Below are 121,896 nucleotides of genomic sequence, written 5' to 3'. Positions count from 1 at the left end.
TTCTATGGGGCAGTGGATGGGGCACTTAAGTCCTGGCTGGCCTAGGGGTGGAACTGTCTAGTGCCCAGTGTGGGTGCTTGGCTGCAGACTGTGGGAGAAAAACAGGCTTCAGGGAAGGCCCAACAGTCCTCTAAGGAGCCTAGCCCTCACCCTAACCGTCAGCAGGGAGGAAGTGGCCTCGCCTGGAACTGAGCTAGGGAGCCGACTGCTCTCTCCAGGACCCTACCTTCTAGGCCCCATCTAAAACGACTGACCATCTCCTGTGGATCCCCTGACTGCAGTGGGCAGAAACCACAATTTAAATGTCTCAGGAGGCCCGCTAATTAGAATGTCAGCACTTCTGTGAGAAAGTGTTAGGGGGACACACTGCTTTCTGCCAGGCTCCCCACAAACTCTGCTTAGCGTTTACTGGCAGGTGGGGTTTGCAGGTTTAACGGATCCTTTAGTGCTAAAGGACAAAAGCTTTCCTCTCTTGAGACTAGAGCAGATGCAGGCATCCAGCATCCCTGGAGTTGGGAGCTGATGGAGAAGTCCCCTCTCATCTCTGCGAGACTTCGTTCTAGGTTTCTCAGTCTCCTGGGTCCTGGTCTTCCTTGCTCTCCCTGTCCTCACAGACTCTAGCCAGCTCCGATTTCCTTGAATTTCTCTCTCTCCCAAGGGTGTTTCTGCCCTAGGAGCGCCTCTTTCTGGTGCCTTGTCTCAGGGTCACTGCGCCCCAGGCTCGCAGTCCATGTCTTCATCCCTGCCTGGCCCGCAGCGTCTCCGAGCTGTAATCCGGAGTCTGTCTACGTCTGTCTTTCAGCGAGGGTCGGGGTCTCAGTGGCCGCAATCAGTGGGCTGCGCCTCCCGCGCGCTGCGGTGGCCGCGCGGCTCCGGGCGGGGGTGCGGGCCCGCGGGGGCGGTGTCGGGCGCCTTCCGTCGTCAGTCCCTCCCCGGCGGCGCGGAGGGGGGGCGGCGCGGTCGCCGCTCGGCTCCTTTAAGGGAGCGGGAGGGAGCGGCGAGGCGGCGGCGGTTGCGGTGGAGGCGGCCGAGCGAGCGGGGCGGGGGCGCGGGGCGCGGCGCCCGGAGAGTCCGCTCCGGCCGAAGGCGCCGGGGCCCGGCCGGGAGCGAGCAGCGCCGGCAGCACAGCGGAGCCCGCCGCCCGGGACATGGCCAAGGCGGGCAGCGCAGGTGAGCGCGGCGCGGGGCGCTCGGCGGGTGGCGGGAGGGATCGCTCGGCCCAGGTGAGCCCCCCAACCAGGTGGGCGGAGGCACAGTGACCGCGGCGACCCGCCCGGACCCCGGGGCGTGCATAAGGGGCTCCGCGCGCCCTGCGTCCTTCCCGCGCCCCCAGTCACCTCGTGGGACACCGCATCCCGCTTGCCCCGCTGCACTGGGTCAGGTCCACGGCTCCTCAGTCCAGTCGGCAGTTCGGAGCTGTCGCTGCCCTCCGGGAGACCGGGGGAGTAGACCCCGGCACCGGAACCCAAAGGGGATGTCCCGCGGTCGCTGATCCATCCCACGCCCCAACAAACCAGGACGCGCCCCCTTGTCCTGTCACTCTCTATCTTGGATGCGACAGTCCCCCGCCCCTGCCACCAGCTGGGTTAAGAGACCCAGATTACTGGTCCCGTCGCTGGAGGGGTACACTATGGCTGGGGAGCCTCCCCGCCTCCCACCTGACCCAGAGGCAGAGCCTCAGGTGCCGGGCTAGGCAGGCGGGGCCTCTGTTGGGGTCCCATGGGCTCGGCTCTCCTGCAAGCTCAGAGCTGTAGCCCAAGGATCCCAGGGAGTAGGTGTTAGTCGTCCCTTCATTCATCCAGTCAGGCGTTCATTCACCAGCATCTGCTCTGATGTCAGGCCCTGTGAGTTGGTTAGGACCTGGAGGGGACCAGGTTTAGCCCCGGACTCCCCACTCTGTGCCCTGGACCCCTACAGTGCCCTAAAAGGCCAAGTTGAGGAAAGCCAGTGTTCATAGGGCTGGCCACAAATGGATGAGGCTGGTCTCAACAGTCCTGAGCTTGGGAGCTCTGGCGTGTGAGAATCTGCCATGAACTCACTCCCAGCCTGTGACGTTGGCAGGTGCCATGCCATCCCCGTGGGGCCTGGTGTGAACCCCACTTCTCCACCCATAGGCATGGCAAAGATGGAATGAACATGACCACCTGCCCGCACTCTAGATGTGAGTGCCATTGAACTGCCTGCGACCCTGGGACAGGTCCCAATCCTTGGCATGGACTGGCCTTGTGACTCAGGTGTGGCAGAGGAATCCTGTGAGGGAGAGGCTGTTTGTGTGAGACAGCATAAGCAAATGCATCTAAACACCCCCTTTCCCACTTCCCTCCCCTCCCCTCCCGAGGGAGGCACAGTGAGATGACACCAGGAGGCTGGAAAAGGCTCTCTGCTCCCTTCTTTCTCCTGCCTTGGTCCCTCCCCACCCCTGCTCTTCATAAAGGAAGAGCATGCGTCTCTGCTACCCATTCTACATGTGCTCATGTGTGAGCACAGGTCTGGACGTCCGGATCCAGGTCTCTTGCCAGGGCACCACAGTAGCAAGAGTAGTTAGAGAAATCTCTTCTTGACCTGTGTACCAGGTAACATACTTAAGCCCTTTACTGCCCCATGATTCTGAGAAGTAGGAAGGTACTCCCCTTTTAAAGCCCTTGGAAGCAAATAGCTCCCTGAAGATGGCTGGGAGGGTCTAGGTGAGCCTGGATGCAAGACCAAGGTTTTTTTTGGTTTTGTTTTGTTTTGCTTTTGTTTTTTTGGATGCTAAGGAATCTTTCTACTCCCCTCCTCATTCTGGGAGAAGGGCAGCCCCAGGTCCTATGAATTGGATTGTGGGTCTTTTGGTCCCTAGCTGAGATCCATGGGGAGAGTGCCCTGCAGAAGGTGAAGAAATGGCCAGGCCTCCCAAGACTGCTGCCTGGGGCTGCTCTACAACTTTTCCATTTCACAGTCTCAGTCCTTTCCCTCAGAGCAAGCCAGACTTCCCTCCTCTGTGACCACCTGCCTGGTGCCTCTCTGTCTCTTACTCAGCTGCCACCCCAAGGAGCTCTGCAGATGACCTCTGGCAAGATCTGACCACGCTTCTCAACTCTCCTGGGCAACGTGGCAGCCTGCAAATATCCCTTCTTTTCTTTAGCTACCTTAAACCCAGTGACTTAAGGATGCAGAGTATGGAGGAATGCCTGGCCTCTCTCATCAAGCACATTTACCTTGAATTATATAGCTTATATATAATTCAAGGCCAAGTTCTTCTATTCATAGCTGAGGAAACTGAGGCCCAAGAGAGAAAGATGGCAATTCAGTACCATACACAGACTAAAAGGCAGAAGGATCAGCCCTCCACCCTGAGAGGTGAGAGGAGACTAAAGGGAGGTTGTAGGAAATCTTGCCTGCGAGTGAGGGGGTCTGCTTCCTGATTTGTGTGGGATTTCCTCTGAAAACCGGCCAGTGGTCCGGCTACTTAAGGAGGAGATGGGCTTTGGGTCCTGGCGCTGTTGTAACCGATGCCAGGCTGTATACTCTACAGTTCCACCATCACGTCGTGGTGGTGAATGGTGGTGCTGGAGCGGCACGATGAACATCCTGAGCAGCCAGCCAAGGCTACAGCAGCTGTGCCAGGAAGGCAGTTCAAGGACTTTCATGTAGCTCGGAGAATCCAGGCACAAGAGAAAATGTAATCAGATCCCAGACAGGATGAGATTCATTTGCAGAGAGTGGATCCAACTTGATTATTACCAGCCTTCAAGCTTTGGGGCAATCTCAGCCACACAGAAATCAAAAGAGTTGACTGTCCCAATACTTGGAAAGGAAGAACGCTCCTTGGTCTTGTTCTGTGGACAAGAGAAGACAGGATGAAAACCAGAGGAGGGAGGAAGGAGAACAGAACTGGAACTCTATAAAGGAAATGATAATTCTCTGCATAGAGCCACCCATGGCCAGAGGAAGCAGCAGGTTGGAGCAGCGAAGGCTGGGTTCTCTAGCTGGATCTTCAAGGCTAGCAGAGTTTAGACAGAATGGTGGCAAGAGCCAGGCTGCCTGGTTCTGCAGAAGCTTAAGCAAAGGCTGGGGATATGGATAAAGGGGAGACAAGGGGCTGTGACAGAAAAATCCAGCTGGGCTGGGGTGCCAGGTTCCTAGAGGCTTGGTGCAGAGGTCAGAAGGAACTCCAGAGAGAGCACCGGGGCCAGAGGAGAGGTGGTAAGGTTTGTGTGTTTGGATAAATCCCTCTGGCACAATGTGAGGGCTCTGGAGGCTGGAGGGCTGCCAGCATGGGAACTGCCTCTGTTGGGAAGGGCTTGCTCTGCCTCTGCCAGCAGCCCTGCCCCTCCCTTCCTGTGAACCTTGCAATGGCCCTTCTCTCTGTCCCCCAGCGGGACAGCAGGGTGGGTTTGTCCCCAGCCAAGTGTAAGTGGGAGACCTGGATCCTTAGTTGGGCCAGGCAGAAACGCAGCAGACAACCAATAGAGTTTGTAGAGCTCTAGGAGAAGGGCAGGAATGTTTGGAGAGCCCAGAAATCATGCCACAGGGCTGGGCAGGAATTCCAGGCTGGAGGAACCAGTTTATGCCATTTCCAGGTGTTGGCCTCTGCTCTCCAGAGGAGGAACTGGCTGAGGGGGACAGAAAGCCTAGTCACCAACAACAGTTAAAAACAACAACAACAGCAACAAAAACCCCCCCAAAACAAAAAACAAACGATCTGATGTGTGGGGGCTGGGCAGGGGACTCATTTGCAGATCCTCAGGTTTAAAGCCTTGATTACCAAGGGGGCCTAGGTGTGTGCTCAAGGTCACAGGAAATGGTAACAGCAGGCATGAGTGCTCTAGGAGACAGCCCTGCTTCCTCTGGCAGGGACCAGGGATCTGTGACCCAGGAAAGAAAACAACCAGAAGTTAGGGGAAGGGACCAGGGCTGGGATTCTCTGCACTTTGGAAAGATGCCAGAAGAATTGAGGCACATGGAGAAACTCCCAGGCCTAGGGTACCTGACCCTGAATATCTTGGGAAGGCCATCACCTCTGCAAGGGGACAGCAGTCCCCCTTTGCAATGTCAGACTCCAGGACTTCCTCAAACTCTGCCTCCAGGAAGCCCTCCAGGACTTGCTGAGGTCAGGCAACACAGCGGCTGACACACAGGCTGCAGTTCAAGACCCTTCCCAACCTCTTGGTCGTGGCCCTGCTTTTCGCATATGACCATGGGCCTGGAGCGCCTCACTCTCATTGGAGCCTTGGTCTGCAGAAAGGAGGCCAGGACTAGGAGTTTGCAACTGGCATTGCTTTATGGAAGCCCTCAGGATTATTTCCCTGACAGCACCTCTTTGCAGGGGTGGGGGTGGGGTTAGGAGGGGTACGGATGGAGGGATGGATGGATACACATACAACCACAGTGTTGTTCCTATTTCATAGATGGGAACACTCAACTCCAGAAAGGTTGAGTGTCTGGTTCTAGATTCACTGGTGGTTGGAGGCAGACTGGAACTAGCAAGTAGGACTCCTCCATTTGTGGCTAACTTGGCCTAGGTTGACCTTGAACTGCCCCCTCTGAGACTTAGCTTTTGCTTCTGTAAGAAGGAATGGGGAAGGAAAGTGTGGGTTCAGGAGGGACTGGAAGTTCTACGCAGCTCTAGCTGAGCTTTTTTTTTCCTCTACCCACCCTTTCCCTGGGGTCTGTCTATCTTTGCTGCTCTGGAAAAGGGCCTCGCCTCTCACCTCACGTGGATGGGGTTTGGGAGAGTTGAGGAATAAGGAACCCTGGGGGAATCAAGGACTTTCACAGCCTAAGTCTTCTAGGGGGGGTCTCAGACTAGCTTGTCACTAGGGCCTCATGGAAGGGTGTGGCCAGCTGCCCTGTGCCCCTAGGGAGAGATTAGGGGTGGGGTGGGGGCTGGTAGGAGAGAATGCATAGCAAATAAGTTTGGAAATCAAATGAGATCTGAGCTCCCCACCCACTCCCTCAAATCTCTCTACTCGCTCTCTTTTAAAATTCTTGTTTTCTAAAGAGAAAGAAATGCTAAATTGCACCCCCTTTCCCAAGGAATGGGAGCCTTAGTGAGTCACTCCGGAGGTAAATGCCACCTCCAAGGTCCCACGTGTGCCTGTGGAGGCCTGCACAGCTGTGTGGTCACAGCCCCCAACTAGGGTACACATGTGGGTAGGGTGACAGGGACTTTCTGCTTGTCTTGGCTCTGGGGTGGGGTGGGGGGAAGGGAGCTGGGTCCCTGCAGGGGAACCTAGTCAGTTGGCCTGCTTCCTGCAGTATAACCCAGATGGGACCAGGCTTTGAGCCAGTGTGGCAATCAGGATTCAGTTTGAGGCTGGTGAGGTGTGTTTGGTGGCATGGTGGGGCTGGAGTGGGTTGCAGTATGGGTGCATTCGAGGCTCCAGGGGATGAGAGATCAGCCCATGTAGCTGGCTGTGGGAGGCTGCTGAGGGGGCTCTCCTGGTATCAAGCTGGCCTCAGCGAGGTCGCGTGTCAGGGTGGGCGGGGCCAGTGAGGAGGTGTGCCACCTCCCTGTGACCCATTATTCTGGAGGGAGGAGAAGTAGTCCGTCTGTTGGCTGGGGATGCCAAACAAGGGTTGAAAGCAAAAATAGAAACTCACTGGGCCCATCTGGGAGGGGCGCTGAGTTCTGGTGGCTCGAGAGTCCTCCTCTGAGCCGGCTGTTGCTGACGCTGTGTTTGTTCAGCTCTGGGTATTTACAGAGTACGTCACTGGCCTCCTGCCCTCCTCAGGGATAGACTTAGGTCTGCAGACTTTGTGACCGGGAGCTTAAGGTGGGCTGGCAGCTGGAAGGCTCTGAGCATGCTCTAGGATCTGTCTTCATGCCTGTGTTGGTTACACGTTTGACCTTTCCTGGACTGTTTTTAGATTGGTCCCCAGTGCCATCCTCCTGGATCAGAACTCCCCTTGTCTCTGCTGTGGCTTTCCCTCATGAGCCTGGTCCGAGCTAAACAATTCTGGAGTCACTCCTGGTAGCATAGAGAGCTATTTTTGAGCCTCCCGTTAGTGCCTGGTGTAGGGAATGTGTTTATCTTTGCGGTGTTTTGTTTCTTTCTTGTGTATTATAATCTGGGACAGGGATGGCAGCATTATCCAGCCTGCTGTCAGGGCTTCCCTGTCTCACTGGCAGTTCCTGGCACCGTGATTTGGCACCAGATCGAGGGGCCTGAGGGCAGAGATCACCTTGAGGTTCATTTTTGACAATCTGGGAGTTGCAGGTGGAATGGGGTGCCCATGTGAGGTCACATTGGTCGTTACTGGGGTGTGGCAGAGAACTGGTCTCTCCTGCCATTTGCTTGATGCTGAGGGCAGCCTTTGATGGATGCCCTTACCAAAAGCTCACTGAGGTGGTGGTCTCTGAGGATGTGCAGCATCAGAGTCTCTGGCTCTGCCCCAGCCTCCTTATCCGCTGGCTTGGTGCATAGATGTCAAATTCTTCCTCTCTAGTCCACACAAAGGGGTCCTGGGATGATTAGGGAGGATGCCATCTTCTGTCTCAACACTCTGGGATGTCCCATGTCCTCCCACCTGTGGGACAGTGGCAAGTGCTATGGAGGGTTTCCCGTGGCTTAGAGGAGACAGCTTCTGCCTTCTGGAGCAAGAATCTGGCGGGACATAGGGGGGACATCTGGGCCTTGGGGAAACTGTTCCAAAGAATTCAGAACTGTTGGGAGCCTAATTGGCAGAGCAAATGAAAGTACAATAGATAGCCAAAGCTATTAATCACTCATTATCTCCTAAATAAGGTAATTAAGGGGTATTTAAATGGCATATTTATAAGATACCAGCAGGTCTTCAAAAGCACATCGGTCCCAAAGCAATTGGTTTGGCCAACTAGGCCAGGCACAGAGACCAAAGTTCTGGTCCTCTCATTCCTCCCACCCTCCCCCTTCCTCCTGAACTTTAGGGTTCCCAAGTCCCTCTGCAGGGGGAAGGTGATAGGTCACAGAAACCCCTGCAGTTATGAAATGCAGTACAGCATCCAGAGTGTGCTGCAAAAATATTCTCTAGGCATGTCCAACCCTAACATGGTGGCATGGTATTGTCACTTACAAAGTTAGAGATCTGTGCTTGTGATCTATGCAGTGGAGTTACAAAATAAAAATCTCCTAACACACTTACAATGTAGTGTTAGAGCGTAATCATTGCTCTCAATTGGCCTCTTGTGGTCTGTAGGCCACAGGTTGGATATGCCTACAAATTATTTGATATGGCCCTGGGTCTAGACTGGGTGCCATGGCCTGGGCTGAGTTTCTCCTGTGTCTGCGATTGTCACTTGTCATGTGATTGGATTCAGACTGGGGATGCAGTCATGGTCTAGTTTGAGGCTGGTCTGTGTTAATGACTGAGGTCAAGGTTTTAGACCATGGTTGGTTTAAGGACCTCGGTTGCTGTCAGGATGATTCTGTATCCTGAGGGTTCAGCTCCATTCTTGAGCATGATCCCCATGGACTGGGTCTAGTTGGTTGCCCTGAAAGCCGTCCCCTCCTTGGGTTCTTCAGGATGCTGGCTCCTGTGCCTGGGTACCATAGCTGACAGTCCCTTTGGGGTTCCTGGCAGTCCCCTGAAAGAGATCAGCACATAGCTCATCAGTGGCACATCTAGCATTTTAGGAGATAGTTAGGACTGTTTCTATAGCAACCAACCCCCGACCAGCACTGGCTTCCTTCAATAATGCCTTTTTCTGGAAGCAGCTTCTCCTGGCCTCTCATCCCTCCCTGGGTGGCCGCACAGCCCCTTCAAGGCCATGCATGAGTTGGTTGGCTCTGGGTTGCATGGTCCCCATTCTTGCCCCGACCCACAAAGGGCACCTGAGGCCACACCTTGGTTTGTGCTCTCCAGAGAGCAACCTTCCTCAGGCCCTTCCTGTGCTGTTCCATGTGGAGCCCCAGGGTGCTTGCCATGCAGCAAGAGGCAATGGGCCTGGAGAGGGTTCCTGCTAGGCGGCTGCTTTGGGGGAACCCGTAGTCCAGAGGGCAGGATGACAGAGGTGCAGACATTAGCTGCCATGGGATGCTGGTGAGAAATCAGGCACCAGTCTGGCCTGGGAACAGGGACCCCCCCCCTCCCCCCCATCTAGCAAGAATGAGGTGGAGAATGGAGGCTCCAGAAAAGGCCTGGAGGAAGAGGGAGACACATGGAAGGTTCTGGCTGGGGCCAGATGGTGGGAGGATGGGCTGGGAGCAAATGGAATGAGGGGAGGAAGAGAGAGGAGCAGCTCCCATTCCAGGGGCCCCAGGAGAGTGGCCTGCACTTAAAAGTTTCCACTTAAGAAATAAGCAAAGAAAGGCCCTTTGGATAATCACGGTTTCTTATTCCACTTAACACACTCCTTTACTTATTCATTTTCATCTTATTTATAGTGTGTGTGCCTGTGTGTGTATGTCTGTGTGTCTGCATGTGTATGTGTGTGTGTATCTCTGTCTGTGTGTGTGCGTGTGCATGTATGTGTGTATCTGTGTGTCTGTTCATGTATGTGTGTGTCTATGTGCATGCATGTGTGTGCATGTGTGTGTGTGAATGTGTGTGTGTTTGATGTGTATAGAGATCAAAGGATGATTTGCAGGATACGGTTCTCTCATTCCACTATGTAGGTCCTGGAGCTCAAACAAGAGTCATCAGATGTACACAGTAAACCAAGCCATCTTGACAGCCCCTTAACAAGCCCTGTTATGGCAGCAATGGAGACTGGGTACTGTGCTGTACCTTTCTCAAGTCGGTGAATATTCATTTATTGCCTTTATTACTTGTGATGTAGGTATGGCCATTATCTCTGTTTTACAGAGGCAAAACTGAGGCACAGAGTAATTGGTAAATATCTAACCTGGGAACCAGGCCAATGGAAGTGGGCAGGTTCCCTGGAGGGAGAGGAAAATAGCAGAGAAAGAAGAGGTGGGAGGAAGAGGAGGAGGAAGAGGAGAAGGAAGAGGAAGAGGAGGAGGAGGAGGAAGAGGAAGAAGAGTAGGAGGAAATGGCAGCAGAACCAGTGGTAAGGAGGCAGCTTCCTTGGAGTTAGTCACCTGCCAGTCTGTGAAGCCTCCCCAGGCCATACTCCACATGCTGCCTCTTGACTTTGAGGCCCCAGGGCTGTCGTGAAGATCAGTGATGTGTTTCTAAGTGTGTGTGTGTGTGTGTGTACATGTGTGTGTGTGTGTGTGTGTGTGTGTGTGTGACCATAGCACTGGCTTATAGAGCCCACCCATCTCTGTGTGTATGGTGGTGGGGATGGGTGGGTGTCTAAACCCTGTAACGTCACCTCCCTGCCACCTTCTCTGCTCATTCACTGGTGTCCAGTTATCAGTGCCACCAGGACAGTTTCAGTTGCAGTGGGGCACTAGTCATAGGCAGGCAGGCAGGCAGGCAGGTGTGGGTATAGACAGGCCCAGGGCTGTAACCCAGGCCATGCTCAAAGGCACTTACTTCACCCTGGGATCTTGGAATCATGCATGTTACTCTGATAGCCTCGCAAATGCCCACAGTCCTTCCCTTATTCTGACATACTGAGTTACTGGGGAGTTCTGTGTCCTCTTTGCCTGGAGATGGCTGTCACTGTGGCCATGCCTTTCCCTGGCCCCACTCTGCCTCAACTCACTTCTTCCTTAGAGGTTCAGTTTGGGATTCCTCTCCAAGAAAGAGCACTATGTCTCTTCTTAGGGTGTGGTCCACCCCCGCCCCCCGTGTGACCCTGCCTGCCCAGAGACTACTTATATGGAATCTGGCCCAAGGACCAAGCACCTTGCCCTGTGCTATGTGCAGGGCAGAGCAGGGTTGAGCCCTGAGCCAGAACTCCCAAGGGCCAGGATGGTTCCAGTTCCTCTCTTCTCTCCCTCCCTCCCCCCAAGCACCATCTGGCCTAAGGTCTGTCCCAGGAAGCATTGGCCTATGCTTCTGCCTCCTTCCTGTGAGGTGGCTGCCCCCTGGACAGGGCTCCTAAGTACGAGGCAGTGTATCCTGAAAGAGGGGCTTAGGCAGGGCTGACCTGAGGTCCTTAGGACAGACCAGAAGGCTCCTGTCTGGCTGTGTGTCTGCCTGTCTATTATAGATGTGGAGCCTGAGATGGAGCCAGTGATCTGAGCTGGTGTCTGGCTTCACTCACGTAAGAGAAACCCTGTCACAAGTTCTAGAAGACCACACTGGGCCTGCGGTAAGGGGCTGATGAGTCTGGAGGCAGATTGGAGATGGTTCGAACAGCCCTCCCCCCAACACCTGCAGGGCCAGCACCAGCCTGGGAAGGAGCAGTACTTTCTCCATTGGCAGTGCTTAGGCAGTCTTTTCTTGATGCTCATTTTGGGGGTTAGGTAATTGTGGTCCTCAGACAGAGACAAGCCGAGCCTTGGCAGACATAAGCCTGAGGAGTCCCCTGGCAACAGCTAGAAACTTCTTGGGTATTCTTTCCCTGCCTCAAGCCTTGGTTTAATGGATGACAAAGGCCCATCTAGGTAGTCAGCTAGAAACTCTGGTGGCTGATATTAAAGTTAAACCTTATAGTGGTGAGGTAAGGGTAATGATACCCATTTTAGAGATGAGAAAAACTGAGGATCAAAGTGGTTCATTTGCTTTGAATCATAGAGGACTGAGTGAATGCAAGGTCTTGTCACTCAAAAGATCATGTTCCAAGCTCTGTGCAGAACTTTTACACACACATACTTCCGTGTGTCTGGTCTTTCTCATCGTTCAGCTCCCAGCTTTCCTGATCTCTTTTCCAAGCAGTCTCCTCCACAGATGACCTCATGGGCTTTTTTTTCCCCGTCTTTGAAATATCTTTACCACTTGCTAGAAGTCAATGTATTGGAGGGTCAATCAAAAGACTGTTTGCTCCCATCCGAAAGTCTTTAGTTTACTTATTTATTCATGTGTATATGTGCATACACAGGCATGCACATGTATGTGTGTAGCATGCATTTGCCATAACTTTGAGGCAGGAGATTCTCTTCTACTGTGTGGGGGTCTAAGACCAAACGTGGGACACCAAGCATGATGACAATCACCCTTATCTGGTGAGCCATCTTGCTGGCCTTGCCGGCTGCTTCTTAACATGTACATTGTTCTAGGTTTATTTTTTTATATTTTTAAAGACAGGATCTCTCCAGGTAGCTCTGGCTGGCCTAGAACTCACTATGTAACAAACTGGTCCAGACATGACAAAGATCTATCTACCTGCCTCTGCCTTCTGAGTTCCTGGATTAAAGGTGTGCTATCACACGTTTAATTGTCACACAAGTTACTTTTATATTAGGTATATATAGCTGGGGCTCCCTGTTGCTTTTACAGAGGTTGCTCTGGGTAGACGCCTAATGGGAGAGAAGAAAGGCCTGGTGTCTTCTGTAAACAAACTTACAGCACACATTAAAAACACGCAGGCAGTGTAGTTTGAAAGCAAAGCGGGTAATCATAAAAAGTCAGAATGTGCAATTGGAAATAAGCCCAGAGACGTATTTTGAACTCAGAGGAGGCAAAGGACTCATCAGAGAGGAGAGTTGCTGTAAGCCGCAGAAGAAGGAAGCTGCTGGGTTGGTTCACATGTAGAACTAGCAAGGGCCACCAAGTAAGTGCTTTTGATGAGCGAGGCTAGGTGACAGACCCATGCATTTGCCTGCCTGTTTCTCAGGCACCGATGGCACTGTTAGAAACTCTTGTGGAAGGAAGACTTTAAAGGGACAGCTCTAAGTTGGTAGGACCTTTTCCCATCGGGTGAGCTTTGTTCCTTAGGTGATCCAGGTGGCCTTTCAGCAGCCTCCGGAGAACTTGTGTGTGGTGGAAGTCCCATTTATTTATCCCGGCACACACCAGTCCTTGCAGTGCCTGTGGGAGGGGAGCTTCCTTTGATGCCCACCAGCCTCTTCATTGCTCTGTTCCAACTAGAAGAACATGCCTCTCTGAAAGAGCCTCCCTGCCCTCACCCCAGTGCTGTCTGGGGACCTTCAGAATGGTGCCTTGACCACGGATGATATGGCTGGCGCAGGGGGCTGCTGTGAGGATGAACCCTCTTCTCTTTTTTTCTCAGGCTGGAGCACACACTGGCAGCTGGGTGTTGGCAGGAATGCCCATGCCTGTGCACTTGTGCATATGGTATGTGTGTGAGAGCCTCCGTGTGCAGAGGCAAGTCACTCATCTCTGGCTATTCAAACTCAGGGACCACAAAGAACCTAGCAACTCTCCAGCTGGTGATGTCACCACACCAAGCTCTAAGTGTTCACTGTTGCAAGTACAGGAGCTGAATAGACAAGGCTGACAGCACTTTTCTTACCGTCTAAGCAAACTCTTGGTTCTTAGCAATAAAATAGACTTGGATAGTAAGGGATGTTTGTATATCAATATGTGGTATGTATTTATATGAGCTATAGGATAATTTTAATAACTCACATCTGTTTCTTGAGAAAACTGCATTAATTAACTTAATGTAAGTTTGGGACAAAATTTAAATGATTTTTTAATTAAAAATTTTCAGATTTATTTTTATTTTCATGTGTGTGTGTGTGTGTGTGTGTGTGTGTGTGTGTGTGCACGCGCACGTGTGCGTGAGCGCACACATGAGTGCAGGGCCTTTGCAGGGCAGAGGAGTCAGATTCGCCCTGAGCTGGAGTTATAGGTAGTTGGGAGCCTTCTGATATGGGAATAGAAATTGGGCCCTTTGCAAGAGCAGTATGTGTTCTTAAGTTCTGGTACATTTCTCTAACCCTATTGGTTGTGTTTTGGAGTCACAAAACTCTCTATGTATATTTGAAGATGAAAATACATTTATCACATCACAAAAATACTTAGGTACAAATCAAATTCTAGCTGTTTATTATTGGAGTATAGGAACACAGCGGATTCTTGTGGATTAATCTCTGTTCCTGCCATTATGCTATACACTCGGGCATTAGCTCTAGTAGATTTTCTTTCTGTAGACTTTTGCCTTTCTATGTAGACAATCATGTGATTTCACAATAAACACGGGTTTGTTTCTTGTTTTTCAATTTATATTTTCCACTTTTCTTGCCTTATTGCACTAGCTCACAACTTCCACATACATTTGGAAAATAGTCTCGTATCCATGGTAGAAAGTCACAGTTATGGCACACCTATATTCAGACCTCCTCTCAATAAACCCAGGGCTTAAGGGTGGGAAAATAAGTGCCCCTGCCCTGCTGAAGTTTCAAGGGGCTCCATAGAAAGTGTGGGGCGGAGATAACTTTGCATCTAGAGGTGATCCCACACTGGTGTTCCTGTGACCTCTGCCCTTTTGTGTTGTAGAGTGTTCTCTCTCTTGGCTGCAAACCATAGAGCATAACCCGGGTGTGTGTCTGGGAGTCTGTGCTGGGTGGGGGCCTCTCCTGAAACTGTTCATGCACACTGTAGTGCTAGCATCCTGCAGGTTGGTGGGTAGGGTGAGCTGGGGCTGTAGCAGGTCTCCACAGACTGCATCGTAAGATGCCCCCTGCCTGAAGCTGGGGAGATGTGCACCTCTCACAGTTCTTGGTACCTACTGTGTGCCAGTGGACTCCTCAAGCTCCAGAGTTTCCCCCATGGAGGAGCCTCTATTAGGTTTCTCAACATACAGATGGGTAAGCGGAAGCAGAAACATTGTTGATACTAGCACCTAGGTCTTTGTGGGGACAGGATGTGAGAGACTGAAGGCCAAGGCCTCTACCTGAGGGCAGATGTACCCCCCAGGTGCATAGCGATGTCTCTGTTTCTGATTGAACGTGCCCTCATGGCAGGATGCAGCCTTATTTGAATACCAATGAGGAGAAGGAATAAATGACGCTACTTAGCTTATGATGTACCAGTACCTAAGTCACCACCCAGTTCCGAAGATGCTAGCATGGGGAAGGAGTCTCTCAGAACGGATACATTAGACCAAAATCTTGGTAGTCATATAAAATTACATATGCAGCGTCAAGGCTGAGTTTCCTCTTTTCTCTGCCTCTTATCAAATTCCACTCCATAGAGATAATGTTTATAAATGGCATCTTGTGTGTGTCTCCCAAACATGTTAACAGCTTGGGAAGTATATTTATGTATTAATTACTGTTCCAAACACTTTTATCATTGCAAGACACGATGCTAAGCGTTTCAACGCAGTTTGTTTAATCTTTGCAATAAGCTCCTAAGGCTGCCATGGGCTAGCGCCACAGCAGAAATGAGGAAGCCAAAGCACAGAGAGGAGAGGCAACTTACCTGACATCACACAGCTTCTAAGAAGCAAGGCCTGAACCTGAACCAGGCCTAAGCTCTTAACCAAATGTCACACATACCCCCTCAGTATGCAGGTCTAAGTTATTAAAAAAAAAAAGAAAAAAAAACAAGGTCACAAAATGTTCTGGAACCTTCTTGTGTGTATTTTTGCTACCCATACTCCATGGGCATCTTTCCATGTCAGTGCCTAAAGCTCTACTTCATCTTTGCAACCGTTGCTGGGAATCCTCTCATATGACGGTATATGATGTGTGTAGCTCATCTCCTGCAGACGAACACTGGGGTTTCTCTTGCAACGTAGGTATCACTGAAACACTGTGACAATCAGTTCACACCTGTGTCTTTTAGAACTTCCCCAGGAAAATTACCAGGTTGTTGGTTTTTGTTTTTTTGTTTTTAACCTCTTCCATTGTTTTCATTGTATAATGAGATTGCAGTCTCCCTGCAATCTCTTGCATCTCACACACCTCACAGTCTTCGCCTGCATGGTGAGCCCATGTGATTCCCACAGTGCTGAGTAAGGAGGGACAGAGAATGGGTGTGGGTACCAGCTGTGTTCTTGGTCTACCTCCCTTCAGAAGTAAATTGGAGCAGAGTTTGGTGTAAGGGACCACACTCGGTGTCCATGTTTCCTGCCTGCTGTGGGGGTCCCTTAACCCCGCACGCTGCTCTCTGAGCCCCATACGCTGTTCTCTGAGGAGACTAATCTAGTTGCTGCTGCCATTGCTGAGTCTCCTGACATGAGACACAACTTCTTATCCGTTCAGCTGGAGATTGATTGTCTCCATGGGGAAACCGAGGCTGGGATGGAAAAGGAAGGGCTTTTCAGATTGCTGGTGACAAAGACAGGACACATTCTCAATCATGTCCCTCCTCACTTGGATGCGTGTAGTGCTGAGTCTTGCTGTGGCCTACATGTGCAGTGCGTGGCTGACCTCTCTGGCGGTCATCAGAATGTCTGGTATTTCTAGGTGGCTTGTGTAAGCCAATGAAATATGGGCAAAGCATGACATTTCTTGGCAGGAGAGTTTAAAACCAGGCATGACTTTCCATTTCTTTGCTTCGTCGGACCTTGACATCTCATTTGGAGATGGTGACATCATGAGGTGGTGGCCCCTCCGAGGGAGCATGATGAAAAGAGCCTTCTCTGACCCATGAAGTGGAAGTGAATCACTGTTGCTATAAGCAGCTGAGATGATTTCTTACCACAGTTCAACTGTGGACCATTACACCATCCCTTTGGCTGAGTCTCCTAGCTACGACCCCCAACTCAGTCCCTGTGGAGCTTCCTCAGAGAGAGCTTTTGGACTTAAGTGAAAGCACTGTGGTGAGGGGGATTAGTGTGGTTGAAGGCTACAGAGTGGGAGAACTCAGATATGGAGGATGTAGCTGACCTTTGTCTGAGGGGCCTGGGCCTGGCCCCATCATATTGGGACATCCTCTCAGCCTTGGCTGACACTCATGTTTTCTTTGTAGGTGGCCCTTCCCCGGGTGGCGGTGCCCCCTGGCACCTTCGGAATGTCCTCAGTGATTCGGTGGAGAGTTCAGATGATGAATTCTTTGATGCTAGAGGTAAGTGAACTTCATCTCCACCCCACCGGCTGGGGGATCTTTCTAGAAGTCCTGCAAAGTAGATCACTGCTGAGGACTAGAGTGGTCTCCACCCACACTTGCAGTTTCAAACTCCATAGACAGTTGATGGGAGTGGGGGCTCAGTACCCACCTGTTCACTCTTTGAAATATTTTCAAAGCTCCTAATATGTGCCAGGTACTTGGGATAATACCATAGGATACAGTGGGTTTGTTTGATGCTCTCATAAGCAGATAGTCTAGCTCGAGAGTGAACATCACAAGAGGATGCAGAGGAAACCCAGTCACTGATGGGAGTGATGTTGTCTAGCCCAAAGTACCAGATGACATGGGAGAGAATGTAGCCAGGGCACTGACTCTGATGTGGGTGGGGTTCCCTTTCTATAGAGCCAAGAGGTAGGAGCTTGTCAGGTGAGGTGAAAGAAGGGCCTTCTGGACAGATATGGCAGCAGATATGGTGGCTCTGACCTAGGAAAGACTGAAGAATGTTTCAGGCTCTGAAGGGAGACCTATGTGGTGGGGGGTGGGGGGGTGGTACACCAGGGAAAAAGGAAGGATAGATGAGACTATTCCAGGATGCCAACAGTATCTATGTGGCTTCTAAGACAGGCTTCACAGATATGGAGAGAGCCACCAGTGATACTCAGGGGAGCTGTGACAGATAGTGGGGATCCAAATTATACCCAGAGGGACCCCAAGAGTAGTATTTCAGGTAGAGAGAACACAGGAGCCAAGGTGTGATTACACTAGGCAGATGCAGAGGCAGGACGTTAGTAAATCTGTAGTTAGGAGAGAAGACAGCCGTGCTGAGCTAGGCTCGGTGGACAAAGGGATCCTGGTGCCTTCTAGCCTTATGGGACATCACCAGGATTAGGAGGTTGACTTGTTTGAGATGGGGCTAGCTTGCAATACTTGGTAAATAGGATCTTAGGGACAGACAGATGGTGATAAGCAGCCTGTGGACCCAGGACAGGACAGCAGGGACTAGTCTGAACATGACCTCCACTTTGGCTTCAGGCATGGTGTTCCCTTTCTGGGGTCTGAGTTTTTTATTAGCTCTGTATGTCCCCAGTTGGAGAATATTCCCCAAATATTGGGGTTCAGGGGATTTCTAGGGAAGCCTGACTGGATGCCACTGGGCAGTCCCCACTTAGCCTTCCCCATTCTTGGCTCTGGGCAGAGAAGTCTCTCCCCAGTAAAGTCCCTAAACCAGCCTGTTGGGGGCTCATTTCCCATCTTCCCTTGGTGTCTGATTGGAGTGGCTGCCAGGGCTGCTATTCTCCATAGCAACTAGCCCACAGTGTGACAACACAGCTTCAATATTTTGATACGCAGAAGAGTTTCATTTCAATATTTCTGCAGTTCATCAGGGCTGTTTGTCCTTAGCTGCTATGACGGCATGCTGCAGGAGGCAAGCATCTGTGGGTGGCACGGGGGTCAAATCTGCCTTGGGTCTGTCTTCCCTGCGAGCAGCTGAAAAACCTTCCTGCTCCCATCCCTAGGACCGTTGTCTCTCTCAGTCTCCCTCAGCTGAGTCTGTCCTCCTTTCCCCAGTCTCAGAGAACTTGGCCTTACCATGTGTTCCCGTCTCCACAGTCTGGACACCTGTTTGTTCCTTTGCCTCATCATCTCCTTCTTTGCAGAACATCTCTCCATTCTTCCAGAACACTAGGCTTCTCCTCAGGGTGTGGCCTCAAACCCAGGTCATGTAAGAGCTGGGATGTCCCTCAAGAGTGTGTTCCTCCCCAGGTCCGGGATTACAAACTACCCAGCATTTCATGTGTGTTTTGGGGATCAAACTAGGTCTCCATGCTCACACAGCAAGCGCTTTACTGGCTAAGCCTCTTCCCAGCCCCCATCCCATTTCACAAGGTGAGAAGCTCCGGCAGGGCAGGGATTTTACTTAGGACTGCAGACTATAGCAGATCAGGGGTAGAATCCTGCTTCACTTATCCCTTCTGTTATAGGCACTTATAATCTCTGTAACCAGTGTTAGGCCCCATCCTCAGTGTGGAGACTGAAAACAGGTCTCGTTCCTGTCCTCATGGGGCCATGGCTTGGAAAGCAGGTGGAGAAGAAGACAGCACACAAGCAAATGACACATAGTGAAAACTGCTATAAAGACAACACACAGCAATAGACATTTCACTGTAGAGGACGTTTGAATGACAAACAAACACATGAAAAGCTGCTCAATATTACCAGTCATCAAAGAAAGGCAAATCAAAACTGCAAAGAGGGGCTGGGAGGGTGGCTCAGCTGTTAAAGTGCTTGCCTTGCAAGCCCAGGAACCTGAGTTCAATCCCTAGATACTCACTAGGCATTGTAATCCCAACTCCTGAGAGTTGTCCTCTGACCTCCACGTGTGTTTTGTGGTATATGAGCACCCCTCCTCCATATACATGCAAAATAAACAAGTATAAATATAAGAAGTTGTCTGAACTGTAGTGATACCACTATGTACCTATTAGAACGATTCATTAAAATATCTGGCTGCAATGTGGAAGAACAGGGTCCTTTCACACTATTCTTGGGTACAATGGACAATTTCAGAAAATTGGTGGTAGTTTCTAAAGAAGGGTGGGAATGTAGCTCAATGTCCAGTCTTCCAGAATGCACAGGGGCCTAGGTTCCTGCTGCCCCAGCCCCCAGTTGCGTGACCCTTATATTGCTAAGTGTTTATTCAAATGAAGCAAAATGTTATCCCAGTTTGATTTATTCTAGCCTCAGTCTGAAAACATCCCAAATGAAAACCAGCGAGCGAATGGGCAGGCAGAGTCTGTTCTAGAAGAAAGGAGTGAACTGAAGCATGCAAGAGTGTGGACAACATCAGAATAAGTCACTCTGACAGAAAACAAGTCCGACCGAAGCAGAGCACACTGGGTGACTGCCCTGACAAAAAACTCGAGAAAATGCCAAGCAGCCCACGGGGACAGGAGCAGATCAATGGTCTCAGGGTGGGAAGGAGAGCAAAAACAACGGGAGAAAACTGGGTGTGATCACTGCCTCACAGCATCTACAACTGTCAAAACGTTACATTGGGTTTCATTCACTCATTCATCCATCCTCCTCACATTTTTATTAGGAGATTTAAATGTATACAACACAAACTAATGAAAGTTGAAAGACATTAAGATCAAAATAAAAATGGCTAGGAACTGCCATTCTTGTGGCCTATGAAGTCCTGGCATCTTCCATCACTGTTCCCTTTGGTTCTCTCTGGTTCTAAGTACCCACCCCCCTTTCTATGAATATGCATGAGCAAGCTGATCTTGGCTAGTGGCTGGGGAGGTGAGGGGTCTGGAGCCTGATTATATTTAGGTACACTGGCACTGGGAAGTCTGACCAAGAACAAAGCAAAGGGACGCCCTCCTCCTCACTGGTTGCCAACCTTCTTTATCCATCTCTGTTCTCTTTTTCTTTGGTGCTCCTTTCCTTCCATAGCAACTTGGAAACGATGGTGCTCGGATTAATAACCCGGATTGTATAGAAGACTAAGGCAAAGTCAGGTCCCATAGCTGATTAGAGGCTTAGACTAGATCTTCTTTCCTTGGTTGGGCTTCTGCTATGAGCATATGGCCTCCCAGAGACTTCAAGTTGGGATAAGAGGAGATAATATAAAGTGGAGTCTGAGGGCCCAGATCTTCATCATGGTAGTGCTATTGAATGGCTGCCATCTGAGTTCAGACCAGTCTCAAATCCCTGGCTGGAGTTCTCCTCTAGAAGATAATAGGGATGTAGCCATTAGCCCATGGGTGAAGAAGGAGAGGAGTGCAGTAGTGATTGCTGGACAGAGGAGCTATTATAGATGCAAGCCTCAGCAGTCTCTAAGGTCCTGCCCTCATCTCATATTAGGGGAGGTGAGAGAGGGAGTGCCTTTAAGTTTCTGGGAATGGGTGGAGTGGGGACCATTCTCAGTGTGAGAGAGAATTAGTAGAGTTAGAGAAACCCAGGGGATGGGGTATATGTTAAAACAGAGTGAAGGTGAGGACCAAGCAACAAGCACTCAGGTCCTTGGTTCTGTGGGTCTGATGTGGATGATATTGGACAACCAACTAGAAAAGGTGACAAATAACCTGGTCTTTGAGCTGGAAGCACAGGAGAGTCCCCAAGCCCTGGGAAGGAAGACAGGCTCCCTGATAACCCTGGAGGCTGGGCTTGCAGGGCACTCTGGGCTTTGGCTTGGAGCAGAGTCATGCTGGGTTAAGGTTAGAGTTGTACTGATGGTGAGTGAGGCTCGCATGGAGCTTAGCATAGGGAACAAAAAAATACCCCAGGCAGTCATCCAGATGTTCCCTCTGGGGTTCTGTGTGTGCTGTGGGGAGGCAGCTGTGCTGGGAGAGAAAGTGGAGGGAGGCTAGGGTTGGGTCTTGTGGCCCCTCTGTTAGGAAACACTTTAAGTGGAGCAATTTTGCATGCTGTGCACCCCCTCCGTGTGTGTGTGTGTGTGTGTGTGTGTGTGTGTGTTTGCTTGTGATTTGTCTGTGCCTCACAGGGGACAAAGCCTATTGTTTCCAGAATGAAGATCTGAAGGATGAATGTGAAGAGTGGGGGACAAGGCAGAATTGCAGAGGGAGGGAGAGACAAAGCATTTTGGAGGGATGAGCTTGAGCAAGTGAGAGGGAGAACAGAGGAAGATTCCAGGAGAGATTCCAGATAGCAGAGGGAAAGGAAGCTGGAGGGAGAGAGGAAAACACACACACACACACACACACACACACACACACACACACACACACACACACACACACACGGAGGGGGTGCATGGGGGGAGGGAGGGAGGGAGAGAGAGAGAGAGAGAAAGAGAGAGAGAGAGAGAGAGAGAGAGAGAGAGAGAGAGAGAGAGAGAGAGAGAGAGAGAGAGAGAAAGAGAGAGAGAGATAAGCCTTACACTCCTGGGATGGAGCTCCACACATTGTAGGAATCACTAGCTTGTACTGAGCACCTACTGCCTGGCACCAGACCTTGCACCCTGCTCTTTGGTCTTCCCACACTGGAGTTCTTTATAATGGTGTCCTTCGCATCACTGGCTTCCTGTGGGACAGAGGTCACATCTTAAACACACATTATGTGCTTAGGAGTCCCTTTGCTGCAGGATGAATGTTGGAATGGGCAAAAGAATACCCACTTGGTTGGGTAGCCAAGTGAGCCAGAGTCAGAATTAAGGCCTGAGCCCCGATGCCTGGCTCTAACCTCTTTGTGATTCTTTTAAGGATAAGCCACATTGTATTTTGCACACCGTTTTTAGCTTGTGTGGTTCTTTTGAGTCTATGATATTATTTGTCCCTGTGGCAGCTTGCTAAAGGACTTAGAGAGCTAGACATTTTATTGCCATTTAAGGGACAAGAAAACAGAAACAGCAATGGAGGGGGAGGGGACATGAAAAAACAAAGCTCACAGCTTTTACAATCTGCATGGTGACCTGGTCAGATCTCTGCCCAGTGTTGGATGCCACTTACAGGTGTGAAATCATCCCCAGAGAGGGCACGTGTGACTAAGGAAGCCTTTCAGGGGTGTGGGGCCAGCCAACACAAGGTGTACAGGACAGGGTATTGGAGGGTAGAATGTCAGGGCTTTCTTTACTGTTTTGTGAGACAGGTTCTCACTGTGTAGCGTAGGTTGTCCCCAAACTTATTGATCCTCCCACCACAGTCTTCCCAATGCTGCAGTTGTAGATGTATGCCACAATAGCAGGCTTAAGGCTATCTGAACCTACCCAGTGCCTAGAATCCCATTTGCTAGGCAAAACTCTTGAACAAAGATTTTTCAACTACAGTCTGCCTCAGTTTTCTTGTCTACAAAACAAAGATATAGTAATCATTGTTCCTTGAGAGAGAGAGAGAGAGAGAGAGAGAGAGAGAGAGAGAGAGGGAGAGAGGGAGAGAGGGGGGAGAGGTTATGTTGTGTTTGTGGCATGTATTTGTTATTTGTTATTGTGGATTTGTTCATATGTGAGCATGCAGAGGTCAGAGGTTGACGTTGGGTGTCTTTTGTGACGACTCTTCATCTTTACTGTCTGAGACAGGATCTCTCACTAAACCCGAAACTCCATTTGACAAGGCCGTCTGGTTAAACAGCATCAGAAAGCCACCTGTCTCTGTCCCACAACTCCCAGCACTGGGGCCGCAAGCATGGGATGCCATCAATCTTTGTTGTAGGTCCTGGGAATCTGAATTCAGGTATCTACGCTTGTGTGGCAGGATTTTACTGACAGCGCCATCCCTAGTCCCATTATTTGTCCCATTTTTATGAGAATAGAATTATTGTTTGTTTTTTCTTTATGTGGTTTGAGAGGGGGTCTTATGTAGCCCAGGCTGATCTTAATTCACTATGTAACCAATGCTGCCTTGAACTTCAGAGCTCTTGCCTCCACCTCCTGAGTGCTGGGATTGCAGACATGCACTACTACATGTGGCTTATGAATTAGTATTTGTCAACCACTTATACCAATCTCAGTTATAAAAGTTTTATAAGGACTGTTAAATCAATCAAATAAATAACACAGTAAGATAGGAGGCGTTGTTAGAGATGGGATCTGGACTACTGAGCACTGGTGTGAATCAGAACGCTGGACAGCTCCCAAAATTTTTGGTCCACCATAGTGGTTGCTGGAGATACCCTCGGCCAGAGAGCAGATATCAGTCTTTATTCTTCACTATCCCAAACTTGGGGATTCTCCTCAACATCCTTGTTGTCTGTGATGTGAAGGAAGGCACAAAGCTCTTCACCAGGAGGGCTTATCTTGAGGTGGAAGGTAGAGTGAGAACCGTGTCCAATCCCACAAGTATGCTGTCATAGAAGCATCCTTTCTCAGGATGAGGGTCTGTGTCTCATGTGTGGTGTTGGAGGCAGGGAACCCTGTCTGGTGTGTAGTATGGACAGGGGATACGGCCCCACCAATTCTTCCCAGAATAATCGTTAAAGACAGAGGCACAGATAGGGGGAGTTGAGCAGGCAATAGAGGCATTAAAAGGTTCCTTTAGTTGAGATGGAAACTAAGGTCTCCATGTAGCATAGACAGCTTAGAACCAGAAGGCTTTCTCCATGCTTACCTCAGAGCTGATTCTGTGCCCATCCAGCTCCAACCAGCCTATGATCTGCTGGTGAATTACTTGTCAGGAGAAGAACTGGGCCCAGTGGCCCTTATCTTTGGGTCCCCTCTGTACCCTGAGGCTCTGACACACTTCATCTCATTTGATCCTTCCCAGAACTCTATGAGTTGGACATCGCCTGTCTCATTTTACTGTTGGGAAAACAGAGGTTCACAGAAGTCCAGTCACATTCCTAAAGGGAAATGATAGGAAAATAATGAGGTTTAGGTTTTGGTCCTTTCTTTCCAAGAAATGCTAGTTTCAGTGTTAGCAGCGATGACAGCCTCCTTCTCACTTTCTCTTGCTATAGCATGCAGGACCCTGGTGACTCATGGCATCAGGCCTTTATTGCAATGACGCATTCCTCAAAAGTTTAGTCCTCTTACTGAAGTAACTTTCAGCAGTCAAGGTCTTGGGTGGAGGATGTAGCTCAGTGGTAGAGCACTTGTCTGGCCTGTCAAAGGCCCTGGGTTCCATCTCTAGCACTGCAAACAAAATGTTGAAGTCTATTTCAACTTATGTGTGAAATGCATATCCCCCCTCAGACACCAGCTCCACTTAGGGCTACCTAACCAGCCCTGTCTGCTAAAGCCCGTCTCTCCCCATCCCACAGAGGAGGTGGCTGAAGGAAAGAACGCCATCCTTATTGGAATGAGCCAGTGGAGCTCCAATGACCTGGTAGAGCAGATCGAGACCATAGGGAAGCTGGATGAGCGTCAGGGTGAGTCTCGGCCTCTCCCAAGCCCGGGCTATGCATGTGTTACAGGGTGGGGGTGGGGCTGCCCACTGTGCCACAGGAACTCTCCGGGTGGCAGAGGGTCAGGAGGGGGTTGAGGGGTGGGGTTTGGGGCTATATGGGGCTGCCTGGTTGGGGGGGGGGACAAAACAACTCCAGGGCACTTTCACAGGACACTTCCTTTGTTCATCAAGTGGCATTCAGGACATGGATAATTAAGGGTAATGGAGGCCAAGCTGTTACATTCCAGGTCTATGGGACTGAGATCATTTAGATGAGATAGGAACTAACCCACTCACAAAATTTGTACAAATTCCTTCCCAAGGCAGCCATAGCCCAATCACTTCCTACCAGGCTCCATCTTTAAGAGGTTCCACTGTCACCATGCTATTACATTAGGGACTAAGTGCCCAGCATATGAACCTTTGGGAACAGACACACCCAATCCATAGCATTCTTTCTTTTTCTTTTTCTTTTTCTTTTTCTTTTTCTTTTTCTTTTTCTTTTTCTTTTTCTTTTTCCTTTTCCTTTTCCTTTTCCTTTTCTTTTTCTTTTTCTTTTTCCTTTTCTCCTCCTCCTCCTCCTCCTCCTCCTCCTCCTCCTCCTCCTCCTCCTCTTCCTCCTCCTCCTTCTTTCTTCTTCTTTCCTGTCCTTTCTTGGCCTTGACACTAGACAGTTTTAGTCTGTGCCAGAGTGGCTAAGTGGCTATAGCCGTCCTATCAGGGGCTGTCTAGCGGACGTAGTGCTGACCCAGCTCAAGAAAATGGTCATCTTGCCCAAGCACCCAATCCTTTTCTTATCCTCCAACCTCTTCACTTTTGGGCCAGAGCTTGTCCCATGCAGAAGAACCCATCCTGAGAGATGGGTAGGCCCAAGCTGCTGTTTTCACTTTATGAATGAAGAAGCTACGTCTGACTCTTACTTAAGGTCCTTCTAGTCTAGGACACCATCTCTAAATTGGCATTAGCGGCCAGATGCAGACTGTCCCCTTCCTTGAATGGGACAGTGGTCCAGGGAATGTTTAAAGACTGGGGCCTTCTAGCTTGACTTGTGATCTGGGAGATAGTGCCCCAGTCACATATTTGCAGATGGCTCCTCAGTCTGCTCTTCGCTTCACACCCCCAGGGGCTCAGAAGGAGTCCAGAATGGGCCATATATTCTGGATCCTCCTCTCCAACCATGCTCGGTAGCCACAAAAAAGACAAAGCCAGGTTTATAGTCACCACTCAGTTGGCCTCCTCTCCTCCCGCCCACCCCCACCTGTCTGCTAAGGCTTGTGTGACTCAGACTCAGTGTGAGCTCAGCAGGGGTGGGGGAGAGGCAGGGTGAACTGTGAGGGTGGTATGGTGGCTGGGGGAAGGGTGTAAGGAAACAGAAGGAAGGTCTGTTGGACAGGAAGAGGCTCAGAAGTCTAAGGTCTGGACAGGAGCTTTAGACCTGCTGTTTCTAGCACCTCTCTGAACCTTGGTTTCTTCAGCTGCAGTGTGGGGTACGAGTATTAAGGGTGTGAGAATTATGAGATAATACTTGCAAAAATGCACCCAGTCACAGGTCGTTGTAGTGGTGGAGTGAACAATCTTGCATAAGCATAGCTGTAGTGTAGCAAACGCCTTGTGCTGGTGCAGGATCAAATGAGGGAAGTGAGTGGTCTGACTGCACGGGCTGATGCCATGGCACCCACCCACCTGACCCCCAATACAGAACGTGGAGCACAGAGCAGAGAGGAAGAGGGTATTCAGAAGGGCAAGCCAGTTGAGTTTCTGGCTCCCACTTTCCTGTGGATTCATAATGTGAGCTGCCATAGCACGAAGGGACATACATGTGAAATAATGTCACTTCAGACATCAATTGTGGGGCCTCTGCAGGAACCTAGCCTTGTGCTAGATACAGAGGAAACAAAGATGGACAAAATTGCACCTTCATCCTTGGGCCTGCCCCACAGTGGCAGGATGCTGTGTAGTGAGGCAGGCTGAGCAGAGGGCTGAAGAGGGAGGCTCTGGGGACTATTCCAGGCAGGATTTCTGAGTGTGCTTGCTGGAAAAGAACTGATGATCTAAAAAAGCTGATGCTCCTGCCTGCTCCAAGCTTTCACACCTCATCCCAGGGTCCCCCTTCGTGGTAGTGCCTTGGCTGGTCCACCTTACATTCAGCTAAGACCTCTTAGGAGCTCCAGACTTCTGATTGTTGGTAGCACCCTGTCTGAATGACTCAAAGACCCCTCATGCTCTTCATCTTCAGAATGCAATTGACTTTCCTCTGCCCTTTGAATTACCTTTTGCATTCCATCTTTTCTGTCCATCACAATTTCTATTATGCTACACAGGCTCGCCTCACTCATCCAAACATCCAGTCCTTGAGGGCACCGACTCTGAGGAGAGTGCACCGGCATGCACATGCTCCTGGGCCATAGTTGTTTCCTCCCTTCCTTCTTCCCTCCTTCCTTCCCTCCCTCCTTCCTTCTTCCCTCCTCCCTCCCTCCATCCCTTCCTTCTTCCCTCCTTCTTTCCCTCCCTTCTTCCTTCTTCCCTCCCTCCCTCCCTCCCTCCCTCCCTCCCTTCCTTCCTTCCTTCCTTCCTTCCTTCTTTTTTGTTTGTTTTTGGTTTTAGAGACAGTGTCTCTATGAAGCTCTGGCTGTCCTAGAACTCACTATATAGAACAGGCTGGCTTGAACTCACAGAGCTCCTCCTGCCTCTGCCTCCCAAGTGCTGGGATTAAAGGTGCGTGTCACTGCATCTAGTGGTCTTGTTTTTCTTTCTCTGAACTCGAGGGTGTCACTCACCTAGAATATTCTTTTGCTAAATTTACAGTTCACAGTGTCTTCTCCCCATGAGTGGTGCAAATTTAGACCCCACACCCTTATGTGGCTCAGGCTTAAGGTGTTAATTACTCATGCGTGACTTTTTCTTTCTCACTGTCTGTGAATGGTTTTTTTGCTGCTGCCCCAAAGGAATGGTATCTGAGTGTGCATGTATGTGTATGTGAGTTTGTGTGTATGTATGTTTGTATATGTGCTTATGTATACATGTGTATGTTTGTGTATGTTTATATTGTGTACATTTGTGTATGTGTGTGTTTAAGTGTTTGTACATGTGTGTATTTGGGTGTGTATGCACATATATGAGTGTTCCTTTATGGATATCATATCCCTTCAAGGACGCACTTTAGCCCCTCACTATCCACAGACTGAGGTCAAGTCTGGAGTTGGCAATTTGTACTCAGCCATTAGCCTGGACCCTCGAGCCATGGGCTGCCAGGTCTGCTCTTAGCAGCTGTTGTCTCCTTTTCCAGTGCACCCCTGGGTTTGCTTCTGTCCTTTATCAGTCGCCAATCTTTATTGCAGGCCCAGCTATATAGTCACCTACCAGGTGATATGTATTCCACTAAAAAGACACCCTTCAGCATTAGCCCTGGTCAATTTAGTTATTATTTGACTGTTACTTGTCCTGTTTCTACTTAGTAATTTTTACTGTAATAAAAGCCACAAAACGTGAAATATACGTTTTAACATACATTAAGTATCTGGTTCAGCAGTGCTAGGTCCCACTGCTGTCTGGCTGTCACCATGCATCTTAGGAACTTTGTTACCATTCCAAACTAATGCTGCATTGAGCACCAATCCCCACCCCCTGCCCCTGACAAGTAGCAGGTTGCTCTCTTCTCCAGGTCCCTCAGAAGCAGGCTCATGCAGCATTTGTCTCTTCGTGTCTGGATTTTTTCATTAGCATAATGCTTTTGAGATCCATCCATGTTTAGCATGAATCAGGACTTTATTCCATTTTATGGCTGAATAACTTTCCATTGTATATGCCACTCAGTTTGTCCACTCATCTGTTGCTGGACATCCAGGTTGTTTCTGTTTCTCACCTATTGTGACTAATGTGACTGTGAACATTAGAGTACAAATATCTGCCTTCTTTCTTGAATACATTCTTGTTGTAAGAAAAATCAAACAATAAAAACAAAGCCAATGTCTTCCTTCCCAGTCCCTTCCACGGCAGACCTCATTGAACAGCTTTCCAGTGTGCATAGTTCAATGGCTCAAATTAGACATTAGTGCTGCAAATCACCTTTTCAAAACTTAACAGTAGTCTGGAAGAGCTTTTCATAAGGAAACAGATTCATCCCTTTCTTTTTACTTTTTATTAATCCTATTCTGACTCGCACCGTTGCATGACTGTCACTTGCATACACATTCTGATGCAATAGACATTGACATATTTCATTATTAAAGGAATGCTTAAACTTTATTTAAGGTGATATATACCTGTATATGTCTCTGTGTATGTGCGCATGAGTGCAGGTACCCATAGAGGACAGAAGAGGGCATCAGACCCCCTGCAGCTGGAGATACAGGTGGTTGTGAGCTTCTTGACATGGGTGCTGGGAACCATACTCAGGTCCTCTGCAATGTCAGTGTGCAATCTGAGCTGCTGAGCCCACTCTCTAGCCCCTCTTTTGAATTATTCTTGTTATTAGTGTGTTTGTGTACGTGTTTAAACAGGGTCTCTTTATGTGACCCTGGCTGTCCTAGAACTTACCATGTCCTTGAACTCACAGAGATCTGCCTGCCTCTGCCTCCAGAGAGCCTGATTTTCTTTTTCTTCCTTTCTTTCCTTTCCTTTTCTCTTCTCTTCTCTTCTCTTCTCTTCTCCTCTCCTCTCCTCTCCTCTCCTCTCTTTTCCTTTCCTTTGTTTGTTTGTTTGTTTGTTTGTTTGTTTGTTTGTTTGTTTTTTCGAGACAGGGTTTCCCTGTATAGCCTTGGCTGTCCTGGAACTCACTTTGTAGACTAGGCTAGCCTCGAACTCAGAAATCCACCTGCCTCTGCCTCGTGAGTGCTGGGATTAAAGGCATGCGCCACCACGCCCAGCGCCTGATTTTTCTTAAACACATTTTTTTTTGCTCATCTTTTATTGGAATATCTGCCCTTTGCTTCTACTTATAAAGAAGCCTTTACATATCCTAGATGTAGCTCATTTTCTGTTATTGAGTAGTTATTGTTCTCATGAGTGTGACCCATCACCAAACAAGAAGCAACCTAAAGGAGGAAAGATTGATTTTGTGTCAGGAGATACACTCTATCATGTCTGAGAAGAGACCATCTCCCTCAATCAAGAAACAGAGACAGCAACATGCCTGGACTCAAGTGGCTTTTCCCCTTCTTTCCCTTTTTAAACAAAACAAAACAAAACAAAACAAAACAAGTGTATATATGTGTGGTATGTGCATGTGTGTGTCTGCATGTTTACATGTGTGCATACACATATGTGTGTGAGAGACCAGAGTTTGATTTTCAGTGTCTTCCCCAATCATTTTTCTGCTTTCTATATTGAGGCAGGGGTTCTTGAAGCTTAAACTCACTTGTTTAGTCTGGCCAGCTAGCTTGCTGAGGGCTGCCATACAGGCTGCCTGCCACATTTCTGTGAGTGTTGAGGATCTGACATAGGTACCCACACTTTCATAGCAACTGAGCCATCATCCTAGCCTCTCTTTTTGTCCTGTTCATTTTGTCTGGAACCCCAGCCCATGGGATAGCGTTGCCCACAGTTGGGGTTCATCCTCAATTAATTCTGTTTAGAAACCCTTCACAGAGACCCTTAACAGATCCAAAATTGTGCCTCACTAATGGCCTCGACTTTGTAGTGCACTAGAATTGACAATCAAGATTAGCCATCACAGCTGTGTATTTGAAATTTTGCTTCTTTGAAAGCTTGCACCAGCACTAACAGTTTGTCAGCTGATTCTTTTGGGTTTTTCAATATGCCATATCATTTAGAAATCTTAGCAGTTATATTCTTGCCAATATTTATACTACTTATTTTTCTTTTTAAATTGCATCGAGTAGCTGTCTTAGAGTTTGCCTCCATATTTACTCCCATCTCGATGATAGGGTAACCCACTTTATAAGAGGCTTATTTATTTATCTTTACTTATGTATATATGTGCCTATGTGAATTTATGTGCAATACGTGCATGCAGGTGCTCACAGAGGCCAGAAGAAGGCATCTGACAACCTGGAACTGGAGTTACAGATGACTGGAAGCTGCCATGTGGGTGCTGGGAACTGAATCCAGAGCCTCTGGAAGAGCAACCCAGCACTAAGCCATCCCTCCAGTCCCAGGGATCCATGTTTAATGCCAAAAATCACAATTCACAATAAAATTGTTGCATGTATGAGGCTGGAGAGATGGCTCAGCAGTTAAGAGCACTGACTTGTTGTACCAGAGGTCCTGAGTTCAATTCCCAGCAACCACATGGTGGTTCACCACCATCTGTCATGGGATCTGATGCCCTCTTCTGCTGTGTCTGAAGAGAGTGACAGCATGCTCACATACATAAAATAAATACATCTTTTAAAAATATTTTTAAAATATTGCATATATGTACAATAGGCACTTGAGTTGTTGGGCATCTCTAGGTCATGACCTGGGAGCAGAAATGCTGGCAGGCTTTGGTTTGATTCTGACTGCAGTGAAGTATGGTACTGACACCCACCCGCTTTACCAGTGAGTACAGCCCTAGACTTATGGTTTCAGAAATGTCCATTGGGTTGAAAAAAGAAACTTTCTAAAAAAAATCATGTTTTTCCCTGTTTCCTTTGTTATGTACTTATTCCTCCTTATCATTCTTAATCTTTCTGGCAAAGACTTACCAATTTTGGTTTTTAAAAAAGGTTGTTTTATTTCTAATCAGCTCCACAATTAACTCCTTTCCCTATTTAATTTACATAAATCAATCTTACTTTTATTTCAGGACATGTCCCCTCTTACTCTCCATGTGATGCGACTTAGAGAGAGACTAGAGGACACTCACTGGTCCTTTCTGAGACTTTGGAAGAACTATTTTTCAGTGGGAAATTAATTTTGCAACTATCAAACTTTGGATGATTTTTTTTCTTAAAGGGAACCCCCAAAATTGTACGAGTTTCAATCACTACAAAACATGTATCCTGCCTACTGGTCCATTTCACCAGCCTGAATAAGGAGTCTCTTCACTCAGTTATCCCAAGGGGTTCAAAGCCTCCATCTTCTTCTTCTTGATCTGAGTGTTGTACACCATTTATAAAAATCTCCGTGAATAGATCATTTTGACTGTGATTTTTAGTATCTTGTGGTTTAAATGTTTGGGTTTTAAGTATTATTCCTATGAAGTTCTTTCTTCACTAACATGTATTTCCCTTCTCTGAATATTACATACAATTTTTGGTTTTTGAAACAGGGTATCTCTGTGTAGCTCTGGCTGTCCTGGAACTTGCTATGTAGACCAGGCTGGCCTTGAACTCACAGAGACCCATCTGCCTCTGCCTCTGCCTCCCTAGTGCTGGGTTTCCATACGTGCTTTTAAAAATAAACTTCCTCTGCTTGTAGGTTCTAGTCTCCCTATTTATTAGGTCACACATATCAATCACTACAGTTTTCTCCTTTCAATTTTTAAATGCCTTTGATTGACATAAATAAATTTTTTGTATACCCCCTTTTCTGTATTTCTAAAAATTTACATTTTTAACAGTTATTTGTGTGTGTGTGTGTGTGTGTGTGTGTGTGTAGACCAGGATACAATTTCTCTGAGTCTGTTTTTTTTTTTCCTCCCCCCACTGTATTGTATGGCTTCTGGGGACCAAACACAAGTCGTCAGGCTTGGTAGCAAGCAGTTCGGCCCCAAGACATCTGGCCTGTTCCACGAGTGCTTGTGCTTCTAAGCATACCTTTGTTTAGCCTTTGAAAGCACCGGTCTCTTACGTCCACCAGATCCTTGTCAGTGGCTTCTTGGTGTGTAGTATCTCCGATGAGCAGTTGGAGGTCAGTGTAATCCTTAGTTCTGTGTGGATAGCCAGGAGTTCTGTTCCAAAGCTGTCACTGCTCCAGTGTCTCCTCTCTATGTTCCGCTTACACTGATCCTGAGTGAGATTCTCTGGCACCTGGATGCACTCATCCTTGCTGGGAACTTTCCTTTCCACTGTTCCTTCAATTCAAGCATCTTCCCTGTTTGTTCTCCAGTGCTCACGCTAGACAGATGCAGAGATTCTTGCAGCAGCATTTCAGCTTGTCCTTATATCCCCTCCCTACCCTTTCCCCCATTTTCAGAGACAGGGTCTCACTATGTAGCTCTGGCTTTCCAGGCTGGCCTTGACTGCACAGATCTGCCTGCCTCTACCGCCCTGTGCACCAGCACACCCGGCTAACTTGTCTGTATTCTTATTTCTTGGTTCTGTTTGGTTTCTGGGCATTTTTCCTCACTCTAAACGACAGCTTGTCCATTTGTTTCTCATCGGCGCTTTCTGTTTTTCGGGTCAGCATCCGTGGCGCTGGTTTTTCTTTCGGCAATCATCTTTCTACTTTCTTCTGCTCTCATCAGTTTTGTTGCTTAACAACCTGGCATCGACTCAGCGAGAGCACAGGTTCATTCTGTGTTTTCTGAAGTCCCCCTTTGTCTGCTCTATTCCATCTCAGGGTTTTCTGTTGATTGGAGCTGGGTGAGAACAGACCACACACTTAAGGCAGGATTAATTAGCCTAGGATGGAAAGTGAGATTGCAGCACAGGGCAGTGGTGCATATCTGATTCCATTATCTAAGAACGTGCAGCCACTGTCAATGCTGCCCAAGCAACTATCTCTTGCCAAGTTCTATTTTTAAATCGAGGTATAGCTGGGTGGTGGTGGCCCACGCCTTTAATTCCAGCACTCGAGAGGCAGAGGCAGACAGATTTCTGAGTTTGAGGCCAGCCTGGTCTACAGTGTGAGTTCCAGGACAGCCAGGGCTATACAGAGAAACCCTGTCTCGAAAAAACAAAAACAAAAACAAAAAACAAATCGAGGTATAATTCATATGCCATAGAATTCTCTCTTTCAAAGCGTTCATCCCCGTGGCTTTCAGAGGTCTGTGCATAGCCATCACTGTTACCCAGCTCCAGAACATTGTTCCCCAAAGAAACGCCATTCAGATCAGTAATCACTGTGAGCCTTGTCAGCAGGATCCAGGAGATGTGGCCCTTTGTGTCTGTCTGCTTTCCTTTGTGATGTTTCTGAGTCTCGCCTATAGAGTAGCACATATCAGTACTTACCGGTTGCATGTTACTCCGTGGTGCAGATCGCCTTATTCTGCGTATCCACTGATCACCTGATGGGCATTAAAATGGTTTCACATTTTGGTTATTGTGAGTAATTGTTTCTGTGTGTGTGTGTGTGTGTGCTCATGTCCCCCCCCAAGTGTGTGTGTGTGCGTGTGCTCATGTCCCCCCAAGTGTGTGTGTGTGTGTGTGCGCTCATGTCCCCCCCAAGTGTGTGTGTGTGTGTGTGCTCATGTCCCCCCCAAGTGTGTGTGTGTGTACATGTGTGTGTGTGCTCATGTCCCCCCCAAGTGTGTGTGTGTGTGTACATGTGTGTGTGTGCTCATGTCCCCCCCAAGTGTGTGTGTGTGTACATGTGTGTGTGTGCTCATGTCCCCCCAAGTGTGTGTGTGTGCTCATGTCCCCCCCAAGTGTGTGTGTGTGTGCTCATGTCCCCCCAAGTGTGTGTGTGTGTACATGTGTGTGTGTGCTCATGTCCCCCCACCAAGTGTGTGTGTGTACATGTGTGTGTGTGCTCATGTCCCCCCCAAGTGTGTGTGTGTGCTCATGTCCCCCCCAAGTGTTTGTGTGTGTGCTCATGTCCCCCCCAAGTGTGTATGTGTGTGTGTGTGTGCATGATCAACTCTCTTGATGCAGACTCTCAGAATTTCTTAAATTAATTTCTTAAATTAATTAATTACATTTTATTTTATTTTTTTTACTTACTCACTTTACATCCCTTTTACTGCCAGCCTCCAAGAGTTAGAATTTTTGTTCATTTTGTTTAACCTTTTAGAGCAGCCCCCGTTTCACATTACCTGGGGTGAAAGCGCCCCGGCTCTCCAGCCCCTCATTGATGCTCGTCTCCTCTGCCTGTTAGGTTATAGCCTCCTAGTGAGTACTTGAATTTTCACTTCCCTCATGTTAGTATCTTTTCATGTGTTTATTGCTCACTTGCTTTTCTTTTTTGAGAGCTTTCTATTCAAATCCTTTGCCCACTGGTCGTCTTTATACTGTTGATCTGTAAGAGCTCTCCATGCACTGGAATCTTGCCAGATAAACGAGTTACAGATATTTCTGCATCTTACTGGTTGTTGTTTCCTTTCTCCAGTGGTGACCTCTGAAACACAAATATGTAAAATTTTCTTGAAGTCCAACTAATCCATTTTTGTTGTCTATGCTTTTGGTCCTGTATCCAAGAAACCATTACTTAACCCAAGAGCATGAAGATTTATATATTTTAAGTATTTTATAGTTTTAGTTCTTATGTTTAGCTATTTTTTTAAAAAATCAAATCAAAGTACTTGGAATTTTTTGTGTATGATAAGATGTAGGGATTCAACTTTATTCTTTTTTAGATTTATTTATTATTATAAATAAGTACACTTGTAGCTGTCTTCAGACACACCAGAAGAGGGCATCAGATCTTATTACAGATGATTGTGAGCCACCATGTGGTTGCTGGGATTTGAACTCAGGACCTTCAGAAGAGCAGTCAGTGCTCTTGCCCGAGGAGCCATCTTTCCAGCCCTCAACTTTATTCTTAACTGTTTCTTATTTTTAAAATTTTACAGCCAGGTGTGGTGGCGCACGCCTTTAATCCCAGCACTCGGGAGGCAAAGGCAGGCAGATTTCTGAGTTCGAGGCCAACCTGGTCTACAAAGTGAGTTCCAGGACAGTCAGGGCTATACAGAGAAACCCTGTCTCAAAAAACAAAACAAAACAAAATTTTTTACATGTATCTCTGTGTGAAGGAGGCTAGAGACATCAGGTCTCCTTGAGGTGAAATTACAGTTTCTTGTGAGCTGTCTGGCATAGGTGTTGGCACCCAAACTCAGGTCCTCTATAAGAACAGCAAGTGCTCTTAACCACCAAGCTGTCTCTCCAGCTATATTATTTTTCATCTAGATAACTAGCTGTCCCAGAACTATGTACTGAAATGACTTCCCTCCATCTTGAATTGTTTGGGCATCCTAGTCCAAGTCAGCTGGTCGAAGGCATATGGATTTAATTCTAGTTGTTCCTTCCAGCTTACTCTGCTTAAATATACTTGTGCCAAGAAATTCTGTATAACTATAAGAAGTTTGAAATCAGATGCGAGACACCGACAACTTTGTTTTTCTTTTGCAAGATTGCTCTGGCTAGTCTGGAGTCTTACCTTCATGGCATTATCAGTCCTAACCTGTTAATGTGGAACGTCCTTATATTTACCTAGATCTTCTTTCTTTCTTTCTTTCTTTAAAGCTGATGTGTGTGTGTGTGTGTGTGTGTGTGTGTGTGTGTGTGTGTGTGTGTGTGCATGTGTGCACATGCATGTACAGGTGAGAGTGTGGTGTATGTCCATGTGTGTGCACAGAGGCTGGTGGAGGGTGTCAGGTGCCCTGCTCTGTCATTCTCCTCTGTTCCCTTGAGGCAGGGGCTCTCACTGGATCTGGAGCTGGGCTGGTTACGCGCAAGCCCAGATTCCTCCTGTGTCTGCCTCCTGCAGCACTGGGGGTACAAGCACGCACTGACACTCTGGGTTTCACGTGGGTGCCAGGATTTGGAATCTGGTCCTTCTGCTTGCACAGCAAGGGTTCTTACTTCCTGAGCCATCGCTCCAGCTCCCTCTTCTTTAATTTCTTTCAACGATGTTTTATAGTTTTTAATAAACAAGTCCAAACACTTGTATTATTAAATTTCCCTCTCAGTATTTTCTTCTATTGTAACTGGAATTGTTCCTTAATTTCATTTTCAGACTGCTCATTGCAAGTATGTAGCAATGCAACTGACCTTGTATGTTGATCGAATATCCTAAAACTCTGATAGACTTACCTCTATGTGTATGTGTGTGTGTTTGTGTGTATGTGTGTAAAAGTGTGTGTAATAGCAGAGGTACTCCTTAGTATTTTCTGTACATAAGATCCTGTCACCTCCAAATAGAGGCAGGCTTTGCATCTTTTTTTTCCCAGTCTGATTACATTTTATTTCTCCTCATTGCCTAGTTTTCCTGATCAGGTCCTTGAGAATAATGTTAAATAGAAGCAGAAAGAACAGGATCTTCTTGTCTTATTCCTGATCACCTGGGGGTGTTTTCAGGCTCTTATCGTTCATTGTTTATTGCAGTATTTTCTGGATTTATTTTTATGTGAATGAGTGTTTTGCTGCATGGATTTCTTAGTCCCACACTTGTGTCTGGTGCCTGCAAAGATCAGGTGAGGAGAACTGGGACTGGAGTTGTGAATGGTTGTGAGCCTGTATGTGGGTGCTGGGAATTGAACCCAGGTCCCCTGCAAGAGCAGCCAGTGCTCTTAACTGCTGAGCCATCTTTTCCCCCCAGTTTTGTTTTTTTCCCTCACATTCCTAGACTTTTGGGGGATTATTACTATTTGTAGGCATTGGGCTCAGATGTTGAGATGCTGATAGGGTTTCCCATCCTTGGTTCTGGCTCTTTGGTATATTTGATTTTTTAATACATTGAGCGATCTTTTGAGTTCCTTGACAGCTTTTTCCATATTGCTAACGTCTTATGCTCAGGGTTCCTATCGTCCAGAATTATTTATACTGACAGTCTTTGAGATATCCCCAAGGGCTATTCATGCTCAGAGCTCTTTCCATTCCTAAACAACCATATCATCCCAGATGACAAAGAAGCAGTCAGTGCCTAGGTATCCTGATCAATTTTTCTGCCTCTGACTTTGCAAAGAGCACTTCTCCCCAGATGTTCACTCCCTGGTTCATGTCCCTGCATCTAGACACATGATTTTGAAAGAGTTGTCCCTGGGCCAATAGCATTAGCATCACTCGGGGATTTGTCAGAGATGTGAGGGAGGGAGTCCCACCGAGCCACACAGAGCCAGCCAAATTCTGGAAGAGCTTGGGAGCTGCTTTAACCAGTCCTCTAAGGGACTCTGCTGCTTGTTCAAACTTAAGAGTGATTAAGGCTTATGATGCTGAGCTGGTTCTGGGGATGCGCCATTTCCCTCTCCCCGCCTTGCTTCAGTCATTGAGTTTGATGTCTTTCTTGCTCAGCTTTGGCTCCCCTTTCATGTTTAGCAATATTTGGCTTTGTGTTCCACTCTGTTTGTAGCTGCCTGTTAGCAGAGCTCTGAGTGATGGAATCTGTCTATCCAGCACAACTTGCTGTCATGTGATTATTAGGGAGGGCTAGAAAATGCCACCGGATAGCTCAGCTCCCGATTTATTCCGCCTGCTTATTTTCAGCCTCTCAGGGTGCCCTGTACCTCACCTGTCCATCTTTTCTCACACATGGGGACGGTTGTCTTTGCTTGGCACACACAGGGGTCAGGGAAGGCTTGTTGCACTGGTTCATCCACTGTGGATGTCTGACTTCTTGCAGAATTCCCTGGTGCTTCCTCCGGAGCCTGCTGTGTTCTTCGAACTTCCTCCACATGCCTCAGTTCTTCCCCTGAAGAGCTGAGCTCAGGTCCTCTTTCTGCTGAGCTGGATCTCTGAGCATTTGGTCTTTGTTGTCACTCAAGGCTCCTTACTGAGAAGGGTGCACAGTCCATGCTATGCTCCACTGTCGCCATCTTAAATTCCTTAATGATTTTTGAATAAGAGGCTCTAAGCTTCCATTTGCCCTAGGCTCTGCCAATTCTGTAGCCATCCCTAGCTCCATCCTTCATAACTCTCTGTCTTTTACTCTCTCTCTCTCTCTCTCTCTCTCTCTCTCTCTCTCTCTCTCTCTCTCTCTCTCTCATGTGTGTGTGTGTGTGTGTGTGTGTGTGTACACTTATATAGTTTGGGTTTCAGAGGACATTCCTTCTTATTTTCCATTGCTGCTGGAGATTCATGTGGAAGTAATTTCTGTCCTTTGAGGAGGTTTGGGGCAGAGGAAAAAGTCTGGGTCATGCAATCAATTTACTGTCTTCATTCTTCACTACTGTGACGCTCCTAAAATAGAAGAGCAGTGACATGTGCTGCCACGGCAGAGTGGAGCACAACGCCCCCACCTTGGCATGCATGGCCATCCTTGCTCCCCACAGTTGTCATTTCCCAGGGTTAGTGAGTTCTCTGTTACTACAGGGATTAAACATCCTTGGGCAGCTACCATGAAGGACATTAAAAAGGGAACATCAAACTATTGCTAAGGCCTGAGACACAGATCACCTCAGACATTCTAGACATTTCTCCCCTTCTCCTCCAGCTAGGCTGGGTTTCTAGTTCAGTGAAGATAGTCAGGCTTGTTGATACTCAGGTCCACTTGGAGGGCCTCCTTGCTTCATTTCTAGTTCTCACTATGCTGGGCTCTTCCTCCAGAAAGCTGCCCTGAGATCCCAGCCTCCCCCTGTCATTCCTGCCCAGTACAACTCGTCTTGCCCCTCACCTACCAATTTGACCACAGTTTTGTTGTTGTTGTTTTCTGGCTTGCACGATCCTTCCACGGCCTGGTATATGAGGCCACCATGACCCTAGAGTGTCAGGTGTCTGGATCTGTCCCTTACTCACTTACACGATACTTCGAGTCAGACCCCGTGCTAGATAGTCTGCTAGATAATTTGGGCAGGGACTCACATCTGATTGATTGCCTATCTTCCAGCCCACTTGGGGGATGTTACAGTTCACTTAACCAGCTGCTCTAACAAGACGGGAGTGAAATAAAGAGGGGGCAAAGAGGACACAGAGCCAGAGCAGAGACTCCAGAGGCTAAGGAAGCTTTTCTGGGATCAGGAAAGATCAAGGGGGACACACCAGGTGGAGGGAACAGGTGTAGAGGTGAGGAGGAAGGTATGAGAAGCTGGGAAGTTTGAGTACATGGAGTCCATCTGATTTTTCTTTCCTGATATTTTGAGAGTGGGTCTCACTAGGTAGTTCAGCCTAGCTGTGAGCCAGAGACCCTCCTGCCTGGGTTTCTTGCGTGCTGAGATTATGGGTGTTTACCACCATGCCTGGAGTTCATTCTCACTGAAGTTGGGGTTTGAGGGATGAAGATGGGGAATAAAAAGGGATGGGGGGGGGAGTTGGGGAGGAGGCAGGAAAAGAAGGCAGAAGCTGGAAGCCTTGTATGTAGGCTGAGGAATTAGGGACTTTCTCAGGAATGACTCTTAGTCTTTGAAATGATCTAAGCCAGGTCACGATGAGCTAGTTTTGGCAGAGCTCATTATGAAAAGCAACTTAGAGAACTAACGGAGCACACCAGGACCTAGTCACTGTGAGCCAGGGATTATAGTAGGTAGTGAACTTTACTAACCCTCAGCTCAGCAGTGCTCAGCATTTGGGGAATAACCTGTTTAGGAGGCACAGATAGGCTTTCCACGCCAGCCTCCTTTATGAACTGAACTAACTGAGCTGTCCTGAGCTTGCTCCCAAAGCCCAGAAACAGGAGAGTGTAGGGCACACAGGGGCCTCAGGATTCCCATACCATGGAAGAACAGACGGAGAATTCTTAGAATCTTCTTCAGGTCTGAAACCCTCCCTAGCAGCCACCCAGTCTCCCTTTGAATGCTAGGAGCAGCTTCTCTTGTTCAGCATCTTCGCTGAATGCTAGGAGCAGCTTCTCTTGTTCAGCATCTTCGCTGAAAGAGATCAGTTCATAGCTGCACACTTTGCTTCTCTTGCTGGAGGGAGCTTGTGGTTTTCTGGAAGATGGATGGAAAGAGGAAAAAGATTACTTGGGAAGTCATTAGCATCATTAGCAAGGTTTGGAAGTGTCTTCTTTTGGGGAGATGCTGTGGCCAAACTCCCCAGAAGGTATAAACTTGAGAAAGGCAAGATTTATGGGATTACAGCCTGGAGCATCAGTGGTCCCAGCTCCTAAACTCCCAGTCCCCAGACTCCAACCCTGAGCCCTAAACCCTAAGCCCTAACCACAGCCTCTAGCCCCAGCCCCCAGTCCTCAGCCTGCGACTTTGCATAACTATCTGCTTATTAGAGCTTCTGTCAGCTCCTGTGATAGAAGAAAGCTTAAGCTGAGGCAAAGTGGCTGGGCCCAGGGGCCCTGGAAAGCTCCAGGCCAAGTGGGGTCTCATTTAGGCAACGCTGAGCCAGCTGCACATTTGGTTAATGGCCCATGTCCTGGGAGCCTACTAATCAGGAAACTGGGTTTCGAAGCTAAGGTGATTCCTCTGTCACTAGGGGTAGCTCTGAGGGGAGATAATGCTAGTCTAAACTGAGAAGGCAAGGCTGGCCTGCTGCTGTGGCTGCCTCCTCTGTATACATCATTTATGATATGAATAGTAGGCTCACCACCATGGTGACAGTTCTGTAATTAGAGTACACTGGGTGGTGGGGTGGCTAAGCAGGAGGATTTGAATTCTAGGCAAGCCTGGGCTATACAGTGAGACCCTCTTATCAAAAACCAAGGGGTTGATCAGGTTGGAGGGACACAAGGTAGGAGAGGTGATAAGAATAATCAGAATGCATGGTATAGATCTGTAAAATAGCAAAGAACAAAATTGATAATCTCCATCCTTAACATTCCCTTCTCCAAATCTAGGCACATCCTGTGCACTGGCATCTCAAGGCCATGGGCCTCCTGGCTTCCCCAGCAGTGAGAGTCTCAGACCCTTGGGCTACTTCTTCGTTAGATAATCCTGCTGATGAGCATTGTGCCCCAGCTCAAAGCTTTACTTCCTCTGTGGTCAGGAAATCAGCACTGGGACCAGAAGCTCATACAGGCTCTGGGCGTGAAACTTCTGTCAAGTGGCATAAGCCAAAATGGCCTCCCTTATCTGGTAGGCGTATAAGAAATGTCAGTGCACTTTTACTGTAGTCTGAGCTGTGGTTTGGGCTTTACTGTCCCCAGTTCTAAATTGTGTTATCTCCTATTTTGTAGTTTGTGAGTGAAATCTGATAGCTCATGTGCCCCAGGCTGAGGCTTTGCTGCATATTGTCCTGCATTGAAACACCTCAAAGGCCTCCCGAGATGGGTGCTTGCCCTTCCTCCGTCCCATCTGGCTGTCCTGTCCCACCTCTCCCCTTCCTCCAACAGGAGCCTGGCCACAGGCAGAGCAGGGGACTGATGCTCCCATCTGCTGTGTTTCTCTAGACTGGCAGTGTCACAGTGTACTCTGAGTGTAACTCCGAGTGAGCAAGCTATTACCCATCCTGTCCACGGAAGCAAGCGCTCCCTTCTGAGAGGACTCTTGTCAGTCCTGGATAGGGGCAGCAGGTACATGCTCCGGCAGGAGTATCACTCCACTCCCCAGTCCATTATGCAAAGTGGCTGGCGGAGTCTAACAGTGGAGGGCTTGGGGGATGGTAGGCTTCCAGTATGTGTGTTCTAAGCCAGGGAGTGGAGGGTCCCAGGCCACTGAGAGTCACTGCTCTGCTCACAATGAACCCAGAAGAGGAAGGTGCACACACTGGCATCCAGAAGACCCAGGTTGAGAGTCTCCAGAGTGAAGTCAGCACCTTTGGTGCTCTTCTTGCTTTCCGGCACAGCCATTGCTGTTCCCTTTGCCCAGAACCCAGCGAATTATGTTGCTGGTTTCTGGGTGCAATAGCAGCAGGAGCTTCGGATGTGGAGATATGGCGAGTCGCTGTTGCACTGAAGCTTGGCTTCCTTACTTATTATATTCATATAAATGGGCTTCCTGCCCAGGGTCACCCGCCCCTGCATCCTGTCTCCCCTGGACTTGGCATGCCTTGAGCATGATGTTTGCTGACCACTTGAAACACCCTGTCTTTTTCTCTTCCTTTGGAATCTCCAATCATGGCTCTGCTGAAGGCTTCCAGGGGCTTCAGCTGAAAATGGTCCCCTGCTTCCCATCCATCATGGCTGACTGCATTCAGCACCGTGCTCCATGCAGACATTTTTTTCTTGCCTTGTGCACACTTTGCTCTTCATTTCTGTTATCACCCCCAGCCCTTGGCACCACGAGTGGGAATGTGTGTTTGGAATGTGTGACCTCATTTCTGTGTTAGGGAAAGGATTTCACCCAGATACACCTACACTCTGCGGCCTTAGGTGATATACAAGAGTGGTGCCTGACATTGGTGTCTGATGCTGGGTCTTCCCCGGCTTCTGTTTGCATCTGGGTTACGGTTATTCTCATTCCTCTGATGGAGTCTGCAGCCACCTCATCATGCTGCCTCATAACCACTCCATGAAGGCTCAGACCTTTCTTCTCCAACTGGACTGTTATAGGACACTAACTCTGTCCTGTGTCTAATAAGTACTGTAGCGTTGGCTCCGGGGAGTACTCTGAGTCCCCCCCCCCACATTAGCCATTGGCTCTGTCCATCTGGCTCCTCCTTGTGTTGTGATGAGGACAAGAGATCATGAGCTAGTTGTCACAAGTAAATCAGTAAGTAAAACACTAAGAGCAAACTGGGCATGGTGGCACGCACCTTTGATTTCAGCACGAAGGAGGCTATAGGCAGGCAGATCTCTGAGTCCAAGACCAGCCTGGTCTACATAGAGTTCCAGGCTAGACAGGGATACATAGTGAGTCTCTGTCAAAATAAACAGCAGTAGCAGCAGCAGCAGCAACAACAACAACAACAACAACAAGGGTGAGCCTCATGAATCGAGTGTTGGTTAGCTACCTGCCTGTGTTCTAAGAACACTAAGTACTCACTTCACAAGGATCCTCTGAGCAAGGTACCGATTCAGCCCTCGATTCTAGAAGTCTGTGGCATAGAAGCTATATAACTGGCTCTCATAGACACAGTAAGTGAAAGACAGCAGGTGTCTATCAATCTGGCTTTCAGTACCCAAAGGGTCTCAAGAGGGCATTGGGCTCGTAGTGTTATCTAGGAATGAAGCTCAGAGAGGAAAAGGGAGGTTCATTGGGTCACACAGTGGGTTGGTGAGAATCAAGTCCTAGTCTCAGACCCCAGCTGGATGCAGTTTCCATTCACAGACCCTTCTGAGGAGGAGAAACTTGGATGCAGGTGACATGAAGCGTGGAGGTGGTTGTGACAGGCAGAGGGGCTGTGGAAACAGGGGCTCTGAGGATGGTGTCTTGCATCACAAATGTAGAGTCAGACACATTTGGAAAAGGAGTCACAGCAGGCCCTAGAGGACTGGCTGGGAAGACAGAGGCATTTCCTGGATAGCACTGCCCTGGAGTCCTGTGAGGGAGGGAGATCCTGGAGGGGGTATCCCACAGTACTCCGGCACTTGCTTAGAGAACCAGGGTTGCTTCAGATGCATTTTTGGGGATCGGGTAGGGAGCAACACAGAATTACTCTGGAATTCCTAGGCATGGCGAATGTGAAGTGTCTGGGAAGTTTCCACAGAAGCCATAGGCAGCAGGATGAACAGATCACAAACCGAGAAGCCCAGTTGGAGAGAGGCTTAACTACTGTTGCCCAAACACAGTGCCCAGCTCAGACGCTTATAGGACAGTGAGATGGGAAAAGGAGGGCAGCATCTAGCAGCTGCTTCATAAGAGAGGAGAGGAGCCAGCAAAGATAACCCCCGGAAAGCTAAGGTCAAGGGAGCTAGCCAGCACTCAGCAATGGTGCCGTGTGGGTGGGGGCTCAGGGCTGGGTCACACACGAAGGCCAAAGGCTAACTCTGAGGTGGAGGGGGCAGGGTGGGAAACTTGGGTCGTGAGTCTGCCACCCTCAGCTCTGGAGGGGTAGTGGCACTGCCAGCAGCTCCTCAGGGGAGTGCAGCGTTGGTGCAGTAGAGCAGTGGCCCAGCTGCTCACGTCCATTTTGTTTCCACAGGAGACGGGGCCACAGCGTGCACATCCAGCATCCTGCAGGAGAAGCAGCGTGAGTTACATCTGGCTGTACAGAGGCCTTTCCTTCCATTGGATGGATGGTGGCCCCTGGGCCTGGTCCCCTCTGAGGCTTAGAGTTCCAAGGGTAGAAGGCTCTCTCCCATCTTATTCCTGGGTGGGAACAGAAAGCCTAGGTTGAGGCAGCTTTCCTGAGATGAGACCCCAGGCTTCTAAGCCATCTCTGCTGGGCAGTTCTGCTGTCAGAGCTGGAGCTAGGGCAAGAGGCTGATAGGAGCTAGGGCAAGAGGCTGATGGCCCGGCTAGAGGATGGGGCACAGCAGGCAGGACCACTGAAAGTTTAGTGACTGTCTTCATGGGGATGGAGACTGGGAGGGACTAGTTAGGTAGCCTTCTTGAGCCTTTCTGGCCATCAACATTTGAATGCCGGCTTCCAGCAGTCATGGTTGGCCCTGTGCTGACCAAGATCTGAGCGAACGAGGTCATCCAAGACTGTGTTCCTGAACGTGGTCCCTTTTAAATACACGTTTTACTTTTCAGATATTTGTCATTGTATGTGTGAGGGTGGACAAGTGTGAGGTCAGAGGACATCTCTCGGAAGTTGGTTCTTGCCTTCTATCATGGGTTCTGGATGTATGTGTGTGTGTGTGTGTGTGTGTGTGTGTGTGTGTGTGTGTGTGTGTGTTGTGTGGTGGTGTCAAACTCAGGCCCAGGCTTGCACAGCAAGTGCCTCTTCCACGGAGTCATCTCACCAGCCCTGGATGTGCTGGGCCTTACACCCCCCACCCCACCCCTATACTCCCCCCCCCCCGCCCCTGAATGATTGGCTCTGTAGTCAGGCTCCTAGGATTGACTTTGGTGGTTTCTTACCCTTGTCTTTTTTCCCCCTGTGTCACACCAGCCTACCTTGACTTCTGCCAGTTTCCTTAGGAAGATGGGTATGGCACTGGTTATACTATGGTCATGCCAGCATGCTGGCCACAAGTCCTGTGGACACACCAGGTGGACTCGGTGGGCAGCACCTGTGCCAGGTCTTGTCCATGAGCAGTGTTGACTTCCATATGAGGCTAGGTTTGGGGCAAGGGCTCAGAACTCTCCTCATTTCCTGCCTGCTGGTCTGCTTGTGGCTACAGTTTTGGGGAGGTTCAGCCCATTTTGCTTCCTAGCTCCCCAGGCCCCAACTTGAGGCCTTCTTTCAAGCTCTCCCCTCCTCTGCTGAGCTTCTGTGGAGGATGTGTAAACAACAGAATCTACAACTCTGTGGCCTGGGCCTTCAGCACAGCTTCCCTGATGCCCGATGTTATAATGCACAGACAAGGGCATGACTGCTCAGAAGGGCTGGCGGCCACCTCCACGGTACCGACAAAGAGAAAGGAGAGGGTGCCAGGAAAGAGGGGCAGACAAATTTGTGCCTGCAGGGTCTTAATTTTTGGAGGTGACAAAGTGGTGACACAGAGATTCAGGCCATTAATGAAAAGATTGGTTACAGACTTTGCAAGAGCTGAGCCATTACACTAGAAAGCAGGGAGTGAGAGAGCCACCAGTCCTGGCTGCAGCTGTGAGTGTGTTTTTTGGTGGGTGGGTGGAAGGTCCTTGGAGAAGGAGGGCAGGGGGACATCTTGGGACTGGTGGTTTGAATAATGGCAGGGTTTTCACTCTGCTGGTCCCTAGTTCCCTGGCACCTGGCCCTGGTTCCCTCGGGATAGAGGAAGACAGGCTTGGTGGGTGAGTATTAGCTACAATAGGTATCTGGGTGTGGATTGGGCTGTGGTTGGTTGGTTTTGAAAGGCACATTCATGGGCAAGTTTGGTCTCTGTTTGAATTAGTCCACGTAGGATTGCCAGCATCTCACTGACCAGGAAGTCTCCAATATATTGAACTGCCAAGAAGTTAAAAAAACAAAAAAACAAAACAACAACAGCAAAAAATCACCAAGAGCCCAGATTACCTTTTTTTTAAAAAAAATATTTATCTTAGAGACAGAGTCTCACTGTGTAGTCTGAGCTGACCTCAAACTTTTGGCAATCTCTCTGTCTCAGCTTCCTAAGTGCCAGGAGTACAGGCATGTACCATTATGACTGCTGCTGCTGCTGCTGAGCCTTTAGCAGTAACTTGAAGGTGAAAACAAGCCATCTGAAGCAGGCTTTGTCACCAAGAGGCAGGTCACAGCTCCCTTCCCCACAGTCCCCACACACACAATTGAATTGACAGAATGCTTAGTGTCTCCGGAGCCTCCCTGGGAAAAAATTGCATTTCAATAGCAGCAAAGTCTTTTTTTTATTTTGCGGTTATAGATTTTGGTCAAAATTATATTGCTGAAGGCTGTTATTGTATCCTGCTCCTTGAGGATTTTTTTTATGAAGGAAAAAAATATCAGTTGATGTTAAGAAGAATTTTAGAGCCATAAAATGTGTGTCTTGGTGGCTGTCTGGGCTGATGCTACCCAAGTTGAAACCCAGTATGTTTGGCAGGGAGGAAAACTTACACTGTAACCTCCTTTTCTATGATGGCAAAAGTCTTTAACTGAGAGTAATGCTTTTCACATAACTCTATAATTATGTCCTGCCTACAATTTCAGACATTAAAATCATTTTTCTTCTATGAAGTGGTGGTGGTAATTGGTGGTAATGTGTTTGTTTATTTTTAAATCCTAAATGGGCAAAATAAACGTTAGTGACCTGAATTTAAGAAGGCAATATCCACGGCTTACATTTAGAACGCGCTTTTCCACTGGGTATTTTAAAGCTCTGAAAATAAGATATTACTCTGGGTGAGGAATCGGATCCCTGCCACCAGGGAGTGGCGCTGTGATGTCTGGGCTTTAAAGGGAGAAAGAAGGTCTATGTGTTATATTCGGAAAGATGGCCAAACTCCCTGCTTTCTGGGTCAGCTGAGGGTGTCAGAGGCTGGATAACAGATGCACAGAAAGGGTCTCATACCTTGCATTTGCATAAGGCTTCACAGCTGGAACCTCTGGGCCAGATGTGAGCATGCATCTCTTGGAGCTCCATTACACTGACTCTCTGCTACCATCATGGAAACAGTGTTTCTCCCGTTATGGTTGAGATATGAGGTACCTCCTGCCCTGCCCACCCCTGGCCCTGGGATCACAAGAAGAAGGCTTGGTCTTCAACTGGAGGGTCCAACCACTAAGAACTGATAGATTCATAATTTGATGTCACCACTGGAAGGTGGCAGCAATTACTGGAGTCATTTTCTTGGGGATTATATCTTGTCTCTAGCTCCTTGTCCTGCCTCTGCTTCCTGGGTACCTTGAGGTGAACAACTTTGTGACTTCACATTTTTCTGCCATCTTTTACCACACCACAAAAATACCTGAGCCCCAATAAACCCTTACACCTTGACACTGTTTCTCTTTGACATTTGGTTACAATGATAAAATGCTAACTAATGGGTGGTGGGAGGTTACTCAGCCTATGTCTAGCAGCTCTGGGACTTGTGTGCTCAGGACTCCCTGATCCTTGGTGGCTTCTACAGAGTCCTACATTTGTCTGCTACCGGACAGACGGCCTGGAATCCCAAGACCACTTGTGCTATTTAGAACAAGGTGGGAAGAAACTGGGGGAATGGCCAGGTGTGAGGACAGGGAAGGGGCTTGAATTGGGGAGCAGGGGGCCTGGGCCGTTTCTTCCAGCTTGCCTTGCAAATCATGACCAGGACTGGGGCCCAGCCCTTTCTTCTGTTGGCACATGGAGTCCCTGTGGGTCTGTTATTCTAGGTGTTTCTGCTGCTGCCTCTTTGTTCTCTGGTTTCCTTTGTCCGTATCTCTTTGTGTTTCTGCCTTTCATTGCTTGGTGATAACAGGGACATTTTCAGATACTTCCCATGTGCCTGAGTGAGCCTTCCTCTGGTCCTGCAGGTCCTAAGAGACCAAAGCTCACTGCACTATTCTCCCCTTCAGAGAGAAGAGTATTGTTCTCCACAAACCCAAAGTCCAAACCTGGGCTCCTTCCAGACATCACCCCCACCATTTTCACCACTATCACCACCACCACCACCACCACCACCACCTTGCCAAATTGGCCCCCAGGGCAGTTCATTGCCTCCAGCAGAACTCAGGTTAGCCTCCTCTTCTCTCTCTCATCTATCGGAAGCCAATCCTTCTTTTGACTACGCTGCCCATGCTGGCCTCCATGGCTCCAGTGTCTCCCACTCCTGTCCTTAGGAGTGACAGGGAGGTCTTTGTAGGAAATCTTGCCCTTCTAACCCTGCCTGTTTCACTCGCTCACTCGCTGCCTAGTGCTCCCTGTCCCCTGTCTCCTTTCATCTGTGTGTCTCTGCTGAGTCAGTTTGGATGTTAACTGTGTGTGTGCATGCAAGCCCCTGTCCTTTCTAGAGAATGATCTCCGGTAGCTCGAGCTTCTCACGGGACAGTGGAGAGGCTTGAGATCCCACCCATCCCAGCATCCCAGTGGAAGGGCAGAAGCAACCTCCTTAGCAAACAGTAGGAAGGACGCAGGTCCCTGGGGACTCTCCCCTCACTTCCCCCTCCATGGCTGCAGAGACTGGATGTCATGCTACGTGTAGAGAGTGGTCCTGTCCTTGCCATGGGCTTCTTGCATTGTCTATAGGGTGGGGAGTCCACTGTCTCTATTCACACCCCACGCAAGTGCCCCCAAAGGCCTCCCCTGTCCCTCTGGCTCAGTAGCTGTTTGGTGTGGTGGAAATTGCCTAGGCTTTGCTCTCTGATACCCATTAAATCTCGAGTGTGGAAGGGCTGACACCATGATTTCAGGGTCACAAGGTAAAAACAAAGATGGACAGGAGCTGATGACTTCTGAGGAAGGCAGCCATTCTGCCAGCTCTGCTCCGATAACCTCAGAGGTTACCCGTGCCTGGCCAATTTGGATCCAAGTTCTCTCCTTTCCTGCAGCTTCTCCTTCTCAGGTGCCCCAGGTACCTGGAGAAGTGCTCTGTCTGTCCTGTTGCACAGCTACTTTCTGAAGGAAGTCTCATGACCAGCCATCAACCCCTAACCCCACAACCCCACCCTCAATCCCTTTGGGTCCAGACTGTTCATAGGAAAGGGACACGTAAGAATATCTGGAGCTTCCTCTGCATGGAAAGAGTGTCCCTCTTACCTTTACCTACTGTGTCCCTCAGGCTCGGGTGGAGCCCACATGGCTTACAACAGGAACTTGACACATGCTGGCCTCCCTAAGGGACAGTACGGTGGAATAGCCATGCTTTCAGATCAGAGTGCAGTGCTTCCTCTAACCTCCTCTAGTTCATGGACCAGAATCTGGCAGTAACTAATGCTAAGCTCCAGTTTTCTTACCCCAGACCGACCCTGCGTCTCCACTGATACCCTAGCTTTGGGCAGAGCCTGACATATCCAGGGCCCGAGTCCAGGCTCCAGGCCCTGGCTCTAGTCTGAACTTGGATCCTCAGTTCAGGTGTTGAGGGCAGCGGACATCACCCTCCCCACTGGACAAGGTTGATGCCGTACCCCATTGCCTAGGCCTCCTTCCCAATAAGCCCTCAGTTCATAGTCCATTTGGGATGACTCCCCCTCCCGGCACGGTGTTCAAAGCCCCTTTCCCACAGCTGGCCTTCCCCTCCTCCGCCTGGTAACTGGTATCTTTTCCTGGCCTGTGTGGGCAGCTTGCTGAGCACAGCTGCAGACAGGCTATATTTAGCCGGCTTTAATGAGCTCAGGGTGGCAGACGTCCGCCTTGGGAGCACTTTTTCTTGCGTGTGTGCGTATGTTTGGGCCTGGCATGCTTCCTTTCTTTGTGCTCCTGTGTGCATTCGCTCCCCCTACCTCCATGGTTGTGTGCACTAGTGTGCACTGGCTAGCATGTGCCATGAGAGCAGATGCAGTTCTCCCTGCACAGCGTCTCTGCTGTGTAGTGGCTGGGTGCAGTTCTGATGCTTGTGGTGCAGAATGGGAGCAAATCATTAGTCTGTTGGCTTGTTTGTTGAAGAATATTTAATGAATACCTTTATTATCCAGGGCTGTGGTAGTCTCTGGGGATAAAACAGAGCAGAGCCAAATGAACACAGTCTATCTCCTAAGGGTTTTACAGTCTGGGAGCTGGAGGAGAGAGTCCTCAAATAACTAAAAAATTACAATTGTGGGTTGAAGAGATGGCTCAGCAGATAATGGTGCTTGCTGCCAAGGCTGACAACCTAAATTTTATCCCTGGAACGTACACTGTAGGAGAGAATCAGTTCCCACAAGTTGTCTTCTGTTCTCCATATGTGTGCCATGGGGCATGAGTGCTGATATTTGTCTGCTTGGACATGTGTGTGTGTGCATGCACTCATGTGAGCACACACACACACATACACACACACACACACAAATTGAAAGCATTTTTGGGCTACAGAGTTGGCTTAGCAGTTAAGAGGACTGGCTTTTCTTCCAGAGGACCCAGGTTCAATTTTCAGAACCCATATGGCAGCTAACAACCATCTCTAACTCTAGTTCCAAGGCATCCAGAACCCTCTTCTGGCCTCCACAGGCACCAGGCATGCAGTAGCACACTGACACACATGCAGGCTGAATACTTACACACATAAAACAAAATTTTTTTAAAAATTAAAAACAATTGTAAGGATTTGTCCCAGGAAAGAGAGCTATGCTGCTTTGTGTGTGTGTGTGTGTGTGAGTGTGAGTGTGTGTGTGTATGTGTGTGTGTCTGTGTGTGTTTGTGTGTATGTGTAAGGATGAGTGGATGGGACATTCCCACCTCAAGGAGGAAGGAACATGGATGTTTCTGTAAGAAATTTGTGTTACATGTGCAGTATAAAAATGTCCAGACCTAGGAAGCAGAGATGCAAGGGCTCCATGGTGAGAGGGGAAGGGGGAATGTTTGCCAACAGAAAGGCAGAAATGGCTGAGTTTGGAAGGAAAGAGGAAACAAGGGTAGAGGTAGGTAGAGTGGAGACTGTGGACAGACTGTGGTTGTCAAAGAAGTGCAAAGTCAAAGGTTGCCCTGGAGGATATGGTGAGCTCACAGCTATAGAATGTAGCCTGGGACTCAGTCAGAGGTCCAGCAGAGGGAAGGCTCCTAAACTACATGGCAGGAGGAGAGCCTTGCAAAGGGACCTGATGCCCAGCTGACCAAAATGGCATCCATAGCTGGAGCTTCATAGCTTCATAGAGTGCATGGCACAGGGGGATCCCTCCTCTTCCCAGTTCTCCTATAGTGTCTCCCATGGCTTAACTTTTACCATGGAGCCTCCGCCTTTCCAGAGACAGGGCCAAGGCTATGTAGTCGGTGGGAGGGGCCAATGGAGACCACTCAGCGCAGACCCCTGACTTGATGCAAGGAACCACACTCTGTTTTCCTGAAAATCAGTGTGACTTTGACCTTGGGTTTCCACTTGGCTGAGCAGATGAAGGACCCCTCTCTGTGAGTGCACAGCCGTCTCCTTCCCTAAGTTTTCTGTCAATGTCCCTGAGGCTCTACATATTACCCCACACAGGTTGGTGTGTGGAACCCTGTGCTGCACACATATAGGCAGGATCCTGTGCTCACACTGGATTGTAGAGTGACCTTTAACCCAATTCCTCGTCTCCCACTTGTCTCCCCCTATAGCTCCCAGTGGATTCCTGGGTCTCAAGGGTAGCTAGGTCTTGTGAGTTCCCCTCCTTCATGGGATTGTGAAGGGTTCAGCCTCTGTCCTCCCCTCAACTGGAGTGGTGAGGTGGGAGCCTTTCATTTTTTTTTTCAACTTGAAAGCATCTCTTGTGTCTTCAAATCCTCTTTTCCTGGTAACAAAGGAAAAACAAGAGCCAGGGAGCTTTGCCACAAACCTAGAGGCAAGGAGTTGGAGCAGGCAGAAAATATAAAGTCAGATCTCAGAAAAGACAAAAAAAAATCACCTTGTTACACGCACTTTGAAAATAGTCTTAGTTTTGATCTGGTTTTTTTGAGTAGGCCGTGCATGAACAAGGTAAAAGTCTCAAAAGGCATGAACGATGACGCACGTACCTCCCTCTTCCCGCTCCATGCCCGGCTCAGCTCACCCAGCTCTTCTTCCCAGACGTGGAGAGGATGACGAGCGTCTCATGTCCCACTCCAGACTCTGCAAACATGAACATATCCATAAATATTCACTTCCATATATATTTTTATATATACCCCACACAGATGGGAGCGCGCCGTGTGCGTTTTCCCCCTTGCCTTCTGTGGATAATATACCACGATTCTCTTCCTGTCTCTGAACATCTACAACACTCAGGTTCATTGATCTTGGCCTTGAGTGTGTGCAAGATCTCTGTGATGCACTTTATTTAGCCTGTCCCCTGTAAGTTGCCTCTCACCATTCAGTATTGTAAACAGCATAGCTGTGGTTGATGGGGTACATGCAGCATGTCCGTCACATGGACTTGGCCTGGCTGGGTCATGGGTGCTTGGTATTTTTAATGGCACTACCAGATGGCCCTCCAGAGAGCTTGTATTGATTTTTACTCTCACAACAAGGAATAAAGAAAACCTGTTTTCCCACAGGGTGTTGATAGTGGCTTAACCGAGAAACACAAGCAAGGGATTATGGGTGATCTCATGGGTAGACTTTAGCGCCTCTTTGTGTGTGAGAGTCATTTCCTGTCCCTAGGCTGGGAGCCACTGAGATTGGAAAGGATGACTGAGGGGGGTTTGGGCTGGATGAGGTGGCTGCATTCCATTGTGAGAGTGTGAACTTCTGGGTAGGCAAGCCCAAGATGACTAAACTGGGACTAGTCAGACCCTATTGTCCCAGCAAGCTCCTGTACCCAATGACAGGGTCTGCCTGCCTTCCCTCACAGCCTGTTTCTTTGTGAGAGGACAGGACCGTGGAGTTGGAGGCATTTGAAAACTGAAGAGATCATTCCTTTCTAGTCACTTCCTCATTTTAGATGGAACGATTCCAGGCCTGACCTGCGGCCTGGGTTCAAATCCTTGTGTGTATCAGTTACCTTTCCTCATTACCGGTACAAATATCTGTCAGGAACTTACAGGAGAAAATGGCTTTGTTGTTGTTGTTGTTGTTTGACTCAGTTTCAGTTAATGTAGTAGAAGGCCTGGCCAGGAAGGCCTTGACCTTAGAGGTTGATATCGGCCACCTACACTCCAGGTCAATAACCTCCCCAAAACAATACCACCAGCTGGAGACAAACACAAGCCAATGGGGGACAGTCTACATTCAAGCCTTCCATTTCCATCTGGAGAAAGGGTCCCTTAACCCTTCTGAGTCTCGGTTGTCTCTGTGAGGCGTTCAGAAAAAACATGAAGATTGTGCTAGACACAAGGTGATGACTGGGCACTCGAGACACAGATGAAAGGACCTGTGTTCATACGGAGGGCTCAGTGGGGACACCAGGTTGGGGTTGTCATACTCTTCTGGCCATCTTACCAGCCTTGGTTCAAGATGGTGGCTTTCTGGCCCTGACATGGGTTTCCTTAGCTGAGTTATCTCTCTAAGATATTCCCATGCTCATTTAGAGTGACCAACAGTATGTTCTTAAGAGGGTCTTTCTGGGTCCCAGACCCTAGTAAGGGGCAAGGTCAAGCTTTTGTCTGTTTCTCTTTAAAGCCACTGGTTTACTAAAGACCTCTACCATTAGCTAAACAAAGTCAGGTGGGTGCAATTTGATCTTGACTTTGAGAAGGCAAATGTTAATGTTAGACACAGGAGGAATCTCAGTTTCTAGATCCTCCTAACCCTGGGTGAAAATTCCATCCCAGCATCCCTACCAAGTGGATATTGCATAACTTGCTTGCATAACCTGGGTGGAGGAGAGTTGCCTGCCTACAGGCCAGCACAGGCCACTGTGAACAACTGTAAACACCGTAGGCACAAGCCTGAGGTACTCAATCCACCATGACATGCTGTTGTCCTGCCCTGGACTCCCTTGGCTCAAACATGGCTCAGCGTGCATCTGTAACTGGATCTGCATCGTGAATCTGCAGTGTAGATCTGTGCGGTGGATCTTCACTGTGAATCTGTGGTGTGGAACTGTAGTGCATATTTACTGAGTAATCTGTACTGTGGATCTGTGGAGTGTGGCTGTGGTATGGACCTATGGTATGGGTCTGCAGGGTGTATCCATAGAGTAAGGAGATCTGTGATGGGGAATCTGTGGCATGGGTCTGCATGTACATCAGCCACATTAATTTGTGTTGAAAATCTGCTATACAAACCAGCATGGCTTCTATAGCGTGGATCTACAGAATGGATCTTCAGTGTGGATTCTGCACCTTGGGCAGTGTGTATCTGCAGGTCCACTTGGGTCTGCTTTTCTCTGGGCTGGACCCTTCCCTTTCTACAGTTATCAGGCTCTAGGTATGTCCTCAATGTGGCCTGAAGTCCTCATTTGGAACTGTAATTCTGGTTTGGACAGTCTCATTTTGCAGCCCTGCATTATGTGACTAGAGCTGGTTTACATGGCCTACATAAGTTTTAGACAGGTGACTTCGACCTGGTCACATGACTTGGTTTTATTCATATAATTCTCCAAGCTTGGGATCTTTATAGCCTTGTACTGAATTTGCTTGGGTGTTTTCAGCTCTGACCCAAGTTGGGTGATGACCAGCAAGCAGAATAGAAGTCAGAAAGGGAGACTGAGTTACGTGTTAACACCAAAATACAAGATTTAAGCTTGTTACCAGCTTGTAAATGTAATAACACACGTTTATAGTGTTCACCCAATGTACATATTCATAAATACTTTGAGACTAAAATAAATATGGGCTAACTAAAGAAATGATAGAAAATCTAGAAAAGTGGAGACCAGGGGAAGATCAATCTCTGTCCCAGCATGCAGAAAAAGTTACACCATTTAGGTGATTTGCGTTGACTACGAGGCTCAGACCCCTGCCCCACCCCTTCTGCCTACCTAGAAAGCTATTTCACAAGGCTGGAAGCTGGGACACCTGTAGGGGAAGGTGACCTGGAGTCTGGATGATGACTGAAGCTTCCGAGGAGCCTTCAGGGACTGCCTGGCAGCAAGACTGGGCTAGAGTGAGGAAGAAAGCTTGTGTTAGTCAACTTACTGGGAAAAAAAAATCCAAAACAAACTACAAACAAAATCCCATAAAAACCAACCAAACAACCAAACAAACACAACTTGATACAATTACTTTTAAAGAAAGACTCAGTGGAATCCAGCCAGAGCTAGTTCATTTTCAGTTTTCAATAGTTGCCAGGCTTTCACTGGACAGGAAATCTCCCTGTTTTTTGAGAGCCCAGGAGCCTCTGGAAAAGGCCTGTTATTTTCTCTGCTTCCCTCGGTCTTCTGTGCATTCTGCTCTTGGAGATCAGTCCCTGCCTGTAACTTTGGCTCCGAGTTTCAGAGGTGTCCTTCCACCATTGCTTGGAGCCTGGGTGGTACAGTGTGGGGGCCATGTCATGGAGAAAGCTGTTCACCTCCTGCTGGCCAGGGAGCAAAGGAGGGACAGGAAGGGCCTGAAGTGCCCAGAGACACTAGAAGGCCACACTCCTTCCTCTTACCAGACTCCATTCCCCAGCAGCACTGCAGCTTGGGAACCAAGCCTTCAATATGTGGGAACTGGTGGGGCATTCAAGACCCAGTTCAGAGCAGGAGAACAAAGCCATGGGGTTAGTGCAAAACTGTGCTTCTGCCCATATGTGTGCTTCCATGTCCTGCAGCCATTTAGGTCCCTTTCAAGATGGCCTACGTGGTCCTAGGCTGGGCCAGCCCCACTCAGTTCACCCCATGGAGAGCTGGTAGAGGTGATCATCAACGCCAGGGGACTGGTAGGATGGAGAATATAGCCAAGCAATAAGTGTTCCCTCCTGTGGGGCCCCAGCAGTGAGTGGCAAGGGAGGGGGGGACAGTTGGGCTCTCCTGCCAGGCTAGGGTGATGCTTTGCTTGGGGAAGCGAGCACATGCGTGGTGACCTTGGCTTTTGTCTCTGTAGCAGTGTGGCGCACGGTAATTAGAAGGGCTGATCACGATCTGTGATTTCCAAGGCTGTGATTAAGCAAAAATAGCCTCTATTCTTCAGCCATCAGAAAGAGCCATGGTGAGCTGGGTGGGTCACCAGCCCAGAGCTGGGGCAGGCAGGGTGCTGGGAGCAGGCACTGTGGTAGCTGCCTGCCTCAAAGGCCACCAGAAAACAATGTCACAAAACAGTTTACCTACCCTAAGTCTGGGCCTAGTAGGAAGCCAGCCTGAACAAGGCCATGCAAACAGAAATGAACAGGAGGTGGGAAGAAACCGGTTGCTTGATGGCCAGGTCCCTGGGCCCCTTGCGGGTGGCTTTTCACCACCCAGGATTCTTTGCTAGCTTCTCATCACCAGAAAAACCTGGGAATTCCCCAAATGCCAGGTCAGGAGGTTCTAACATTCCCAGAGTATCTAAGAGCCCAGCTCTTCTAAGCACTTGCTCAGGGAATTATGTTTCCCAGAGGAAGAGGGGCTCCTCCCTGAACCTGGGGTCTCAGGGGACTTCAGCAGCTCAGAGAGGCTGTGTAGCTGTGAACACCTAAGGTCATCACTTCCAGTTTTTCCAAAAAATAAAAAAATGCCAGCTCCTGGAAGCTGATAACTTCTGCTTTTAGGTTGAGGGAAACAAAGTAACCCTATACTAGCAAGTCATGGCCCATTCAGCAAGCTGTGAGGTAAGCATCCTGGTCTAGGTAGAACTGAGGAGACTTGCCAGCAGGAGTGGCTACTGAGTAGGATTTTGCAGCATACACAGGAGTTTTCAAGTTTGCAAAGGGAGGAAAGGCTCATAGGCACAAAGCTCTGCATAAGCAAAGGTGACAAGGGATGGAGAGTTCTGTCTTGCGGGAGAATCAGATCCAGTGATCTTGGTTATTGTGGGAGGTTCTTAAAAGGACGAGGCTTTGCTGGGTGTCGTGGTGCCTGCCTAAAATCTCAGTGTGCAAAAGGCTGAGGCAGGGTGGGCAGTGGTGGCTCACACCTTTAATCCCAGCACTCCAGAAGGCAGAGGCAGGTGGCTCTCTGAGTTTGAGGCTAGCCTGGTCTACAAGGCAAGTTCCAGGACATCCAGAACTACATAGAGAAACTCTGTCTCCGAGGTGTGGGTGGGGGGGAAGGCTGAGGCAGGAGGATTGCCAAGGATTGGAAGCCTGGATTACATAGGAAGATTTAGTCTCAAAACAGCAGCAGCAATAGTAACAATAGCAACGAAGCCTTATGACAGACAGACAGACAGACAGACAGACAGAGGCCTCTATTATACTGTGGGTGACTGTGGTCCTGGCAGGAAGTACTCAAAGGACCAGAATCTGCATCTACCAGGCAAGGTCTCCTGGTGGCTGAGAGTACAACTTCTGTGGTCTGTGCATCCAAGGAGCAAGGCTCCGTCCCCAAACTGCAGAGAAAGTGAGGTATTTCCTGGGGATGATGCAGGGGAGTCGATGCTGCAGATGCCCCTATCCTGCCTCTCCCCTCAGCTCAAATCTCTACTGATCTGAAAACTTCTTCAGTGTCACCTATGGCCAAGATGCCATGCACATCCACCAATTGCATGAGTATTGTGTGGGCCCCAGAGTGGCTGACCCCAGGCAGTTGGAGGATGTGGGAGCTCCTAAGATCTATGTCACCAGTGAAGATGCAGGATTTAGCTTCCACCTAGCAGAGGGCATGATGCCTGGGAGACAGCAGGACCCTCATGTCTTCTCACCGAGTTATTTATAGCCATGCAATGGTAATTTGTGGCAATCACAGCATTTAATCCTGTAATCACACTGCAAGCAGGCACCCAGCCCAGTGAGGTCGGTGAGCCTGCCAGGGCTGGGGAGGGACTTGGCGGCAGGGCAGTGGAGGTGGTGATGTTCCTATCAGCCTTCATCTCATTTTGTCAGCCATGCCCCTCCCCTTGCACCCCAGATAATATGAATAACAATAGCAGCTAACTCAATCACAGGTGTCATATTCCATGCCTTGTTCTAAAGCCCCTCACCCGTAGGGACTCATTGGTCATCACTGAGGCTACATAAGGGAGTTATATTATTGCTGTGGCATCCCTGCACCCCAGGAGAGAAAACAGGCTTATGTCTCACCACTGATAAGAGTCATATCTTGAACTCAGGCCTCTGGTTTCAAAGCCCTTGGTTTTGGAGATCACAGACTCAGAGGTAGGACTGTCCCATTTATCCCCTCCCCACTGCTGCTATTGACCTTGGCCAGCTCCTCCCTGCACCTGCTCCAGAGGGCAGACATGCTCAAGAGGCTACAGGCACCAAAAGGCTACTTTTTACTTCGCGCTGGTGCTGGCTTCTCTCCAGCTCTTTCCCCAGGGATGAATGGTTTCATGTTTGTAGAAAGAGAAGACTTGGGCAGCAGATCTGGACTCAATTTTTAGATGCTCTCTGCATTTTGCTTCTGCAGGGAGGGCTAGCCTTCAGCTTGCATCAGAAGGGCAGGGCACCACCTGGCTGAGTGCCATCTTCAATGAAGGTGGGGCCCTCTAGCGGGGATTTCTTGACCTTATTTGTTTATATGGCAGGCCCAAATGTCCTGGGGTGTGTTAAGACTTTAGAGTTTACTCATCTGTAAAATGGGACCAAGGACAAGAGCCATCTAAACTGAGAAGGCAGCTGAGGAAATGGCTGACTTGACACATGCCAACCCTTAATAAGGCTCAGTGAGGTGGGCTCATTCCTATTGCTGTTTATTGCCATCCTGTCCTGAGTGCAGAACCTAGGGCTCCCCTATCCAGGCTCAGGGTCAAGTCTTTTATAGTTAGAGACAGACAGAAGGGCTAGGGGAAAGGGTGACATTAACTTTCAATCTCAGCACCCAGGAGGCAGGGACAGGAGAACGGACAACTCCATGCCAACCTTTGCTACTTAGGGAGACCTTGCCTCAGTAAAAGTACAGAGTGAAAGCAAGAAGCCAGGGTCGAGAAGATGGCTCAATAAGTAAAGCACTTGCCATGCAAGTGTGAGTATCTGAGTTCGAATCTCCAGAACTCAAGTAAAACTGGACACAGTAAACCATGTGTCTGTAATTCCAGCGTTCTCATTGTGAGATGAGAAATTGAGATAGAATTCCCATAAGTCTGCAGGTAACCCTGTCTCAAACAAGATGAAAGTGAAGACCAGCGTCTGAGGTTGTCTTCCGACTTCTGCATGCAGGCTGTGGCAATTGTGCCCGTATACACATACATAGCACACATGCAAATGCATGCACATACGCATGCATGCACTTACTCACCCTGTATAGACAATGACAGAAACAAATAGGAGAATTAGAAGGTGGCAGGCAAAGCCAGGCCTCGGGAACACTTGTCCCGGCCTCCTCCTCATAAGGAACTGCCCCATTCAGGAAACCGTTTTCACCCACACTGAAGTAACTCTGAGCTCACAAAGAAGTTGCCCCTAGCCCAGGGTTGTGTCTGTATGAGCCCAATAGCTCAGAACTGCTGTTCCCAAATGAGTACAATTCCTTGTTTAGAATTCTTTACAGATAGTTCTACGTGGACCAAGCTAGGGAGTGTTGACCCAGACCTTAGTTGGCTAGGGATGTCTACAGAGCCATGGGAAGGAACCCCACAAACCTGGAAGAGGTCAGAGGGGGAATAGGAGAGGGATATCATCATCTGGAATGGGCTTCTGAGCAAAAAGGTGAGCTCCCCATCAACAGAGCACATGAGTCCAGTGGTGAGTTTCAGGCACACAGAGGCCATAGTATCCATCTCCTGGGTGGGAGAGAGGAGGCATGGTGGGCTGGATGAAGGAAGGACCGTTGGGGTAGCAGGCATTGTTTAAGTAAACGGTGGTTGTGGGATGTCTGAGATCTCTTTCCATATGAGAGTCTGGTTAGCCTGATGCAGCGAGGAACATGGACTTTAGATCAAAGGTTGGCACATTGTTCTGGAAAAGTCCAGAGAATAAATATCTTAGGGTTTGAGGGCTGTGAGTCTGTTGCCACTATTGAAGTCAGGTGCTGCAGTGTGAAAGCAGTCATAGATGATATGCAAATAGATGAGTTGCCAGTGTTTCAAAGAAACTTTATTTTCAAAAACAAGCGGCAGATTCTATTCTTGGTGATAGACCCCTGTATTAGAGCAACGGGAGCTCAGGGGCCCCAAGAAACCATTCTTGGAGAAGATGTTGAGTTAGGCAGCAAACAGGAATGGGAAGAGCAGTTCTGAGTGATCCCAGAGCTCCTAGCATCATCCCATGTAGTCACCTTCCCTTGGACATGGTCCTATAGTTCAGAGCCTTGCTATCTCACTAAAAACATCAGCCAGGTTTGATGATTTTATTTATTTGTGGTGGGAATGCAACATATTAGGCAATTTGTTCAACCTCTGAGCCACATCCCCAGTCCCAAGCAGATATTTTATATAAGAGGGCTGGGACCGAAGACTTGACACTTGTTCAAAGTGTTCAGAGAGCACTTGTTCTGGTAGAAGAGTTGGGTTCAATTATGAGCATCCACATGGTGGCTCATAGTTGTTTGTAACTCCAGTCCCAGGAGATCTGATGTTCTGTGTTCTTCTGACCTTCAAGGACAACAGGGACACACATGTTACATAGATATATACATTAAGGAAAAACACTCATAGATATTAAAAAACAAAAGAAAACAACAACAACAACAACCAGATTGGTAAAGTAGTTCAGCAGCAGATAAAGGTACTTGCTACTAAGCCTAATGACCAGAGTTCAATCCCTGGGACACATATGATCAAAAGAGAGACAGTTGACTGCTGTGGGATGTCCTCTGCATGTGTGTATGTGCACACACATATATACAAACAAACAAATAATATAATAAAAGAAAAACCAGCAACAACATTTCCCTAAAGCAGGAAAACATAACTAAAAATGATAGATTTCTAATGAGTGCTGGACTTGCGCAGCAGTAAGGGCTGAGAAGTCCTGTGACCTGCCAGTCATACAAGGCCAGTGAAATATAGTAATAGAGTTTTTGACTAAGCCCAGAGGCCTAAGCTCTAGGGAAGCCAGGGTTGTCAGCCCTTAACTCCAGCAGGAAGGTTGAGACTCAGAAACATACTATACTAAGGCTAACACTGTGAGCATTCCAACCCTTTTGCTAGGTTCAGGCCTCAGAAGAAGAGATGATGTCTGTCTACCCCAGAGACCGAATCTTCTCAATCCAACCCCTGGCATCAGAGCTAACACCTCCTAGAAGCTCCTCAATGGCCCATCCAGGAGGCACGGGACATCCTTTAGCTTGGTCGCACTTAGACTAGATCAACCACAGCAGCTCTTTAACTGTTCTCAAGGGACATTTGCCTCAAGTTCCCAGATGTCACAGGACTCTAGTATGACTGCCATTACCGGTGAAATAAAAAGGACCGCTCTTTCTTAGGACATCCTGTCCGTGATGGTTGGCCTCAGCTGGGCTTCTTTTCCTTAGAAGGGCTGAGCCATTTTGTGTTGTATAGGCTCAAGAACCGGGGGCCTGGACTGAGGGATACACCCTAGCTCTGGACTCTAATTCTAGCATCCCAATAAACCAGGACTCCTCCCCCATGCAGCCAGCCACACCCAGGGAACACTAGTGTCGTGGGAGCCTGCTGCATTCTCTCTCTGTCCTCTCTGCAGGAGAACTGTACCGGGTGTCCCTCAGAAGGCAGAGGTTCCCAGCCCAAGGAAGTATCGAGATTCATGAAGATGGCGAGGTGCGCTGCATTTTGGAGGCATCTGGCCAGCATCGTAGGAAGAACCCTAGGAGGCTAGACAGGCTGCCTAACTTCCATCCTGTTCTTCTTTGCTGTATGACCCTTGGGTAGCTCCCTGCTGTTCTCTGGGCTTCAGGCTCCCATTGGCACAAGAGTCAATCTAGATTCGTCTTGCCCATGCTGTCCATTGAGGGTCTGGCCCTGCTAAGTAGCTTTCTGGATGCACCTAGCCCCACCCTCTCTGTCCTTGAGCACCCTGGATGCCTGCTGCTTGCCTGTCTCTATCCTGCTGTATCTTCCTCAGGAAGGCTGCTCACAGCGCTCCTGCAAGACACACGTCCTTCTGCTGGTGCTGCATGGGGGCAACGTCCTGGACACCGGCTCTGGTGACCCTTCCTGCAAGGCGGCCGACATTCACACTTTCAGCTCTGTGCTGGAGAAGGTCATGCGCGCCCACTTCCCTGCTGCCCTGGGACACATCCTCATCAAGTTTGTCCCTTGTCCTGCCATCTGCTCGGAGGCTTTCTCGCTCGTCTCTAAGTGAGTCATTTTGGCTTGTTTGCACCGTCTGAGTTCGGTGTGGGAGGTGTAAGATAAGGGATACCCTGCCTTGGGGGCATCTGCTGAGGCCTGTCTGGTGTCAAGTCAGAATTGCTGAGAGCATCTCTAGTGGGATGTGGTCATTAAGAGTCGTCTGTCAAGACCTGGGGATGCTAGGATCCCTGTGCTAGCCCAGACCCACTTCCCGTGAGTCCGTTAGAATGAAACAAGAAACAAGCCTTGAGCAATTATCCATTTTCCCCAGCTATCCAGAGAATGGAGCTGGGTGTCACACCAAGGCAGCCTCACTACAGAGAACAGCCCTGCAGAGGTACACACATCTAATGGAGGTAGCCCAAGGCATGCTGACACTCAGTCAAGAAAGACTTCCCAGAGAACTTGACTTGAATGTCGTAGTATGGCTAAGTGAATGTCCTCTTTGGTCAGCCTGGTCTTGATCCTGGTTGTGTGAGCTTGGGGAATTGTGTCACCACTTCCTACCTCAAGAACCCCATCTGCAAAATGGAGGTAAAGGTGTTATTGACTGGTTCCAAGAGGGATGTTGGTGTTGGTCTGAGGGTCTAAACCCACACACATCACAGCACATGGGAAGCGTCCATACTGATCGGGGCTCTCACTGGCTGCAACAGTGACATCCTAGGGCCACACTTAGCCTCTGTTTCCTGTTGGTGGAGAATGTCTTATCCTAGCTCACAGCAGGGAAAGGATGCTACAACAGAAGCACAGGCTGAACACTGGGCCACTTCTTACAAGTGCCAGTACGTTCTTCCCATCGTTGACAGGGGTAAGAGTGAGGGACAGGCAGAGAGACCAAGGGCTCTGTGGGAGCTGGGTCCTATGGAGACATTCCATCCATCATGCCAGGACTTGAGGGCCCCAGTGCCCCAGGTGTCACTATTGAAGTAGCTGAAGGTGGGTACCTAGAGCCAGTTGGACACCTGCTTTCTTTCCAATTGTCTGCAAAACAGGCTTTGTGCACCTACAGGGCCCATGTGGCCTAGAAGACACTTAGTACATTGTTGCTACTAAAGCAGGGAGGCCAGACTCTTCTGCTGGTTGGGGTGAAAGGGCACCCCTCCCTCACCCTCCCCTCGTGACCTCAGAAAGTCCTTCCTTCAAGTGCGTTCTCGAGGCTTTCTTCCTTGGTGTACACTCAAGCTCTCGAGAGAAGGGGAACTTGTGTGTTTCGAGGGACTCCAGTGTGGGATGGGCCCAAGATCCTTGTCTTTCACTTCCAGTGGCCCAGGATCTAGCAGGGGTTGGACTTTTCTCCTCCTTCTCATTTCCCTGAATGGTGCTCAGAGGCTCAGAGGCTCAGAGGCTGGTGTTCCTGAGTTCCCAGGGTGCCCTCAGATGGATCTCCATCAGAAACAGTAGGCAAGAAGCAAGTTAGGTCTGTGGCTTCCCAGCTTAGCCAATTGCCCCAGTTCTCCTGTGACCCATGTCAAAGGCAAGATGTGCAGGGTTCCCGTGGAGCAGCTGAGTGGGTGGAGCAGCTGAGTGGGTGGAGCAGCTGAGTGGGTGGAGCAGCTGAGTGGGTGGAGCCCTGGAATCTGCTTCTTAGACAAGGGCTTGCTACTGCTCTTCTGCTGTAGGATTAAGGAGCAGTCTAGCTGGTGGCAGGGCTTCAGTCCCCCACACTCACAGTAGTCACGGAGTTAATCTTGTTGGCCCACAATCCATCTCAAGACCCCTGCCTCTCACCCCAGCTCCCCAGGACAGCTGACCTCCAGAGCTGGGTCATCCCTATCTCCAGGAAGATGGATGGCCAGACCCTTTGAGGGGGCAGCAGGAGAGAGCTTACCTCTCCCCCAGGCTGCTCTTGCCAGGCCCATTAATCACCAGTAATCACTGCTGGGAGGGAGCTCCTTCTCGGCTAATTAAAATCTCTCTGGCTGCAATCGAGGCCTGTTTCCTCTAATTTGTGTTCTTTGGAGATGAGAAATGGTTGGTGGGAGAACCTGCCTTGCGCTCTGCTAGGACTCTGCCACCTGCTGCGGGTGCCTGAGTCCTGTCACTTGTCCTAGATTCTGTTGGTTCACGCTGCTCTGAGCTTTAGGCACTCTGGAACTAGTCATACGGGGTTAAGGGCAGGTTGATAGCCTTGGGTAGGACGTTCTCAGACTTCCTCTGTGTCTGTTTTAACCAGTCAAGCCCAACAAAGCATCAGGGTGAAGGGTGCCAGAGGACGGAGGCAATCTGGGTAGAGATGGGAAGTCAGGTGGGTCTGAGCTGCCCAGAGAGGGAGGGACTTCCTAGGAGGAAGATGGAGGGATACAGTGTCCTGTGGGAGTGGAGTTCTGTAGCGCAGGACCCCAACCCTCTCTGATAAAACCCATGAAGCAGAGGCTCTGTCCCCTGAACACAGGACATAGAACATACCATCATACAGGCAGTCAGGTAGTGCCACCTCTACACCAGAGCCGTGCTCCCATCTCCCTTCTCAGCTTCCCAAGGCCTCTCTTGAGAGTCTACTTCATCATCTTCCTCCTCCAGGAAGTCTACCATGCTTGTCCACACTGTTCTACATTAGCTAATTCTCTAACTTCTTTCAGAACCGGGATGCTTTTAGGCTCCTGACAGACAGCATGGCTTTGGCACACCACAGACTGGTTTGGGCTGGCATATATGGGGAGCATAGCCTTGAGTCCTCATCTTTTTTCCCCCCTTGCCCCATGTGATTTGCCTCAGTGGACCTTTCCCGGGTCCTTACATTTTTCTGGAGCTGAGCATGGTGCACGGAGCCCAAAGGCCCATGCCACCCATTTCTTGGTCCTGGCTAGGCTGACTTTGGGCCCCCTGTCTTCAGCCTGAACCCCTATAGCCACGACGAGGGCTGCCTCGGTACCAGCCAGGACCACGTGCCCCTGGCTGCCCTTCCCCTGCTGGCCATCTCCTCCCCACAGTACCAGGACGCTGTTGCCACTGTCATCGAGCGAGCCAACCACATCTATGGCGAGTTCCTCAAGTCCTCTGATGGGATTGGCTTCAATGGGCAGGTAGGGGGCACCTTGTTCTCTCTCACTCTGTGCTAGCTGCTACCTAAAAGGGGGTGGGATCTGCTGCAAGGGTTAAGGCAGGCTAGACTTGTAACATCTGAGACTGAAGGAGGCGTTTGGCGGGGAGGAGGAGGGTCCCATTGCCCTGATTTAAAGTCTGTGCTAGTCCTTAGCTAGTCTGATTCTTAAGCATGGCCTGACCATTGACCTCTGGCTGACCCTAAAGGAAATCTATTGTCAAGATGAGCCTACCCTCCATTTGTGCTTATCTAAGCAACTCATTAGGACAGATTCCTTATTCTCTCATGGGAACATGTCCCTACTGGGACTGGATGTGGGGTGAGAGTGCTTCAACAGGCAAGCCTACCACCCTGTTGTACCTCTGCAGGTGTGTCTCATCGGGGACTGTGTGGGCGGCCTCCTGGCTTTCGATGCTATCTGCTACAGTGCGGGACCCTCAGGGGACAGCCCTGGCAGCAGCAGCCGGAAGGGGAGCATCAGCAGTACCCAGGTGTGGTCAGGCTGGGGGATGGTAGAGGGCCGGGCGTGTCCCAGTGTGTATCTCCTAAGAGCAGAGGAGCAGGTGGCTCCCCAAAGGAAGGTCGTTCCAGGCACTCGTGTTGGCATTATGGTGTCTGTGGTACAAAGAGTTATATGAGAATAGCAAGAGCATGTTAGCACAGACCAAGAAACAGGCCTAGAAGATGCCTGCTAGTGTGTATCTCCCTAGAGAGCTGCCCAGTGTCTTGACTCGGTGGCCCATCCCTGTGGCCACAGGAAGTGGCCTATGCTTTGTAAACCACAAACTACCACCATGAGCGCATGTTTGGCAAAAGGGGGGGGGTTCACTTACACCAAGGGGAAGAGGCAGGGCCCCAGGACCCCTGTGATTGCTATGCGTTCCACTCCAGGACACCCCTGTGGTGGTGGAAGAGGACTGCAGTCTGGCCAGCAGCAAGCGGCTCAGTAAGAGCAATGTCGATGTCTCCAGTGGAGTGGAGGATGAGGACCCCAAGAGGCCGTTGCCTCGGAAACAGAGTGACTCCTCCACATATGACTGTGAGGCGATCACCCAGCATCATGCCTTCCTCTCAAGGTAACCCTCTCTACCCCCTACCCCCCACCCCTGGCTGCATCACAGCAACACAGCATCCATGGCTCACCAGCGGGGCTTGTGACCAGCCAGTCACCCTAGACCCTTCTCCAGGGACTCATAGATAGCATGGGATTTCTGGAACCAGCGGCCCTTGTCATTGGCCCTATACCCACACCAGGGAATTTTCAGTTTGTCTCTGCCCCCGTTCAAACCTGCAGACACAGGGGATAGTCTATTGCACCTCTCTGGGCTTTGGCTTCCTCTCTGCGAAAGGATAGGGCTGCCCAGCGCCATTTCTTGTATAGATTGGCGAGTCTAGTGAGATTACAGAAAGGGGTGTGCTTGGTGGACTGCCCCAGGGTTCCTACTTACTGTTTCTCATAGAAGGAGAAGTCAGTCACAGCACTGGGTCCCGAAGAGCTGGGGCAGCCTTCTGCTCTCCCTGTCCTCACCTCAGTGTCTTGGATGTGACAAACCCTACAAACTATCCTTTCAGTTTCTAGGAGAGATGGCTGATGAGAAGCTAAACAAGCATTGAATGAGGAGAGAAATGAGCACTGAACAGGGACCCAAAGTGGAGACGGGGGTGGAGGGAGCTTTTTTCTTTTCATTTCTCTTCAATTCTCCCCTTCCCACCCCTCTCCACTTCCCCTTGTTTGCCTCCTAAGTGGCAAGTATCATGGTGTCACCAAAACAGTATTTTTCACGTAATTTATATATAGTTTTTCTAAGACACAAAGAACCCCAAAGTCTCTTATACTGTGACCTTCCCCCAATTAATTAAAAATATTTGGTAAGTATTCTTAATGTAATATAAATTTGAATATGTAACTACTTCCTTAATCCAGCTAATTGGATATTTTGGGGCTTTTCAGTTTTTTTTTTTACTGCTATAAAAAGCTCTATATTTGATATATACATATATATATGTTTTTAAAAAAGATTATTTTTAGTTTTACTTATGTGTCTGTGTGCCTGTGTATGTATGTGCAAATGCTTGCAGAGGCCAGAAGAGAAGCACTGGGTTCCCTGGAGCTGGAATTGCATGTGGTTGTGAGCCACCTGATAGAGGGTGCTCTTGACCCCTGAGCCAGCTCTCCAGCTCCTACACTAGAGACCTTTGTGCACAAACATTAATGTACATGCTAGACTCACAGTAATCTTGCCTTCACCCGTGGTTTGTATACTGTGGTTCCATGTATTTATGATCAACTATGGTCTGAAAATATTAAATAGAAGTCAATCCGTTCTAAATTGCATGGTGAAGTCTCATTCTATCCTGCTCTGGGCATGAATCACTCCTTTGTCCAGTGTGTTCACTCTGTCTACGCTACTTATCTGTTACCTCCTGGCTGCTAGGATATCCGAACCACTGTCATGGTACCACAGTGCTAGAGTTCATATGGCCCTCGCTTTACTTTGGGATGGTCCCAAAGGGTAAGAGTAACTATGCTGACAGTTTAGATATGAAAAGAAGCTGCTTCAGGGTATCCTCTCTAGAAGAAAATGTGAAATTATAATATTTTGCAAGATACACCCATATAACTTCTATTACATTATGTGGTTATCATTGTTATTTTATTATTAATCATTCTCTTAATGTGCCTCACATATAAATTAAACTTTATTCCAGGTACATTGGCTATAGGAAAAGCACCCTATGAAAGGATTTGGCACTTTCACTGAGGTCTCGGGATATAGCCCTATGGATGAGTGAGGACCTCTGCTCTTCCTGCAGATGGATTCCTGGAGGTGGGATAGGATAGGAGACTGTGGGTTCTGTAGGGTTAAGCTTTGAATGCTAAGGCTCCTCTATCAAGTCAGCCTCTGGAATAGCATCCAGGTACAAAGGAGGGTTGAGAGGTGAAAACCTCAACATTTCTGGTTCATCCTTGAAGCATCCTTTAGGAAAGCCCAGATCTGAAGAGCGATCAGCTAGAGACATCCAGGACTTTAAGTAGTGAGCACAACACAGCCAGCTTTCCCCTCTGGTGCAGGAACAGATGGCTGTTTCTCTGGCAATTAAGTAGTTGGCAAGTGTCTAGGGACCGTGCTGTACATGGAATATACATAGTTAAACTTCGTCATCATTGGCTGCGAGAGCAGGAGGCAGCACGTGAAGACTGTGTGCCGGCTCACTCCTGAGGGGGGGCCCTTGCCTGCAGCATTTTAAACTGCTACTTTGAAAGTTTTTTTCTCTAGCTTGAATATTTTAGATGACTTCGCCTTCAGAAGGTGACTGATCCATCTTGTCATCCCCTGTCACAGTTTAACCACTTACTGGCTCTGGTGCTTGTTGGAAGGCCAGGGAGGCCTTGGCTTCTCTCAGTGCCCAGCTCTGCATCTGTGGCTAAACACACGCTAGATTCCTTGGGGGTAGATCAGGCTCTTGGACTGAGAATGTGGGATCCTGATCTTACATATCTGTTAAGTGGAGCGGGGAGGCCAGGCTATTTGCACCTGTGTCTGCCCGTTGCCTGGAACATAAGTTATGGTAAAACAAAAACAAAAACAAAAAAAAAACCCAAAAAACCCTGCTGCTAACAGCGCCAGCAGCAGCCAGCAGGCCCGTGTGCTGACCAGGCTCCTCCTGTGGAAGGTGCAGGGATTTTCAGAGTGGCTTTTACGAACAGCATGCAGGGAGGGCAGGTGGTACAGATGCTCACAGGGGCTCAGCCAGGTTTCACAAGAAGAGCTGTAGCAGATCCCAGCTACACAGATTGCTTAAGCATGATCTACGGCTGTCTGGCATGGCAGAAGAAGTCCAGGCGGTGGGTGCAGGTGGCCTATAAAGTCTTGCAGACTCACCACCTGGCCCATGCAGAAAATGTTTGCTGAACTCTCTGCTCCAGCCAAATGATGGCCTGGGTGGCCAACACTAAGTCACGAGCCTCTGTGGATGGTGTCAAAAAGTGCTCTCTGGTTCCCAGTCCCAATCCAGTAACAGACGGTTGGGCATCCTGCTCTCAGAACACATCTGTGCCTCCTGGCTCTCCTCTGATCTGCCATCCCTCCCTCCAGCAGCATCCACTCCAGTGTGCTGAAGGATGAGGCTGAGGCTCCTGCAGCTGGCACCCCCCAGCTCTCTGAGGTCAGCCTGGGTCGCTTTGACTTTGATGTGTCTGACTTCTTCCTCTTCGGCTCACCACTGGGCCTGGTCCTGGCCATGCGGAGGACAGTGCTGCCTGGGATAGATGGTGGGTATGGGCGGGCCAATGGCTCAGGGGATCAGGGCATGGGAAAGTGGGAGGGCGGACAGAGTGACTGAGGCAGGTTGGATACAGAGAAATGATAGAAACTGGGGGAGAAGATAGGTGGCTTCCCAGGCTGGGCAGAGATGAGGCAGCTCGGGGGACTTCACTGTCCCTTCCATGTCTCCTCTGTCCTGTGGTCATGCTCCATGAGAATGTAGGCCCAAACATTCACCCTATCACAGAAAATCTACTCTCCCTGTGTCCAGCAGACTTTCTGCAGCCACATGGGTCTCCAAACCTCTCTACCCAAACTAGCACTAGGGGCCTTTGCCATGTAGCAGCGGAAGTTAAAGCTCTTTCCAGCTCCTACAGAGCAGACACTTGATGTCATTTGCCCAGCATGCGCCTTCCAGAGAGTCTGAGGACAGGAGTGCAGACTGTCATTCATTGCTCTCTGTTGGAGCGCCGAGGTGAGGAGCTGCAACAAGGAGAGGCAGAGCTCAGGGCCACTCTCCATGTTGCAGAGACTTAAAATTCCCAAGTGCAGCAAACTCAAGCTCCTGACCTAGGACTGGTGGAAGGCAAGGGCCCCCATGAAGACACCTACCGGCCAGTGTAGGAATTGCTTCACCTGTTCTGACTAACCTTGAGAGCTCCCGATCAAGGATTCATTGTCCTAGCTGAAGGGACTTGGATTGGCTTAATAAATCGGGTAGTGGCTGAGTGTTGGTTAGAGGAACTTAAAGAAGCCACCCCTGTGTGAAGAGTGGAAGGAGGGCCTTGTAGTCTGAAGGAAGTCCTGTTTGAAGACAGAGGAAGGAAAGCAGCAAGCTTGTAGATGTTCGCCAGGGCTGTAGTGCTGTTTATTTTCAATGGTGCCCCTAAGTGGGGCAGATTGGCAAGGCTTTCAGGGCCAGACTAGGCCTTTTGTTTCTGGGTTGTGTGATGGCTAGTTTTCTATCAAACTGACATAAGCTAGACATCTCTGAGAGGGGAGAACCACTATTGAGAAAATGCCTTCACAAGATTGGCCTGAAGGCAAGACTGTGGGTCATTTTCATAACTGGTGATTGATGGGAGGGGCCTGACCCACTGCGAGTGGTCCTGTTCCTGGGTGGGTGGTCCTGGGGGTGTATAAGAAATCAAACTGAGTAAACCAGTCAGCAGTATTCTTTCATGGCTTCAGCTTCAGTTCCTGCCTCCAGGTTCCTGCCTTGAGGTCCTGCCCTGATTTGCCCCAGTGATGGAGTGTGGCCTGAGAGTTGGCAGATGGAATAAACTCTCCCCCCCCCCCCAAGTTGCTTTTGGTCACGGTGTTGTAGTACAGAAATAGAAACCCTAACTAAGATTGGTAGCAAGGACCCAGAGAGGTTCTTGAGCAGGAGAGAAGGCTACTGAAGGTTGCGTTTGAGGGAGCTCTTTAGAGCCATCCGAAAGGGGCTTCTGCATGTGTCTTCTTCCCACTCACCCAGGTTTCCAGATGCGTCCTGCCTGTAGCCAGGTCTACAGCTTCTTCCACTGTGCAGATCCCTCTGCTTCACGGCTTGAGCCACTGCTGGAGCCCAAGTTCCACCTGGTGCCTCCTGTCAGCGTGCCTCGCTACCAGAGGTTCCCCCTGGGCGATGGACAGTCTCTCCTGCTCGGTAGGTCCTGAGGCTCTGCGTGTGTTAAGTCGGAGGCTGCTAGGCTCTGGAATGTTCTTTCTTGCTCAGCCTCTCAAACTGTCGGCAGTGGGGTGGCTCACGGGAGCAGGGCTGTGCTGTTAGAGGCGTGGGCAGGAAGCCAGCTGGCTTCAGTGCTCTAGAGTAGCTGCCTGTGCCAAGGACCTTGTCTTTGATGGGCATTTTGGTGCCACCTCAGTCGCTGGCAGGCTCCCATTTGAGCTTCTATGACTAAGGCTGGAATAACAGTGGGGTTATTGATCTGAGGGCAAGTCAAAGGTGCCTGCCCAGGGCTGCTTCCCATGCCCATCCCAGACCCTGCAAAGACATAGCAAAAGACATAGTGTGTCATCCTGGTAGGATTCATGGAAGGGTGGCCTTTGGCCAGGGCTTAGAGGAGAATTGTATTCGGATAGGTAGAGAGGCATTGGAGGGACAATAAGAGCTGTTGTTTAGTTCAGAGAAGAACCAGTCAGTGGCTTCTGGATTCAAAGGAGTATGTGTGTGAGTGGGTATGATACAAACAAAGGCAAGCCCAGCATGGACAAGTAGGTACTTGGCAACCAGTCTTGGCTCCATAGCTCCATATCACCATTGGGGAACTCTAGCCTAATGGTTTTAGAGGTTTTGGTCAGAGATGAGGGAATGCTGTACCCATAACTCATTTCAGGATTAGAACTTACCTGTCTTTGTTCCTCATGTCAAAGGGATATATTTGTTTAGAACTTCCACGAGGAAGCAAGGCTCCAACGTCTGCTTCTGCTACTTTGATGTTCCCTCTAAAAAGGGGATTCCCCCAACCTTAGAGGGTCTCCCCCACCCCCAGCTTGCTGGCTGAAGTCATTTCCATCTACTTTCACCTCAGCCAAGTGTCTCTGTGGGTCAGGGGAGGGATCTGATGAGAGGACATGGTTAGCCATTGCATCATGACTACAGCTAGGCCGTAGGACCAACCTCCCAGGCTTCCCTGTAGCGTTTGTGAGATAGGATGATGTTGTGCTCGCCGCCTATGTCTGTATCACTCACAGTTTGTACTGCGTTTGTGTGTGGGTATAGGGTGATGATGGCCTGCTAGGACTGGGCTGGCTTCTCTGCACTTCCAGTCTCTTGCCCAGCATGGGGGCTATCACTAAATAAGCCACTCTGTTGGATGCTCAATGCTTGCCCTGACCTTGCAATTCCCCCTCCAGCTGATGCCCTGCACACCCACAGCCCCCTATTCCTGGAGGGAAGCTCCCGGGGAAGCCCCCCGCTTCTGGATGCCCCTGCCTCGCCCCCTCAGGCCCCAAGATTCCAGCGCACAGAACGGAGGCTAAGTAAAGGCAGCTCCCATAGCGACAGTTCAGAGTCCTCGGACAGCCTGGCGCCTATGGGTGCCTCCCGCAGTGAGTGAGGCCCTATGGGGGCCCAGCTGGCATTTGAGGGGCAGGGACTTTCTCTGGGGGTGGTGGGCCCACACAGCAGGGCTACTGTGGGCAAGCTCTTGGGTTAGAAGGGGTTGTGAAAGAACTCATGATGACATTCCTGTCTTTGGGGAAAGGGATGGGGATGGGGGATGGGAGATGGGGGATGGGGTTGGGTGAAGGGAAGACTGATCTGGTTTCCCTCTGAGTCCTCACTGATTTCCTAAGCTGGCTAAGCTCTGATCCAGGAGAGAGCCCTGAATGTACCAGCTAGGACTATGTTTTCCCCATCCCCAAACTCACAGCTGGATATTAAGCTCAAGGGCCTCCCTCACACACTATCAGCTTAGCTTTATTTCCAACCTTTGAGTCTGAGTTCTGATTTTGAATGGAGCTTTGACTTCTGACCACGGCCCATGACTGAGATTTGACCTCATGTGTATTCTTGATCTCTGACCCTATACAGGCCTCTGATCTCTGATCATACACTGTGCCCCAACCTTTGTAGGCACAGACTAATTTGTGACCTCAGAGAGAGCCCCCGGGAAATCACTGTGGAGCTGTACCCTGGGGTGCAACTCTGACTGTCTCCATGTGGCTGGTCCTCCTTCTTGTGACTAGGTGGAAGCCCATGTCTTAGTGGTGGATGATCAGAAGGGCAGGTGAAAGGCTAGGAGTCACCTTCCCATCCTGCTCATTCTGGGCAGGTGCTGTGACCCTAACCTTGCTGGCACGTCTCCACTGAGTCTGTGCCTGCTGGCTTTTGGCCATTCTGTCCTCACCTTCCTCTCGGTCCCACAGTCACAGCCAAGTGGTGGGGAACCAAGAGGATTGACTATGCCCTGTACTGCCCAGATGTCCTCACCGCCTTCCCCACAGTGGCTCTGCCTCACCTCTTCCATGCCAGCTACTGGGAGTCTACCGATGTGGTCGCCTTCATCTTGAGACAGGTACTATGGCTCCATTATTGGGCCCAGCCTGTTGGCCCCTCTGGGGGAATCCCAAGCTTCTCTTGTGGCCACGTGGAGCACTTGGCCTGTGACAGTGGTGGGAAAGCACTGGGGCATGGATGTCAAGAGAAATGAGAGGCCAGAGAAGGGGTTCCTTTAAGAACTCTGACTTTGTAGATAATGAACTAGATAATCAGCCTGCAGATGAAGCCATGTCTCTGTGTCAAGATGGAGGAGGTGGAGCAATGCATGCCTGGTCCCTCTGGGTCTTAGTGTCTTTGCCTTTAAAACAGAACAGCAGGAAGTCCATAACCTGGAGGTAGTGGGGGCAGAGAGTTGGGGACAGTTCTGAAGGTCTGGTGTGGTTTTACCTGGGTATGGCAGAGATGTGATCAAGGAAGAGCTATCAGCTGACCTGTGCTTTGAGAAGGAAGCTTTGGGACTGCCATTATGGGATCCAGGAGAGGAGGCTTGGTGTCCCTAGGAAGCAGAGATAGTATATGAGCCCCATCAGGACACAAAAGCTTGGACTAGGTTCCAAGGGGTGATAACACGTGGACTCAGTGCCAGTACTTCTGAGGTCTGAGTTGAGGGAAGGAGCTAGCTAGATGGTCCTGTCTTCGATTTCCTAGTAGTTTGACCAGAGGGGATCTGGGCTGGGGGAGTCAAGGCTGTACTTCTGCAGGGTGAGACCCAAGGTAGGTGTTGGGGGTAGTGAGTCTGGAGCTTAGGGAAGGTATCAGGACTGGAGACAAAAATGTGCTTGTCATCAGACCTTGGCTAGTCTAGAAATCCCATAAGGATACCAATGAGGTCACCACAGATAGCAGAGACAAGCCAGGAGCTCCCTGGGGAGACAGGGAAAGTCCCTTTGAATGATGGAAGTGACCATCCCCATAGGTTGGAGGAGAACCTGGATAAGTAGACAGGAGAGGGGCAAGTCCCAGGGACACAGCAGAAGTGGCTTCAGTGGAGTGCTAGGGACAGAAGCTGTTGGGGTAGCCAGAGGAGAGGAGGCATGTGAGGAGTGTAGAAGACTTATGGAGGACTTGATGCCATGAGGATCTCCAAGGAGAGGGTGGTCTATATGAAATGAGCAGTGGTAGGCATTTTTGGATGTTGAGAAGAATGACCCAGCAGAAAAGGTCTGGACCAGAAAATGAAGTGATGGTCTGGAGAAGGGGACAGTGCAGAGTCAGGAGTTCATGGCTCCCGCTGGCCTTAGGCAAAGGTCACCTGTAATATTGGAGGGAAGGCAGAGAACAAACAAACTAGGTATCTGCAGGATTCAGGCATGAAGGTGAGAGGCTGCTCCCAAAGCAACCAAGGGGACAGTTCTCTGGTTCCAGCTGTCCATCCAGACAGATGTGAAGGGAGACAGCACCCAGGGTTGAGGCAGGATCCAGCCAATGCAGGATGGAGGCCAGAAGCTGGCAACTGTTTGGGGAGGCAGAAGGACAACACATGAGAATGTGCCACCAAGCCCCTCCTCGCTCTTGGCCAGGTGATGCGTTACGAGAGTGCAAGTGTGAAGGAGAGCACTGGTCTGGACCCCACAGCTCTGAGCCCTGCTAACCCCCGTGAGAAGTGGCTGCGTAAGCGAACCCAGGTCAAGTTGCGGGTAAGCTCGCTGCAGTTGGCCTGTTAGGCAGCTGACCTTGGGGGCGTGGGCAGTCACGCGCCAGATAAGAACTCCGGTTTGCCTGGTAGAGAGCTTGCCTCCCTTCCAGCTGGGTATGAGGGAGCAGGTGTGGGCTTCAGGGTCTGGTTCCCTGACTCCACCTGGCAGTCCAGGGCTCCCGGGATGGTAAAAGTAGGGCAGTTGTGGAATGATGGCTCCATGCCAGGCTTCTGAAAACATGGACTTGACACAAAAGGTCTTGCCTATGCCCAGGGCTCTCAGCTATTAAGTAGGATTTGGGGTGATCCTTGCTGCAATGGGCATGTATACACCAGGGTGAAAATGGGTAGGATTGGCAGGATAGGCCACTGTAAAGATGGGGTTCCTCTGTAGGAACTTGGGGATAAAGAGGAAGCTGGGAAGAACACATACTTTTATTCTCTCAGCAAACTGTCATCATGCCTATGTCTCAGGCCCTCTGCAGGGAGGTTGCACAGTCTGAGACTATAGTGACACAGCGTTGCCCTGGTGAGCAGCCCCTGTCTAGCGAAAAAGAACAGTAAGCAAGGTCCTAAAAACAATCCCAAAAGGCAGAGTGACTAACTCTTCATGAATCAACTTTGGGGGGGGGGCATGAACATACTTACTGAGATAAAATTCACCTATCACGATTCATACATTCACAGTGTCAAATTCAATGGATTTTAGTATATTCACAGTTGTATGCGACCCGACCCATGGTCAGTTTTAGAACATTTTGTCACCTCATAAAGGAAACCGCTTTCCCTGCAGCCCTCTTCCCTTCTGCGCTGTCGCTAACTCCTCCCTGAGTAACCAACCAATCGTCTAGTGTCAGCCTCTGCAGACTCACCCGTTCTCAGCATTTCATGCAAATGAAGCCACACATGTGTTTGTGTCTGCCTTCTTTCACTTAGCATCTTAACATAGGATCACCCATGATGTGTCATGTACAGGAACGTTTCCTGACTGGATACTATTCTACTGTACCCATATGTTCTGTTCATCCAGTTGTCAGTTGATGGACATTTGGGGTGTTTCTACCTGTTGGCTGTTTTGAATAATTTACATATTCATCTGCATCTTTTGTAGACACATATTTTCATTTCCCTTGGGCATAGAGAGGGAGTGGTGATTCTATGCTTAATCTCTCGAGTGTACCTTCCACAGTGGCTGCCTCATTTTGTTCCCACCAGCAGTGTTTGAGGGTTCTGATTGTGGCACATCCTCCACTTAGCATCCATTGCTGTCTGAGTCTTTGACTCTGGGTATCTTAGTGTGTGACAACCCCACTGCTCAGGCTTAATTCCAAGCACCCATCCATCCTCTGCAGTGTTCCACAGGTGCAGGGCTTAAAGGAACCTCCAAGCTCATACTAGGGCAGGTCACAGGAGGGGGTTTTATAAGGACTGGTGTCAAGGAGTTCTGTAGAGGTGTATTGGGGTGGATCACATGGTCTTCAAGTTGAGAGGAGGTGGACTTCACATTTTGGGGGATGGAGTTGAGTCTCTTGCTGGGGGATGGGCTGCAGTTTGGGGAAAGGGATGTCAGAATAAGAGGGTGGAGGAGGGGTACCAGGAAAGCAGAATGCAGAGGCACTTCTGCAAGGCTTGGCTCCCCCTGTGCTACACTCAGGGTTTGGAGTTCAGTGGAAGGTATGGGATGCCGGCCAGGTTGGCTCAGATCTGTATCTTATAAAGGACACAGAAGATCTGTCTGGAGGCAGCCCTAAATACAGAGTTCATTAGGAAGCTTCTAGCAGAGTCTAAATGACACTTGTGGGCAGGGCACACACAAAGATTTGACCAGTATGAGGTATAAAGGTCACCAGATTGACAGACCGGGATCTCAAAGGCTAGCCTGTGAGTGGACGGTTGGGACCAACACAGGGCTTGGAGCTGCAGAACTGAAAGACAAGGGCACTGAGATATCAGGGAGGGAGCGACTCGCCATCCAGGATCCTATGAGGGACTGAGGCTTCAGGGAAAGGAGACTTGGATGGTGGTCAGCCGATCAGTGAGGATGCTCTGGTCAGGCTCTAGACATAGAGCAGGTCAGCTTGTCTAGATTATTCTTTCTGTTGTTGTGCATTTAAAAAACTTAAAACTCACAGGCTAGCCTTTGAGATCCCATTTTGAAACTTTCCATTTAAAAAGAGGAGCTATGTACATGGCTGTTTATGCAGAAGGAAGAACCAAAGGTGACTGGGTAGTTTCCAGCTCAGAAATCTAAAAATGATTGTCAGGCTGTAAAGGCCAGGCGTCAGTCACTTCAGGGGGTGTGCAGAAGCAAGAGCACCAGGCACAGCTCTGTGGGCAGCCTAGGGAGCAGTTTGGTATTTCACGGTCTGCTTCTGGGATTCTAGTGGAGGAAGCTCACAGGACAGCTGATTCAGTTGGGCCACGCCCTGGAAGCCATCCTTACAAGGCTTTAATAACAAAGCAAGAGTGAGTACCTTGTCTGCAAAAGCTGAGCCAGGTTGTTTCTTTCTGTCCTTGCAGAACGTTACTGCGAACCACCGTGCCAATGATGTAATTGCTGCTGAGGATGGCCCCCAGGTCTTGGTGGGGCGCTTCATGTATGGCCCTCTTGACATGGTAGCTCTGACTGGAGAGAAGGTACCCCAAGGGTTGAGCATCTCCTCCTTGGCTCACTTGCCCCACGTGACTCAGGTCCACAGGGCAGAAAGGGTGATAGGACACAGCACAGGGTGCACTCCTCACTCATTAAATCAACAAGGGATAAGGGGAATGTGATACCTCCAAAGAGGTGGGGAAGGCAGCGTGGCTGCCACATGGAGGGAGGGTGGTAGCAGACTCTAGGATACAGCAGGCACTGTGCTCAAGGGTCTGTTGTCTTGGCTGTTAAGCATGCTGTCTTGCAGTCTGCAGCAGGTTCTTTGCTCCCTTCACTGGCTGCAGGTGGACATCCTGGTGATGACAGAGCCGTCGTCAGGCCGCTGGGTCCACCTGGACACAGAAATCACCAACAACAGTGGCAGAATCACATACAATGTGCCCCGGCCCCGACGTCTGGGGGTTGGTGTCTACCCTGTAAAGATGGTGGTCAGGTAGGATCAAGATGTGTGTGAGAACATTCATATGGTGGACTTTCGGGGTGGCTTCCCCATCCATGCTTGGCTGAAAGACAAGAGTTTATTTCTGTTTGCATGGAGAGAGGAATAAGGAGGAGGCCATCACCCATCGTACCAGGAGGTGCCACCAAGACCCTGACCCCAGGCTGACCAATTTCAGCTGAAGGCTGACCTCAGGTTGATACCTTTCAGGGGTGACCAGACCTGTGCGATGAGCTACCTCACGGTGCTGCCCCGAGGCATGGAGTGTGTTGTGTTCAGCATTGACGGGTCCTTTGCCGCCAGTGTGTCTATCATGGGAAGTGACCCCAAGGTCCGGCCAGGTGCAGTGGATGTGGTTCGGTGAGTGTTACCTCCCCCCAAGGAAGGTGTCTCCCAGGGCAGGAGCCAGAAGTTTTGGGGAAGGTACATTAGGTTTTACCCCCCTCACTTTCTCTAGGATGTCTGTTGGTCTCTGCCCCTAGGCGTTACAAAGTCCTGCCTCTACCTCCAATTCACTGGGGATCTTTGGTAGGCTCAGTCTCTTTTGTAGACTTTAGCTCATTCATTTGTTCCTCCAAGTTCGCTCTTTTCTCCTCTTGGCCATCCCTTCACCTTATGCTGAGGTCAACTCCACACCAGGCTCTAGTTTGGGTTCTGTGTATAGATTGCTGCTGGTGGAAGGAATCTGAGACCAGTGGAGGAAAATAAGTCACAGGGCTTAGAGGTGATCAGTGGTGACAACAGAAGCCCAGACCCCAAGGCTGGAGAGGAACGTGAGTTGGTGGCAGCTGACATGGGGATCATGCTGCCCAAGAAGCTGGGCTGGCTTCTAGGCTCAGAGACAGTTCTCCTCCAGCTGCTTTCTGGCTCCTAGAGGAGGCCCTGGGTAGCCTGCTGAGAGGGTAGCTGGGCAGTGGGGATGGGGGCTGCATTCTCTCCCTTCGTGGCCCCTGCCTCCTTCACCTCAGCACTGACACCTTGCCAGTTTCCAGAAACGGCTTTTTATGAACTCAGCACAGAGCTGTGTGCCTGGGGGTCCATCTGGGGTCTCCCAGCATCCCGCTGGCACCCACATTGTGCATCTTCAGTTTTGCAAGCTGTCAGATCACCATCTGGCTTTAGAAAGCCCACTGTGGCATCCAGTTGGTGGCTAGTGCCACAAAAATACCTACCCAGGTCTGGGCTTATCCATACCCTGGGCCATCCACAGAAAACAGTAAAGAAACAGAATAAAGATTCTGCCTGAGAAGTGAGGAGAGCTTCCTGGAAGAGAAGGATGTTGGCTGTTTAGAGGAGGGTCCTGAGTCAGGAGTACAGGGCTATTACAGGGGTGACAGAACACCCTCATGTAGATAGGAAGAGCCCACTCACCAGGACAGAGTCCAAGAGCAGAGGGAAGCCTTGAAATGTTATTTTAGCACTAGGGAGCCAGGTCTGGTTTCAAGCAAAGGAGCAACAGGGTTGGGTTTGTGGTTTATAGAAATCTCCATGGAAACAGTCAGGGATGATAATGAAGCCAACTCTGCCAGGCAGACTATGTCGAGCTGCTCTGGGATCAGTGCCTTCATCCTTGACATAGCCCCATTGGGGTGTTTGGATGATTAACCCATCTGTAAGATGGGGAAACTGAGCCTGGTGTGTGTGTGTGTGTGTGTGTGTGTGTGTGTGTGTGTGTGTGTGTGTAGTTCAAGGTTACACAAGATCAGATCGAAGTGGGAGGACCAGGGAAAAAGTGGCCACTAAGGACTTTGTAGTGGTTCAGGGGAAAGATGGCGCCCAAGGTAAGGACCAGGTACTGAAGGTGGGTGCAAAGCCTCTGGTCTGTGGTACTGGAAGCTGTCTTGTTAGTGGAGAAGATGGAAGCAGAAGAGAGAAAGGGGAGGTATCAGGTTGGGCTAGTCCCCACAGGCCATCCAAATGTCCACCACTCACCAGGGGCGAGGACTTGAGAGTCCCTTTACCATTACTGCTGGCTTCTCCGGGAGGCAGCAGCTGTCAGGGCAGAAACTTGGGCAGCGGGCGGCCTGTGGTGGGCCGAGCTGGACCCAGCGATGCCATCTCGCCAGGCACTGGCAGGACCTGGGCTACATGATCCTTTACATCACGGGGCGGCCGGACATGCAGAAGCAGCGGGTGGTGTCGTGGCTGTCCCAGCACAACTTCCCACAGGGCATGATCTTTTTCTCGGACGGACTGGTGCACGACCCACTGAGGCAGAAGGCCATCTTCCTTCGCAACCTCATGCAGGAGGTAAGTGTGAGCGGGTAAGGTGGTATGGAGGACCATACAACCCCGTGAAGGCGGGGCTTTCATTAGCCAGCAGAGGGGTTGACCCATGACCTCCCCTTCTCTCTCAATGTCAAGGGACTGGGCATTGAGGTCCTCAGCTGGCGTAGGGGAGGAAAGCACAATTTTGTTGATTGAGTGTGTGTCTCTTACTGGGACATCTTAACAGAGCTGGGAAGCAGGTGTTATCGTCACTGACAGATATTCATGCTTTATCGTTTCCTGACTCCAAGGCCTAAATACTTGTCTCTACATCTGGTTATTTGTTCAATAGATATCTCAGTGCCTATTGAAACAGGCCCAGTTGTGTTCCTTGCTGCCTGGTGCTGGTGGTTCTAGCCTGCTTTTTTTGAATCTGCCACCCAGAGCTGTAATTCTTGTATTCGCACCTGGGAATCATTAGATAGGCAAACTCCTGGGCTCAGCAAGGCAGCAGAAACTCGGGGGTGGGGGTGGGGGTGGGGGGAGGCTGGGACATCTTTGTGTAAAGCCCTCCAGGGCTCTAGAGGATTCTGATGCTTTGGTTGGGGGTTGGGGAGTTGGGGGGGGTAGAAGGGAAGGAGGGAGAGAGAGAGAGAGAGAGAGAGAGAGAGAGAGAGAGAGAGAGAGAGAGAGAGAGAGAGACTCACACATAGAGAGCAGGAGCAGACAAATGAAAACTACACAAGTTCAAATTTTGGTGTCCATAAATAAAGTTTTCTTGGCACACAGCCAAGCTCATCTGTTTATGTATTGTCTGTGGCTGCCTTTGCAATGCAGTAGAAGAGCCGAGTCGAGTTGCTGTGGCAGAGCTCAAAGCCTAAAATATTTACTATTTGGCTTTTCAAAGAAAAAGTCTGCCAATCCCTGATCTAGAGAAAGAAAGGCATGGAAATTGACAATTACTGGTGTGTGGCAGAAAAGGGGCAATATTGGCAAACAGAGGAGGAAGGTCTTAGGTCCGCCTGGGGAATCCCGAGTAGCTGATAGTAGGTAATAACTTGTGGGCTTAGTCTTGACATATGAGTGTGAGTTGTCAGGTAGACGGCGAAGCAGCGTGTGCTGGACCTGGGGAAATATAAAGAGGTTAAGACGGATGTGAAATCAAGCTTTATTTGGGAATAGCTCTGTGGGAGGATACATGTGCCACAGTGGTTTATGAGACTATTCAAAGAGATTGAGGCAAGGGGAATTTTTAAAGGCAAAAAAGGGAGGGGGGATGACAAAATATATCCTAAGACAATACTGTTGGTCTGCAACAAGCAGTAACAATGATGACCTCATTCTGAGGGTGAATGGACAGGTACCGAGCAGATGTGCTTGGAGACATCCTGCTTGTGTAATATTGAAGTTGACTTTTTACATTTAAGGTTTTATATTTTAGATCATGTCTCACTGCCTAACCCTGGCTTGCCTAGGACCCCCAATGTAGAACAGGTTAGCCTCAAACTTACAGAGATCCATCTGCTTCTACCTCCCAAGTGCTGGGATTAAAGGCATGTGCCACTATGCCTGGAGGCTGAAGGCTTTTGTGTAAGGTTGTGGTCCTGGCAGTGTGTGTGTATGTGTGTGTGTGTGTGTGTGTGTGTGTAAGAGAGAGAGAGAGACAGAGACAGAGAGACACAGAGAGAGACAGAGAGAGAGACAGAGACAGACAGAGACAAACAGAGAGACAGACAGAGAGACAGAGACAGACAGAGACACAGAGAGAGGCACAGAGAGGAGGAGAGTTATTCTCAGGCCACCATGACTGGGAATCCTTGTTTCATAATCTCCTGGCTTTGATGGGGTTGATGACCCAAGCGATTCCACTTTGACTTTGACAACTTTCAGCAGATGGAAAGTAGCCTAGAATGTTCTCAGGATACAGAGATACAGAACAGGGTTATGTGCAGGCAGGGTCAGATCAAGGACAGGTGAGAGCTGAGGCTGTAGTTATCACGAGACACCCAAGCTTGGTAGGTCTTATAAACTCTGAAAACCAGATCAGCTCTTGGGATCTCTGCTGAGGGCAGTGCGGAGCAATGGGTAAGTCTGAAGTAGGGCAGTGACAGCATCTAATTTGGGTTGTAGAAAGATCCCCCCTGGCAGCTCACAGGAGAACGCACTGGCAAAAGGAAGGGGGGGTAGTTAGGAGGCTGTTATTCCAGCAAGAGACAGAAGTCTAGAATCCAGACAGTAAGCGTGAGACCAAGAGAAAGGCGTGGAGAAAGTCAGGAGAATCAGTTGGTGGCATTGTCAGAACTTGGGAATGATTACAGGCAAGGAGCTCTCAGATGCCCCATGGCCTGGCCAGGAGAGATCAAGGTGCCATTGGGTTTATTCGCATTGCTCAAGGTGTATCTCCAGGGTCTCTCTCTCTCTCTCTCTCTCTCTCTCTGTGTGTGTGTGTGTGTGTGACACACAATGGGTGCTCAATAAGTGCTAGTGGAATGAGCGCACAGATGAATACATGGATGAAATGAGAACGGATACAGGAGGAGGAGGAGGCAGGGAAAGATGAGATCAGACATGAACATGAGGCACACGGATCATGAGCCATGTGGCTTCTAGCACATGGATCAGGGCAGTAGCCTGGGCTGCAGACTGAGGCTGTGTGGGAACAGGCATCCCCCAGGAATGGCTGGATCCAGGTGAAGCTGTGATGGGCTTCTGAGAGCAGAGTGAAAAGCCAACAGAGAAGAGTGAGGATAGGGAGGGTTTCCAGGAGAGAGAGAGAGAAAGAGAGAGAGAGAGAGAGAGAGAGAGAGACCCTTTCTTGTGAAGGTGGGACAGTGACAGCTGTCTGACAGCTGAAGATTGGGCAGTGAATGATCTTGGTGTGGAAAGGACAGTTCTAAAGGCCAAGAGGATAGAGCAGGTGGGTACAGAGTGAAGGTAGGTCTCATCCTGGAGCAGGTCGTAAGGGTGGGAGGCCTCAGGCGCTCCATGCGGACAGTGCACACCACCTCTCTTTCTGCCCTTGTGACAGACACCTGAGAAGTTGACTTGAGGGACGAAAGTCTTACTCAGCTCATGAGACCAGAGGTGTCAGCCTGTGGTCTGCTGGTTCCATTGCTGTCGGCCTGCTGTGGGAATAAATTATAGTGTTGGGAGTGGGTGGCAGAAGAAAGCTGCATGCCCGGTGGTGGCCTGGAAACAGAGCAAGCCAGAGGATAGCTTCCTCTAACTAAGCCTTCCCTAAGTCCATCTAGCTATGAACTAACTCATTAATGGATCAGCCCCATTGACGAAGTTAGCACACACCAGCTCGTCACCTCTCAATGGCACCACCTACTGGAGACCAGGCTTAGTGCACATGTGCTTGTAGGGTACACTTCACATTTGAACTATAGCTGACAGTAAGTCATCCCAGTGATGACAGTGCGTTTTAAAGGAAGGAAACTGCAGCTCCGACTTAAGTCCCCTGTTTTAGCTAAGGTTACTGTTGCTGTGGTGAGATACCATTACCAAAAGCAAGTTGGGGAGGAAAGGATTTGTTTATCTTATACGTCTGCTTCCTAGTTCATCATTGAAGGAAGTCAGGACAGGAACTCAAACAGGACAGGAGTCTGGAGGCAGAGGCTGATGCAGAAGGCATTGAGGAGTGCTGCTTACTAGCTTGCTTAGCCTGCTTTCTCTTTGAACCCAGGACCGCCAGCCCAGGGATGGCCCCACCCACAATGGGCTTGGCCTTTCTCCAGCAACCACTAATTAGGAAAATGCCCTGCAGCCAGATTTGATGGAGACATTTCCTGAGTTGAGGTTCCCTCCTTTCAGATAACTCTAATTGTGTCAGATGAGCACGAAACTAAACCAGACTTCCTCAGTGAACATCATAGGACAAAGGGTGACACGGATACATCTCTACCAGTTGGGTGAGATTAGGGTGATGAGCTAAAAGAAAGCACCCCTAGACAAGGGGGGGAGTTCACCAGACCAGCTATCAGGAAGCACATAGCCAGCCTAGAGCTTGCCTCCAGTTCAGGTTCCATAATGCAAAGAGCTCTCTAATGTGAGGAACTGGGGCAGGGAAGGGGCAGTCATCTGGGGGTGGCTTTATCAAAGGTGGATGATGGCTTGGTGTCTGAGTGCAGATGAAGGGTTCCTCAGCGGGGGCTTCCTAAGTCTTCCTCCCTCTTCACCAGCTTGCTTTTGTGTTTCAGTGTTTCATCAAAATCACTGCTGCCTATGGCTCCACGAAAGATATCTCTGTCTACAGTGTGCTGGGCCTCCCTGCCTCCCAGATCTTCATTGTAGGCCGGTCCACCAAGAAGTACCAAACCCAGTGCCAGGTGTGTGAGGGCCAGGGAAAGGGGTTGGGGCAGCTCCCAATCATCCAGTTACCTGCTCATCCTTTCTTTTATTCATTCACCTCTACTGAATGATGCCTTGGGCCAGGCCCCCTGCTGGATGCATGGGAGAATCCAAGTGGCTGCGATGTAATGGCATCTAGGGGAAGGGAAAACATCAATGACTTGTATAGCATAGCAGTGCCATTCTGAATGACAGAATAATGGGGCTTTGGAGATGAGCCACATACTTAGACTTTAGGGCAAAACTTGCTTCCGGGGAAGTGGGTGGAGTGGGGACGAAAGACAGTTAGGAAGAGCTTGGCATACAGACATAGGGGAACCCTGTTATGATAACGAGCCTCCCTGCTACTGGTTTTGGAGTCCGGGAGAAGCTGCAGACTCTCACGGAGGATGTCTTAGGGAAGTGGTGGTGCCGGGAGACAGGGTCAGATGCTAACCTGACGCTTGTTGCCCCCACAGTTCCTGAGCGAAGGCTACGCAGCACACCTGGCGGCACTAGAAGCCAGCCACCGCTCTCGCCCCAAGAAGAACAACTCGCGCATGATCCTGCGCAAGGGCAGCTTTGGGCTGCACGCGCAGCCAGAATTTCTGCGCAAGCGCAACCACCTGCGCAGGACCATGTCGGTGCAGCAGCCGGACCCACCGGCCGCCAACCCCAAGCCCGAGCGGGCGCAGAGCCAGCCCGAGTCCGACAAGGACCACGAGCGGCCGCTGCCCGCTCTCAGCTGGGCGCGTGGGCCCCCTAAGTTCGAGTCGGTGCCCTGAAGGGTGGGCGGTGCTCAGTACGGTGGGCGCAGCTAGGCGGCCTGAAGGGATGGGAAGGGTTGCCTTCTCCCTGACACAGGCGTTTTCCTGCTTTTTCCCTCCCGTGTCTGTCCAGCAGTGTCCGACCAGAGCAGGGAGGGACCTTGCCCTGACATTGGGGAGCTCTCTGGGCTGAGATGGGGTGAAACCCGGGTTGTCTCAGTGAAGTCGCCGCCGCCTCCCCACTCCTGTGCCCGCAAGCTGGAGTCAGGGGTAATGTTTGTGTGTGTGACCCTGGGGCCAGGCCTGCCTGTGCCAGTGTTTGGATAAAGTTGACCATCTTTTTGCGTGCTAGGTTTCGGTAGCCGCACTAGGCAGGCTCTAACAAGAGAAGCCCCTAGCGCTGGCTGGGCACGCGGCCAGGTAGGTGGCCGATTGCAGGTACAGCAACTGTCTGTAGAGGAGAGAGTGGCATTTGTGTCTGCCCTCCTTGTGATATCCGGGCACCACTTTGGGGCTGGCTGTCTTATGACACAGAGAGATCGCTTTATGGGAGAAGATATCCCCTGGGTCCAATCTATGTATGTGGAGTTTGTCCACAATCCTGGGGACTGGGCCTGGTGCTGACTGTTTGTCTTGCAGCTGTCCTGTTTCCTTTCTTGTTCTCAGTATCCTTATTCTCCTGTGGCCCTTGAAGACAGTCCTCTTCCCTGAATCTTGCCTTGTGCAGCTGTGGACTCCTCCCACTTGGTCTGGCTGTGTGCCCTGGAGTCTGTAGCTCACTCTTTGGGCCCTGCTTTTTTTTTCTGTAACTAGAGAGGGGGCATCCTGGCTGAGATGGGTACTGGGTTTGACTCCTAGGCCACCCAGCATTTCTGCTCTCTGGGGCTTTTCAGGATGCCCTGTGGGCCTCCTCCTCACCCCACCCCTCCCCATCCTTGGAGAGGGGTTCTGGGGGTGGGGCTGAAAGGGAGTCCAGCATTTCAGAGGAAGACCCTACTTCATGGAGAACAAGTCGATTTGTGTACCACAGAGGGAAACAGAAACCGTTTCCCTCCACCAACAAAAGGTGACAGCATGGCTGCCCTTCCCAGAGCTCTGTTCAGACTCACCGTTCCCTTTATGTTTCTGGATTGCACAGAGCTGAGATTTTGGGTTGTGGAGGTTCATGGAATATTGGCTCAAACCATTGTATTCTCTTCCTCTCCCTGGCCACTCAGTTTGATTTGAGCCTAGAACCTCCTCTAGGGTAGGTAGACCCCTTAGGGTGGTGGCAAGGGCGGGCATGTCTCCTTGCTGCCAAGCCCTTGGCCTTGGCACAGGCCTCCTCTTGCTCTCTGGCCCAGGCTGATACCTGTTGCATGGTCACCTGGGTGTCTTGGGGCCCTCTGGGCTGCCACTGAGGCCAGGGCCAAGTACCTGTGTACACTGCAGGCACATGCCAGCCCAGTGTCGCTTCTGCTCAATGTCTACCTCTTGCAGCTCCCATGCAGCCAGTGGTGGCTGCCGATGGGGGTGACTGGCACCATGTTGTGAGTTGCCCAGCAACCCGGGTGCCTCCCTGAGGCTGGAGGGGTGGGGTGCCGGCTCCCAGTACCCACTCTGCCCTTTCCACTCAAATGTCTTCTCCAGCCTGCCAGCTCCTGTTCCCTCTGCCCATCCTGTTCCATCTGCCAGCTCTCCACTGCACCATCAGCACTGCATTCAGCAAACGAAACCCAGCACTGCCAGGGGGCTGCAGAGCAGGCAAGCAGGCGTGGGACCAGCTTCTGCTTCCTCCTCCACATCCCTCCTAGAAGTTCATACCTGCCCCCCAAATCATCCTTGCCTCTCTTTTGGCACCAGCTCATATGGCACAGGCACCTTCATCCCGTCCTTTCCCTTAGTGCTGTGACTTGCGTTTGGACAGACCCATTTCCCTCACAGCTCTTCATCTCCGCTCAGCAGGAGCCACTGAGTCTAACTTTCAAATGATAAATATTCCGCCTCTTCCTTCTCTGAGAACCCCCCCAGGCTGAGTGCATGTGTGAGTGGAGAGCCCCCAGGGAGACTAGAGCCTGGGACAGGGCTCTGTGTGGGCCAGAGCCAGCCAGAGGCCCCACCTCTCTTTCGCTTGGATAACCCCTTTTGTGAGATGTCACTGGCGTGCAGGTGTTGCGACCACCACCCTAGGAGCTATGGTGGCTTGTGAGGTGCGCTTCCTGGCAAGTACTCTGTGTGTGATTCCTACTAGTGCTTTGTTGAGTTGAGTCAGAGACAAAAGGAACCTATTCCCGGTGTTCTCCAGGAGGTGTGCTGGTGCCTCCTCCAGTATTCCTGTGACCCTCCATCCAGCTGTTTTTCTAGTTACCTCTAGCTCCTGGTGTGCCTGCTCTCCAGCTGCTGGAAACACGTTCCTGCTTGACCAAAGTTCCCGTATCTGAGTGGCATGTTTGTTCTTCCCGTGTGGTGGCTGTCCTGCCCTGGCTGAGGGATGCCTGATAATTTCCTTTATCCCTTGTCCTGTTGTGGGTTGCTGGAGTCTGTTCTTCCAGCTTCATACCCCCTCCCCCTCCCCCAGAGACTGACCTCTCCCTTAAGCACCATGAGATATTTTTAAAGAAGTAAATTATTTTCATGCATTCAGACAAACAGCCTTCCTGCCTGGGTGCTGGGCTACCACATATGTATCTGAGCCCCAGGATTCTTGAGCTTACTGGGGTGCTCCTCTGAAGGAGGGGAGGCTGTATCTAATGGTTTTTAAACTGTACTTTGGGTACTTTGCAACCCAGAGCTATGCCCCAGAAGTGTCCTGCAGACAAAACATGGCACCTATAGAAGACTGGACCCTGCCAGACCGGTGCCCCCAAGTCTGGAGGAGGTGCCACTTTTGCAGGCATGCTCCACATTTGGCTCAGGTGAAGCCCCACCTGGGAGGGGCACCCTGACTGTAGGAGCGTTGCAGTTGACCCCGCCTTAAACAACCAACTTTCCAGTGGAATTCCCAGGGTTCCATTCCAAGTGCTCTGGAAAAAAAAAAGTCCCCTTTTCTTTCCTTCTGGGCTTGGGAGGAATTTCTTATACACCCAAGTTAAACGTTTAGTACAAGTAGCAAGGCCCGGTTGAGTTCTGATCTTGTTGGGAAACTAATAGGAAGGTTAGGAAGAAATATCAGAGTTTGAGTCCACACTTTGGAAGAGATGGGGGACACCAGGAGCGGGAGGCCAGGAGGGTGGCTAGTGAGAGACATTCCCCCTCAGACTCAGACCCACTGTCCCTTTCTCTGTTTACTCAGTGGTGGCAGCCAGTCTGACCTTGTCTGCGGTCTGCCTGTCCCTGTGTGTAACTTCCAGTCCACTCTGTGGTGGATGGTCCTGTGATATTTTAGTCCTCATGGCTGCCTTGTACAAAATCCGTTAGAAAAGAAAATGTAAAATACCCGATTTCTAACAAGACAAAAAAACAGCATTACGGAGTTAAAAGATTTTTACAATTGGTCTTGATTTTGATGTGAGCTGTTTTTAACTCTGAAATATTGTCACTTAAATAAAAACCTTATTTGCCTTTAAGATGCGCTCTGTTTTGGGCTAAGGTGAAAAAGCTTTTCTTATACTCTGTTTCCCTCTGAGAGAAGGACGGAGTGGAGGGGATGGGGGTATGCACTCCAGACCTACGGTGTCAGTGTGGGGTCAGGGTATGTGCAGATAGATATCTAAAAACATGCCAAGCATGGAAAGCGAGCTTTTATTACGAAAAACAATGTGACCTACAAATGACACACTGGTATCTTTTTAATAGAATGACATAGCAGATGTCTTAAATAATTTACAAAGAGAAGAAACTGCTTTCGAACAGCATTCCCCTCCAGGCACGCTAGTGCCCCTACATGGAGAAGATAAGTAGGCTCCGTGAGCTGAGGCTTGCAGTCTGCAAATACCTCCTCTCTTCCTGTGGGGTCCTGGGGGTGGGAAGCAGCAGTGAAAGTGGGTCCTCCGGAATCTCTGCCCTGGGAATACAGGGGGAGGGTTTGTGGGATGACTCCTGCAGGTCCTTGGTCCTAGTTTCCAGACTCAGAACTATCTAGCATCTTCTGGTACATTCCTAATATGGATGGACAACTATGAAGCTGGAGAGCCAGATGGGTGTGCCCGAGTCCAGGAGTCCCCTGGGGGAACATGGGCAGTTCCCATCACCTCTTCAAGGTCTTCCTAAATAACTCTCAGGCTGTGGCCAGTGGTTACCAGTGGGCCCAGATATGGCTGAAGTAGAAGGGTTCTGGACCCTATGTTAGTCAAATCCTTGTTAGCAGTGGCCTGGGGATGCTGATAAACCCAATGCTGTCTCCAGGAAGTTCATGGGTTGGGCAGCATGGACATCCTGGTGGCTTGGTGGTTGGACAGAGCCGGCTTCCTGTAAGACAGAGGTTCCACTGTGCGTCTCTATATTCTCAAGGCAGGAGATATAGGATACTATAGGTCCCTTCTCCCAATTGAGAGGCTGAGAGTTGACTTTCAGTCCTCTGAAATCACAGGGTGTTGATGTAATCAGCTTTGGCTGAGGGAAGTGGACAACTCTGTACCAACCTACCCTGTGGTTTTCTTACTCCATTCATTTCTTTACACTCCTGCAAGTGTGCGTGCAAACTTACATGTGGGAAAAGGAGAAGGAGGAGGAAGAGACTGAGAAAGACGCAGGGTCATTACCTGTAGGATGCTTGCTGTCCTCATTCACGGATAAGGGAGACGGTCATGTCACCACTAAGGACAGAGAAGGGGGAAGGATTGCTGACCCAGGATGCTTTATGTCCTAAGGCACATTCTATGTTCTGAAAGCACAGACTAGACAAGATGGGAACCTGTAGGAATGGTGGGAACATGGCCACTGGGGACATACGGCCCAAAAACTCTTTGTGGGAAAACAGTTTCTAAGTTTGGACAGATTCAGAGTCATAGCTCTGACCCCAGATTGGAGTCCTGAACAGACAGACCAGGGACTCCAGAGCAACCATGTTGCTTTTGCCAAGTTATGGGTAGACAGGGTATAGAGGAGCCATGAAAGGTGTTGGAGGAAGGGGAGGTCTCTCAGGAAGCAGGTACCCAGCCACATGTGAGGTTCAAGGTGACTGGAGAAGGTGGGAATCTATAACCTGGATGATTCCTAGTGCATCCTTTACCATCATCCCAGGAGGCAGATGCACAGATGGACAAGGACTTGGTCTTGGTCATGTGGCAGGTTGGTATTAGAACCAGCACCTTCTCTAGAAATACAGTATGGCTCAAGGAGCCCATGGCCATTTTACCCTGACCCCAAGATGCAGCTCACCTCTCTTCAGCCTTGATGGCTCTGTCCAGCCTTTGAGACAGCTTCTGAAGATGCTGGATTCCGGCTCCCACAGGCTCTAGGTCACTGTCAGACTCACTGAACACAAGGAGATGTCTCAGCAGGGATTAGAAAGAGCCCTGAGCAGGGCCCAGGTGACCCTGGGGGACTGGGAAAGCCCCACTAGAGCCTCCCTTTGGGGTGTGACATGCAAGCCTGAGAGGCCAAGCAATGGGCAGTTATTTTATAGCTCGGTGAGGGCTGCTGCTGGTCTTGCACCTGGGCCTCGGTCTTCCAGATGTCTCCCATCTAGGAGGGAGTGATACTCATCTCCTATTCCTTTTACAGCTAAGCAAACTGAGGCTCAGAGATTTTTTTTCCCCCTCAGGTCCTCACCAGCTTTGGGGCAGACCTGGGCCAGAACTAGGATGTGACAGATCAGGGCATTCTCGTCCCAGGTGACTGAGGAGACTCGTGGGACAGAAGGGGAGGTCCTCCTGGGCTCAGACGACTACTTGCCTGGGAGAGCAGAGAGGTTCTGTGGAGGAACAGGGGCTCCGGAGGGCAGACTCCCTCCTTAGCCGCTGACGGCGATGGGCATGCGGACCCATCTGGCCAGAGAGGCGAAGATGTCCCCCGACTCTAGCATCCCGGTTGGCCCTGCATAGCCGAGTGTTCTTCTGGCTCAGACTGGGTGGTGGTGACCCTCTGTCTTTCTGGGCTCCTCGCTTCCTTCTCACTTTCACCTGTGTCTCCATCAGCCACTTGGTGCCACTCTGACAGGACTCCTGGATCCTCTGTGATGGGTTCATGTGAGAAGGTTGGCACAGATAGGACCAAGGTGGGCTACCAGGCTCTAGCCATTCTTCCAGCCCAGGGCTGGCCCCACAAACACAGTCTGCTGTTACTAAGCAGCAGCAACAGTAAGCCAAGAGCAACAGCATGACTCCCCATGAGATGGTACTCTCCTCCAAGACCTTCCTGAGATCCAGTGTGGTAACTCAGCAGGTAGCAGCAAGACCACTCTACATCTGAGCCCCCAGGCAGAGACTAACTCAGAGAGTGAGGGAGGCTCAGTTTTCTGGATGCCAGCTCTGGATCCTACCTTAGTCCTATTCTTTCTCTTCCCTCCTCCATCTCAGTCTAACATACTTCAATGACAGGTCTGCTCATAACACTTAATTGCTCTGAGCCCTTCCATGGCTCCCAATAATCTACAGGGCTGAGTCCCAACCCTTGGATCTTCAACATGTGGCTGGGTCAAACAGCCTTGCTAGATTGTCTTTGCCTTGGCAAACCAGAACCCAGAAGTTGGAGCAAGGCCCGAGATAAGTTTTCATGAGTTGGGTGACCTTAGACAAACTGTCACATTTCATTGTTCTGAGCTATAGCGATGTTGAAAGCAATCTTAGGGCTCTTCCAAGTCAGAGCTAGACTTTGGCAAGGAGACCTCTCTGTGGAGTCGTCAGAGGCCTCTGCTCTCTCCCTACACCATCAGAATGCCAGCAAGATGCCAGGGGCCATTCCCCCTTCTCTTCTTAGAGGTCTGCTCATTCTCATAGCTTCTGTCCTGTCCAGGGGACACCTGCCCACATCTCCAGCTCCAGGTTTAAAGACCTAGGTGGGGTCAACATGATATCGTAACAGGTACATCTTCTTGCCACCAAACCAGGCAACTCGTGTGATCTCCAGAACCCACACGGTGGAGGGAGACCTTATTCCTTCTCTGACCTCCAGACAAGTACCACTGCATAAGCGCTCCTCCCATAGATAAATATTAAAACATTAAAAGAAGATATCTGCTCGAAGGCTCTTGGACACACCACACACAAACACCACCCCTCAAATCTGCCTTCTGAACCGCTCAGGAAGTTGCACCCTTTCTGCAAGCCCCGCTCCTCTGCCTTTTTCTACCAAATAGTTGACAGCTAAGGTGTAAGAGTGTGACTGGGAGACTTTAAATGGGGGTCAGCACACAGGATCACCTCTCTCACTATACTGACTGCTTAGCTTCACACTGGGGACTCTTCTCTTCAGCATCCACGCTGGACTCACTCACAGCATCCCACTGGCCCTGTGCCTACATACACCTCCCCTTTCCTGAGTGATCTTGGAAGAGTCACCTATTCTAGGAAGTCTTTATCCACTAAGCTTGAGACTGGTATCTCTTTATAGATAGCCATTTCCTGCAATTTTCTATCACAGGACATGGCAGGTCACCTTGCATGGGGAACACCAATTTCTTCCATGACTTTATTCACCTACTGATTTGTTGGGAAACTATTATGTGCCAGAATGACCGGGGTTCTGGGAAAATGGCAAGAACCTAATCAAACCCCAAGACCCCATGGAGTCTATATTCCTGGGGTCTCCCTGAGGATAGGGACAGTCAACACCAAGGACGCTTCTGTAAACAGACGGCTGGTGGTGTCATTGTTACCTGGGACATGGCACCCAAGGCGCTTTTGGCTGAGCGAGCTGCAGCCTGAAGACCTTGCTGCTCTGGCTCTGGACTTTCCAGGCGTTTCCAGGAGGGGCCGTTACCGAGGTTCAGGCTGACCGCTCTCAGAGGCAGCCTCCTTTGGAATTGTCTGCACAGGGAGCCCAAGGGACCGGTCTCCGGATGACCCCCAGCAGACCGGGTCACCTCCTTCTTCTCTAGCTGTTCCTCCTTTAGGAGTGATCGTCTGCGCACAGAGGTCCTCATGCCCTGCCACTGAGACGCCATGTGCTTGGTCCAGTTTCCGCTGCCCGCTAGATCCTGGGGAGGTCAAAAGGTCATCAAAGTACTCCCTGACCCCATTCCAAGGCTCCAGGGACCTTGGGAACTGGGAAAGAGATGAAGTGGAACCTCGCGGGGTAGGCCTGTTGGGCAATTGTGGATGCCAGAAAGATGACCAATGGCATCATGGTCAGCAGCTGCCTCCGTTGCAAGGCGGCAATTTGTCCGTCTTTCCATCCTAGCCTATTCCCCATAGGCTAAGTGGAGTGGCACACAGGTCACGGAGCCTCGGCGCTTACGCAGGGCACCAGCAGTATGCTGTTTTCACAAATTTTCCTCTCCGGAGCAGATTTAGCAATCCAGCCAAGGCCTCGGATCCGATGGGGCGTTTGCAACTCCTAGACATTCCCTTTGTCTTGTGGGTCCTATCCAGAGCTCCTGACCCGTTCCCCATTCAGAGCTCCCCGTGAGACCGTCCCCCACCCCCCTCCTTAAGCCCCTCGGTAACCCCGCATGCTCACCTCCCTGCTCGATACCCGGACCCGAAGATCAACACCCTCTCCTAGCCCACCGCAGCCGATTTGAAACTCCGCGCGGCCCCGCCCCGCCCCGGCGCTTGCAGCCCATTGGCCCTATCAGCCATCCACCACCGCCGCCCCGGATTTCGATTGGTCTTTTTCTCTCGTGACTGTAAATCCTGCTTTGGGATTGGCCTGGCCACGCCCATACATCGTTCGTAGACCCCCCACCTGGCTCGCCGCAGAGGGGTCCAGGTCGCCACCGGATCACTGTTACCGACCAGCCCGCCTCCCTACATCCCGGCTGCTTGGTCCCAGGCGACCGCGCCTAGTCCATCGTTCTCCCAAGCTCTCTTCTTCAAGCATGCAGGTCAGGGTGCAGGATGCTGCGGGGGTTCAGGTCACCGCCACCCAGGGCACGCGCCCCTTTCAGTCCTTCACCCCGCCTAACTTCTCTCCCACGATAAGTAGTTTTGTCAAAGCGATAGGCTGGGACTGCCGAGCTTTGCGATCCCTGGGAAGTTTTGTTTCAAATTCCCCGCGTAATTCTCTTCCTTCCTGCGAGATGGCCCTGCCCCTGTCTGTTCCTCAAACAAACACCCTGCTGGCGGCGCCCAAGAAAGCACATCTCAGAGGAGGGGACAGACTGTAGATCACCCTCTCCACAGTTAGGTCAGTTCCTCTGCCGGGTCTTGCTCTACGCATCTTTCAATCTTTCTTTCCTGTAGTCTGCCAGCAAGCTAAAAAAACAAAACAAGAAACAAAGACGACGACGACAAACAACAGCAACCCAGGCTGGGTCACTTTCTCCCATGCTTTCATTTTTATGGTTTTGACTTTTTTTAAAAAAAATATTTTTATTTTTAATTATATGTCTCTGTGCATGTAAATGCCTGTGGGGTGGCGTGGTGGCGACACAGAAGAGGAAGTCAGACCCTCTGGAGCTGGAGTTAGAGGTGGTTGGTTCTAACTGGCCACACTCAGCCTCCCCAAGATTGAAATCAAGGGGCCTGGCGTGCCACCACAATGGGGCCTTCTTATCGGTCCTCAAAAAAGAATTTCTCTTCTCCCTCCTCTCTCCTTTCCTCAGCCTGGAGTGAGACTCCTAGAGACTCTTCAGGCCTCTTCCTGGTGTCAGGATTGTCTGACCCTCTCCTGACCTCAGTGTTTACCTCCCAACCCCCTATAATAATAATGGTTGATTTGTGTGTAGCACTTGCAAACACTCCCTTTCTATCAGCAAGCCCAGTTTATCCCCAGTGCTCTGCAGCTCTGTGAGGTAGCTGGGGTGTGGAGAGACTGGCCGTACACTTCACTCACTAACTGTAGCAGGGTGAAGGACCCAAAGGCCATGCATGCAGGGACGTTGTCTGTGTGACCAGGGTTGACCCCCTCACTGTTGCTCCTCAGACCCCACCCTTTTCCAGCTGGGGTCTCTCCCTTGACTCCTGAAGCCAGCACTCTTCTGGGTCCTGTCACCTCCTGCTGGCTGCATAAAGCCAACAGAGCCAAGACACTGGTTCCCTGCTCCCCCAAAGTCTCTCTAATCTCACCAAGGGGAACTTGTGACTTATTAAACTCTGTGCTTTCTTCCTTCTTACACCCATGGGTCTCAAGTTCAGCATGTGTAGAGAGACAAGTATTTCCAGACCAAATCTCCAATAATCAATCAGAGAACTGTACCGTTATCTAAACGTGAGACCTTGACAATGAGCTGGCTAGGCAGAGGATATGTTTGTAGGCATTTATCTTTGTGACTGTGTGTTTGTGTTTTGTTTTTTGCACAGGACATATCATGTTTAAGACCACTCTTTGAAAGAAACCACACACACATACACACACACACACACACACACACACACACACACACACACACACACAAACACTCCCCTCTCTCTCTCTCTGTCTCTCTCTCTGTCTCTCTCTCTCTGTCTCTGTCTCTCTCTCTGTCTGTCTCTCTCTGTCTCTGTCTGTCTCTCTCTGTCTCTGTCTTTCTCTCTCTGTCTGTCTCTCTCTGTCTCTCTGTCTCTCTCTGTCTCTCTCTCACACACACACACAACCCCAAACAAATCTCCCTGAACTACTGTGACTGTTTGATGTGCTCAGAGAAACTCTATTGCTGTCACCTTGGGTGACAGTGGATATAGGCTGAGGTTCGAGAGCCTATGAGCTCTCTTTTGCTTGATGATTTTGTCCCCCAGCCCCTCTCTCCTCCATGGGATTGTTTACCAGGAATCAGAAATGCGTGCTTCTCAACCTGCTTGTGTTAGGCCACTTGTGTTTGTGATCACAATCAGGAGATACTTGCAGTGAATCAGAGGGAGGAGGAGAGTGCTTTCTATGAAGACGGAATTCAAAGTGTGGGTATGACTCAATGAAGACGAAACACTAGGAAATGATTCTCTCCCTCCCTCTCTCTCTCTCTCTCTCTCTCTCTCTCTCTCTCTCTCTCTCTCTTTGTTTTTTCAGCGCTTTCCCGCACTCAGTTCCCCCAGCACCTGCCACAGCGCCTGGAGTGTCAAGGCATCCATAATAAGGGCTTATAATTTCTGAGCCCTTAACCACTCGTCAGACACTCAGCTAAGAGCATCCACATTCTTGCTCCTCCGTTCTCACTGTAGGTCTAGGGAGTCGGATCTATTTTTAACCTCATTACTGATGACGACACTGGAGATTCAGACAGGCGGAGATCCTGGGTCTCTGACTCTGAGCCCCGTGTTCCTCTCTTTGGGTCACACATCCTTGCTAAGCATCTAGAGCGTGTGTGCATGCATGGCATGTCTGTAGAGAGACTTCTGAATGCTTGCAGCCCTCTACCCTTTTGCCACTTGGAGCTGTAACTGGCGGACCAGGTTAATGAAGGGAAGTCTCCATGGCAACGAAAGAAGGCAGAAGAAGTATTTTCTTCTGAATGGGAAGCTGCTCCCTTCAGCCATGCATAGAGAGTGGCTGGAGGGGGGCTCCACGCAGGTGTAGCTCTTTGATGGGGGCCAGGTGCAGGGTCTCCTCAGATGGAGGACAATAAAGCAAGAAACCCAAGTGAGGCTCAGCTCTGCCTTTTCCTCTGCGGAGGAGGAAGGGATAGAAGAGGGGTGTCCCAGCAGCCCCCTCTCCCCTGGCTTCTGCTTCTGCCTCAAAGCTTTCACTAGTTCCCCTCATCCACACCCAGCAGTTACTATGTGCAGAGTGCCATGGGTTCGAAGAGCCAGGGACTATGGGAAGTACACGGGGCACTGGGACTTTAGCTGGGTTGGAGGTTGGTTTTCCCAAATATGTGGCATTCTACCTGAGGCACTGGGTGCGGGGTGATGTCAGGAACATTGCCACATTCCAGGACTGACTAGAGTAAGGCTAAGAGAAACAGCATACGTAGGGTGGAGACCAGGACCAGAGACTTGAAGGTTAGGACAGGAGCTTAGAACAGATCTGAAGAGAGTGGGAAGTCATCTGGATTTGAAGAGAGGAACAGGTGACTGGAAATGTTTTCCAATGAGGCCTTGGAAACCTTTGAAGCTATGGTCTAAATAGACAGTGGACCAGTGTCCCCCACCCCCACCCCACCCCCCTTAGCAGTGAAGCCTGACCTCTGGAATCCCTTTGCTGTGTGCTATGACTCCCTGCAAAGTAAGATATGGAAACAGTAACCAAGGGTGAAGCATCCAGATGGGGCATGAAAGTCCTTTTCTGCCATTGTGCATCTAATCAGGAGAGAGAAATGTTCCAAAGAGAAACTGCATTATAAGGAGTCATTATACAGCAACTCACAGAGCACGCATCAGGTCGGGAGAATACAGCAGGGATCTCAGAGTCAGTACCTGACCCTGGTGTATGTGGCATGGCAGGCACTGTTTTCCCTGATGGTCCATTCTTCCTCAGTAACATGCTCCTTTAAGCTACTGTGTGGCTGGGGAGAGATGGAAGAGGAAAAAAGTGTCTACACCTCTCTAAGGCTGGGATGGAAACAGACCCGAGTGGGGCTGCTGGCACTCAGGGAGAGCTTTCTACAAAGCCAGGTTGCATCCTGTTTCTGACTGGTTAGCCTAGGTTTGTGGCCCTTTAAGGCAAGGACTTCTCATGGAAATCAAGACTTTTGAGGGTGCTGGATATCCCCAGGATTCTGGCCTTCCTGGAGAAGGGAAACGCCCAAGGCCATGAAGCCATTAATGTAGGAAGCTCTGGTTGGCTATTAGCCAGCTATAATGTCCCCTCATGGCAAGGTCTGTTACCTCTCTGTCAATGCCCAAAAGGGACTGTGGTGGTGGTGGTGTGATCAGAATCCTTCATTTATCTTAAGGCTCTGGGAAAGAAGCATGAAAATTTAAGCTGGCCACAAGGTGGCGCCAAACACCAAGCCGACACATTACGTTTTCTCCTCTAGTTCCCCAAGGGGGTTCAGTGGGCTCCACATAAGCTCTGCTTGTTTCTCTGAACCCAGGACAAAGGCCTTCTAAAGGACTGGGGAGAGCCCGACTCCTCAGCCAGATCTTAGAGTGGAGACAGAAGCTTGACACTAGGAATTTATCAATTTCCCCCAGAACTGGGGTAACTCTCTTAGTCACCCCAAAGTTAGAAACCTTCTCCCAGACCCCAGGAGGAGAGGAGCAGGGGAAAGTGGAGATGTTAAGGGTCAGAGACTGGGACAATGTCCGCACTACAGGTACAGGAAGGCAATGGTGGCTTTGGGCCTCCCTCCTTTTCCCCTCGGATGGCCCCAGCTGTCTACTGCTGCCTGCTTTCTTCTCTCCTTCCCCACAGAAACATCTGTGGACCTTTTTTTTTGAGGTGGCACAAAGGAAAACCTTGATGTAGTCACTATGGGTGTCAGACCGGGGATCTGCATCTGCTGAGAGATCCTGAGGAATGTGGACGGTGGGGTCTGTAGTGCCTAGACTACCTTCCTTCTGCCTTTCTTCCTTCTTCCCTCCCTGTCGGGGAATCCCCTGGGTGATGTCAGCTGCTGTCCTCCCCTCTGGTGGGATTATCTAGGCTTGCACAGGCCTCTTCCCAGGTATCAGCCAGATTGTTCCCTGCTTTGGTAGGATTATCTAGGCCTGAACAAACCTCTCCCCTACCTGCAGCATGGACGTCTCTCTACTCCTCAATGTGGAGGGTGTCAAGAAGACCATTCTGCATGGGGGGACGGGAGAGCTCCCCAGCTTCATCACTGGCTCTCGAGTGAGTATCTACGCCCAGATAGGACCCCGTGGTTCTTTTCTCTGTTTCAGTTGGGCCCAGGGCATTGCAGGTATCCCTTCCTACTGCAGCCAGGCAGGACCTTGCTGGACTTGCCTTTCCATTACCCAGGCTCCCTTGCTTTGGAGTTTATAGACAGGTCTTTTTGGTAGTTTTCAGGGTAGCTTTAGCTAAGAGGAGAGGTTAAGGAAAATTTCCAGAGCTCCAAATGTCAAGTTAGTAGGAAGGAACCTCAGGAGATATGGCGTTTGTCCTCTTGTGTTTGATGGGTCTCTCAGGGGTGGAGGAACACACTCCTGGACATTGGAGCTTATTGGAGAAGGAATTCCTGGCGCTTGGCTGTGAGAGATAGGCATAGGGTTTGCTGGAAAGGAATGGGTTTCTTGTAGGGACTTGTAGGTATTTCTTGAGGGGAGCTGAGGCATCTTATCTTGTGAGATGTGGGTGAACTGACCCCCAAGAACAGCCTCAGTAGCCTGCAGTGGTTGGGTGACACGGCTGCTGGAACTGGGGGAGATATGTCTACACCAAAGCCCTCTGTTCTGGGGACCAGGTGACCTTTCATTTCCGCACAATGAAGTGTGATGACGAGCGCACGGTGATCGATGACAGCAAGCAGGTGGGCCAGCCCATGAGCATCATCATCGGCAACATGTTCAAGCTGGAGGTGTGGGAGACGCTGCTGACCTCCATGCGGCTGGGCGAGGTGGCTGAGTTCTGGTGCGACACCATTGTAAGTAGTCTCGTGGCTCCCTCTGCACTCTGTTCCCTCACGCGCTTCCCAGAGCTGTCAGGGTTCAGGAAAGTTAGGGTAAAACAAGACACTGCAGGTGAAGACACCTCCATCCCTATTCTCTGCCATTACAAACATGGCACCCAGCCCTTCAGATAAAGCAGGCCTTAAAGTGACGTGGAGTATGTGGTTGGCGCAGGGGCTGTGGGAACATGTGGCCTCACATGGTAGGAGAGGGCCCCCCTTTCCTTTTTGCTCAGCATCGTAGATCCTGGAGACTCAAGCCACCGAGCACATCCTTCCCCTCCCCCATTCCTCCCAACTCTATGACTCAATTCATATTTATATCACATATGAAACATCTTTACAACTTCTTGTTTTGTGCTTGGGAGGGATAGGTATTTCTTAGAGAAACTGTCAAATATGCAAAAGTCAAGGAAAAAAACAAGTTGTGAGTTCCTGCCACCTATCAATGCATAATCCCCCCCCCTTGTATCCACCTCTGTCCAGGGAACTTTCTTCAGTATCCCACGTGGTATGGGCACATTTCAGACATCGTGCCAGCTCATGTAGACACACTAGAATTTGAAACTCTAAAAATACAAGACATACACACACACACACACACACACACACACACACACACACCACAGCATCATTGTTACATCTTCAGAAGACCCAAACAATCCCTTCATGTTCTCTAATTGCCTGTCACAGTTAGGATTCTCTGACCATATAATTTATTCCATTTTAAAAGTTTTTATTTTTAAGTACGGGTATACATGTGTGTATCTATGAGCATCCGTTTACAGGAGTGCAGGTACCCAAAGAGTGCGGTAAGAGGGGGTTGGGTCCACTGGAGCTGGAGTTGCAGGCGGCCGTGAGCAGCGTGGCATAGGTTCCCGGAAGTGAACTCTACTGCTCTGAAAGAACAACAAATGCTCTTAACGGCTGATCCATCCCTCCAGCTCTCTCATTTGTTCTTTATAAACAAGTGACATTTCTGTGTTCAGGCAGGACCCAAATAGGGTCAATGGGTTAGGCTTTGGCAGTGTAGCCCTGTGTCTCCTTTCTCTCTGGGGTCTCCTGCCTCTTCTGGGTCATGTTGGGCACTGAGTTAGCAGTCCTGGAGAGATGCACACACATTTGGATTCAGCTGGTTGCTTCAGAATGTAATTGTCTGACATATTCCTTTATTTCCTCTATTTTTGAAAAATGGGCTTTTAGCCTCAAGGGCTTGAAAAGATTCTAGCTTTCTTTCCTCTCTCCTTCTCACTGTCCCCCCGCCCCCGTCTTTTCCCCCTCCCCCCGTTATTTTTGGGCCAAGTTTCATGTAACCCAGGCTGGCCTCAGACTTCTGGTGTAGCTGAGGATGACCTTGAAGTTCTGACCCTCCTGCCCAGTTTCAAGGGTTACAGGTACGCACCGCTACCCTTGGTTTATTTAGAGAGCAAACCCAGGGACCTGCGCATGCTGGGCCAGTGCTCGACCAATGGAGTCCCACCCCCAGCCTCTGTTTAAAGTCACAGATAGCTCTGTTAACTTCTCACAGAGGGCCCCACTGTGCCTGCCTATCTCAAGATTGAGATTGATGGGTGAGTTCAGGTGTTGACAAGCTGAGCTGTCTATCACAAAGCTCCCCCTGGATTTTCACAGTGGATGGTAGATAGATACTCTTTATTTCATGGGGAGCTAATGACCTTTTTGAAAGAGCAGTGTGTAGAGAGAGAGACTGCATTTGAGATGTGTTCTATTAGTGTGGAGTGACCTGGGAGGTCCTTTCTCCTCTTGCCACACTCTCTCCTTATCTGTAAGTGAATGAAGACATACCCGGGGCTATTTTGGGAACCACAGAATATGATATAAATGAGCAGAGGTCACAGTATTTATAAGGTGATTAAATAGTAGAAGTTATTATTTTGAGCTAGAATGCTGAAGAGCCACACTTTCATTTTATTGAGGAGCCTTGCTGTGGGTAAGATTCTGAGAGAGGAAGTAACCTGCTGTGGTTCAAACAAGTTGAGGGGCAGGATCGAAATGGGGTCCTTAGCCTTCCTGTTGGATACATGCATCTTTCAATAAGGCCAGACTGCAGTGCCAACCAATAGGAGTGCAGTGTAACACATTACACCTGGGTGTTCCTCAGTACACCAGAGCCCAGCGTCTTTTCTTTGCAACAGTATCTGTGTCATAATTTTTATCCCAATGTCCTTTAAATTGAAAAAAAAAGTGTGTGTCTGTCAGTTCAGGACTTCATCCAGTTGGCTTATTCTGTGATAGGTTAGTTTAGAATTGTTTCTCAGAGGCACCTGACCTTGTGAGACCCCTGTGTACCGACTTCAGGCTTTCTGTTCTACAGGGCCTTGTCACCAGCAAGAATAGCCAACCCCCAATTATGCTCCCCGGGGTGCATATTTGATAATGTGGTAGGCTGCAAGAACAGAATGCTGTCAATAGGATCTTGACTAGTTGACAGACTTGCTGTTTGCAAAGTCCTGAGCTGCTGCTCCCTCCAGGAGTTGTCCTGTGACTCTGTGGTCTTTTGGCTTCTTCAGCAGTTACGTGATGTACCTCTCATAGTGGGCAAGCTTTAGACATAGTGACTGTTGGTTTTCCCAATGCTCATGGCTTTCACGAATGTGCACTTGAGTCACTTGTCCACATATACAGCCATACTTTATCTATACATCCATCCACCCCACCCTCATCTGCCCAGGTGTGATTTTATTTATCCTTTTAGTCAACCAGTGTACAGTTAAAATCCAGACTTTCATCACTAAACCTCCCCCACCTCCATCCATCCATCCATCTATCCAAAGTTCTTCTACCCAGGTCTCAATTTAATCAGTGTCCATTTACAATCAAGATAGGTTTTTGTTTTTGTCTGTGTGTCTGTATATGTATGGTCAGAGGTCATGACCAATCTCAGAAGGTCAGCCTCACCTTCCACTGAGTACACCAACTGGTCTGTGAGCTTCCAGGGACTCTTCTGTCTGCTTTCCATCTGCCCGTAGGACCGCCAGCATTACAGATGCACTTCCTATCACACCTGCTTTATGTGGACTCCGGGGATCTGAACTTAGGTCCTCACACCTGTGCAACAGGCACTTTCCCTGACGTACCATCTCCCTGGCACCCATAATCCAATTTTTCGCCACTAGATCTCTACCTTATTCTGTTTCCTCTTATCTCCCTATGATCTCTTCTTCCTCCACCCTCCTCTATTCCTTACATTATCAAGCAATTCCTGGGCACCCACTGGGCCTATTCTGTGTTAGGAGTGATACAGGTGGTCTCCAATCCTGGAGGAACTGAATTGTGGGGGAGCAGACCCTTAGCTTGTTAGAGAGCAAGGCAACCAGGGCATGGCATAGAGAACAAGGGCAGAGCACTTTGGGGTCACAAAAAGCAGAAAGCTAACTGCTTTAGAGTCTTTGGGGGAACTTCTTCAAGTAGGTGACATAGAGTTGGGTCTTAAAGAATACCTAGGAGTTCACATAGTGTGCTGACTAGTTCTATGTCAACTTGACACAAGCCAGAGTCATTTTGGAGGAGGGTTCTCAATTGAGGAAATGCTTCCACTAGATTGGCCTGTCTGGGCATTTTCATGATTGTTAATTGTTTTGGGATGACTTAGACCATTGTGGGTGGTGCCACCCCTGGGCTGGGAGTGGCAGGATATTGGGTTCTGGACTCCAATACAGCTCTGCGCTCACTTGTTTTTAAATGCTGCCAACCAATTTAAAAAGCAGACCTTTAAACTCAATGCACTGTTTGTGGGCAAGTGATTGATATGCACAGGTGGAACCAAGCTGAAAATCAGTGGATGTGGCCTGAGACGCTGTAGGTGGCATCTTCCAGTGCAGACAGGGCCTGCACTTGGCCTGCACCAGGCTCTGGCCACAGAGCAAAGAGGAAACCATAGTTCTGGGCTCCCTGATTGCCTGAGTCCTCAGATATCCAGAGCCCATGAGTGACAGCTGCTGTGCCTATAACCTGTCGCTTGGAAGGAGGGCTCTAGGATCCCTCTCTTTCTCAAAGTTGCTGCTAGGAGACTAAAGACCTGCCTTGTCCCCAACCTGTCCTTGTCTCTCAGGATTCTATCCTGTTCCTGATGTCATTTTATAACCCCGGTCATGGGATTGGGCACTGGGCTTTCCAGGTTGACAGGCGTCTAGCAGAATTTAGCCTTTGTCTGAGGTCCTGCTCAAATGGCACCCGTGGATCTCTCCTGGAAGCAAGTTGGTGGGAGCTCGGTGCTCCCTCCCTTACCCTAGCCTTAATCCTCAGGCACCTGCCATCTGGCCTTGCCTCTCAGAAGTCAGCCCAGGACATCTGGGCTAATCCAGACCAGTTGGGGTGGGGAAGGTGACCTTCAACTCTCAGCTTCTGTCTTTCCTAACAGGAGCAAGGAACTAGAGTCACTTTGTAGGGTCCTGAACTGGGCAATTTCACCTCTGTGGAGATGGGCTCTGAGGCTCAACTGGAAAGTTGAGGCTTAGCATGGAGTAGACTGGAGCAGACCAGACATACACTTGCACTGTCACATTTGATGGCTGTCTCAGTCTAGGACCCTGGTCCCTCCCACTGCTGCATGCTGAGAGCCTTGGGCTTGTGAGGCTCAAGGGTTTCTTGGGGGAAGAAATGCATTATACTAACCACAAGGCTCTAACGAGTCAATACGTGGTTAAAATCACAGCTTGGGGAGACAGGCCTGAATCTTGTCTGTGTCATGCCTAGTTGTGCGGCCTTGAGAAAGTTGCTTAACCTCTCTAGGCTCTTGTTCCATATCTGCAGCACAGGGATATCCACAGTAGGTCCTTTGATGGGTGGTGACAAGGACAAGAGGTGCAGACAGATATAAAGCAGATGGTGGGACACTGAGAAATATGGTTATTCTGGGGGTATCCTGGAACATCAGCGCTCTGTGGTGAGGGGTGTGGCATGGACTGGGTGTGGCCTGGTAGGCTCTGACAGCTGAGACATCCCCCTCCATATCTCTACAGCACACAGGGGTCTACCCTATGTTGTCCCGCAGTCTGCGGCAGGTGGCTGAGGGCAAGGACCCCACAAGCTGGCATGTGCACACGTGCGGGTTGGCCAACATGTTTGCATACCACACGCTGGGCTACGAGGACCTGGATGAGCTGCAGAAAGAGCCACAGCCTCTTGTCTTCCTGATTGAACTGTTGCAGGTGGGAGCCAGGTGTGGGAGGGGCTGGCCCAGGTCAGGAGGGATGCTGCAGACCCCCTATCCCATGCCCACTTCACATGTTTCTATAGAAAATAAGAGGCTAGTCAGGGACCCCAGCAAAACTGAAAGTTGCAAAAACAGCCCCTCCCACCACTAGGAAAAGGCTCATTTGGAACCAATGTTTGAAAACGCATTTAATTTCATTTTTGAAGGATTTTTATTCGATTGGTCATCTGCTTCCATTTCTGCAAGATTTAGAGTTGCGGCCTCTTCCTTGGTCCCTGTGATTTGTGAGTCTGGCACAATAAGAGATCCTTCATGGATCTAGGAGAACCAGGCTGAAGGTCAAGGCCAGGTCAGGACTCAGCTCATGAGCAAGGTCGAGGCTCAACCTGAGGGCTGTATGGGGAAGTAAAAAAGAACAGTTGTGTCTTTACACTGAGCAAGAGCATCCCTTCCAAGATGCTTTCTGTAGAGACTGCATGTTTGTGTTATTATGATGATAAATTCCCACCAGATGGCAATAAAAGTGCCTTGTGCTAACACAGTGAGTACTCATGACAGTTTTCCAACTATTGAAAGCAAACTTTCCTAAAGAAAGGAGCATTTTCATAATCTGCCCAAAAGCACTGGCTTGCTTAGGGCAGGGCTGGGCTTTGCTGCTTCTTTGCTCTGTCCTCAAGGTCTTAACCAGCAAGCCTTGTTCTGGTGTGGTGCCTCACTGTGGGACACAGGAAACCCTTTCAGAAGGACACTGGGGGGGGGGGGTCATCTTGTCTGGTCTTCGCCTGGCTAACCTGTAGCTCCTGGGCTAGGTGGAGGCCCCAAATGAGTACCAGAGGGAGACGTGGAACCTGAATAATGAAGAGAGGATGCAGGCGGTACCTCTTCTTCATGGAGAAGGCAACAGGCTCTACAAGCTGGGACGCTATGATCAGGCCGCCACCAAGTACCAGGAGGCCATTGTGTGCCTGAGGAACCTTCAGACCAAGGTGTGAGGCTACCTCTGGCTGGGTGGGCTGGGGGACAGAGCCTTTAGCAGCAGGTGGCTGAGCTGCTCCTCCCGCAGGAGAAGCCCTGGGAGGTTGAGTGGCTGAAGCTGGAGAAGATGATCAACACCCTGATCCTCAACTACTGCCAGTGCCTGCTGAAGAAGGAGGAGTACTACGAGGTGTTGGAGCACACCAGCGACATTCTACGACACCACCCAGGTGCAGCCCTGGCAGGGGTGAGGGGGTAGGAGTGAGGGTGGGGGAGCGGGATGGGGGTTAGAGAGACAGGGCAGCCAGGCCCCAGGCACCTTGGGAGCCCTTAGTAGACCTTCCCCACCCCATGAGGCATGGAAGCTTGTCTTCATCCAGGGGGTTCCCACAAGCCTACAACTGCATTGTATGTGCATCTGGGTGGGTGATATTTTATGGAGGGAGGTGTCTGCTTCTGACTGAGGCCGGCGATCTAGTCCAGGCTCACTCGGAACTGGTGATCCTCCTGCCTCACAGCCTCCAGTGCCATTACACCAGGCTTTAGGGAGGTGGTTTTAAAATCGTATGTATTTTATGTTTTTCAAGTGTGCATATGGCTGTGTAGTTCCATGAGCCATTTGGGAGGAGCAGCCAGGCTTTGAAAGGAGGCCAGCAATCCAGGGAAAAATATGAAGTCGACACTTTTCAGCAGGTCTCTGGCAGTATTTGAGAAGGTGCTTGGCTAACGCTAAGAACAATTAACAGCACACACCGGCTCCAAGCACCTCCACCCTTAAAGCACTGAGCCTCAGTCACCCAGACTGGTCAGGTGTGAGGACAGGGTCTGATGGTGACAAAGCTTGCGTCCTCGGTGGGAACAACAGTGGAGTTCTGAAAGTGAAATTGGTCACAGGATTTGGGAAGAAACGGAGGCTGGGTGGCCGAATGCCGGGGCTTTCTGGGACTTGCTGGGTGGGTGCTGTACACTTCTCCACGCAGGGATCGTGAAGGCCTACTATATGCGCGCACGTGCTCACGCAGAGGTGTGGAACGCTGAGGAGGCCAAGGCGGACCTGGAGAAAGTGCTGGAGTTGGAGCCATCCATGCGCAAGGCGGTGCTCAGGGAACTGCGGCTGCTGGAGAGCCGCCTGGCGGACAAACAGGAGGAGGAGCGGCAGCGCTGCCGGAGCATGCTGGGCTAGGCTGGGCTGGATTCCACTGAGTTAGACTGGGTTAGGTTGGGTGGGAGCTGCGGGTTGAAGCCCTGGGGCGAGGGCTGGGGCTATGGACTGGGTATCGGTAGGCACGCTGCTCCTCTTGCTGCAGGGTACCCCAGGGGAGGTGTTCTTGGCTACCAGGAGGCTACCAGTGACTTCTCTGCATTCTCACAGCCCGTGGGCTACCCGTGCAGCAAGCATAGATTGGGCATCCCTGGTTCAATTAACCAGGTCTTTGATGTCACTTTTAAGCGCATATCCGTATTAAATCACATTAAGACTAATGTCTTAGGGCTGGGGATATAGCTCAGTGGTAGAGAGCTTGTTTAGCAAACCTGGAGCCCTGGGGTTGATTTCTGACACAAATAAATAGATGCACACATAAATAAATGCATTTTGTGAGATCAAAGTCATAGATGCCCATGGAAAATCAAAGCCCCTCCCCCAAACCTCAAATTAACAAAGGGCACAGGACAACTACCATTCCTTAGCTCAGTTGTAATAAACAAACTTTTAAAAAAAGATTTATTTGATTTTATTTGTGTGTGTATTCGTGTCTGTGTGTCTGCCATATGTGTACAGGTACCCAAGGAGGCCAGGGGAGGACTTGTGATGGTATAAACCTAGAATTACAGGTGGTTGTGAGCTGCCCTACCTGAGCGTTGGGAACCAAACTCAGGTCCTCTGGAAGAGCAGCAAGTGCTCACAGCGGCAGAACCTTCTCTCCAGTGCCAACTTAAAAGTATTTTTTACTTAGCACCCACAACCATAATGATGTTTTCAAACAAAATTAGCTTTTCTTTCTTTTTTTTTTTTCTTTTTCCTTTTTTTGGTAATTCTCCCCCTACTCTTTCCACCATGCCTATTTATATTTTTCTGATAGTTTCTCTCTCTCTCTCTCTCTCTCTCTGTCTGTCTGTCTGTCTGTCTCCACACAAGTCTCTATCACAGCCACTTGTATCATGTACCAGTGTTGCTTACAAATGGGGTTCCACTCTTTCCTGGGCTTGGGTATCTGTATTTTGGGGTTTCTGATTCTCTTGGCCCCTTTTTGTCACTTCATCGATAGAACCTCTCTGAATGTCATTGACCTTGGTGACTCTGGGGACTCCTGCCAGCCATCGCTGTGCGCCTCTCTCCCTGAGGGCGGGATGTACTTCCCTTCCACCACGCTGGTGGTTAACATCCACTCTGAGCTCTGCAAACAAATGAGGTCTGTGCTCTGTGCTCAGGATGACTGGAACCTCTGAAAAATCAATAAACAACATTTACATGATTGTGGCTGTGCGGGTGTGTTCCCCGCTGGCAGGCTTTGATTGCAGTTTTCCCAATTCTTCGATCCCCTGATCCCCGGGCCATCATAATGAGGATGCTCCTGGCATCTAGGTCTCAGTGTCAGCCTTCCGAGCCCAGGAGAAAAGGTCGGGCTCTTAAAAATTGACTTGGGTCTGAGTCTTGTAGATGACCCATGTCTAGGGTGAGCAGGAGGCAGGAGAGGACAGAGGAAGGGACCTGCAGGAGCACATGAGGGAGTATCGTGAGGCCATTGAGCCCTGAACTGTGGAGTGGGAGGGAGGACAGAAGACCTTTACCACCTCCTCCAGCAGTGCTGCCCCAGGAGAAGCCTGGATGGTCCACACCACCAAGTACCTGCATGGCAGCTCTGAAGTGGCTAAGGGGCCTAGAAAGGAGCATTACTGAAGGGCCAGGAGTGATGGCCTCAGACTTCCCCTTTCCTCTTCTCCTCTCGCACCTTAGGGCTGGGGAATCAAGAACGAGCTGTATCTTACCTATAGTAACTATGGTTACATGATTTTCTGGGGTGCATAAAGAAATGTCTATTCACCCCAAATAGAGATAATACTGGCAGACTAAAAGAGGATTCTGCTTTGTAGACCAAAGCGAGCATTCTGAGGTTACTTAGATAGCAAGGGGCACTCAAAGGCAGCTTCTCTATGGGGAAGTCCCCTGGGCATCTATACCACTGAAGAGTCTCACTCCATTCAATTGTTTACCTCAGGGAAGGGAGGGGCCCTTGATCTCCTGAAGTCTGTGAGTCCCTCTCCACCCAAGATGCTAACAATTCCAATCTTGTGAAGGTCTCTTGGGAGTGAGTGACCACAGTTCAGATTCAAGATGGCAGTGGTCCCATCCAACCTGGAGACAGCTCTCTCTCTCTCTCACACACACACACACACACACACACACAAACACACACACATCACTAGATCCTTCCCATGCAAAGCTGCTAAATCCTGGCATCATCACCATATCATGACAGTCATGAGGAGCCTGGTTAGTGTCCAGTCTTACTTTGTTGAAAGCAGACATCTAGACTCTCCCTCCCAGGGCCTTGCCTGGGTTTGTAGCTGGAGGCCCCATGTTGAACCTTGATCCACTGGTCTGTGAGTGGTGGCATCAGACTGTCTGTCTGGGAGGCCATTTGGAGCTCTCCCTCCCCCTCCCACCTCTTCCCTGAAGGCAAGCACTCAGGCTTACTTCCCATGCTCTGAGTCTGCGCAGCTCTTGGCCTAATTTCGACCGCTCTGTTCCTTCTGCTGTTCTCATTAGTGAGAGACTGTGACGAGCAAGGAATCTCACCTTCCCTCTCACCACCAATAAAAATATCATCTGAGGATCAGCCTGAGTGCTTGTGTTTCCTCAGCCATGTCAAGGCTGTCGGCTCCCACCTGCAGGGTAGAGGTGGCGCGTGCTGCGTGCGTGCGTGCGTGCGTGCGTGCGTGTGTGTGTGTGTGTGAGTGTGTGTGAGTGACTGATATGTCTCCCCCAGTGAGAACCATGGGCACCCCTTGAAAAATTCATAACCATGCTGCCTGGTGAAAGTTAGTAGTCCAGCCTGCTGCTGGGCAGGAAAGGGAGACACAGTGTCTATCTGGCTGGGGTCATGACTACAGGCCTTCTAGCCCCTTCTGGTGTAGCCAATGAGGCATCCAGACCCTAGGTAGGGAAGGCAGAGGTTTGTTTTTGTCTTTCAAGACAGGGTTTCTCTGTATAGCCTTAGCTGTCCTGGAACTCACTCTGTAGACCAGGCTGGCCTAGAACTCAGGGGCTTGTCTCTGCTCTCTTGCCTGCTGGAATTAAAGGTTGTACACCATCACCAAGAAGGTGGAGGTTTGGGTTAATTGAGTTCCACAAAGCTTACTGGTGGATGGAACCCGTTAGCTCCCTCTTTCGGCAGATGGCTGTAAATACAATTTCTGCAGCTCTGCTCAGCCTATCAGTGCTGTCCACAATGCATTCATGTTCATTAGAAGAAAAAAATGTGTGAACGTGAATGTCTTCTCACCATCCTCGGAAGGACACAGGTACCAGAATCAGATGGCCAGGAGCTTTGTTTGCTCTACCTCCATTTGTGTTCAGCTGGGTTCTGCGCTGTAGGATTCGAGATGTCCTTCACCAAGGCTTCTCATAAGCCATGCAGAGAGTCCAGGCAGGAGCTGACGTGGCCATTCCTCTTTTCTGAGCATCTATCTTGAGTCTTCCCTCCCTTCAGACTATTTTTTTTTGTCACCCAAGAAGGGAGAGTTGTTTTTGTGATTTTCAAGGGCCCTCCTCATGACAAAGGAGGTAAGCTTGAGACCCAGGGAGGACAGGGGTATAGGGCTGCTCCAAGACTGAAGGTCTGGGAACCGGGAGTGTTGCTGTGTAATCCAAGGCCTGGGAGTCAGGACAGCTGGAGTGTAAGTTCTATGCCCCAAGCCCGAGACAGGCAAGCAGGAGGGAAGGTGGACTTGCTTGTTCTAGTCAGACCTTCAGCTGACTGGCTGAGGCCCACCCACAGGAGGAAGGTAATGTGCTGTGCTCAGTTGGCTAATTTAAATGTCAGCCCATCACAAATGCCCTCATATAGATGCCAGGGATAATGTTCACCAAACATCTGGCACCTGAGGGCCCATTTAAGTTGATACAAGAATGTCACCTATCAATTCTGGAGGCTAGATGCTGACTATCAAGGCATCAGTGGGTGGAACCTCTAAGGTTTAGAGTGAGAAGCTCGATCTTGTCCCAGGCCAGTCCCCTGAGTGTTTGCACTCACTAGTGTCTTGAGTTCTAGACACACCGCTGTCTCCACACTTTCCTTTTAGAGCATTCTGAAGGCCCTCACCTGAGAGGGTGTTACTGTCACGACGACGAGGCATTTGTCTTTCATGCTGCATGGGACAAAACAGGACAGATTAGATACAGAGTAGGCTGGGCATGGGGCTGGACTATGGTCAGTCTAGGCGAGGACAGGGTTGGGGTGGGGTGGGAAACCTATATAGACCAGGATGTCTTAGGAGAAAAGCTAGGTGCTCAGACAGGATCTTGGAAACCAGTGAGGAGTCTCTGAGAAGGGAAAAGATCAAATCAGCTTTCTAGAAAGATCTTTCTGTGGCAAGTTTGAGCTTGTATTGAAGGAGAGAAGCATTGAGACTCCTGCAGTAGCTCAGGCAAGAAACAGTGCTGCCAGAGAGGAGACTGGTGAGGTGGGTGCAGCTAATGTGGCAGAGAGGCTTGGCACTGGCTGTTGCAGTTGTACACAACACCACACGCAGAATCCCAGCCTTCCCACCTTTAACCTCATTGTGTCTACTTTAGATATGTGCAGTGCTTACCGGTTCCCAGTAGGTGGCAGGCAAGGGATTGAAGAAGGCACCTCTGTCTGATTTGCATAGATCCCAGGCTGACCAGGTCAGAAGCCGGAGTCATCTCAGAAATCCCATGGATTTGATTTTGAAGGACAGGACTTGAAGACATCCAGTTCTGACTCTAGACAGTACCAGGGGTCAGAGTCAGTGACAGCCAGATGATCTTGGAACCCTGTGCCTTTCTCTCCAGCTGAACACTATTCATTAAAGCAGTTTATAAAACCAAGGGGCTAGGGCTAGGGGGTCCCTGGTTAAGGTAGAAGGATGGGAAGTGTCCTTTGGGCTGGACATCCAGACAGTTTGGAGGGATTGAGTTTCATTCTTGGTGCCCTAGACAAACGAACCTGTCAAGGTTTCCCGGGGTTCTGTCTTGTAGGCAAAGAAGAGGCTCCCCTTTCAGCTACAACACAGGCTTCCTGTTCCTCTCTCTAGTTTATATTTTATTTTTACAAACCTCGATAGTTATTTCTGTAGTTTCTGTACAGGTTTAAACTCCCACCCCATTTGGCTGATGACAGTCATTCTGACTGGGGCAAGAAGGATTCTCGAGGCTGTTTCAATGATCATTTTCCTAAAGGCTGGGGATGCCGAATGCGTTTCAGTCGTTATGGACCGTTCGAGTTTCTGTTTTTGAGAAGATGTGTTCTTTTTAGCAGCTCATTTGTTCACAGGGTGATTGTGTTTCTGGAGCTTTTCTGCTGAGCCCCCCCCGCCCCCCCCCCCCCCCCGCCAATCATGTTCCTCAAGTAGCCTGCAGGGGGCACTGTTGCATGCTGGCATTTTGGACCTCGATTCAGCTGATTTTTATCTTTTCAGTTTTTTACAATGCATCTCCCACTTTGCAGTGAGAGGTCTGACGGTAACCTATTCGGAGCCGGGGTTTATGGCAGCAGGCTTCCTGGCTTCAGACTTGAGCTGTCATTCCTAGCGGCCTGGTCTCTCACAACTTGACCTGTAGCATTGTGCTCCCAAACTCTGCATGGTGACATGTCGGTGATTTCCAAAAACTATGTATAACTGTTCCTCTTTGTTTCTCTTGGCTGTCCCCTTGCCTCCGACAAGGGGGTCACTGTTGCCAGTCTGTGTTACATTGGCTATAAATCACTGATGATAATGATCAGCCAGGGGTCCCCTCAGATACCATAACCTGTCCTCTGTCTCCACATATAGGGCCAGAATAGAATGGAGGCTAAAGAGCAAGGAATAGTCAGACAAGCCTGGGTTCCTAACCAGCTCTCAACATTTACTAGCTGCATGGCCATGTGCGCGCACACACACACACACACACACACACACACACACACACGCTCAATTTAAAATCTAGATTCCTTAGGTGAAAGAACACGGTGTGATGTTTTTCCTCTCCAAGTCTGGCTTGTTTCAATTGACAAAATGATCTCTGGCTCCATCCCTTTCCCAGAGAATGTTATGATTTAATTTTTCTTCCCAGATGGATAGAATTCCACCATGCATAGGGGCCACACTATCTTTATCCAGTCATCTGTTGAAGCACCCCTAGGGTGGTTCCATTTCTTGAATAGGGCAGGAACGAGCAGGCTCCTTGTCTGTTGAGGTGTGTGTTTACCCAGTGGCATAGCTGGGTCATGTGATAGTTCTATTTTTAGCTTTTTAAATACATGTATTTACTTCAGATGGAAGAAGGGACTTGCCACAGCACATGTGGCAGTCAGAACAACTTGTAGGGGTTGCGTCTCACCTTCTAAAAGGCACCACAAAGCCGACGGCAGTGCCTTGCCGGTCCGTGTTATTAGGCCTAAGGGCCTCGTCCATTCTTGTGAAGGACTGTGTTGACTTTCTCCCCTTTCACACAACACAAATGTTTACTTTTTTTTTCCCTCAGAAACTTCCATATTGACTTCTATAATGGTTACATGTGTTTACCTTATAATCAGCTGTGTGATTTTGTACAATTTGCTTAACGTCTCTGAGCTGCTGTCTCCTTTGTACACACAGGACTCTGACTTTTGCTGTTTCATTGAAGTACCTCGATAGGCTGAGCATTGTGATGCACAGCGTCTGCTTCGCTTACAGTGACCTTTATGTACAGCACTCTGGGCTCACTTGTGAGCTCACCTTGCCACACCTAGCATCCCTAGCCCTCTGTCTTCTCAGGTGTCCTCTGTATCCCCAACTCCTTAGCTTTAGGTGAGAGCAAACATCTCAGCTCCCTGCTCTGCCAGCTCCAGAACGAGGGAGCTCCAGCTTCCTGGCTATGGAACTCGCCGCCTGCTCTGTCACTGTGCAACCTGTCACCATTGTCCCCTTTCTGTGATAAATATTCCAAGTGGCCAGTGCACAGTGTTCGCTTCTTCCATAGCTTCTCTTTAGGACCCCTTTGGGGGAAATCGAAGCAAGACAAGTGACATGGACTCCTAGCTTGGTATTCATTCTGTTAGTGACTTCACATCTGTCTCGTAGAAAGGCCGCTGTTTCCTGTTCTGGGAAGTCACAGCTTTGGCTGATAGTGTGTGTGTGTGTGTGTGTGTGTGTGTGTGTGTGTCCACTGCATAGGAGCTCCCAGAAGGCTGCTGTCCTGGGATGTGCAACTGGCCTGATGTTCAGAGGGAGGGAAGATCCTGAAAGACATCCTTTGGCCCTGCAAGAGCAGGAGGCTTGGGAGAGGGTGGTGGCAGCCGCTTCCCACATTGTGAGGCAGTCACAGGGGATACTTGGGCCAAGAGGACTTATTTGATGGAATGGCCCTCCTCCCCAGGGTGTGGTGGTCGCTCACTAGCAACTTCTTCTCCTAAGGGGACCACCGTGAGGCTCTAGAGCCAAGTCACCACAAGAAGGATGAGTTTATAAATGAATGCATTGTTAGGTCTATGTAGATCAGGCTGGTCTCAAATGTGCTATGTAGCCAAAGGTAGTGCAGGACTAAACCCAAGGCTTTTTGCACTTTAAGTAAGCTCTCTGCCCACTTGCCCACTGAATGTTGTATGGAGGCCCTATATGAGGTTATATATATATATATTGCCTATCTGGTCTAGGTATGGAGGCTTTGGGTGTATCAGGTGAGAAGGAGTGAGACTGTTTCTTGGTCTCAGTGGGACTGTGGGATCCTGTGAGGAACTGATTCAGGTGAATAGCCCAGCATGTCCCCATCTGGAGGGGAAGGTAGCTTTATATGAAGCCATACACACAGAAATGTTATCGAGACAGTCAGTTATCCTAGCCATCAGAGGTCAAGGCTAAGAATATTGGAAGTTTGAAGTCAGCCTGGTTGACACAGCAAAACCAAATCCAGAACTCACAAAGAGGGCCAGGGAGAGTCAGAGGCATCAGGGCTCCCTGCACAGTACATGTGAGTGATCTGTAGCAACGGCAGAATGATAGAGAGTTTAGGAGGCAGAGTGCAAGTGCTGATAAGCACTGGAGGGAGTGGGGGAAGAGGAGGCCATGGGTTTGTGGATATCTGTCCACGGAGAAGGGGAGCTCTCAGCCAAGCTAGTCACGTTGTAGGGCAAACTTGCTTGTGGGGAGGGAAGGGAGGCAGGGGGACAGGGAAAGGAGAAGAGAGTAGGGTTAGGAAGGGCAGTGATCTGATCTTTAACCATTGTTTGATAAAAGGGGCCTGCTGAGTACAAAGCATCTGCTCACCCACAAGCCCCTGGGCCATTCTCCTGTGCCCACCTCCCATCTCACCATAAGGATGGGAAGTTTACAGACAACACTCGCACATTCTGTGCATTCTGGGTTGTCAGGCTTTTGGTGGTCTCTACCCACTGAACCACCTGGTCTACTCTGCACTCACTTCTTGAGATGCCTCTTACCTCATGAGGCGCTGAGTGAGGGCCTTGCCAGGCCCTCCTCGCTGGAAACACCTCTGTTATCTGCTGCTGGAAACCCTTTTCTCTCTTTTTACTATCTGGCTCAGCTACTTCTTTGGGAGCTCAGTCCTCGTTATTAAGGAATAGTGAAGCTTTCTATGGTGATTTGAATGAAAACGGTCCCAACGGGCTCATAGTGGCACTATTTGGAGGTGTGGTCTTGTTGGAGGAGGTGTAGTCTTGTTGGAGGAAGTATGTCCTTGGAGGGGGGCTTTGAGGTTTCAGATGCTCAAGCCAGGCCCAGTGTCATTCTCTCTTCCTGCTGCCTACCAATCTGGATGTAGAACTCTTGGCTTTTTCTCCAGCACTGTGTCTGCCTGTGTGCTGCCATGCTTCCTGCCATGATGACAATGGACTAAACCTCTGAACCATAAGCCAGACCCAATGAAATGTTGTCCTCTCTAAGAGTTGCCTTGGTCATGGTTTCTCTTCACAGCAATAGAAACTTTAACTAAAACACTCTGTGATGAGCATGAATAAGGTACAAGCATTGTCCACGTACGAATCCCTAGTACCTGTGAATTAGGACATCTATAGGAAAAAATACGTATTGGGTTGTTAATGAGCTGATTTAAAAATGGGAATATTTCCCTGAGTTTTCTAGCTGTGGCCAACATGCATTGAGAGTCTTTAAAAAGGAAGAGAGAAGGAAGAAGTAGTCACATGGAGGCATGGGAAAGACTTGGCTTTGAAGATGGAGAAGGGGTGTAGCCAGGCTCTAGATGCTAGACAACCAAGGAAAGAGTTCGCTCACTCCAGCACACCTAGGTACCAGTAGGAACCCAACTCTGTCAGTTCCTTGGGTCCTGTCTTGGACTTCTGAGCCCCAGAATTGTATGACAATAAATGTGTTTTGTTTTAAGCCACTGGTTGTCAGTTGTTATACCAGTCACAGAAAGCCAACATGTCTCAGTAGTGCATGAGGTTTCTGTCTTGAGGAGAAAGAGTAACCTGCATGGATCTCAGATGGGGAAGTCTATCGCTGAGCTTCCAGGGTCTTGATCCAAAGTTTAGCTGGCACTTAGCAATCAGGAGCATCCAGAGCCAAGTCAGGGTGAAGGTTGGCTTAAGTTTCATCCCACAGTGGATTCTATTCTAGTTTCTCTATCTTCATGGACCACAGAAACAGGTCGTTTTCATTTACTTGACCTATCTGCCTCTCTTCTTGCCCTCCCTGAATCTTTATTGCCTCACTTTTCCTTTCCTCTTCTTCCCTCTCCTTCCCCTCTCCCTTTCCTGCTTCCTCCTCTCCCCTACTCTTCCCTTCCCCTCCCCTTTCCTTGCCCTCAGCTTCCCTCTCCCATCCCTTCCTCCCTCTCCTTCCCTCTCCCCTCCCTCCCTTCCCTTCTTCTTCCTCTTCCCCTCCCCCTTTACTTCCTTTCCCTCTCCCATCCCTTCCTCTCTCCCCTTCCCTTTCCCTTTATTTTCCTTTCTCCCCTTCCCTTTCCCTCTCCCCTCCCTCCTCCTTTCTTTCCCTTACCCCTCCTATCCCTTCCTCTCTCCCTTCCCCTCCCTTTTCCCTTCCCTTTCTTCCCTCCCCTCTCCTCCCCCTTTTCCTTCCCTTCCTTTTCCCTTCCCTTCCTCTTCCCTTCCTTCCCTTCTTTTAAGACAGGATAGAGTTCAAGCCATCTTCTCTCTGTGTAGCTCAGGCTCTGGCCTCAAACTCACCATCCCCCTGTCTCAGCCTATCATGTGCTGGCATGCAGGCATGCATTCTCACACCAGATTTTGTATTTGTATCTCCCTTCTTGTCCGTTCAGTTCCTAGCTGTTCGTCTATGAACCATTTTACACCCCCAACGTGAGTTTCCTGACTCTATTCAAGCCTGACACTTTCTGGGGAGTTCTGACATTTGCACTCAGGCTGCCAAAAACTCAGATCAACAAAGCCACTTAAGTGCCAGGCACAGCAACCCAGTCAGCCAGGGTAGAGTTGTGTCAGTATCATGGTGACAGGAAGGCTGCTGTGCACCATTCCCCACCCCCTACGTGTCATCCAGGTTCCCTTCACAGTCTAAAACCTTAATTTCCATTTATCTTTGGAGCACTCAGGGCATTTGAAATAAAAAAGAGAGAGAGAGAGAAGAACGGCCATTGTGTTGCCCAGGGGATTCTACTGTGCTCAGTCAGCACTTCTGCTTGGTAGCAAGAAACAGTGACCCTGCCTTGAGCCCATGCTCGCCAAGGCCTTGCAGCCTACCCCAGGGTCAACACAAAAGTCAGAGCCATGACACCGTTTTGCCTTAGGCAGTATAAAGTTTGTTTATTGACACTGTTCTTAGCTTTGGGAGCTGGAGAGATGGCTCAGCAGGAAGAGAAGCTGGAGAAGAAAGTAAGGGCACCTTCCCATGAAAACCAAGTTGCTCTGTGAGTAAATCTGAGTGGAGAGGAGGAAGCGTCTAATTAGAATGATAAGGACATCCCCAGCCCGCTCCCCCTTTGTGCTGTATTGTTCAGACGGATTTTATTTTTCAAATTGCTAGTTTAAAAAGACATCACTTGAAAGGTACACAAAGATCAGCCCTCAGTTTTCAATTTTGGCTCCAATCTGACTGTAAGGGAGCATCCATTGCCAGTGGTGGTCCCCCCTCCCCTTAGTCTGCTGCAGTGGCGTTAAAAATCCACTCAGGGAGGGAATACATATTCAGGTTTGTGTGAAGAAAAACCAAAATGACTAAGTGCAGTGTGAACCATTTAGAGAGAGGAGAAGCTGGGCCAGAAGGGAGGAACCTGGGTACCTGCTGTTCCTTACAGAGTGGTGAATCACAGGTCTGAGTCTCCTGCAAAAATGCCTGCCAGGCCTTCGCCGGATGGTTGAAGCCTAAGTCATAGGTGGGCTTGCTGTGTAAGTGTGAGGCCGCGCGTGAGCGCCATGAGCAGCATGTAACTCTGTAACCACAGTGTTGGGAATGGGGAGAAAGGGGGATTGCTGGGGGTTCTGGCTTCAGTTGAATTGGTAAGTTTCAAGTTCAGTGAGAGACCTGCTTCAAAAAATAAGATGAGAATTGACAGAGGAAAACACACACACACACACACACACACACACACACACACACACAGAGAGAGAGAGAGAGAGAGAGAGAGAGAGGTCTTTGTTCTTGAAAGAGTGCAGAATTGCAGAAAAATATACTACATTTATTTCTAAAATATCCTACCTGGCAATTAGCGTGTAATAAAAGAAAGGGTGCGTTTAAACTGAAGCAGCTCTATAAACAGATACTCAAACATTAATTCTAATTTAATTGCTTTACTGTGGGCACCGTGGAGATTTCAGACCACGGAACAAGCATCTTCTGTACACTCGTTTAGCTGAGCAGCATGCCAAGCACTGCCTTGGCTGAGTGACTGATGCACACACCACCCAACCGCCAACAATATACCCTCTGGCAGGCTCGAGATCCCCAGCTTCTCCTGGGGCTTGGGACAACTAACCAATGCTGTGGGCGTGGCTGCAGAGGCCAGGTAGCTAGCACACGGAGGTAAGGAATCAAAGCTGTCTCACGGGACATCATTTTAACCTCCCCCAAACCAGTTGTCAGTTTTGTTACAAAGCCTGGAGCTGCAGACTTCAAGCGCTGTCTATTCCTGTCCCTCGAGAAGAACAGACTTTTCCTCCAGACCCTCGTTCCCAGCTCCTTCACACTCCCATCCAGCTGGCACAGCGGGAGTCACCATTTTGTCTGTTGATACTTCCTGTTTGTGCCATTATGACTCATTTCTGAGCTAGAGATACAGGGCAACCCTTCTTTGCCTGTCCGTGATTGGGGCTTTCTTCTTCTGTTTCGTTTGATCTCATCATGTCTCCATAGCTTTGAACAGCGGGATAAACTGATGGGTCCCACATTGCTATCTCTAGCTCACGCTCCTCCTCCAGTCTCCAGACTGCGTGGATATCCTGTCATCTACTCAACACACCCATCTGGCCATCTACTCAGTTCCCAATCTCAGTACTATGAAAACACAACCTTGTATCCTCTGCCCACAATGGCTGATGCTCTCCTCATCCCAGTTCCCAGAGCGCCACCTGCTGGCTGTACAGAGGGTGGGGGTGCGGGGCGGGGTGGGGGGCTCTTTCTCCCCTGGCTCTCAGCTCCTCTACATACCCATTCAGCTTCTGCAAACACCACCCATTATCTGTCTATCACCACCTCTCTCTGCTGTCCCCTCAGTTCATGTCCCATTGGCTCTCCTTGCCAGATATCACAGAGTGCCCCCATAACTGGTCTCTCTCTTCACCACTACTCCCTGACAGTCCATTTCAAGACAGCAGTTGAGCAGTTCTTTTGGAATAGGAGTTCAAGTACAGAGGCTCCTCTGGGTTTTTCTGTGGCCATATGAGTCTCCACACTGACGCACAAGGCCAAAGGCATGGGGGGTGGGGAGACTTTCTGACCTTCTGGGTGCTCTCCTGTCTTAGTTAGGGTTTCTATTGCTGTGAAAAGACAGCAGGACCGCAGTAACTCTTATAAAGGAAAGCATCAAGTTGGGGGGGGGGGGCATGCTCACAGTTTCATGGTGAGGAGTACACCAGCACACAGGCAGACGTGATGCTGGAGAGGTAGTGAGGAGTCAACAAATGGAACCTCAGGCAGCAGGAAGAGAGAGACACTGGGTCTGGCTTGAGCATTTGAAACCCCAGAGCCCACCTGAGTGGCATACTTCCTCCAACAAGGCCACACCTCCTAATACCTCTTAAATGGTGCCACTCATCAATGACTACCAACGTCCACTCCCTGGCCCCTATAGGTTTGTAGATATATCATAATACAAAAATGCCCCTAGTCCAACTTCAAAAGTTCCCATAGTCTCTCACAGCTTCAACATTGTTTAAAGTCTAAAGTCCACCTCTCCCTTCTCAGAACTTCCTCAGTCACTCTGCCCTACTCCTTCCAGATACCTACAGGGCTTCCCTGTCCTGGGTTCAGGACTTTTCCAGCTGCCTTTTCAGATTGCTCTCCTTGAAGCCCAGCCTCCATCTTCCCCTTGCACTCCCATCCCCATGTCATTGTCCCCCTAACACTAACATTATCTCTGACTTATCACCCAAGTTCTTGAACGGTGGGTCATGCCGTGTGGGGTCCTGTAATCAAATGTGGGTGCGGGCTGCAAACAATTTGGCAACAATAAAAGTTTCTGAATATTCAACAGTCAAGTTTAGTTCAAAATCAAATGCTCATTGAATCTGAGGTGCTCCTGGCAGTGCTCAGCTGCCTTGCCCACGTGACTTGGCTCTGAGCACATAAGAGTTGTAGTGTTCCATGACACCAACCAACACTACTCCACCCCTGGCTCGGATCTGAGACTGTTGTAGATTCTGCACTGCAGTGTTTCAACTGTGCATATAAAGGGCTCTGTCTGCTCTTATGGAAACACAGAGTTTTGCTCACAGAACACAAAGAATGTTCGCATTTTCTGATCCTCTTCCCTTAGCATGTGCCAAAGAGGTGTGGTTTGGAATGTATAGAGTTAGAATGTTTACCTTAAAAAATAAAATCTCTCTTTGAGTGGTTGAGTTGAATTCTGTTAAAAAAGAACTTGTCGGATGAAGTTTGGCTTCATTAGGACAGAATTCCCAGCAATCTTTGAGGTGTCCTTAAATATTGGCATTTTGGGCTATGTATTTATGCCAAGTGACATTCTCAGCATTGATTGTAAAACGCTGATCAACTCTGAAAGATCTTGAAGACGCCCTGTGTCCTGCACTATCAAAAATTCAGTCAAGATTTCCTTGAGTAAAAGTAAGCCACACATCCATCATCAGTGTGCAAGCTTAAACTGTACACACCGATAGGTTGCCTCAGAATAAATGTCT

General features: G+C 49.8%; 3 protein-coding genes, 1 long non-coding RNA gene and 1 pseudogene across 19 annotated transcripts; 2 read left to right on the top strand and 3 right to left on the bottom strand.

The window, feature by feature from the left end:
* The first annotated feature begins 934 nt into the window (after nucleotides 1-934).
* Nucleotides 935-89,296, top strand: Pitpnm3 (PITPNM family member 3). 11 transcript variants are annotated; one of them, XM_030246093.1, is made up of 21 exons: nucleotides 1,004-1,170; nucleotides 16,642-16,737; nucleotides 22,781-22,934; nucleotides 24,460-24,567; nucleotides 44,249-44,296; nucleotides 61,789-61,865; nucleotides 62,170-62,405; nucleotides 65,236-65,425; nucleotides 65,814-65,936; nucleotides 66,337-66,521; nucleotides 69,546-69,718; nucleotides 71,188-71,358; nucleotides 72,567-72,761; nucleotides 73,581-73,729; nucleotides 75,234-75,350; nucleotides 77,870-77,986; nucleotides 78,290-78,438; nucleotides 78,655-78,804; nucleotides 80,511-80,694; nucleotides 84,855-84,983; nucleotides 85,464-89,296. In XM_030246093.1, the coding sequence occupies exons 3-21, from the start codon at nucleotides 22,892-22,894 to the stop codon at nucleotides 85,767-85,769; spliced, it is 2,850 nt and encodes a 949-aa protein (XP_030101953.1). In that variant the 5' UTR covers nucleotides 1,004-1,170; nucleotides 16,642-16,737; nucleotides 22,781-22,891; the 3' UTR covers nucleotides 85,770-89,296. The 11 variants fall into 11 exon arrangements, 10 of the variants coding, with proteins under 10 accessions (NP_001020098.1, NP_001075110.1, XP_006533626.1 ...); NM_001024927.2 differs by lacking the exon at nucleotides 22,781-22,934 and having other exon boundaries at nucleotides 935-1,170; XM_006533563.1 differs by lacking the exon at nucleotides 22,781-22,934 and having other exon boundaries at nucleotides 940-1,170; nucleotides 69,543-69,718.
* On the bottom strand, nucleotides 81,296-85,655 carry Gm46286. The gene is made up of 3 exons (XR_001780248.2): nucleotides 85,442-85,655; nucleotides 85,036-85,140; nucleotides 81,296-81,777 (listed from the first exon to the last, which is right to left on the bottom strand). It is a non-coding gene; the product is annotated as a predicted gene, 46286 (long non-coding RNA).
* A 155-nt stretch (nucleotides 89,297-89,451) lies between the features above and the next one.
* On the bottom strand, nucleotides 89,452-94,396 carry Pimreg (PICALM interacting mitotic regulator). Of its 2 annotated transcripts, none has more exons than XM_006531976.3 (6): nucleotides 94,290-94,396; nucleotides 93,487-93,807; nucleotides 91,566-91,843; nucleotides 91,050-91,145; nucleotides 90,431-90,484; nucleotides 89,452-89,733 (listed from the first exon to the last, which is right to left on the bottom strand). In XM_006531976.3, exons 2-5 carry the CDS (start codon nucleotides 93,772-93,774, stop codon nucleotides 90,451-90,453), a joined length of 696 nt encoding a protein of 231 aa, XP_006532039.1. In that variant the 5' UTR covers nucleotides 93,775-93,807; nucleotides 94,290-94,396; the 3' UTR covers nucleotides 89,452-89,733; nucleotides 90,431-90,450. The 2 variants fall into 2 exon arrangements, with proteins under 2 accessions (XP_006532039.1, NP_653109.2); NM_144526.3 differs by having other exon boundaries at nucleotides 89,454-90,137; nucleotides 94,290-94,322.
* On the top strand, nucleotides 94,364-108,107 carry Aipl1 (aryl hydrocarbon receptor-interacting protein-like 1). 5 transcript variants are annotated; one of them, XM_030245477.1, is made up of 7 exons: nucleotides 94,364-94,656; nucleotides 99,365-99,461; nucleotides 100,033-100,212; nucleotides 105,219-105,407; nucleotides 106,222-106,398; nucleotides 106,476-106,617; nucleotides 107,368-108,107. In XM_030245477.1, exons 2-7 carry the CDS (start codon nucleotides 99,366-99,368, stop codon nucleotides 107,568-107,570), a joined length of 987 nt encoding a protein of 328 aa, XP_030101337.1. In that variant the 5' UTR covers nucleotides 94,364-94,656; nucleotide 99,365; the 3' UTR covers nucleotides 107,571-108,107. The 5 variants fall into 5 exon arrangements, with proteins under 5 accessions (XP_030101337.1, XP_030101336.1, XP_006532062.1 ...); XM_030245476.1 differs by having other exon boundaries at nucleotides 94,364-94,958; XM_006531999.4 differs by lacking the exon at nucleotides 94,364-94,656 and adding an exon at nucleotides 97,929-99,160 and having other exon boundaries at nucleotides 106,482-106,617.
* A 5,859-nt stretch (nucleotides 108,108-113,966) lies between these two features.
* On the bottom strand, nucleotides 113,967-114,069 carry Gm23226 (annotated as a pseudogene).
* Between the last annotated feature and the right edge of the window lie 7,827 nt (nucleotides 114,070-121,896).

Source organism: Mus musculus, chromosome 11 (assembly GCF_000001635.26).
Source record: "Mus musculus strain C57BL/6J chromosome 11, GRCm38.p6 C57BL/6J".
Lineage (NCBI taxonomy): Eukaryota > Metazoa > Chordata > Mammalia > Rodentia > Muridae > Mus > Mus musculus.
Note: the sequence above shows the minus strand (reverse complement) of the source record. Positions and strands in the feature narration are given on the sequence as shown.

Bases quoted from the DNA above. Each gene is read 5' to 3' on its own strand.
- Pitpnm3 (XM_006533563.1), top strand. From the start codon at position 1,149: ATGGCCAAGGCGGGCAGCGCAG. The intron at 62,406-65,235 runs GTGAGTCATTTT...CCCTGTCTTCAG, and splicing joins GCTTTCTCGCTCGTCTCTAA to CCTGAACCCCTATAGCCACG. The intron at 77,987-78,289 runs GTACCCCAAGGG...CACTGGCTGCAG, and splicing joins TAGCTCTGACTGGAGAGAAG to GTGGACATCCTGGTGATGAC.
- Pimreg (XM_006531976.3), bottom strand. From the start codon at position 93,774: ATGGCGTCTCAGTGGCAGGGCATGAGGACCTCTGTGCGCAGACGATCA. The intron at 91,844-93,486 runs GTAACAATGACA...AACCCATCACAG, and splicing joins CCTTGGGTGCCATGTCCCAG to AGGATCCAGGAGTCCTGTCA. The intron at 91,146-91,565 runs GCAAGTAGTCGT...CCTTGTGTTCAG, and splicing joins GAACCTCTCTGCTCTCCCAG to TGAGTCTGACAGTGACCTAG.
- Aipl1 (XM_006531997.4), top strand. The intron at 100,213-105,218 runs GTAAGTAGTCTC...ATATCTCTACAG, and splicing joins AGTTCTGGTGCGACACCATT to CACACAGGGGTCTACCCTAT. The intron at 106,399-106,475 runs GTGTGAGGCTAC...CTCCTCCCGCAG, and splicing joins TGAGGAACCTTCAGACCAAG to GAGAAGCCCTGGGAGGTTGA.